General features: G+C 48.1%; 7 protein-coding genes and 1 long non-coding RNA gene across 10 annotated transcripts; 5 read left to right on the forward strand and 3 right to left on the reverse strand.

Moving 5' to 3' along the window:
• The first annotated feature begins 23449 nt into the window (after positions 1-23449).
• On the forward strand, positions 23450-31553 carry LOC110469780 (fatty-acid amide hydrolase 1). The gene is made up of 15 exons (XM_021528876.3): positions 23450-23650; positions 24632-24745; positions 25432-25575; positions 25885-26018; positions 26994-27200; positions 27606-27646; positions 28151-28275; positions 28449-28574; positions 28786-28883; positions 29246-29345; positions 29616-29656; positions 30028-30067; positions 30614-30722; positions 30997-31142; positions 31231-31553. The coding sequence occupies exons 1-15, from the start codon at positions 23486-23488 to the stop codon at positions 31357-31359; spliced, it is 1719 nt and encodes a 572-aa protein (XP_021384551.2). The 5' UTR covers positions 23450-23485; the 3' UTR covers positions 31360-31553.
• A 107-nt stretch (positions 31554-31660) lies between these two features.
• On the forward strand, positions 31661-50338 carry LOC110467701 (vitamin D3 hydroxylase-associated protein-like). Its single transcript, XM_077785536.1, is given in 22 exon segments — positions 31661-34411; positions 34414-34545; positions 35497-35627; positions 35943-36086; positions 36431-36564; positions 36839-36885; positions 36888-37044; positions 37559-37603; positions 38154-38185; positions 38188-38276; positions 38644-38769; positions 39485-39495; positions 39497-39580; positions 40060-40159; positions 40715-40758; positions 41362-41401; positions 43456-43519; positions 43522-43563; positions 44369-44404; positions 44407-44667; positions 50093-50207; positions 50323-50338. Coding segments are annotated over 22 exon segments (1923 nt in total). The 5' UTR covers positions 31661-34338.
• A 221-nt stretch (positions 50339-50559) lies between these two features.
• Positions 50560-60550, forward strand: LOC110469769 (vitamin D3 hydroxylase-associated protein). Its single transcript, XM_021528864.1, has 15 exons — positions 50560-50892; positions 52617-52730; positions 53019-53162; positions 54444-54577; positions 54955-55161; positions 55622-55662; positions 55878-56002; positions 56937-57062; positions 57447-57544; positions 57683-57782; positions 57883-57926; positions 58363-58402; positions 58830-58938; positions 59190-59335; positions 59982-60550. The coding sequence occupies exons 1-15, from the start codon at positions 50674-50676 to the stop codon at positions 60105-60107; spliced, it is 1773 nt and encodes a 590-aa protein (XP_021384539.1). The 5' UTR covers positions 50560-50673; the 3' UTR covers positions 60108-60550.
• A 538-nt stretch (positions 60551-61088) lies between these two features.
• NSUN4 (NOP2/Sun RNA methyltransferase 4) lies at positions 61089-64737 on the reverse strand. The gene is made up of 6 exons (XM_021528891.3): positions 64594-64737; positions 63598-64010; positions 63302-63456; positions 62982-63136; positions 62229-62353; positions 61089-61514 (listed from the first exon to the last, which is right to left on the reverse strand). The coding sequence occupies exons 1-6, from the start codon at positions 64735-64737 to the stop codon at positions 61241-61243; spliced, it is 1266 nt and encodes a 421-aa protein (XP_021384566.2). The 3' UTR covers positions 61089-61240.
• Positions 61440-63137, forward strand: LOC144246756 (uncharacterized). Its single transcript, XR_013340439.1, has 2 exons — positions 61440-61524; positions 62586-63137. It is a non-coding gene; the product is annotated as an uncharacterized LOC144246756 (long non-coding RNA).
• A 706-nt stretch (positions 64738-65443) lies between the features above and the next one.
• On the reverse strand, positions 65444-66681 carry UQCRH (ubiquinol-cytochrome c reductase hinge protein). Its single transcript, XM_021528838.3, has 4 exons — positions 66572-66681; positions 66468-66488; positions 66096-66257; positions 65444-65704 (listed from the first exon to the last, which is right to left on the reverse strand). Exons 1-4 carry the CDS (start codon positions 66593-66595, stop codon positions 65672-65674), a joined length of 240 nt encoding a protein of 79 aa, XP_021384513.1. The 5' UTR covers positions 66596-66681; the 3' UTR covers positions 65444-65671.
• Positions 66682-66909: 228 nt separating this feature from the next.
• On the forward strand, positions 66910-75159 carry LRRC41 (leucine rich repeat containing 41). 3 transcript variants are annotated; one of them, XM_021528812.1, is made up of 11 exons: positions 66932-67036; positions 67113-67199; positions 67488-67558; positions 68337-69468; positions 69859-70104; positions 70931-71095; positions 71438-71536; positions 72012-72134; positions 73009-73084; positions 73905-73989; positions 74242-74331. In XM_021528812.1, exons 1-10 carry the CDS (start codon positions 66949-66951, stop codon positions 73951-73953), a joined length of 2136 nt encoding a protein of 711 aa, XP_021384487.1. In that variant the 5' UTR covers positions 66932-66948; the 3' UTR covers positions 73954-73989; positions 74242-74331. The 3 variants fall into 3 exon arrangements, with proteins under 3 accessions (XP_021384467.2, XP_021384487.1, XP_021384478.1); XM_021528792.3 differs by lacking the exon at positions 73905-73989 and having other exon boundaries at positions 66910-67036; positions 74242-75159; XM_021528803.2 differs by lacking the exons at positions 70931-71095; positions 73905-73989 and having other exon boundaries at positions 74242-75159.
• A 2-nt stretch (positions 75160-75161) lies between these two features.
• Positions 75162-93029, reverse strand: RAD54L (RAD54 like). Its single transcript, XM_021528826.2, has 18 exons — positions 92939-93029; positions 92708-92800; positions 91613-91732; positions 90813-90873; positions 89103-89238; positions 88260-88329; positions 85949-86237; positions 85412-85536; positions 83893-84043; positions 82620-82746; positions 80422-80496; positions 79879-80009; positions 79666-79776; positions 79393-79516; positions 78996-79074; positions 78711-78890; positions 77126-77289; positions 75162-76044 (listed from the first exon to the last, which is right to left on the reverse strand). The coding sequence occupies exons 1-18, from the start codon at positions 92939-92941 to the stop codon at positions 75843-75845; spliced, it is 2241 nt and encodes a 746-aa protein (XP_021384501.1). The 5' UTR covers positions 92942-93029; the 3' UTR covers positions 75162-75842.
• Between the last annotated feature and the right edge of the window lie 46546 nt (positions 93030-139575).

Raw genomic sequence — 139575 nt, forward strand, 5'->3', positions numbered from 1 at the left:
TTTAAGGTGGTGCTTTGGCCTTGAAGACCATGTCCTAAAGTTATCAGGAGGTTTGTTCCAGAAAAATACAATGTGAGGGGAAAAATAAGATTTGAAAGAGCTCCAGAGCTCAGTATTAACTGCACATGTGGCATTTTGATCCATTTCCATAAGGCATAACATAATATTTGCTAAAGAAGGAGGAGGAGGAAGGGGAAAAAAAAGACCAGAGTTAATATTCTCCTTCGGATTCCCCATTTGCTGATTACTCTGCAAGCTGTGTAATTGGGTGTCTCTGGCAATATGATGAAATGTGCCACAAACATCAAAAAACGGTGCTATATTAAATCTGCTTTTCATAATCTCTTCTCATTTCCCAGACCTGAGACATTTTATTCAATTTTTCCTGACTAAGTTGATATGTAAAGCCATATAAACATATCAATGCAAATAAATACATATATATTTTTCAAATGCTCATCGGAATGCACTCATTACAAAGATTTGCATCAAGGCTCTCTCACATGACTGCTAGCCAAAGAAACCAATATTTTTTAACATTGTGTTATTTTTAAGAATAGTTTACAAAGGTACAGGCTACTTCTTTGTATTTCATTAACAAACCAAACTCCAGCTATCATGTTTCAGCCTAATCTTACCTGATTAGAAAATCATTTCCCTATTTGCATTATGGGCAAAAATCTATGCAAAGTCACCATAATGTTATTCAAGCCCCAGAAGAGCAGTGAAGATCCTATTATACACTGGGGCTGCCTCTGTTTTCAGGAGCTGCAAGTCCAGCAGGGCCCGTGCTGGTGTTTTATTTTAACCTGCTGCAAGGCACATGTCAGAGAAACCCATCTATTAATAATGCCTAAGTGGCTTAAATACCTGCAGCTTTTGTCTGTGTATCACTTGGGGCTCTTGCTTACATTTTACCTGGTGTCTCCACGCTTTGCAGCCCCTTTTTGGATAAAAGCTGGATTTTAGCTCAGCCCTGGCAAATTCTTCAGTACTGACCTCCCAGTCTCTGCCAGCAGCACCCCCAGGTGAGGATGGGGGATGATGGGGATGGGGAGGATGAATCCCAGCCTCTCCAATGTCAGGCTGCAGCCTGTTCTTTGCCATTTGCAGCTGATGGAGGAGGCTATTTCCATTCCTGTGGTGCAGGGAGAGTTCCCAGCTGCAAAAATGGATTGCAGGAGTGCATCTCACCTGCACCAGGCTCACCAGATTAGACACAGAGTCTGGAAGGTGTTTAACTCTATGGCTTCCATAAAAATCAGCAGATGTCAGGGAAACAGTTTTCTCCAAGCCCTGATTTACCAAAGACCCATCCATGTGGCTCAGCCAAGTCCAGTTAGTCCCAGACTCAGTCCATGTTGCAGGACGAGGAGCAGGGTGACTCTGTTGCCCCCTTGCAGCCCTAATCCCACTCCTCTTTCACAAACCTGCACCCCAAATTGTTTTCCTGCTGGGGGCAGAGAAATTCTGGGACAAGCCAAGTCCATTCCTCAGCTGTGCTTTTCCTGGAAGCCACCAGGGCAGAGATCATGTTTACAGACCTTTGAGCTTCCAGCAGCACCCAGGCTGCACGGTTTTCCAAATCACCATTTCCACAAGTGCTGAGCAGGGAATGCAGTGGCCTGAAGCAAAGTTAGTTCACTCACACACAGATGCAAAAATCAAGGTACAGATATCCTCCAGCTTGCCTTTCTTTCCAGCACATTCTCTCTGCATTAGTAAGGTGAAATATCAGTGTGGGACTGCACCATGCCCATGAGGAAACACATGAACAAGCTGATACATGGGGGGGTGAGGTTGATTCAGCAGAACACAGCACCACCAGGAAGCCCAGCTGAGGGACCTGAAATTCCCAGCTGACTTTTCATCATTTTTCCACAGCAAACTTTACACCATCCCTTATTTCGAAGGCAGCTGCAAGCAGTTTAGTCTGACATGCAATACTTATGCTATTTTTCTAATTTTTTCTTTCTTATGGAGTCAATAAATAGGTCAAGAGCATCACAAAGGCCCTGTGAGTGAAGCCAAGTGTCATCTTGGTGCTTTGGTGGCCATGGCCAGTGTGGCTCTTGGGGACAGGAGACAATGCCTCCAATGACACCATGAAAAGAAGCAGAGGAACACAAAGCAGTTTCAAAGCCACCTTAAAATCTCTGTGCAGGTCTCCACAGCTGCCCTGGGAAACATGAGGAAACTGAAATACCCTGTGTTACCCTGGAAAAACCTTTGCTGATGGATTTTCATGTGTACAGTCTCATTCTTTAGTTAAAAAATGAACTCTCCTATAACAAGATAAATCACTCTCCTGGTGGAAGCAGCTCAGCTCCCTCCAGCTCAGCCTTGTTGAAGACAAAAAAAAAAAAAAAAACTCAGAAATTATTTGCCAGCTTCAGTTTTGCTTCATGTCACCAAAACAAAAAAAAATCTTGTCTGATACCTCACATAGTCCAGTCCTCTCTTCTCCAAGGAGAACTGGGAGCTGTTTACTAAAAACTTTTTGGGATTGCCCTGTGCAGACCACCAGAGGTGAAACTCTTCCCCCAAGAGATTATCTGCTGTAGAGGGACCAACATGTAGAATTAAAGACATATTTATTGCTGTGTCAAGAGAAGAGAGAAGCATCACAGCTTCCTGAAGACCAACCCTGCTTCACCCCAGCAAACCATGCAACATATTTGCCTCATCTCCCCAAAACAGGCACCTTTAAGGAGAAAGAAAAAAAAAAAAAGGCCTCTGATCCACTCTGAAACATGAGATATCTCTCAAACCCTCAATAACATCTTAATTTCCTCTCCTTGCTCTCTGTGCTGGAGATGATTACACAGGCAGGAATGTTTCTGAAGACAAAAAAAAAAAATAAATTACATTAGTGGGGAACAATAGAGGGCAGAGCTGGTGGAGCAGAAGTGAATTAGTTTTGCCTTCAGAGACACCCATGGAGAAAAGAAAGGTGTCTGAGTTACCTCAAAGTAATTCCTCTGCACACAGAGCTCGTCTAAACAGCTTAAGCAAAGAGAGACGAGAGATGTGCTTTTGATTTCAGCTCCATTTCCCAAATTTTATTTGTTTGCTTTGCTTCCACCTGGGATTTTAAGTCCCTGCACCTCCCAGGAGGTTGGCAGGGCTGTCACCTGCAGGAATGTGTCGTGTCTGCATCAGGGCTCAGCACAGGAGCCAGGGGTGGAGGGGCTTCACCTCTGCCCACCTTCCTGCAGCTTTCAGCAAAGCTGCACTTTGCAAATACAATTTAAGGACAAATTGACCTGGGGTATCCAAAAACAGCAAGGGAGGGCTGAAGGGCAAGCAGGGGAAAACAGGAAAGTAAGGAAAGGAGAGGAGCCTTTCACACAGGGAATCTGGAAGGGCTGAAATCCCAAATAGTTAGAATTTTATCTAAATGCCTTTTAGGTCCAAACACATTATCACATACTTTTCCCCATTTCACTACATTTTTAACTTTAAAAACATCAACCACATACTTCTTTTTAGCACAAAGTAGAATCTTGCTAGTGGACCAATATTTTTTTGTTTTAATTTCCCAGCAATACCTGCAAAAATCTCTCCCCCCACAAAAACCCCAAACCCCCAAACCTAACAACTTGCTTGTCATTCATCTTTACTTGGAAAAAATGCTGAGGTTAAGCCCTCAAAGCCTGAATCAGGACCTCGGCCCAGGCCTTCCAGTTGGCCTTTAAAACTCTGCTTTTTGGCACATTTTTGGGGGCACGAGAGGCTCCTACCTCTGAACTTTCAGGCTGTCAGTCCAGACAAAAGTGAGCACTGTTCTCTTTTTCTTGAGGGTGAAGTGGAACACACACCAGCCAGGACATTGCCTCGTACATTGAAAAATTCCTGTGCTGTCACGCTTAACTAATAAATTATCGAGCTGTGTAAACAGGGCCAGGGATGCTCTTTATTTATTTATTTGTTTGTTTGTTTAAAAGTGGGGGGAAATAAAAGGTAGCTTGTCCATAGGTGCTTGCAAAATGTATGTCAAGTGGTGGGGGGAGAAAAATCAACAACAAAGGAGCTAAAAGAGAAAATATTAAGAACCCCAAATTGGGTGAAAATTGCTTTCTGACAGATATCACCTATTGCAAATGAGACAGAAATACAAGTAATCTTGTAAAATGAAAGCCAAGGACAGACTTGTACCTGCCTTAGATGAATAAGTATCCCATTATCTTGAAGAATGAGGGCCCCAGGCTGTGATTATGCCACTATTGTATTCTAAACAGCATGGTTTGTCAAAGGGAATAAATCCTAGCAAAATCAAATAAAAAAAAAGGGATCCAATTTGAGGGCCAGCACACGATTTATTATTTTGTTTAATGTCGCCCTCTCGATGTTACTGATTATTGGGCAAAAAGCACCGTGTTTAAGCATGTGTTTAGAGCCTCCTGTCCCCCTCACACGCTCCCAGGTGTCCCCCTGAATGCCACCCAGCTCTGGCCAGCTGTTTGTCCCTGCTGATTGCCACCACCCAGCTCAGCAGCCTTAGAACGGCTCCAGGTGGCCACAGCACCGTGGGGAAAGAAATTCAGTATTTGGGGCTTGGATGAGTGGTGGTGACACTGAGGGATGGGGGAAGAGCACTTTGCACCACGCAGGCAAAGCCAGCAGGAGCTAAAGGCAGATGGTTGCCTCAAAAATTTATGGGGTAAAAGGAAATTTCACACCAATTTTCTTGTCTTTAATGGATTTGGGGTAACGGTCCATCTCCCAGGGTATCTGGAAAAGGTTTCTACTCTTCCAAAAGTGCCACTTCTTGTTTTATGATGTCTCAAGTTTGATTAAAAAAAAAAAAAAAGGTGATTAAAAAGACCAAAGAGGTTATATATGTTATGAGGTGTTCTATGAAATTCTTGATGTTGCTTTACCTGCTTGAGTCACAGGGGAGGCTGGACATGAACCTGGCTCTGCACAAGGGAGAGGCTCTGCTGTAAAACTGGGATTATGAGTATTAAGGAACCAGATCCAGAATCACAGAATCATTTATGTTGGAAAAGGCCTCTAAGAACACTTGGACCAACCATTGCCAACTCCAGCCCTGCTTTGCATTCTGCTGACTTCCAAAAGTTGGGAAAAGTTTCTGAAAGTTGGAAAATCCCTCAGAAAGCTGCCCCTGACATCTCCCACTTGCCCTCGGGGTGGATGTTCAGGAGAAGGTGGAACCACCACAGGCAAATGCAAACAGGAGGGAGGTTCTTGGAAATATTTCTGGGCAGCAGTTTGCTGAGGAAGCAGCATTCCTGTACCCTGGCTCACTTCAGGGAGTTACTGCAATTTCTTGGCTTATCTTTGATGGGGCTCTGATTTCCTCAGCTGTGAGAGGGAGGTAATAACACTGCCTTTAATGGCATAATCTATTCATGTGTATAAAGCCTTGAGTTGCATAAAAACCACTGGGCCAGGAGCAGAATGGGAGATGGAACACGTAAGTGACCCCTGTGGACATGGACCTCAGAGCACCCTTTGCCCAAACAGCCTTCGTGAGGATCCCTTCTCCTCCCACAAACCCTACCTCCTTCAATTCTCCATGAATGAGCAGTGGTTGCTCCTATTCTGCTACTTCAAAGGAACAAGGGGGCTTGGAAATGTAAGTTTTAAGTCCAAAAATGCAGCAGTTTGTCAGGTCCCCGGAGTAGGAGCTCTCAGGGTGTGAAAGCAGATTGCCCTCACACAACAAGGGCTGATTCCAGCATTGAGTGAGCTGACAAAGTCTAGGAATAATAGCAAGAAATGTTGGATTTAAAGAGTCAAAAATAAAGCAGGCATATTTTATTTAGGCAAAGTTACAACTGAAATCAATAAGAACTACAGAATGCTGCCTTGTAATTTGACTTGAAAGCATTATTTGTTAAGGACTATGAAAAACAGAGGAATTTTAAAAGTCTTAAGTTATTTTACATCATTTTGTGTGGACTATTTAACTTTTCTGAACCTCATTTCTTCTGGTAATGTCACTCAGTCTCTGTTTCTCTCAAGTTGCATAGCATTGCCAGCCACAAGCATAAAGGAAGTTACTCTCAAGTTTCTAAAATAATTAATGAGATTTTGTCATGTACATAAAGGACAACTTGATTTTTCTAGTCAGCTGTCAAATTTCTGTAAATCTCAAGGGAAAAACTCAATTAAAAGCAGTTGTTTTCATATTCACAGGTGTCCAGGAGCTGGATTTTAACCCCTTTGTTTTTCACCTCCTACTCCCCAAACAGTGCAAATTCTGGGCAGTAAGTTCCTTTTGCTGGATTTCTACAGCTTCTGCAAAGCTCTTTCTCATCAGCAGGTCTCTTGACAAAGTTTTCCTGATGCTTTTAATCAGGCAAGGGCTCTAGAAAAACACAAATCCTCATTATAGAATAGCTACAGGTAGTCATGATCCAGAAAGTTAAAAAGAGAAGCTGTTCCTTCCCCCAGCTATTTTGAGCAGCCCAGAAATTACATTACCTGCAGGACTTCCTTTTCCAAAACAAACCAGAAGCAATGGCAAGGTTTCTGTTTGCTTTGTGCAGAACAAGTGAAAAACATTCCACACCCATAGAGTCAAACAAAATCCAGATTTTCCTACATGAATCTGAATATTTTACCAGAAATGCTTCTTTTCTACTGAAATGTACAGATCTGAGAGGGCTCACACAGGTCCACCCATCACGTTTCAGGCTGGGAAAAGTGAGGACACTGGTCCCTTCAAAATCTTCGCTATCACAAGGTTCTAAACTGTGAAAAGACAAAAGCATCTTCCAGGTGGAAACATCAAAAGCCTGCATGTGCTCAGCTTTCTGAAATGAGCACACAGGGGAATTTGATACTACCTGATTCCATTCTCCAGGAAAGTTCTGTGTGTTTGTGGTTTTGTTTTATATGAAAATAGCTTCAAAACTTTCCGAATTTTTTTTTTCTCTTTCGCAACTATTTTTGCCTCTTGGTTTTCAAAACATGCTTTGAGTTTTCAAAATACTCTTTCTGGTTTCCCCCTCTCCTCCTTATATCAAAATTGTTCTGCTTTTCTGGAACTTCTGTTCCCTATCACCTGGAATGTTCAGAAGGAAGCCCCAAATATTTCCAATTAAGTTCTCACCAGGACTCCAATTCCACCTTTAGAAAAGAAGGAGAAAAAGGGGAAAAAAAAACCAAACAAAAACCAAACAAAAAAACCCACAAACAACTAAAATGCCCAGTGAAAGCCTTGAAATCCCATGCTAGGAAAAAAAAAAAAAAGAAAATAAAGAAATCAAGATACCTTGGATAACTTGGGACTTTCAAAGCAGAATATTCTCCTCTAAATATAGAGATTTACACCTAAAAATCCTCCCACCATTTCAGCATTAATTCAGCATCACCACTTTTTTTTTTGTTTTGTTTTTGTGGGTTTTTTTAGTTTGGGGGGGGGGTTTTGTGAGTTTCTTTTTTTTTTAATTTTGGGTTTTGGTGGGGTTTTTTTTTGCTTTTTTTTTTGTGGGTTTTGGGGGTTTTTGTTTTGGTTTTTTCGGTTTTTTTGGGGGGGTTTTTTGGTTTTTGTTTTGTTTGTTTGTTTGGGGGTTTTTTGGGGGTTTTTTTTGTGTGGAGTTTTCTTTTTTTTTTTTTTTTGTGAGTGTGTGTGTGTGTTTTAATTTTTTTTTTTTTTTTTACTTTCCCCAGGCTGCCATGCTGGCTGCCCATGAGACCTGCAGCAATGCCCTGACCCCTCTCGTGTCTCCTGCACCGTGGGGTGATGGGGTGATGGGGTGATGGGGTGATGGGGTGACGGTGTGACGGGGTGATGGGTGATGGTGTGATGGTGTGATGGTGTGATGGGGTGATGCTCCCCAGAGCCCAACTCCCCACTCAGGACCACGACGATGCTTTCCCCAGCACACTGAAAGCCCTGGGAGGAGGGGAGGGGAAGAGGGGACAGGAATCCAAAGGCATTCTGGCACCCCGGGCCGATAAGAAACTTTAGCCCCATTCAGCCACTGACAGCCGCTTGTAGAATATGATCTTAATCCTGTTTCCAACATTCTCTCGCCCCTCGGCCGCCCTATTCCAGGCTGGATTCTTCCAACTGCCGCTCCCGCAAATCCCCCGAAGAGAATTACTGCGGGAAGATAAACATCAAAGGGAAATTCAAGAAATCTACAGTAGGTTCACACAGTGAGGGAAAGAGGGGCAGGTGGGGGCCAGAGGAGAGGGGCTGTCTCTGCCCTCGCCCTGCTTGCATTCTTCTCTGCACAGCAGCCCCCCAAACCTGCTCAGCAGACTGCCATTTTTAGGATTTTCGTGGGTTTTTTAATCCTGTTTGAGGCTTTTTTCACCTTGGGAGTAGGAGAGCCTGGTCATGCAGAGCTCTGTACACTGTGTGTAAAAATACACCCCTTCCCCAGAGCAGGGCATCACCTAAACAGAGCAGATGGAGGTGGGAGAAGGAGGGGACGTTTTCCTGGTGGGAAGCAGAAATGGGGAGAATCAATGGCTTTGCCCAGCAGAACATGAGAATTCTGCTGTAGGAATTAAATGAGTGAACATCATTTGGGAGCTCCCAGTAATTCCCAGCAGGTGCAGGAGCCTTCAGCACTCAGAGACAGTCCCGTGGTCTTCCCTAGAGAGCTTCCAGCAGGTTGCCAACGCCAGCTTGGAAGAAGCTTCCCTGTGAGCCCGTGGAAAGCCATTCATATTTGTCACAGAACTGAGTGTCCCCTCTGGTGTGTAACCTCCAGGACTGAGGAAAATGTGGGATTTTTACAGTGTCAGCCTTTCCATCCTGTCTCACTTCAGTCCTCCAGAAATCAGGGCGCTGCTTTCTGCTTACTGTGCAGCTGGTGGAGAAGGATGAGCTCCTACCACCCCCAACTTCACATGCTGCCTCCCATGGCCGAGGTGACACCTGGCCCAGACGTCCCCTAAAGACCCCTTCTAACCCAAATTACTGCTGTAAACACTGTGATTCAAGAGGAACCGACTTACAACAGGGCACCAAAAAAATTTTTAAAATCAGGCTGTTAAAGAGAATGCAGAAAATTGAGATGGCTGACTCATTCCCAGCATTGCAAAAGCATCCTCTTACAAACTCCCCTGGGGTCTTTCCTTCCTGCTGGCCCTAGTTCACAAATATATTCACACCAACCCCACCAGCACTTTCTAGCAGCTGTGAAACTTGGGTAAACACAGCCTTGACCTGGTGTTGGCAACAGCCTGGGTCTGGGCAGGAGGTGGGTTTGAATTGCTCACAGGTGCTCCAACCCCACCCAAACGTACTCCTCAGTCCCCAAATGTCAAAAAAACCCCAAAAAACCAAAAAAACAAATTTATTCTGGGAAGTGAAAAGATGGGGAAAAAAAAAAAAAACGCTGTCTCAAGAGGAGCACTCTGAGACTGTCTACCAGCTTCCAGGAGGTAAAAATCTGATGAGCTATAAAAGAATAGAAAGACCTAAAAATAGAGTTCCCACCACCCAAGCTAGGACTGACTTTCTCTTAGGGAACAGGACAGCCTTGACCTTGAGCAGAGCAGAGATGTCTGGCTTGCTACTGTTGTCTCTGCTGCCCCATTACATGAGGTTTGGAGAAAAAGCTTCACATTCTTGGTTCTGGTTTTCCTGTTTGTCAAAGGAGGCTGAATATTCTCGTACATTTATTAATGCTGTAGATTTACAGCTTGTCACATTTACCCCAGATCTGAAGGGCTTACCTGTGATGAATCATCTCCAGTTAAAAGGGGAGGAGCAATGGTGGAGTCCTTCCAGCTCTTTTCTCTTGCAATTCTATGTCAAAACCTGTTTTGTTTGATGCAGAAAACATTTAACTATAGAAGAATGATGAAGAAATCCACCTTACAATAGTTATTTTGCTTTCTTACAACTCATTTTGTGGTTTTGGCATCTCACCTTTGCAGAGAAAGTTGGGGGCAGGGGTGGGTGGGAGGAGACACATTCCTCATTTCCATCACATTCAACAAGAAAGAAGAAGTCACAAAAGAGAGTTCCATTTCCAGCCTACACAGCCCCTATCACAGATTTTTGGTGTAACTCTTTGATTAAAGCCATAAAACATCCATGGGGTACTCTTACAGCCATGTACACCCCTGAGAGAGGTCATAGGATACGGGAATGCTTCTTCTTTCTGCTCATCTGAAGAGAGTGCAGAGAAAAGTAATGAGAATAACTGGAAAACAGCATCCATTAAGAAAAATTAAGAACATTGATGTTGTGTAACCTGGAAAGAGAAAGCAAAGGGAATTTCAGATACATGGGCACTATAACTACATAAAGGTCTGCTAAGGGCAGGAACTAGTCCCTTTACTATGTTCTCAAAGAACAGGGCAAGATCCAGGCATAGAAATACAATCTTTGAATTTTGCTGATCAAAATAAATCCAGGGCTTTCTGCCCCGTTAGCATTTCCTAGGTCTCCTATCTCCCTGGGATGCTCTCTCTCTCTCTCTCTCTCTCCCCCATGTAATTTGATACATTGGGAATAGTTATTTACTTCTCACACTTTGTGTGGCCTCAGGACTCAGCTACTGCTAGACTGGTCCCCAAACCTCATAATCTAGTCTGTCACTCTGCACATCACAAACCAAAGGACCTCAGTGAATTGACTTCCCCTTGAAACAGAGAATCCATCCTCCAGTCTAAAGTCTGCCAACAAGGAGGTACCCCCCACCTCACCCTCAGCAAATAATTACTGTGGTTAATTACCCTCTCAGCCCATGTTAATCTCACTATGAGATCCTGTCTCATCCTAAGGCTCATACCTCCTTCTCAGGTTGCTTGAGATTTTATCCCTGATTGCTGATGGCATCCATGGTCCTGATGGATATGAAAAGCTCAGATAGATCAGTTGCACAGGGGGGCTTAAGTGTTTCCAAGACCATAATGAAAATTCCTTTCAGTAGAAATTGTGACCCAGACATGAAACCCAACCCTCGGTGGGAGACTTCTGATTTCACAGGAGACAAAAGCCAAACACGCTTTAAAAAATTGTCACCCTCTTGGAGAATGGGAATTTATCATCAGGTGGGAAGTGCTCCATTAGCCTCCACACATTGGTTTACTTAGGGATGTTTTTCTTGGGATTTATTTTAAATCAACAGGATGGGTTTGGGAATACTTTGTGTTTGGCTCGTGTGGACAACAGAACAACCAAAACGTTGTGCGGTTTTCGGTGTTCAAGGCTCCTTGAACACAAGGCATCCCAGAAGTGTTTATTTGGACTTGAGGACTAGTTTGTTGAAGATTAAGGAGATGGAGTGGTGGCTACACATCACTCACTGAGATGGTGCCACCAGGCAGAGGAAACAACAGGGACAACCTCATCCTGTCCTTAGGAATGGGTAATCCATACACCTCGGCCTTGAACTCCATGGAAACTGCATTCTCCAGAGTCTGCTCTACAAGTCCAAGAATCATATCCATGCCTGGCTTGGTGTCAGGCTGTAGAAGCCCAGATCCAAAAATTCCATCACATGGAAAAGTGTAAAGATATCTGGGTATATACATTGTTATTTGATTTCACCCATGAAAACGTGGGCTCTGATTTAGATTTAACATTCCCACAAAATTTGTGCTCAAGGAAAGAAGAGCCCATGTAAATCTTAATCTCCACCCCCATGGGCTACCACAGTTTTAATAGAGAGAAGAAGAACCCAGTCAAGGGCCATGGTGATGCTGTCCCCACATTGGTACATCAGCTTTGTGGTTTAGAGTCCCAATTCACTTAATTTCCTTGAATTTGTCTCGTGACCTCTCTGCTTTATCTCTCCTCAAGCAGGGCAAGCAGGATTGTGTCCATATTCAAAGTGCTGTAGAAATAGGTTACAAATTTGGGCATTCTGTGTCCAGAACAAGAGACATTTCTGTATGGCCAGGCTCAGGACTGAGCCTGCATGCTCAGGCTGAGCATCACTTCCATGGCCAGATGAGTGCCAGGATCCCACCACATTCCTGCTCCCCTTTCCCAGGGAACACAGTTGAAGAGGAGAGCTGGAGGAGCAGGATTTGTGAGCTGCAAAGTGCCCACATGCCACACAATGTGATCACAGCCACAAGGATATGCCCATGCTGGGCAGGCTCTTGCACATTCTCCATGCCAGACCATTGCAAAATCAGCTTCTGGGAGGACTCTGCTTCTCATTTATTTTTCCTGTGTCTGTCCATGCTTCCCCCCATTAGCTTTGCCAAGTTTTAGCTCATGCTGCATTCTGAAAACAGTTCCAATTAAATGGCTTTTCAATCAGTTTGATCACAAGAGCACTTGCCAGAAGTGTGGCACGTCCATGAAATCAGGAATTTCCTGCAGGACAGCTACTCTCTGAAAAAAAAAAAAAAAAAAAAAAAGATTTTTTTTTTCTTGGAAAATGATCAGTTCAAAAACTATTTAGTCTTGTAGCCAACATTTTTCTTTTTATTTCTTCCAGAATTTGGAGTAGGTTCTCCCCCTCCCCCAAAAATTTTGTTCTCAACAAAATATTTCATGGATAAAAAACAAACCAAAAGCACTCTGTCCTGGCTTGGAGTTCAAACAGGCAGGAATTTTCACACAGCCCAGACCTGGGGCTTGGAAATACTCTGGCTTCTTGACAAAGTCCATTTGGTAAAGTAGCTCAGAGTGCCCATGTTTGTCCAAGGCACACTTCCAAGCAGTTTAACACTGGAGAGGCAAACCCAGTCTGAATAATTCCTAATACATACCTGCTGAGACTTCCCTTTGCACTAAGTATTTATTTTTGTTAGCAGCAACTATGCAAGACTCATACTTTTGGATTTGGCTCTTTCCCCTTTTCTCAGCTTCTTGAGGACCAAGCCATGCCTTTATGTGGTTTTTTTTTTCCCTCGTTCCACACTCACCAGTCCAGAGGATGGCTGTGATTTATTCAAGAAACAAGGGTGCACCTGGTGGTTATTCCCCAGACCAGATTGCTGTGAGATAGCAGAGCTGGGCTGTGCTCCCCCCTGCTCCTGATGAGGAGAGATTAGATGGGGAAGCCTGATAGCCTGGCTCTGGAAGGGAGCAAATGAGCAACCCTAAATACCTTCCTGGAGCCGGTGCCCGTGAGTCCTTGCCGGTGACTGGTCCTTGTGGGATAATGCCAGGAATAGGCATATTAAGCACATGAATGTCAAGTCCTAATTCATCTCTCTAATGTTGTACAGTAGCAGGACTGTACCCCCCTGCTGTGGTGTAATTTCACGCTGAGGAGTCTGATGGGGCTTCCTGCAGACTGATCCTTTATGGATCAGAAAACTCACTTTCTCTTTGTGTTGGAGGGTCCGCAGATTATCTTATTAACCACATCCATGCCAGCTCTGATAAAACACCGAGCTCTGCCTCTTCTGAGGACTCCTTTTCATGCTGCTTTTCCCCTCCTGTGGGTTCACATCACAGAGGTGAAGAACATTAAACCCAAGCCTCTACCAGCAGGCTTCACACTTGCATCAGCAAATGGAATATTTTGCTTTTTCTTAGTTTAGATGCAACACTGACCCAGGTTGAACCCTAAATCAGTTTAAGGAGCTTGGTGCATCCACATTAGGGCCCTTGTATCCCCTTTCCAGGTTCCTTTCACCTCTCCTTTCCCCAAAAAAGTCAATGTTTTAACTATTTCGGGTGATGCCCGGCAGGTACCACCTTCCCCACAGCAGCAAGTTTGAATGCAGGAGTGGGTCCACCTCAAGTACTGCTCTCTATAGGACCTGGCCACCTGGAGGAAGGGGTTCTTCTCTTCCACCATCTCAGTCCACCAGACTGCCTCTTCACACACCTCCCCAGACATGCCATGGGGACAGCAAGGCATGGCAGTGAGCAGTCAGGACGTTCTTGTGGCCTCTGAAGGTGCCAGGCACAGCACAGAGGTCAGGAAAAGGTGGCAGGAGGGAAGGCAGGACTGCAGACATTCTCAGACACTCCTCAGGATGTGGGCTTTTCCAATCTGACAAGACAAAAGCCTTCTGCTTTCACCACCAGACCACGGCTGCCTCCCTGAATGATGCCAGAGGGCCACCCTGTAGCCACGTCCCAGCGTGTAACAGGGCATGATAGTTTATAATCTCATTTTCTGGGCTGGCTGCCCTTCTGGTGCCCCTCATGCTCCATGTAAATCATCTGGAATCTGATTTCTTTGGCTTGCAGGGCTGTTCTTTCCTTGTCTGCTTCTAAAGGGCTTCTGGCTCAGCAAGGACCTTGTCATCAAAGAGAGTACCAGGACAGTCCCACCAGAAAAAACTGCAATTCAGTCCTGCTTGGACAAAATGCTGCAGCCAGGGCCAGGCTCCCATCCACATGCAGTTCCAGCAGACTGGGGTGGCTCTGGCATGCTCACATCTCCTGTTCAATGTATATGCACTTCCCAATCCACTTCTTGAGCCAGGTTATCCACTCCTTTTCACTTTACCTGATGCACTTTAAAAAGGCAGTTCAACAGAGTCCTCAGTGGATTTCAGTTATTTTTATGGTATTGTTCCTATCTAGTCATGTTTTGTCGAGCTACAGACCTGGTGGCAAGTTTGCCACCACCAACAGCCTTTTGCAGCTAATGAAAAATAACCTGCTTCTCATCTGCAGAAAATAGCATCGCCTGGGTCTTAGCATGGAAAACTATTTAATGGCTCTCCAAGCAAAAATGTCCTTCCCTGTCTACAGAGCTGTGTAAATCTCCTTCCAGCTGTTATCTTAGTGCATTGCTGAGCACCTCAACTTGCAAAGCAGAGGCACACACTGTCCCATTTCTAGGCAGGGAGGCAAAGTTCCATTTGTTTGTAGAGAAGGGAAAGCCACTGATCCCAGCCCAGCACCTTGCACAGAGCCAGAGCATCCTCAGGACAGCCCAGGGCAGGAGCCCAGCCTGCAGCTGCCTCTCCCTCTGCCACAGTGGTATGGTCAGAAAAAAGGGATCTCTCAGAGGGATGCTGCTAAGTCAGGGGCTGGCTTTAAGAATTTGATCATTAATAGGGTGATTGGGTTTTATTTTCTAATACAGGGAGAGTAGTGAAGGATTTGTTTAATTTAATTGCAATGAAGTATTATTTTTTTCCTTCTTTTGCTTTTGTTTTTGTTGTTGGGGTTCTGGGTTTGTTTGGTTTTTTTTCTTGTTTGGGTTTTTGTTTTGTTTGTTTGGGGTTTTTTTGCAAACAACCTACTTAAGAAACACACTGGGGAAAATGTGTTACTTACTTGAGCCCTGTATTTCCACATGAATGATCTGGCAACTCTCTTCTTTGCCCACACAGGCTGGGTCAGGTTTGGCTTGGACTCAGGACATTAAGGCTCTTTCCAGATAAGCCTATAAAGGTGATGGGGAAAGGCTTACGAAGGTGACAGGGAAAGGCTGGGCAAGGTGATGGGAGAAGGCTTATGAGGTGTTTGAGGCTGTGTGGGTCCTGAGATCCCACTGGATGGGAAGCAGCTGGCAGCTATGAGGAAGGCTCTCCAGGCACAGCAGCAGAGCTGAAGCCATCACTAGCAGAGATCCGGGCAGATGGAAGGTGAAGCTAGACGGGAGGTCCCCAAAGGACATGCCAGAGTGATCTGGTAGAGTGAAGAGCTGCCCACTTGCTGTGGGACTGGAGCGAAAGCCATGGGAGAACTTTTTCCACCCCGTGCTTTTTCTGCCCACGCAGCTGCAGGCAGAGTTAAGGGGACAAGTGGGGATGGAGCATCTCTGTGGCACAGACCAGGAAGAGCCTTCATCCTGCAAAGGGGAAGATTTTCAGCCTGCATAAATGCAAAGCCCCCTATTCTGCCTGGCACAGTAGGTTTCCCTGAGACTCAGCCCGTGCCTTACCGAAGGACTTTTCCAATCCGCGAGCCGACAGATCCCAGAGCAGAAGGGAGGACTGTTTGTTTAGACCTATGTGGGTTAGGCAGCTCAGACTTTATTCTTGCACTTTGATAGGTTCCTAAATGAAAATCCAATAATATTTTAAGCAGAACGGGTTCCCATGAAAGTCATTTCTAAATCGCCCGGCTCATCCTACCTGTGGGCTGGATTCTCCATCCCCACTGCCTGAGCCCGGTGTAACTGCGGTCCCTGCTGGCAGGGCTTTACTCCAGGGCTGAGTCCGGCCCTGCCGCAGAGAGCAGCGCTGCTGCTGCCTTTAATGAACATGTAAATAGGCAGGAGGCTGCGGGGCAGAGTCACCCTGCAGTCAGGAAGTTCTCCAAAGCAGCTCGGGAGAAATAATACTTTATTCCTGGCGGTGCAAATAACTGATAGGGACTGGCTAAGAAGGGTTCATGCAAATACTCCTGAATTAAGCTCCGTCTGAAGTTAGAAAGGAAAGATGATAAACACACCCGGCTTTAAAACTGCTAAATATGCTTTGCAGGCATGAAACCGGAGGAGTAACAAAACTATCTGACATCACATTTAACAGCAAAGCATTTCTTATTCTCAGGGATGCAGTTACCTAAACTAGAGTCCCATTAAAGAGTCCTACCTATTATTTACATTTCTAAATCTTAAAACCATTAACAAAAGCCACTTAATTCAATTACTTTCCCTGAGCACTGATGTTATTACATTATTGTCACGAAGGCGAGTTTTGGCTCTGATTTTCTCTTTTTTTTTTTCTTTCTTTAAATTCATTCCTCTTTTCTCCACGCCAAGTGGCTCCCCACCACCTCCCTGTCTTCCTCTCCCCCGATGTCATTGTGTAGAACTAATGGGGTAAACTGAAATGGTATCTGTCCTCATTGACAGGTTTATGAGAATTTAATAAAGCGTGGCGCGGATAAAATGAGATATTACAAGGCCACACAAAGCTGATTGACTTCTCCACGTCAGCATTTTTATTTGGTTATTTATTTATTTATTTATTTATTTATTTATTTTCAGCACAGGGGTGATCTCACCAGTCCTTTGGTGGTGCTGGCCCAGGAGGGATGAGAGGGGAAAGGAATATGCAGGCAATGGGAGGGGCTGATCAATCCATGGAAGCATTTGCTGGGGGCACAGGCCGTGATGCTTTGTGACTTTCCAATGGCTCTGGGAAGATGACAGGGCAGGAGTCACCAAGGGCCTCCCCACCACTGCCCTGCACATCTCTGCCCCTCAAGCCTCCACAGTGATGGGGTGAACTCACCAAAATCAGCTTGGCATGGGCAGGGCTCCCCAGCACTGCTCCATCAGGGGTCTGAACCAGGGACCAGTGCTGGTTGTACAGAGCCTGCAGAGACTCGGCATGGACAGGGCAGGGGGTGCACGCCTGTTGTGCACTGTGAGTCCCTGCAGAGGTGACATCTGTGGTGATGCTCAGTGGACCCACCTCAGACCACAGGGATGTTTGCACCGTTCGACACAGAGCAATCCCAACCTGCAATAGGGCCCGGGAGGTCAGCACAAAGATGCCACCAAGCACATCCCTCCAGGCATGGTCCTGCCCTGTGCCTCAGCTTCCCCTCCTGCCCTGTGCCTATCTTGCTTGTGTACATGTAAATTGCAGGTCAGCTGGAGGGCCTGCACAGAGAAACCTTCTCCCTGGGAAAATCAGTGTGTATATCTAAAGTGTGCTAGCTTCCATCCCAGGGCAAACAGGGAGAGCTGGAAATCTGGGCTGTGCTGTAACTGGCTGCCTGTCTCCCTCTCCTGGTCTGTTCAGAAAGTAGGGATCTCAAAAAAGAGAGAAAGAAAGAGGAAAAGGGAAAGGGAAAGGGAAAGGGAAAGGGAAAGGGAAAAGGAAAAGGAAAAGGAAAAGGAAAAGGAAAAGGAAAAGGAAAAGGAAAAGGAAAAGGAAAAGGAAAAGGAAAAGGAAAAGGAAAAGGAAAAGGAAAAGGAAAAGGAAAAGGAAAAGGAAAAGGAAAAGGAAAAGGAAAAGGAAAAGGAAAAGGAAAAGGAAAAGGAAAAGGAAAAGGAAAAGGAAAAAAACCAACAAAAAAAAAAAGGAAACCCCAGTGTGTGTATGTACTTTTTTTGCCAGGCAAGCAAACCCACAACACCAGTGGCCAAGGAGGTCTGGATTCAGCCCAGTCACTCAGGGCTCAGGACCCTGCTATGACTCAGGACCCCATTTGAATCCAGACCCCACACTACAGAAGAACATTGCTTTTGGGGAAGACAGGTTTAAACTTGAGGCAGCCCCTGTTAGCCTCATAACCTGGGCCATGGTTATGAGGCTAACAGTATTATCAAGTGTTTCCCCTTCTCTGCAATGTGCAGAGAGGGTGGAGATGCCCTTGCTCATTCAATTCATGCCAATGCCAAGCACTGAACAGGCTGCCCAGGGAAGTGGCTGTGTTGCAAAAACTGGAGGTCCTTAAGAGATGTGCAGATGTGGCACTTAGAGACGTGGTTTAGTGGTGTCCTTGCCAGTGCTGGGTTAAGGTTTGGAGTCAGTGACACCCAAATGATGTCCCTTCCAACCCAAATGATTCCGTGGTCCTCCTCGAAAGGGCAGGCAGCCTGCCAGACTTGAGGCACGCTCCTGGCCACAGCAACAAATCCTGGCAGCAGCAAAGCTGACAATTTGCAGGATTGGGTTCTGCTGGGATGCTCTCCTTAGCAAAAATGACGTGGTCCCAATGGACCAACAGCTGAGCTTCCAGCACTTTATAAGAGCACTTAAAACCACCTGAAATCAAAGTGCGGCTCCCCACAAAAGCTCGGGCTGTCTCACCACCCAAACAGCCCGAAAAGAGCTTGCTGCTCCTTACAGTGCTCCAAGTTCAGAGCACACAGCACACGGTTGAGGGTGCCGATACGAGATTCCTGCCAGGCCAGCAGCTCAGTCCTGCTCTCTGCTGGCTACACCCGAAAGGCCAAATGCATCCAGCAGTTTTCTCCTCGGTGCTGCGGGGAATGCCCACCTGGCGTTCCCCAAACGCTCTTTGCCCTTTATTCATCTAGGTCAGGGCTGATCTCGGAAGGCAGCTGTGCACAAGGAGATGGACACCACAGAAGGTTTTACATTCCCTGCTTGAGCAGAGCATGGGTCCATCACTGCAGGGCATGGGCTCTGTAAAGGATCTGGAACCATCACACTTCTTTTAAAATCCCTTCCAAAGCCTTTGTATCATGGAAAGCATCCTGCTGCTCTGCACGCACTGCCCGCAGTCGCTGCTACAGCTTTTCCTGCAATGCCCCAGCCTGTAAGCATTGCCCCCAGTATCATGTCTCCCTTGAAGAGCCACAGAGTGGGGAGCAAGCTGGGGAGAATTTCTTCTGCATTTCTTCACGTGCTCATGCTCCCAGCCCCACAAAAGGGCAGCACAATGAGCTGTCCCAAAGTATGTGGCATGAGCAGATGTCCCTTGGGGACAACACCTCTACCCTTCCCACCATCCCCACCAGTTTCCCAGGCAATGACTGCCTGTGGCCCCAGGACTGTTTTTTTTCAGTTCATCACACCATGAAGCAGCATCCTACAAAGACTGGACTCACCCCTTGATATTCCGAGGAGCATTTAATCATCTTCTCCTTACTGGCTTCACCCTGTAAAGTTTTAAACAGAGATTACCTCCACTCTTCGCTCCATAATGCACAATAAAGAAAAAGGATGTGTGGAACCTGTCTCCCTGCTCACCAGCTTTGCTGCCCTGGCTCTGCTCCACCCTGCCCAAGCTGCTCAGTGTGTAAGTGTATGTAAATCTGTGGCAGTACACACAACACCCCCATCTCCTGCTCTCCTCCTCTGAGCAGAGTAATTACAGTGCAGCAGTGCCAGCACGAGGCATTTCTGCTGATGAATGCACTCAATCTAAGCACAGTTTTATGTATCATTAATTCCTTTAGCATTCAAAAAATAACTTTTTTGGTGGCAGATAATACTGTAATCACTCATGATTGCCAATAAAATTATCTTCATTGAGCTGTGTAAAACAACTACAGGAGTAAAACAACTACAGGAGTAATTTTGCTCACTTAACATGTTTTTTTCTTATTTATTTTTAATGCAAAACTGTTCGGACTCAGATCCCTGTAACACAGACATTGTTAGAAATAAGTCCCTACTCCTTCATTTATATAGAAAGGAGCTTTTCAGAAGCTGTTGCTTAAGATGCCTTTAGCAATATCAGGGATCTCCTGAAGGGGTCCTTCCCACCCTCGGGATCCCTCTGTTATGATCTCAGATTTTTCCTTCAAGCTACCATGCAACAGCTGCTATGCAAACAAGGAGCAAGAGAGTTTTGCAAGTGAAAGTTGCATGTGCAAGTCCTCTCCCAGGGCAGCTCCTCCTCCACTCTACTGGTGGAGAAAATGCGTGAGCAGTTCCTAATCTGCTTCAGAACAGAGCTCACAAAGCTGACAACAAACCATGTGTTCTAACTGATTGTGGCAACTCACACACTCCAGCTGGGAGAAGATTTGGGAGCAACCAGCCCTCACACTGACAGAGCTCTGGGGAACAGGCAGGAAAGAGGAAAAGCACATTTTCGAGGTTGAAGTGACTACAAAGTGAACAATAAAAACATCACTGAGTGAACAACTTGGTTGAAACATGCAGTTTTCTGTCAGGGACAAAAGAAATCACTCCCACATGGCACTGCCTCTTGCCCAAGCTGCTGAACAACCTTCTTGCAGGGGTTAAACAGCTCTGAGTGGAGCTGCTTCACCTTCTTGCAGACCATGTTGACTAACTCCACTCGAGAGTCAGGAACCAACAAGGAGAGGAGAAATAAAGCAAGAAGGACTGGTGGCTGTTGTAAATGTAGCTTGGATCTTCTTCCAGAAAGCCGGATCCCAGGAAGCAGGTGACTGGCAATTGGAGGCAGGAACAGGTTGTTAACTTCTGGGAAACAGTCTAAAAACAGCAGGGTGAAATGGAAAAACAGAAGTGTAAAATTCCTGGGTGAATAGCAAACAATTTCTTATTTCCTCCTTGGAAATAAGAGTAAATGAAATCAACTGTGGGAGGCCAACAGGAGATGCTGCTTCCCTCCAACACACGGATAAACCATGGGTCTCCCTGTTCCAGAATGCTGGGAGTGCCATAATCAGATTGATTCACACAAGAAATATTTGTGTGAGTACACAGCCATTAGTCACTCCAACATAACCCCTGGCTAAAGGAGCCACAGCATTCCGGATAAACACCACTGTGTTTACCAAGCTCTCGGCACCGCTCTGGTGTCAGGTGAACGAGAACTAGCTGGTCCTTCAGCCCCAGCCAGTCTGGCTGACTGTGTGTGATTTGTCACAGACTGAAGATGACAACTTTATGCCCTTCCTTTGGTAACTGCAGGGTTCCAGCATCTCGGGGGTGTGGTGGCACCCACCCAGTCAGAGCTCTGTGGACACAGGGAGGTATATGAGCCATGGGGAAAGAAGCCTTCACAAATCCAGCAGATCCTTTCATCCTCCCTTAGCCACGGGCTACAGCCCTTCCAAGTAGTGGAGGAGGAGCCAGAGTAGGATCAGTTCCAGCACTCCAAGATTCAAGACCCATTTGCAGTAGCATATGGGCAGCCCTATGGACATAAGAGCAGGAAAGTGCTCATCTGGCATGGTGACACCAGTGTCCCAAAGGGACATCAGGGTGTCACTGGGCCACAGGCCAGCAGGTGGCTGCCACCCCAGGCCATGGGAAACAAGACCAGACCCATTTTACCTCACTTAGCCAGTCCCAGGCACATTGTCCTGGGCAGGGCATTGCCAGCCACCATCTGCACACGCTGGAGCTCCCTGTCCTCTGCCCTGTGTCCTCCACTGGCCCATCTCTGCTGGCAGCTGGGCCACAGCTGGACTGCTGCGTTTTGGGATTTCCCATGCTCTGAATCATCCTCAGCAGAGACCCAAGCCTTACCACTGCCCTGACTGATGCTTCAACCCCACTTATTCACCCCACACACTTCTCCAGGAAAGGGGAGAAGGAGAGTCTCCAGCAGCAGCTCCTGGGGGCGCAGGTGCTCCAGGCATAACTCTCCTGCTTTCTTCCCTTTCACAAACTGAGCTGCAGAAGCTGAAATTTGTTCCTGCATGAGAGATTTTAAGCATGAATGAAATTAGGGGGAAGAAGACTGGAGAAGCACTTCTTCCACAAGAACTAGTTTTAATTTCTGTTTCTCCAAAGTTGCCCACTTTTCTTGTTTTCATGTTGAAAGATCTCAGTGCACATGGTTTTACAAACTGCCAGGGAACAGCCCCATTTTGGCATTGTGCTGCCATAGGGTGAGATTACTGCAGGAGACTGGAGCTTCCAGGGTGAGAAAGAAGGAAAGGGGAGATCGGGATCCCAGGCATCGTGTGCTCTGCCAGCCTTGACCTGATTAAGTCCTCCTGATTCATGGGAAGGGCATTCCTGCCAACCCACTTCTCTCTTGTGAGCCAACTGCAGTGCCCTTGGGAGTTTGCAATCTTGTCTAGCTCTCTGAGCCCCATAATCTGAAAAAGGCCAGGGAGGGGGAAGGAAAAAAAAAGAAGTTAAAGGAAAAAAAATATGCTGGGAAAACTGCTGTTCTGGCATGTGATTTCCTTGACGCAGATAACAGGCAGCTGCATATTCTCAGAGCAAGAAGACATGGAGTTCATGAGGACTGAGTATATCTGAGGCTTCAAAACTCTTCAGGAAAGAGCCCCAGGACATGGAGTATGCCCAGCACACCCCCAGACACTGTGGATGCGCAGCACAGCAGCTCCCTCCAAGGGTGACAGGTTCTGGCACAAGTGGCTCGAGTGCTTCCAGAGGAGCCTTGAGATCCTGAAGACTGAATGAAATAAAGCCAGTGGCCTGAGCAATAGTGCCAGGAAAATCGAGTTTGGGTGCATCTAGCTCCATCACATTTTCTAGCTGAGCATCTGCCCAGGGGTGGCTTGGGACAGCTCATCCTGCTGGAAAGTGAGAAAATAGCCCAGATTCTTCCCAACAGCTTTTTCACAATCCTACGGGCAGTATCTAAACTGGAGAGCTTGAAATATTTTCTGACAGACTTTTGTAAGTCACGGAGGGCTTTTTTTTTAAAGACAGACCCCTTGTAGGACTGGCGATGCACTCCCCAACGCGGAGTGCAAGGCCGCAGAAGCAGGGATGCCAGGTAGCGCTGCTCGAAGCCGCGGCACTTTGCACAGCACAGGCACACTCGCGCTCGGCCAGTGACAAGCGAACTCCGCTGGGCACAGCCTGCGACATTCATTGTTTCCTTTCCCCACACAGCCCTTGGCTCCAGGAAATGCAGAACAGTCGGGTACCTTTGAGACTCCCCTCCATGCTGCCTTGATCCTGCAAGCCACGACTGTTCCCAGAGGGGCTGAAAAATTACTGCGAGATCGAACCCTCGCGGGGCGAACGGGAAAACCCATAAACCTTATCAGACAGAGACCACCCAGCACAGGGAGGAGCGAGCTGTCATCCAGCGCCTTTTCCTGCTGCCGAGCCTCCCCCGCCTGCCCGCGCTGCGCTCGCACGGCGGCGAGCCGCTTAAATCCCTGTCCGGCTGGGAATCCCGCCCAGGTTTTGGCTCGCTCTCCCACGGCCGGCTGCCCGTGGCCGGCGGGGCGGAGCGGGGCGCGGCGGCTCGGGGCGCCGCTGCCGCTGCCGCTGCCGCTGCCGGTGCCGGTGCCGGTGCCGCGGCCGCGCCATGCGGGTGCCGCTGCCCGCCCTGCTCGGCGGCTCGGCCCTGCTGCTGCTGCTGCTGCGATGGCGGCGGCGCCGGGCGCTCTGGAGGAAGGTGGCGGAGGCGCAGGAGCGGCAGGAGCTCAGCCTGGTGCGGATGGAGGCGGCGGCGCGGCGCTTTCGGGAGCAGGTGAGCGCCGGCACCGCGGCCCCCGCTCCATCCCCGCCTGGGCCCCCTCCACATCGCTTATCCCGGCCCGCCTGTCAGGTGCTCTCCGGCTCCTTATGCGGACCCGCGGGGATTTAGCGTTGTTATTGCTTTCCCTTTCTCAGTCAAGGTGTGTACCCCTCAGCTGTCGCAGGGATGGGGAGGAAACGCTGGGAGATAACCCCGTGCCGTTATCCCGGTAACAGTCACGGCAGCGGGGAGGGGAAATCCCTGTGTGAAAGCTCCCCGTCGCCGTGGTGGGAGTCAGGCTGGTAGGGGAGGCAGCAGGAAGAGGCGATAAGGGGATGTGTTATCAGCAGAGGCCGAAGTGCAGCCGCCGCTGCAGGGGTAGGGCAGGGATGCGATGGTGCCCGCGGTCCCGGCAGGGAGCAAAGTCGCTCAGGTTCAGAGTCCAGCTCGGACGCGTGGTGATACATTTTTCATGATGTTTGGTAGGTGGTGAAGAAACATCTGCTGACCCAAAAATTACCAGCCATGGGGCTCCCTGGTTTTTGCACTTCCATGTGCAAATATGTTATAGTGCCAGAAGAAGAACTGGCTCCGGTTCTGGTTTCATTCCTTGATGGAGCCATTTGTATAACCATGACACCCACTCCCACTGTAATTCAGCAAGAGCATTGCACTAAGCTGTTTCCCCAGGTCTGACCATGACCTGCCTGAACAAGGCTGTGTGAATGGCTTTATTTTAATTAGTAGGTGCTTGGTGTGACTGGTCTGAACAGGAAGAAGTACTGAGAAAGCCAGGGTTAATATCGGTCCTGAGGGTTTCACACCATGCTCACAGGTGTCAGGTAGAGCAGGATGTGGGCTTGAGGCAGATAACACCCTCAGTGACTAAATGGCAGATATTTTTTGGGTGAGTTACAGAGGGGACCAAGGAGAAAGGAGGAACCCATCAGCTGAAGTAGAAGTGTGACATTGCCTGTTCAACCTTTCCCACAGCATCCTTCCCTGAAGGTGGCCTCCATCCTCTCTCTGCCTCTGCCAGAGCTCTCCAAGAAGCTCCGAGATGGCTCCCTGCCTCTGGACCACGTCTTCTATGCCTATGTGGGCAAGGTGAGGAGCGAGGGCAGGGCAGCTTCTCACCCATGGCGGGGCTGGCTGTTTTTGGGAGGAGCACAACACAAGGTTCAAACCTGGCTCAAATGCTGCTGAGCTGTCACTGCTCACTGGTTAGTGGTTTTCGGTGAGTGGTTAGAGAGCTGGGCATCTGGCTGCCTTAGCTCTCAGCTTGGTTTGGAGAAAAAAGGAGCAGCAAACAGCATCTGCAGAGCCCATGCCTCCTCCTGGAAGAGCCCACACCTTCCCTAGGGCAGGTATACCTGTAGGGAAGTGGCAGAGTGCTGCTGTTTGCTCCCCTCCATCTCCAAATGGGTTGTTAAACTTCAAAAAGTCAGTTTTCATGTTCATTCTCTACTTCTGCCCTAATGTTGTGATCACTTCCTGGGTTCCTTCTTAGGGGACTATCATTTATGCCACCCCAGAAGCTCAAACAAGAGAACAGTCTGTGGTATTATCTGAGCTGAGTGCCTCCTTTTAGCACACACAAGCTGATACTATGGCCCCACTGTGTCCATCTTGGAGTTTGGCTTGAAAAGTAGCAGGAAGAGCTGGCCTGATACCCCCTGTGCAGATGGGGAGGAGGAAAAGGGGGAAGAGGCAGGTGTCCTTTGCAGAACAGAGGTCACTGTGCAGCACCATGGGCTGTGACTCACCTGTGGGCTTGTCCTGCTTTCCCCAAGGCCCTCCAAATTGCCACAGAAACCAACTGCATCACGGAGTTTCTGCAGGAAAGCGAGACCCAGCTCCGCAAAGCCAAGCTGATGGAGAAGCAGGGTCTGCTCTATGGCGTGCCTGTCAGCATCAAAGACTCCATCGACTGCCAGGTACCTCCAGCACAATCCCAAAATCCCTGTGGGCTGAAGTTTGGGGAGGGGGGAGCTTTGACCTCAGCACCTGGCTTGACTTTGTGATAGCTGATGTGGAATGGGCTGCCTGGACAGGGGAGGGGCTCTGTCTCTCATGTGAGCCAACAGAAGAGTGTGGTCAGATTTGCCATCAACACACCTTTAAACGTGTGTGTGATGGGTGAGTTCCTGGAGGTGCATTTATGCACTTAAATGCGTAGATAATAGTATGGGGGCAGGGAGAATTGTAGTCCTCCAACTGGAAACCTCATTGTCCTCTGTTCCCAGGGTCATGATTCCACGTTGGGCTTCATAAAAAACCTCAATAAGCCTGCAGCAGAGGACAGCGTGGTGGTGCAGGTACTCAAGAGACAGGGGGCAATTCCATTTGTCAAAACCAATGTCCCCCAGTCCCTCATCAGGTAGGTGGGTTCTCCATTCCCTCAGCATAGCAGCTGTGCTCTCTTCCTCCTCTCAAGGAAGGGTTTCTATCTGGTCTCACTATTCTCATTTCCCACTTCTTTTTATATAACAACACCTGGTCTCCATTCTTTGTGTCTGTAAATTTCACTTTAAAAAGTAAACACATTTACATTGAGGATAAAAATTATCTCTAGTTCCACATGAAATCAAGAAGCAGAAGGGGGGGAGGAGAGGAGAGAAACTGTTTTTATCTTTTTTAAAATTAACCTCTCAGAGATGGCCCTATTAACTCTAAAATGCCAACACACATTAATGGAAGGGGAAGCTAGTTAAGGTAATGGCCTTAAATTATTCTGTCCCCAAACCTCCTGCTCTATCTGGCAAGACTACTCTTGGTGTCATTCATAGGTGGTGTGCTCAGGTGTGCTCTGCTGGACAGCCACCATTCCAGTGTCTCTGTGTCCTGCCAAGTGAGCTCTGACAAAGCTCCTCTGTGGGTGCCCATTACCCAAGCCCTGTGAAATGCCTTCCTTAAGGTGATGTGGTAATGGCTGGCCACAGTTCAAAAAAGCCACACAAAGAAGTTGCCCCAAACTTTGCACCACTTTCTGGGGAATTCCAGTGTCAAATATCTCTGCAGTTGGTATTTGGCCTATGCTCAAGCAGGGGTTCAGCTTTGGGTGACCTGTGGCTCTGGCTACCTGAACAGGAAGACTTTCCAGGAGGGTTGATGTATTTGTGCTGCCAGAGGTTCTCTCTGGAATAGGTTTAATGTCAGTGAAGTAATCTGTCAGTGAATTCAGGTCCTGGGATCACCAGGAAAAGGCTCACGGTCTTCATGACCACAGTAAACTATGTCAGTGTAACAACTAGTTTATTACCTCATTGCCTTCTCAAGGTCTTTTAGTGGTGACTGGGCCCCACAGCAGCAGATACCTGAATTCCTCATTTGCAATATGTCTCTCTCTCTTCAGCTATGACTGCAAGAACTTAATCTTTGGTCAGACCCGCAACCCCCTGATGTTCACCAGGACCCCCGGAGGCTCCTCTGGTGGAGAAGGAGCACTTATAGGAGGTGGTGGGTCCATCTTGGGCATTGGGACAGATGTAGGAGGGAGCCTGCGTTTTCCTGCTGCCTTCTGTGGGATCTGTGCAATCAAACCCACAGGGAAGAGGCTCAGGTACTGTGAGAAATGCAGCAGCATCTCTGGGTGACAGCCACGCTACCAACCACTGTGCTGGGATGCTCCTACTCCTGTGGGCAAGGGGAACTTGGGAAGAGCTGGGAAGAGCTCGTTTATCCCTCCTGCCTGGGCAATATCTGAGGCCTATATGGAGGGAAGCATTGGTTCCCCCAGAATGGAGGTGGGGAAGCCTCTTCATCTGCTTGCTGAGGGGATGGTTCTTCCTGACTGACATGGCCTAAATCACTCAGGCTTAGACTTTGTCTCTTGAGCTTTCTCTTGGCCCTTCCTTCAGCCAACGTTCACATCTGCAATTTTAATTAATACTTGCTGCTGCTTAAAGCCTTTCCCTTCAATGAAAACTACTCACTGCTGTATTTTTTGCGTCTCTTTTCTTTACAGCAAAAGAGGAGTAATGGCTGGAGTCGTTGGGCAGAAGGCAGGTAGGAGTTGATGCCTGTCCCCCAGCAGCAGGGCAGGGGTGAGAAGGACCCTCAGCTGGTTATGGAGAACTTTCTCCATCACATTTAGGGAGAAGCAGGTTCCCTTTCAGGGATTTTTATTACATGAGCTGAGAGGAGTTGTTTGTGTAGCATAAACCACAAGGCAACCTGTTACCCACAGGGTGTGGCCTTGTCTGTCACTGCTTTGTGAGGGTGGGATTAGCAGTCAAATGTCTGATGTTGTCCTTGTGTTGTGATTGACAAAGCTTTTTTTTTTTAGTCATGAAATGGAGATGTCAGGGTGCACATTAATGGATGGCAAGTCAGTCCATAATGGTGGACCTGTGGGTTGGAAGGCACTCATGGGCATCCCCTGCCCAGTTCTTAAAGAGGAACTATTGTCAATGCTACATTAAGACAAAACCATGCCAAGAGGACCTGGTTGTGCAGAACATGCCCTTGAAATACCTTCAGCCATGAATGCTCTCTTGTGGTCTCTTCCAGTGGCTGCAGCAGTGGGACCACTGGCAAAAGACGTGGAGAGCCTGGCGCTGTGCCTGCGGGCGCTCCTGTGCGAGGACATGTTCAGCCTGGACACCACAGTGCCACCCCTCCCCTTCAATGAAGAGGTACAGAGCCTCCAAGGGGCCAGAGATCCCCGGGGAGAGCTGCAGGCTGAAAATACCCGACCCACGGGTGGGCACCTGGGCAGAGCCAAGTGCTGCTTGCCAAACTCGCCCCATGGCGTGGGTGTGCTGCTGGCTCCCTGGCACCCTTCCAGCCCATCTCCCTGTCCCTGCAGGTGTATTCCAGCACAAAACCCCTCCGCATAGGCTACTACGAGACCGATTTCTTCACCATGCCCAGCCCGGCCATGAGACGCGCTGTCCGCGAGACCAAGGAGCTCTTGGAGGAGGCTGGCCACACGGTAGGGCCTTGGGGCTGCTTGGACAGGAGGACAAGCCCATCCTGTGTCTTTTGACTCAGTAGTTGTTGCTCAAAGGGCAAACATTGTTTTCAGGGAAGGATGGAGGTTTTCCTGTGGGCTTGTCAGGAAATCCTCGGCCCGCTTCAAGCCCTCGGTGGCTTCTCCCAAACAGTGCCTGTGCCACTGATACCCTCCTCCATTGTCCCTCCAGCTGGTGCCCTTTGAACTCACAAATGTGGACTACGTGATCTTTAACTACTGTGTCAGGGGAATGTTTGCAGATGGAGGCAGCTCCTTTGTCAGGAAATTGTAAGTGTGGCCTGGAATGGTTTGGTGGGATTGGTGCCTGTCTATAGAAATTCTCCCTGGGGTCTGGCTGGACTTGAGATACAGGTAGCAGATATAGTGGATGGAGGTAGTGGCTGGTGGGCATTGGGAGGGGCTTAAGTGATTCAGTACCTTGGTTCTCTTTGGGATTGTTACCAGCCTTGGAAGGAGTCTGGGAGCTGATATTCTGTAAATGCTGTGAGAATCAAGTGTTGTCTAGCAGAATACAGCAAACCTCTTTTTGCCAGTGGGATACACTGTTCAGAGGGGTTGGCCTGGGAAAAGCTGATCTGCTGTGATTGCTTCCTACCACTGCTCAGCTAAATCCCCCCTCTCCCTTTCAGCAAAGGGGAGATGGAGAAAGGAGGCATTGGGCTGTTCTTCTGGCTGGCAAAGGCACCACATTGGCTGAAAACTCTCCTCTCCTGGATTTCCAAACCTTTTGTAAGGTCCATTTCTTTCTAGTGTAGACAGAGTTAAGCTTTATGTGAATAACTTGTCTCTCTTTGCAGTAAGGCTTCCTCATAGAGAAGCCTCTGGGCATTGTTATATGGCTATCATCAGACACATCTCCAAACTGGAGTGATGCTATTTCTGTTCCTTTTCTCCCCACTTTGGGGAAAATCCACTGAAGAAAGAACTTCTATTTGTGACTGAGCTGTCTCAGAGGACAGAGCTGGGATTAATTTTTTTTTTTCACTTTCTCCTGCTTAGGTGCCTCGATTTTCAAGTATCATAAGAAGTATGAAAGAAAAGTGAGTAAATCTCAGACTGAGCAAATGTGTGAGGATTTGTTTTGCAGCAGTGTTTGATACATTACTGATACTGCTGCAGCTGCATGTGTCTGAGAGAATGCAAGGCAGAAAATGCAAGCATAGAAGCAAACAGAGCAATTTGTGTCAACACCATAACCCTGCTGGGTTTGGAAAACTGTTTGGAAATTGAGGGTGGGAATGAAAGCAGTGTCACAGCCTTTTGCTTTGGAAGAGGATGAAGCTTGTGGGAATGAAATATGGTGTTGGCTTCAGCACTGGTTAATGCATCCATCATCCCAAGAGGTAGGGATGCCATAAGGCAGAAAGAAGGTGTGAAAGAAGCCTTTCATTGGGTTTGCTTCCTTTTACAGCACAGTGGATGAAGTCTGGAGCCTTCATCATGAAATCGAGGTGAAGTATTACAGTTTGGGGTTAAATGCTTTTTGTTTGCTTTCTGTCTGGGAACAGTCAGATTCAGCACTCACCAAGGATAGGAGATGATCAGGTCTCTGGGGATGTAAGATGGGAACACATCACTCCTCAACAGATCTCACTTGGATGTGCAAGTTCTCAGCACATTTAAACACATAGGCAAGTTCATGATGCCAAATCACACCTGAATTTTTGACACCTGCATATAAAAATGTAGGTCATCAGACTTGCCTTTATTTCCTTTCTGGTTTTCCAAAAACAAAAACCTATGTCTCAAGTCACCACGTGCCTGTGCACTCAGTCTTTGCCCATCTCCAGTTTACCAGGGAGAGGGTGCTTTGCTGGGAGGAATATTGTCCAGGCAGCAAAGCATTGCTGGCTTTTAGCAGGATCAGGCCTGATGTAGCCTGTTTGCTGCTCCCAGAGAAGAGCCAAGAGCCCAGCTGAATGCCCAAGGAGAGCCTCAGCCGGCAGCTGTGGGACAGTACATCCACCCCACTGACCACCAGAACATTTCCTCCTCAGGACTTCTGCCACCAGTTCGTTTCCCAGTGGCAGAAGCTGAATCTGGATGTGATGCTGTGCCCCATGCTGGGCCCTGCTCTCGGCATCGGCTACCCCGCGAAGCTCTCAGGTAGGGCACTGACAGGGGACCCTGGCTGTGTCCATCAGCAGATTCCCGCTTCCCTCACATCCCCAGCAGCAGGAAGAGCTCAGCTCTTGGCACAGCTGCAACCCAGCCCACGGGGTGCACCTGGAACACCCCCCGGCGCAGCGGGAGCCAAGGGGCCGATTCCCATCCCTCAGCGCCCGAGTCCCAGTGCCAGTGCCCCGTTAGCTGGGGTCCTGCAGAGGGGTGAAGGCTTTCCCTGTGCTGGCTGGCACTGCAAGCTCCCCCTCTCCCCCAGTGGCAGTCAGCTACACCATGCTCTACAACGCCTTGGACTTCCCTGCTGGCGTCGTCCCCGTCACGCTGGTGACGGATGAGGACGAGGAGCAGCTGAAGGGCTACAAGGGATACTACCAGGACTGGTGGGACCGGACCCTGGCGAAGGTGAGCGGTGCCAGGTTCTCCAGGGGCACGAGCTGCCCCTTCCCTTCCTCTGGACGTGCCCGAGCCTCTCCTTATCTCTGTGCTCCAGGCTTTCCGTGGCAGTGTGGGGATGCCCGTGGCCGTGCAGTGCGTGGCCTTGCCCTGGCAGGAGGAGCTGTGCCTGCGCTTCATGAAGGAGGTGGAGACCCTCAGCCTGAAGAAGAACAGCTTCTTCTGAGCCTGCTCTGCAGGAGCAGGGTCCCAGCCAACAGCAGCGTGGGCCGTCCTTTGGTGTGACCCACAGACTCTTGTTCCCCTCAGTGAGGATGCAGTGGTGGCTGAGCCGGCTGCTGGATTTGGGAGCAAGGCGAGCTCTGATGTGGAGCTCTTCCAATAATTGTCCCAACACAACAACAACTTTTTATTATCTGAGTTATGTCTGTTATTTCCAGTCTGTGTTTGTGTGTGGGGTTGGGGTGGATTTTAATCACCCCAGAGAAATACAAGAATGTCAACTTTCTGTTACAAATGGGGAAACTGGGGCACAGGCACTGGTTCTGTCTGAGATGCTCAGACTACTACTTGGAGTGCTGTAGGAACAGGGATGTTCCCCTCTGTTCTCACCTCCCTGAGGATAAAATCTGGCGTTTTCCGTAGCACAGACCAGCAGTCAGAAGGGAAAACTGAGCCTCCATGCAGACTCTGGCAAGCAGGGATGGAGCTGGCCCACTTCCCACAGGGCTGCTGGCACCCTGCACAGCATGAAGGAGAAACAGTGGAATTGCAGAACAGTTTGTGTTGATAGGGCCCTTAGAGATATCTCTTTCCAATCCCCTTCCACAGGCAGGGACACCTTCCACTAGAACAGGTTGCTCAGAGCCTCACCCATCCAGGTCTTGAACACTGCCAGCAACGAGGCATCCACAGCTTCTCTGGGCAGCCTGTGCCAGGGCCTCACCACCCCCAAGGAAAAATGTCTTATATCTCACCTATATCCACCCCCTTTCAGTTTGAAACCTGTGTTGAGCAGCATGCCAAGATCAGATGGACAGCAGACAGCCTGTCCTGCACATCTTTTCTTCCCATTTGGCCCATGCCAGGTTTTCCAGCAGGATTTTCCAGCCACTGGCAGCCCCTGTTGCTGGGGTTGGCAGCACTGGCTGCTCCCAGCAGGTTTCCAAGGGTGTTCCAAAAGGAATACCACAACGCAAAAGTGTTTTCTCAATGTGGGAGTGCCAAATGCAGATTGTAAAAAAGCTCTGGCAGGATGAATGTTTGGGTTTTTAATATATTGTTGTAGTTTAAACCATGCAAAAGCATGGAGCATTTTCAAGGGCTTGGGGTAGTGTTTATCACAGCCAAGGAGAAAACAGCCCCCAGGAACCCCCCCAATTCTTTATCAGCAGGCTTAGGAGGGAGGGAGCTCCAGGCATCCCATGACTGAATGCAATGTAAAGCCAAACCCTGAAGAGCCTGGGTGGGGTTAGAGGTGCTTTCTTCCCACACAAAATTGCTGGATATGTTTATTTCAAAATTCAAGCCTGGAGGACTTGTCCCAGGGAAGGCAGTGCCACCTGCACCCCTGTTTTCAGAGCCAAGCACCACGTCACTGCTGGTTTGACCACTCTCTCCCTGGCGTGGAGGTGGGCAGGGTGCAGAAGTCCAAACCATGGAGCCACCAGTGAACCCAAACCTGTAATTATTCCTCACTGGAAGCCCTGAGGGAAGACCTCCAGCAAGCCATGCCCATGGGACAGAGCGCCAGGTGAGGCTGGAGCTGCTGGGTGGCTTTGGGGACTTGAGGCTGCCAGCTGCAGGCTGCTCCCAGCCCAGCCTGGGCAGCAAGGTGTTGGTGTGAGTGGCAGCACTGAAGCACTGAAGGCTGGGATGGGGCAGTGAAGCCCAGTCAGTGGGGAGAGGTTTGTGACATCCCCACTGAGCTGTTTGGCTCATTTTGCTGCCTGACCTGTCCAAAGAGGGAGGATCCTCCTCAGTTTTCCTGTCAGCAGTTTCTCTGCAAGGTCTCGCGTCTTCCTCAAGCTTCCTCCCTGCTGCCACAGCAATAATCCCACAGGACATGTAACAGGCAAGGAAGTAACATGATATATCAGCACAACCACTGGCTTCAGTTCCCAAACGAGACCCCTCCACCAGAGAGCAATGGTTACTCTGGACACTCTCCCCTTACAAGCTGTGCTGCCCTGCTGACTGGAGCAGAGCCAGCATCTCTCCAGAAGTAGGGGGGTTTGCCTTGCCTCTTGGCAATGAGCTCTCAGAGGCACCCCCTGTCCCTTCCCTGGGGGCTTGCAGGTGTTTGAGAACTGAGAGAAGCTTAATTTTTTCAGCCTTTCCTTTTCACACTAAGCCACAGAACCGCCCTGGGCAGGGGAGCAGCCATGGCAAGGGGCAGCTGGTGAGACTACATGGTCCAGCTCCTTTGCATTCTGCTGTCTGCAGGCTGGGTTAGAAACAGGAGAGCAGGCTCTGGATCCGTCAGAGGGGATTTTCCAAAAGTGCTTGCCCTCTGATTCAGGTTGCCAAAATGCTTTTCAAAGGGACTTTTCTTGAAAATGATACAGAGCAGTCACTCCTTGAAGGCACCTTCAGAGAGCTCCTTCCACACTGCATTTCCAGAGCCACTGTTGCACCTTCATTCACTTGGTTCTCCTGAGCTCCCATCTCTCCACAGGGACACTTCGGTTCCCTACACAAGGATCCCCAGGACAAGCAGAATTAAGTTTTCCCAGGCCCACAGGGCTGCAGGTGATGCTGCCTGAGGGATGGGGATGATGGCTGAGCACTGCTTGCTAGTGGGCTTAAGCATTCATTAATTACTACACGTGGGTATAGCAAGGCCAGCCCAGAGCTGGGCTTTGCTGGCATTCAGCTGTGTGAAGCCAGGTACAGCCACAGCCACTGGCTGGGGGAGTCACAGCCTTGGGGACACCCCTGCCTTGGGGACACCCCTGCCTTGGGGACACCCCCAGGCTGAGTAAGCTGAGCACTCTGCTTTGCAGCCTGACCCACAGTGCTGCTCCAGCAGCCAGACCCTTTCAAAGCCCAGGGTCTGCAAAGTCCATTCCTGGGCTTTGTTCAAGCAGCTCTGCTTCAGAGCTGATCCTGCACAGTGGGCAAGAGCAGGGCCTGCATTCATCAGCCCTCTGAGGAGTAGGTGGGAGAGCCAGGTGTCTGCAGCTGGGCTTAAGAGACAGAATTCATGATCCCAGAGTGGCTGTGGCACATCCTGGATCCATCCTGGGGAGACCTTTGTGCCCTCTGGGCTCTGCTCTGCACTCAGCTGCAGCTGTGGAGCTTCTGAAATGGCTGAGAAGGAGGCAGGTCCAGCAGAAGATGGATGAGGCAAGGAAGTCTTTGCATCTGGCCCTGGAGAGAATGGAGAAGGCAGCTTGCAGGCTTAAACAGGGTATGTGCTTAAACGGAAGGAAGGGATTATAATTTGGATAACCAAAGAAATGGAGGAGCTCTGATCAGTCCCTCTGTGAATGGTGGCTGGGGCATGGGCATGTTTTGGAGCATCACCAACCCAAGGTTTTGTGAGGGTCATGACCTTCCATTGCCTCAAAAGACAGTGTAAATTAAGTATTTCTCAATACAGACCCACTGAGGAAATCCTAAGGATGAAAGAAAAATTGGAGCTGGGAACCTTTCCAATCAGGTCACCACCCCAGACCTCCCACGCCCATTCTCTTCATCCATCCCTACTGCCAAGCCTTTCCTCTCCCATCCTCTTTCCTCTGCCCCTCCATAGGGATCTGTCTGCCCCATCATCCTCAAAGTACGAGGGGTTCCACATTCTTCCAACATCTGCACATCAGCAACCAAAAGCCATTTTCTGCTGCCCATGCCCAGGTAAAGAAACACTTGGATTTCAGGAGGTCAGGCCTTTAGAATTGTCTCAAACCTGAAGAAATACCTCTTGCTATTCTTTTTCTGGAAGGGAGGTTGCAAACAGCTCACATATTTGGGTTTTTTGGGTTTTTTTCCCTTGTTAATGATAATTTTTGTAAACCTTTAGCCGGTTGAACTGCTATTCAGTGAGTTAGAGTTAGAAGGGGAGTGAAGGCCTGTAAGAGAGCAAACAGAGACAGGTCCAACCACTCTTACAGGTTCATGCAACTCTCCAGTCAAGGTGCAGCTTTCTTCCTGTTTTGTTTCTGGTTTTATAAACTAAGACTCAGCAAATTCCCCATCTGCAAATTCCCCACTACAGCACAGTGGTCTGTGGGAGGTCTGCATGTCTACAGGGCATATATCCTAGAATTTTCCACTCAAGGTGATTGCTGGGCAGATGTTAGAATTGAGTGTTTGCAGCCGTAACCAACCTTTTGTGCGTTTTTCTTCCCTCTGTAACCAGTTCTCCACCCTTTGCAGAACCCAGGCACCCAGACCTTGCAAATCCTCTCACTGACAATGATGGAGCTGGAAGAGAAGTTGAAGGAGGGGTCCCTGTCCCCAGAAAGTGTCCTCTACTCCTACATGGACAAGGTAAAGGATACGTCCAGCATGGCAGAGATGCTGCAGGGCTCTTCTACAGTGGGACTTTCAAATTAAAATCAGCTCATTTGCTGAAAAAAGCAGCAATGCTGGGAATTAAAATTTTTGAAGGCTGGCTTACAGGCAAATAAGCAGGACAGAATCCAGGGCAGAAAAACACCTCATAAATAAACATATAATGTTTATAGGTGAGATCTCAGTAATGCTGAAGTTTTGAGAAGGTTGAAAATTCAGCTTGAAAACTCAATATGTAATGTCTCCTTCCATGCATCCATCTGTCTTGCTGCTCTTCTCTGTTCTGGAGAGGCTTTGGAGACTAACTGGGAGGTGAACTGTGTGACAGATTTCATTCATGGATGTGAGGATCAGCTCCAGAAACTGAAGAAGCAAAAGGAGAAGGGGCTGCTCTGTGGCACTCCTATCAGCATCAAGGACCACGTTAACTGCAAGGTTCATGCCCAGTTCCTCTGCCTTTTGCTGTGGATCTGGGAACAAGACAGGATGTTCCATCCTCATCAGGACTAGCTAAGAGTTCCCTCACACAAGAATGTTCTGTATCCAATATTGTGGGACCAGCAAACCAGCCCTTCTTATGATTAAAATTTTGGTTTCTGCAGAAACTTGTAACCTGTTCTGATCTGGTTTTCCCTGGGATAGTCAGGTCCTGTTCTGCCTCTGACAAAATTTAGGAGGGAGCTTTGCCATGAGGGGCATGACAAATTAGGTCTGGTTTTGTCACAGCTCCAAACAGCATCTCTCCTGCACTAAAAAGAGCTTTGTTTCCCATCCCCAAGGGCCACATCTCCTCTGGAGGAATGGTGACACTTCTGGGCCAAGTGAAGGAAGAAGACAGCGTCATTGTCCAGGTTCTAAAGCACCATGGGGGAATCCCCTTTGTGAAAACCAACATCCCACAGACCATGATGAAGTAATGCCATGTTTGCCTTCATGGAAACACCGTGACTCGTGCCTCTTGCTGTCCAAGCTAATCAAGCATGTTAATTGCCTCCTTACTTTGATCTAAAATGATTTCTCTTGTATTTGATGCCTCTTCCTTCTTAAATTCAGCTGTCTCAACAAATCTACTCTATGCCAATTCTACCTTAATTCCACACCCATCCCTGCACAATGCTCTATGCCCTGCATTTATGATTTGCAGAGGCAGAAGTACCTCACTCACCTGCTGATCTTCCTCTCCCCAGCTACGACTGCAGCAACCCCATCTTTGGGCAGACCTTGAACCCTCTCAACCCCAGAAGAGCCCCGGGGGCTCCTCGGGAGGGGAGGCAGCTCTGATGGCAGGGGGAGGCTCCATCCTGGACATGGGCTCGTGTGTGGCTGGCAGCATCCGCCTGCCCTGCAGCTTCTGCGGGCTCTGCAGCCTCAAACCCACAGACAGCAGGATCAGGTACATCCCAGCTCCTGTCCTCTTCTTCCACCCACTGTGGGGCTGCCAGGTGTCCCCCACAGTGCATCAAACTGTAGTAGTGCCTGTGGTTTCCTCCAGGGTTAAGTTAGCATTGAACTTGCTCTGTTAATAACACAAGATTACTTCAATCTGTATCACAAGAAAGACCTATTCAGTTTTTAATAGCTCTGGCCAAGAAGCTGAAAGCAAATACTACAGGATGATCTCCTTTTCAGATGTTTTCCAGCCCTTGCTTTGCTTGCAAGAGTTTTCTGTTTATCAGAGGCAGTTTGGCCATAGATAAGGAGTTTGTTGCAGCAGGGAAAAGAGATTAATACTGTCCCTAGCATCTCCCAGACCATGTAAGTCTTCTTCACAGCCTAAGAAGTGTTGTGTCTTTGCAGGAACTTTTGCCTTCCTGGATTTGGTTGAGAGCAAATGGGAAGTTTGCAACTCAGCATGGTGACTTGCCCTACAGCCTGCTGCTAATCTGCTCCTCCCATTATGTTCCCAGCACACAGGGAGTTGTTGGTGCTCTCATAGGGATGCAATCAGATAAGTCCATGATGACATGTTACTATGTCAAACCTTTGCCTCCTACATCTCCCACCACTGAAATGCCAGCAAGTGTGCTTGCTCTTCCCTGTGCCTCACGGCCAGGCAAAGCAGTGCCCAGTTAAAACAGCCTCGTGTTATGGCATTCTGCACCATTTGTTCTGTTCTCTGTGGTGGCCAGTGTTGGCTGAACCTCAGCAGGATGGAATCAGTGCAATGATGGAATGGAATCAGGCAGTTCAATGCGCAGGGGGAGAGGTGTGAGATGTGCCAAAGGCCTCACTGGAGATGCTGCCAGGAGACTGCCAGCTTCAGCTGCTGCCAGGCAGTGCTGGTGGGAAAGCTGCAGCCCTCTCTCCCCGGTACTGCAGAGGTCATCAGGCTCATTAGGCTGCTCTGCTCCGAGACTGACAGATCATTCCTGCTGGATCTCCTTGCTCATTACACTCATTCCCCACTTCTTCTCCCTGAACTGAAACTGCCCCATGCCCCAGCAGCAGCTCTGTGCCAGCACAGCCCACCTGGCTGCAGCGACAGACCGTCCGTGCTCGCAGTGACGGGCATGCTGGGGCCATGGCCAGGGATGTGCCAGCCTGGCCCTGTGCATGAAGGCTCTGCTCTGCCAGGAGATGTTCCAGCTGCACCCCACCGTGCCCCCCATCCCCTTCCATGAGCAGGTAAGGCTCTCCCATGTCTCCACTGCCCAGCAACAAAGAACAAACTCTGGAAATTCCTAACCTGGTTTCACATCCAAGACAGCAGAACAGCCAGGGAAGCACACCCCTTTGGGACAGAGCACACCCAGCATGAGTGACCCCAGGAAGCAGCCACACAGCAGGGCAGGCAGGCAGGAGGTGCTGTGGGAGAGCCCATACCAAGGACCACTGCTGCAGCCCTGTATTCTGGACAGCTCTGCTTTTCACCAGCCCTGCTCCTCTCATCGTTCCCCCAGCCCAGGAGAGCTCAGCTGGCGCTTCCCTGAGCCCTGGGAGCAGCCCAGGGTTGCTCTTCTCCTGGATGCAATCATGGCTCCTGTTCTCACAGGTTTACACCAGCTCAAAGCCTCTTCACATCAGGTATTTCAAAGGAGATGGTTACTCCCAGCCCTCACCTAGCACGAAATGGGCTGTCCAGCACACGAGGCAGCTCCTCCAGGGTGCAGGGCATACGGTGGGTTTCCATGCCTGTGGTTTCCTGGGGCTGTTACCCTACTCCTAACAAAGTCTGCATAAATCACTTTCCATCTCCACATTTGTTCCCTGTAAAAGAGAAAGGTAAATGCAACAGCTTGTTTTCTAAACTGGAGTGATCTTGCTTGTATTTCTGGTCTAGCGGACATGACAATTATGCTCAGATATCTCCACCCCAGCACTGTTGCTTCCATTGTGCTTGGTGTTCCCATAATATAAAATTCAAAACACTTTCAGTGATCCCTCAGCTGTTAAACACAGCTTGTAGATTTCTTAGTGGGTAAGTGGGAAGGAGGCTGGAGCAGTTGACCCTCCAGGGACTTATTTTAGCCTACATTTTTCTGTGGTTCCACCAGTGGAAATTTCTATATGGTAGCTGTTCCAGTGATGCAAAATAAATTGAAGAAAATTTAGAATTGGTGGTTTGAAGTTTCTAAGAATTCTTCCCTAAGAATGTGGAGGAGTGGAGCCTCTGCCAGGTCCCATTATGTATTAATGCCTTGCATAGGGCTAATGGGAAAAGACAGGAGGCAGATGAAAATGAGCCCTTGCTGTCCTAGAGCAGCAAAGGAAGGTGTGAGTTTCCCACCACTTCCCACTGAGCTCTGGTGAGCACTGATGAGGCAGGGAGGCTCACACAGGGCTCTCAGTCATTCACCTTTGCTGCCTTTTGGACAGGGATGGTTTCCTTGCAGCTTGCTCCCTTTGCCTGACAAAGACCGACTGTGTGGTGATGAGCTGTTCACCAGAGGGATTTTCTCAGATGGGGCGACCCACCTGGTGGACTGCTTGTGAGTAAAACCCCATTGCTGTGAGTAAAACCCCATTGCTGTGTGGGCTGTGAAACCTGCAACTGTGAGGCCAGTGGCTGCACGCAGAGCATGCAAACTGAATAATGAGCAGCACAGGAGCAGTTTCTGGCAGGGTGGCTCTAGCACGAGCAGCAGGCACTCACACACACAGCTAACATGCTCCTGCCCAGCCAGCCACCCTCTCACCTCAGCCAGCCCAGGGCTGTGCGTGGCCCCCCAGAACTTTCATGGCCCTGATGACACAGGCAGTGAAGTACTGACTTATCTGTCACTTTTGACATGAACATTTATACCTCAGCATTTACTGCTCAGTGTTTTCTGTTGAAACAGGCAGATTTTTTCTTCTAGCAACTCCCCTCCAAGACAAACCCTGCCTTGGGAGCAGCGCTGTTGTTCCTATTGCTCTGTGACTTATCTATAGGTTCTTGTCCTGACTTTTTCACTCTCTGCTCTTCCAGTAAAGGAGACATCATGGATGCCAACCTGAAATCCCAGTACAATACTGATAGGCTTCCTGCCCTGGTGAAAAGGATCTTGGCTATCATTTTGAAACCCATAGTAAGTGTGTGGGTGTGTCTCACCTGTATTATAGGAGATCTGCAAGGTGGGGAGGTTTCTTTGTGCAGGGAGGTAAATTGTACCACCCAGGAATGCTTGGCTGCTTCATGTTAATTGCCTGATGGCTTCATAATGAAATACATTTGATTTTTAAACCCAAGCTGAACTTATCAAGTGAGTCTGACAGCCTTTTGTGGGAGTTTTGCATGGGGTGTTGAAATATGATCCTTTCTCAGAAAACCTGTGAGCATACAGCCCTTCCAGCAATGAGCTCCAGGAGAATGGATATCACTAGCGAGGATCTAAACAGCATTCCCACATCCAGAAGATTATTTCCAGGACTAGTAGCGTGGTCTAGAGCCTTATTTGTATGAGTTGTAGTGATTAAATGTGTAAATTATTGTGGGAGTAAACCCTGTTCACTGGAACTGGCCTGTCCTTCAGAGCCACTCCTGCTAGGACAAGACAGATGCCCCAAATGCAGTCACAGGGTAGCCAGCTATTCCAGCTGCATTGTTGTTGATGAATCCCAAGGTTTTCTCTTTCCTCCAAAAGTACCCACGAGTTGCTCAGGATCTCAGTGCTCTCTGTGGAGTGGGGTAAGACACACTGGGGTATCCCTGGAGAAAGGGGCTGTGCCTGGCTGTGCCCACCCACTCATGCAGGAAGATGCCAGCTGGCTGTGGCACAGGCTGAGCCAGGTGTGTGTGTGCTGCCTCTGCAAAACCTGGGCTCAGCACTGACTTATCCAGGGCTTCTCAACCAGAGGGTGTTTTAAGAGCTTAAGGATCCTCAGAGTGACAGGGCTAGGAGGACTCCCTGGAGATCAGCACAGGGAGATAAGGGCTTTTTCCTTATCTGGGTGATACCCAGAGCATCACAGTGCCAAGTTAATGCAGAGGCCTCTGCCTGCACGTGCAGTGTGGTGTGAGGTGCATGCACCTCCAGAAGACACACAGACAGACCAAACTGGTAGCAAATTAATTTAGAATACTGATTTTTATCCAGGTGTTCTGGCATGCTTCAACAAAAGCTCTTTTGATGTACCTGTAAGCATGTGTGCACCAGGGGATCAGCTGGGTGGTACCATTGCTTGTTCCCAGAAGTTATGCAGCTACCTTAAAAATGGGCTGCCTGTGCATTTTCTTAATTGTTTTCTGTTGCCACAGTCACAAAGCTCATTAATTCTGCCACCTTTCCAGATCTGCCAAAAACCTCTGGGATCAGCATGGAGCAGTGGCAGTAATGTGACTTTATTTTTCTTACTATACTGAGAGGTCCCCAAAGTTTCTAAGCAATTGCTTTGCACTCTGTGATGGACTTGGCGTTGGAAATTATTCACTATAGTTTGCCCTGCACTTCCTAAGCAAAAACAGCATAGGAACAGCCACTAAAGATGAGGCTTCACTTTGTCTTTTCTGTCCCTTGTTGTGCATTCTTCATTTCAGATAATAAGTGTTACTGTCCTGACCTAAGGCCATGCTTGAGCTATCAAGCAGAGACATTAGAAGTCAAAAATTTTGTATATGAACCCTGTGACTTAGGTAGCTTCCTTATGAACTCATTTGAGATCAGGAACCTTAGACAGGAAGCTTTTCCCTAGACAACTGCACCCACTGCTGCCACAAGCTGACCAGGTTCCTCTTTTAAACCAGCTGAGTTTTATGCTTCAATTTGGTTTTATTGACTGCCTCCTCTTATCTCTGTTCTGATGCTTGGAAACCATCTTGTTTCCTTTTCTCTTTACTCCCTTCCAGCTTATCCTTATTTTATTTTTGTCCTTGGGTTTAAATAGCACCTCTCCTCCCTGGTATTTTCCGCTGCCTCTGTCTATTTATAGAGAGTATCCTCTTTCAGCTGGTGTTTTGCAACGCTGCAGAGGCTGCTTTGGTGTCCTCCCACGAGCCAGGATCTGTGTTCCCTGGGACACCCTCACAATTCTCCCTGAGGAGAAGCATCCCCCCAGCCTGCACCAGCAGCCTCTATCAGTGCCGCTCACTCCATGGGCTGACAAATTATAGGGCAGAGGAAAAACTCTGAAAAATCTGCCTGGTCACTGGTAGGAGTGCTTGAAAATGAAATGGGAATGTTTTTTTTTTTTTAAGGTGAAAACAGATTCCTCTCCCATTCCTGAAAAAACCCCACACAAAACCAAGCCCAAAAAATAAACATAGAAAAATTAAGACAAACCAACAAAACACACAAAACAGAGCCACCACAAAAACAAACAAACAAAAACCAAACCAAAAAAAAGCCAAAAAGAAAACATTTTAGAAGATTTGATGGCTTCATAGATATTTTTAATTGTTGCAGTTCAGTTAAACTATATTCACTTGTTTTCATCTATTGCAAACAAGAGCTGATTCAAAACTTTTGGCTAGTGACCAGCATTTCTGTCAGTTAAAAAAAGAAATCAGGTTAGCTGGGTGACTGTATTTCCTGGAAACACAACTCATTTGCTAAACTTTCAGCAGGAAGGATCTCAGACTGCAGGTGGAAATTGAGGTCAGACTAAAAAATAGCCCCAAGGCCAGGCCTTTTGTGAGAGAGATGGAAGACTCTTGTACACAAAACTTGCTGTGAAAGGGTTGTGCAGGGCTGGGGCTGGGCCATGGCACAGATGTGTCCCTGTAGCCAGAAAATGGCTGCAGGAACAACCGTGGTTCCATCTGGGTCTGTTTGCTAAAACAAAGTGGAACATCTCTTTGGGGATGGAGTCATTCATTGCCTGGGGTTCAGCAAAGCTGTGGTAAACCAGACTGCAAATCTGGGTCTCTCTTGGAGCTGCAGTGCAATCCTGAAGCTCTGCCTCCTGTGTTGTGGGGGATGTCCTGGGACTTGCCCAAATGTCTCTTGCCTGTATCATCAAGCAGAATGAAAGAAGGTTTTGTAGAAGTATTTTAGCATCATGTTTTTTAATACTTATACCAGAATAACTAAAGCTTTTAGGAAATGTGACTTTTTAGTCATCCAAACAAACTGCTGTTGATCTCCATTCAATATAATTCTAAAACAAAGCTGTTCATGGAAAGGATTGGGTTAATACTCAAATAAATCAGTTCTGAAACACACACCTAGCATTAATGTCTAGGTCTGGGCAGCACATGGCATTCTGACAGGAAACCTAAAAATGGAAGAACAAGCTCCCTTGACCCTTTTAAAGCACAGTTCAGATTTTAAGTAATATTTTTGTTGTATCCAGGAAGGCTTTCTCCCTCCTTTTCCTCTGTGTCAGCATTGATCTGCCACTGCTGTCCGACAGACACATCTGTCATGTTCTGTGCCTTGCCTTCCAGGCTTACCACGCTGAGTTCATCACCACATGCAGGCAGCTAAGGCTGGATGTGATCCTTTGTCCTGTGCTGGGCCAGCCTGCAACCACAGCTATGCTGGGAAGCTCTTTGGTAATGTCCCCTGAGGAGCCTCTGCACGCACCCACGGTGCTGTTTGTGGCCAGAGCTGCAGCAGGACACTTGAGTCCCATGGACATTCCCCAAACTATGCACCTGGCTCTTCCCTCTTGGAGAAAGCAAAGGAGAGGCCTCTGGGTGGGTCTTCTCACACCTCCACCTCACCTGAGCTAAAGAAGCTGGGATAATTCTGGGGCAGCACTAACTCTCTCCCAGTTGTTTTTGGTGAGTTTTCCCTGTTTTGCTGCTGCAGAAAGCCCCAGAACTGCTCCTGCAGCAGAGAGTGGCAGCGAGGACAGCTGTGGTAGATTTTGGTAGAGGACCAGGCTCTTTTGGATGCAGCTGTCTCACATTTTCCAAGACTCTGAAGACAGCAGGAAGACTCAGTGCGTGTGATATGCAGAAAAAGGCCTTTTTGAATAGCTTCCAGCAAATAGTGAGGGTCCTCCATCCCTCTAGCAATGATCTTTTAGGATCCAAAATCCACCCAGTGTTGTTACATAACTGGACATCAGGAATATCTCGAAAAGGTAGCTGGGATTTTCCCCCAGGGATAGAAGCAGACTCTGAACTGGTCCCTCACAGAGCACATCTAATCTCCACACGAGTAACAGGTGAAGGCACAGGTCACTCTGCTCTCTGTCACTCAAACCTCTCCATCAGAAGTGCCTTTGTGGTTTTCAGGGCCTCCTCTGGACCATCCAACTCCAGTCTGCAATCCCTGCAACTCAGGTCACCATCCGAAGGTCACTGCTGGCCCAGCACATTAAATTTTGCCACTTTGCATGCTCTGTTCCAGCTGCATCCTCCTGCACCAGTCTGTGCAATGTGCTGAACTTCCTGCTGGGGTGGTGCCGGTCAGCAGGGCCACGAGAGCCGACCCAGAAGAACTGAAGCACCACCGAGGGCACCCCTGGGACAAGAGGCTGAGAGAGGTCAGCAGGAAAAGAGCTCAAATCTTAGAACCAGCAGAGTGGCACCTCTGGGACATGGTCCCAAGGCTTGTCCACATCTCCAGTGAGGGTGTAGACAAGCCAGACATCGTTCAGCAGCGTTTGCAGCTGCTGTTTCAGCGCCCCGTGGTGCAGCGGGGCTGGTGTTTGTCAGCCTGGCAGCCGTGCCCTCGCTCACCCTCCTCTGCCCTCCCTCCCTGCAGTGTCCCGTGCCTGCCCAGTGCCCTGACTCAGCACTGTCCCAAATTTTGGCAGTGGCAGGAGCCCTGGGCTGCCGTGGCCCTGCACTGCGTGGCTCTTGCCCGTGGCTTGAGCAGAAATGTGTCATTTCTGGGAGCCAGCCTCCAGTGTGATGGCTTTTCACTCCCTGCCCTTCACTCCAGCCACCTTTTACCTAATATGAAGCGAAGCAGATAGTGAGTTGAAAACTCTGAATTAATGTTTTAATAAAGTGGCACTAAATTCTGTTTTAAATAGCAAAAATCTCATCTCTGTCTAAACCGTCCTCATTGTTAGAGTTAAATTGAGTCAAAAAAACAAAAGAAAGGAGTTAATGCTGGACGAAAGGGATCCAATAACAACAGTTTAATATTATTTGTTGTATGGTGTGAGATCAAAGAGCTTTTTATTGCAATATTTTACTTCCAGCAGTGGGCAGGAGCAGATGTTTGTCGGAGAGTATAACCTGGTAAGTACATCATCCTCTCTGGCTGTGCCATTGTTTGGGCAAGAGACTTTTTGGCAAAGACTTTCAGGCAGCCCATGGGTTTAAATAGCTGCCAAGAGAGCTCTCCTCCACAAACTTGTCCCCTTGCTGACTAGACCTCCACACCATCCTGCACTTTAGCTGTGCAGAGTGAGTGTACTGCAAAGCTTAATGTTTAACCAAAAGCTGAGAGAAATGTTAACTGGTCTGTCATCACTCCTGTTCCTCATTATTTCTTCCAGCTAAGCAATGGGAAAAGATGGGAATTTATTGCCTACAAACTTTTCAGAGAAAATGGGAAAGCATTTCTGTGGCTACCCTTAGGCCACTCCACTGTTTGGTGCTTCCAGCAGCACCGTGCCAGTCGTGTGCTGTTTCTTGACTCATCCTTTACTCTCAATGTGGAAGAAGAGGCTGGAGGACAAAGGGGGAGTGATGAAGGAGATGCTTTGAATAAGCAAGTGTGTGTTGAAATAAGGCATGATCATTAGCAATGATCATTAGGGCAACTCCTTCCCCAAGCCTGCCAGAACAGAGAAGGGGTGACACTGCCCTTGATATTCATCTGCCTCCCTGGGGCTGTGCAGGGATGCTGCAGTCATCCAGCAGCAGGATTGAGTCACACAGGGAGTGTGACAGTCACACAGCCTGAGTCACCACCCTGACCCGTGGAGCCAGGAGAAGCTCCAAGCACACCCTGCTCCAAGGAAATGCTCTGCCTCTGCAGGATTGCTGCTGGGGGCACCAGCCCCGGCCTGGGAGGTGACTGTGACCCTCTCAGGCCAGGAGCAAAGGGTCTTTAGCTGCCCTCTCAAAGGGAAGATGGGAGCTCTCCATTAAATAAGAAATCTGCCCAAGTAGCATCCCTGGCTAGACCTGAGTATGCACAGATCTTGTTTTGCAAGGAAAGGTCTGTGCCCTTTACTCCTGTATCCCTCTACATCTTTGCAAGGCTGAACCAAGTAAAAAAGTCCTGTTTCTAAAAGGAATTTCTCCAGGCATACTTGTGCTCTGCATTCCAGCTGCTCCTTGTGGATGGCTCTAGAAGGGGTTTGCTGTTCCTCCCACTCTCCTCTCTCCTGCTTCCAGCCACCACTAGATCTCAGGATCCTGCAGCACTCACTCCCAGACCCAGCAGCCAAAGGGAATTTCTCCCTATGATCCAGCAGATGCTGAAGCAGAGAACATGGATGCTCAGATAACACTCCTGGCACTGTAGTGGATGAGGTACAGAAGACATCCAGAAAATTGTTGGAAAAGCGTGAGGGAAATAAGATACATGTTTGGCCCTGTCTTAGTGGTCTGTTCAGTAATTTACAGATCAGGTAAATGCCTCAGCTGGGCAGACAGCAAAGCACCTTCCTGGGTTAAATGTAGGGCCTTTCTCCAGCCAGGCTGTTCATTACACCAGTTGCCATTGCTGCATAAATGTAGGGGAGAGTGGGGAGGGTGATGCTGAGAGCAGCCTGGTGAGGTCAGGTGCTGAAACATCAGCAGGGAAAGGCCTTTAGCTGGGCAGAACTTCAAGTTTTTAGGAAAGTTCTTCCTCCAGGCCTTCTCCAAGCTGGAAAAAGAATGTCAGCCCCTTCCACACCCACCAGCACAGCTTCACCAGGAGCTGTTGGCTCGGGCTGTGCAGCCCTTGCAGCCCTGCCCCGTGTGTTTGCACAGTGCTTGTCCAGCTGCCTAGCACTAACCAAAGTCCAGGCTTTGGTCTGTCCCAGAGAATTATGTACAAATGCTGCTTGGGCCAAAGGGCTTTGTTTTTTCTAGTTTCTTTCATCCTCAGTACAATATCCTGGTTGTAGTGTTTGATCCTTTTTCCCCCTCCCTCTTGATTTTAATAATTTAAATCTGCCCTCCTTAATCCACATTTCATTCTGTGGCCAGATAAATAACCAAGAAAGGTTGAGGGACTGAGGATCAGAAAATCCAGGTTTTTTATTTGGTTTTACTTTATTTTGCAGGACTTTTTCTTTAGTTTGCAGTTCATATCGTTGCATAATCACAATGCCAGGAACAAATAAAACACTCCAGAAGGACTTACACCAACAGAACATGAGTGGTTAGAAGGAGTCAGTTGTCCCCTTACAGTATCCAAAGTACACAGAGCTCTCTACGTAACAGGCAGTGGCAGAGAAATTTAGGGACACAAACATTCCCAGGATCCCATATATTCACCTCAAATAAGTTTCAAGGAAGGTGGTAGTTAGAAGAAGCTTAAAGTAAATGTTCAAAAAGCAGGTGAGACGAAACACCTGAATATAAAAATGTTCACTCTTGAAACACAAAAAAAAGCAAGAATCAGGGCTGGTAGATCTTTCACTCTGAAACAGCTGTTTACTGCACAAATCCTCACCCCTCCAAGCAGGGTCTCAATCTGCTCACTCTTTGTTTTGTTTGCTTTCCTGTTACAGTTCTCCAGCTTCCTACACTCCCTGCTTGCCCATGGGAGACCAGTGAAAACTTCCTGCTGTAAGGTTTGTGCCCAGTCATGGAGCAGCTGGGAACATCCCAGTCCCTCCCCATCAGGGCACTAAAGTCACAGCTGTCACTCAGTGGGGACAGACCTGTGCAAGACACGAGAAATTACAGAAGAAATAGGAATGCTCCTGGACTTCTGGTGAACTCCTAACAGCTCTCTGCAGCACCTTTTCTGATCGTGTCTCTGCCTTGCAGGACAAGTTCTAAGTAGGCTTCATACAGCTTAGCTATGGAAATCTGAAGGAAAACAGTGCAATACCCATAAAAGTAGGAAAATTGTAGGGATGGTCAGGAGACAAAGCAGCCCCTGCTGTCAGAAGTCTGAGGGCTGCCACGGGAGTTCTCTCTCCCATCCTATCACAGTTTATTCAGGAAAAGCCAACAGCGTCCTGGCTGAGCAACGTGAAAAGGGGTTATCAGGGACAGACCCTCACTTCTCAGCTGATGTCCTTAGTGTTTGGAAAGCTGCAGCTTAGGTAGGGGAAAGTTTCCTAGCAGCTGTTATGTTATGTGAGTGCTAGTGGAGTTGGACTGGAACTGAGGAAAGTGTTATGCTTACAATGGACCTTCCAGGCTGAAATGAGTCAGAAGCTGGAGTGTTCCCAGAAAACATTTATTCAGCCCTGTGAGCCAACATGAACAAAACCCCCAGAGGGGTCCAGCCCATTTCACTATGATTTCAGTATTTTGTAAAATGTCTTTAAAATTCTTTCAGAGCAGTATAATTAATGTGCCTCATTTTGCAAATAGTTTTAAACATAGCATCAGAGTGTTTGGTTACAAATACATGAACACAAGACACAGCTGTCAGGATTTATTTTTTATCATTTCAATCAAAAGGGGGTCAAAGTTGACAAAAATGTTCCTTATAAATTTAGGGAAAAACCAGTTCAATTATAAGAATTTTGGAAAAGACCCAGCCTGCTTGAGAGCTGAACCTGCTGAGAGTGAATCAGTGCAGTTTTGCTCTTGAAAGCAAAGATGGTGCAGGTCTTGCTGGGGACAGGAGGGGACTCTCTGATTTGGTTTAAATGCCTTTTTCAGGGATGGTCAAAGTGAAGGGCACGTTGTGGATGCCATAATGAAACCCCAGCCCAGCTGTTACATGCTGACTCTCCTTGTGAAAAGGGTCATGGCTTTCATCTGAACTCCACTAGCGGGTTTGGTCTTGGTCTTGGATCAATTCAGGTGACAAATTCAACACGGAGAAGTGAATATTGACCTGCAAGGCAGGCTGGTCTGTCATCTCTGCTGTGGACTTGAGACTTTGACTTGGGACATCCCTCTACTTTCCTCCTTTAGGCTGCCTTGGATTTGTGGCCTTGCGGTGGCAGGAGGAGCCACACCTCAGACTCGTGAAGGATGTGGAGATGCTGGGACATTGATAGGAGAAGGGTTTTCCCCAGCAGCATCCAGCCATCTGGAAATGCAGCTGTGCCTGCTGGAAAATGTGCCCTTTGAAATGCCAAGTCAGTCCAGACACAGCTGTGTCTGTTTGTTGAAATATTTACCAAGTGTCTAAAGGGCAGGGCCGGGGCACAGATCCCAGAGCACAGGCGGATGTGGGAGGATGATGCCCTGACACTTGCCAGCACAGGGAGAAAACCCTCCCACACTGCTCAGCCCATCACAGAGGTTGTGGTGCTGTCACACAGGCAAAGAATCCACCTCTGGCACAGATCCCTGGAGGCTGGATAAGGACTGGGAGAGGGCTGGCTCTGCTCACATGCATCACTCTGCACCTTCGGGAAGCTCCTGCTGCAGCCAGCACCACGGAGCAGGAGCAGGATGAGCTGCAGGCATGTCCCCAGGCTGCAGCTCTTTTCATACCAGCAGTGCCAGAGATGAGGGGGCATCCCCCAAGGAAGGGTGCCACTGGAATGGACACAGGAAAAGGCCAGCTCAGTTTGTTATCACATTGCTGCCAGCTCCAGAACATTTCCCCTTGAGGGCACCAAAGGCAGATCTGTTCAGTTCCTTAAGAACTGAGATAAGAACATTCCCAGCTGACACAAATCGTGAGAGAAAATGTTAAAACCACACATGACAATGGAACTTAGCCCTGAAGAGAGAGGGTTCTTCAGCCTCCATTCCATATCCAGTTCCACACTCTGCTGGAAGCTTGCAAAGCTTTGTAATGCACAATCCATAGCTGCCCAAACACTTTTCCCAAGGAGGGGACCCATAGGGAGGATCCACCATCCAAAAGCAACAAAGGAGATTGCAGACAGACCATGGCTGATGTTGGCTGGGCTGTTGCCTTCAGCTCAGTGTTGTTCTTGGTGCTTGTAGTAAGAGGCATCTTGCTACAAGCCTTTCCAATATCTGGTGGAAGTATTTGGTTCTGGCCTGCAAGCCTGTGGGATTTTCCACTCCTAAGGCAATAACAACATGCTTTGTCAGAGGGTGGAACAGCCTCTCCTGCTGGTGCATGAGGACACCACAGCAGTGCCAAAACATTCTCTGGTCACCGTGGCAGCAGCAGAAGGGACTTGGTGAGCCCAGGGTACCCCACAGCTAAGCATTCCCTCAGCATTCCACTCTTCAGCCCCGTGCAGGGAAGCCTTGCTATTTCATGCTGGGTTTCCTCTTCTCCCATTGTTCTCTCAGGCTACACAGGAAATAAGACAGCAGCAATTTCCCTGCTTCATTTGTTCAGTTGATCCTACAGTCCTCCCCAGCAGATAGCTTCCCACAGTCCAGAAAGCCCCTATAAACACAACACCCCAATGAACACAAGGTTCATTGGCCACACTTTACCCTCTCCATTTCGTGGTTAATCATTTTCACTGCACACTCCACCTACAGCAGCTTTGCAGGGGCCAGCTTTAGCCTGAACTATCTGAACTGTTTGCTGAGCCAGGATAGGGATGCTGGGGGGAGGGATGGGCCTGGGGAGTCAGGGAAGGTGTCCCACACCTGCCTTGCTTTTCTTTCTCACTGCCTCCTCGGGGAGCAGAAATGCACGTGATGGTCCAGCAGCAGCTGAGACAGCTCCTGCCAGAGGGGAAGGGGAACACTCCTGCTGCCCTCGCCCTGCTCGGCGGCTCCGTGGCAGCCCTGGTGGTCTGGAAATGGCTGAGCAAAAAGATGATCCAGAAGAAAATGGAAGAGGCTCGGAGGACCCGGGATGAGGGTATGAAGAAAATGGCAAAGGCTGTCCAGCAGTTCAGGGAGGAGGTAAGCCATCCTCCTCGGGGGGCTGAGTCCCACTGGGGCATCTGCTGGTGCTGTCCTTCAGCTCCTCCTTCCAGCTCATGGCCCCATAGCTTTTGTAAGGAGGAGATGTGCCAGCAGCCCTCAACAAGAGGAAAGGCTGCCCTGGGAGAAAGGGAGATCACTGCCCTGCTCAAGCTGGATGAGTGTGGTGGGAGTTTACAGCTTGGGGAATGTGAAATACTCACTGAGAAGAGGTTTCTGAACAACACAGGTGATGATGCACAGGATCTTCATTGATCCAAACCCCAATTCTTTAATGATCTGGAAATGTCTCTTGCCAATTATGGGTAGAAGCAAGAAAGCTTTTTCCTCTGCTTAACTCTATGTTTGCACATCTGTTCACACCCCTCCACCCTTGGCTCTAAAACTTGGCTTCTGGACAGCTCCAGGGGTGTCTCCAAAAGCAGCATTCTCAGTCAGTGGCACCTCCCATCTGGCTGCCCAGAAGGTGCTTGGTCTAAATTTACACTAATGAAACACCAGGTTTTCAGTGTCCTCTGGGAGCAACCAGGACGTGACATGGAGGTGAATGAGCCAGGCATCACCCACCATAGCCCTGAGTTCTAGTGCAACATCATTTCTAACCACCTTTCCCTTCTGCTCCATTCACTTCTGAGTACACACTGGGTAAGCCAGCTCACGTTTATGCAGGTAACACACCTGGAGATGAAGTGATACATATATCTGCAACATTTTTTCTTAAATATAGATCTATATAAATATAAATATATTGTATAAAACCTCTAAAAACCTGGTGGCACTGAAAACTGCCAGTCTTCTTTACCCGAGTAAAGACACCTGTGAGTTCCTGCTGACTTTCTTTTTTTGGTCAGTTTGATGGACTTGAGCTGTTAAATGTTTGTTCTCAGCCCTGGCTGTCCTGCACTGCCTGTACCTGTTCTGAGGGATGAAAGGACAGCCTGAGGCTTGTGTGCAAGGACTTTGGCACCTTCTGTCCCAGGCAGTGTTTGTTCAGCTGAGGTTATGTCTTGCACGGTGGCGAGGTCCCACTGTGCCAGGAGGAAGGCACTGCCACGTCCTCTGCTGCAGTGGATGGACAAAGCCCTTTGACACCTGGGTTTGCATTCTGTTTGTGATATCCAAACTCAGGATAAAACACTTGGCAGCTCAAGGTCTGAACCACCACATGCAGGATCTGCCTTTCCAGCAAACTCTGCTGATGATGTTGACAAAACTTAACAGCCTTTTACCCTGAGCCAAAGGGTGACTGTGGGGGCTTTGAGCCTGTTAGGGGAACTTCTAGGGTGATGTCCTGCAAGAATTTGCCACAGGTTTAGAGTATGCCTCACTGCTGGAGGTGAGCAAAAGGGGTTTCTCCCATGGTACTCTGCAGCCCTGTGTTAATCTGCCCTTTGCCCTGCCCTTGTCCTGCCCACAGACCATTGGCCCCGACCCCACACTTAACCTGGGACATTGCAGTTTTCTCATCTTCTGTCCCCAGACTCCTTCAGCATGGCTCTACAATAAACTTTGCTGGAACTCTTACAGAGACCCTTTCTGTCCTTCTCTGCTGTGGTGTGAGTGTGGGTTGAGTGGCTGTCTGTGCCTGCCCAAGCAGCTTTCTCAGAAGATATTTTCAGGAGGTAGCAGCAAACATAGTCCATTTTCCATGCTGCTACATAACTGGAGTTGCTGCCCTGGATCCCCTCACCTTCCCTTTGCAGGTCCCCATTGTCCAGACAGATGCCATTCTGTCCCTGCCCCTGCTGGAACTCACTAGAAGACTCCAGGAAGGGTCTCTGTCCCCCAGGACTGTCCTCTACACCTACTTAGAGAAGGTGAGTGTCCATCCACAGTGAGATGGACAGAGCAAATCTTTTACATTCTCCATGCCATGGAGCTTGTGCTGGTAGCTGAAAAGGCTTACTGGAGCTGGATTATGACCAGCCTTTAATACAGCAGATATCAAGAGAAAAACATGCTCTGTCTCCTGGGTCAGATCCTTTGAGATGGCTTGAGCTGGGATGCCGTGGGGAGGGGGTTATTCAGGCTGTATTTTGTAGACCAGGGCAGCTGCTGAATGCAGTGTAATGATGCTGTTCTTATCCTCCACATGCCCAACGAAGGCCCTGGAAGTGACCCAGCAGACAAACTGCTTGCGCCACTTTATCCCAGAGTGTGAGGAGCAGCTCCAGGAAGTAGAAGGGCACAAGGAGAAAGGGCTGCTCTACGGCATCCCCGTCAGCATCAAGGACCACATCGGCCACAAGGTTCTTCCCTTTGTGTTTTTGCATGGCCCAGCGTGGGCCGGGCTGGGTGGTGAAGTGCTGGGAGATGGAGAATGGGGAAGGGGCCCCATCCTGGCGCCACAGGAAACCTGGCTGTCTCTGAGGCAGCTGCAACCCAGTGGGCACTCACTCACTCACTCACTCACTCACTCACTCACTCACTCACTCATTCACTCACTCACTCACTCACTCACTCATTCACTCACTCACTTACTCACTCACTCACTCACTCACTCTCTCACTCCTCCCACACGCAGTGGGATGTGGGAAAGAGAATAGAAAGGGTAAAAGTGAGAAAACTTGTGGGTTGAGATAAAGACAGTTTATCAGGTAAACTCTGCACACAAGGAAGGCAAAATAAATAACTTGCTCACCACATGCCATGGGCAGGCAGGTGTTCAGCCACCCCCAGAAGAGCAGGGCTCCATCTTGTGTGATGGTAACTGGGAAAGGCAAATGCCATCAACCCAAACATCTCCCCTTCCTTCCTCTTCCTCCAGCTTTATATGCTGAGCATGACTCCATATGGCATGGAATGTCCCTCTGGTCACCTGGGGTCAGCTGTCCTGACTGTCCCCTCCCAGCTGTGCTCCCCCAGCTGCTCACTGGTGAGGCAGTGTGAGCTCTGTGCAAGCCCTGCTCAGTGATAACAATGACATCCCTGTGTTATCAACACTGTTTACAACACAAAATCCAAAACACAGCCCTGTAGTAGAAGTAGATACTGTGAAGAAAATAAACTACCCCAGCCAAAAGCAGCACAAACTTCCATGAGCAGAAAAAAACAGGGATGAATAGTTATACACACAAATGTGTTCTCCTCTGATACATGACACAGTGCAAGCTGCATTAAAGTTGAGGGCTTTAAGCCCAAAGCAAGCCCCAAATACCAAGGCTAACTGAAAAAGTCTCATATATTTTGTTTACCTGGGGTTATTCCTTCCCTGAACATTCACTAGTGGATTCACTTGGACTGCAGGATGCTGGGTTTGATCCTGAGCTAGTGCACCCATGGAGTATGGAGCTGCATTTGGGTCAGGGGAGAAAAGGAGCAAGGAAAAGAGCAAGGAGAGTTTCAGGAGAAGCTTTAAGCCAGTGAGTGCTTGGCAGCCCTCTGCCAAGGATGGAAGGAGAGGGAATCCTTCAAGCAAGGGCTCTCAGGGGAGTGGGTTGGTACCAAACACACAACCCCTGAAGGAATGCCAGAGGATCTTTCCAAAAGAGCAAGGGGACTGCACTGTGTCCCTTGTCACTTCTCTGCAGGGGCACTTGGCAACCTGTGGGCTCGTGCAGTGCCTGGGCACTCTGATGGATGAGGACAGTGTCCTGGTCAAGGTCCTGAAGAAACAAGGGGCCATCCCATTTGCAATGACCAACGTGCCACAAACCCTCTTCAGGTGACATACATCATTAAAAATCTGGTTGTGCTTCTGAAGGAAAATCCCAGCCTGTAGGTCCCTGGACAGGTTCCTCCCTGGCTCCTGGGGCATGTCCTGGACAGTCCCTTTTCCATTATCTGGCAACAATCTCAACTGAAAAAGCTGTCAGATAAGATGAAGAGGGGTAAAAGTCTACAGTGAGTTAAGATAAATCGAGTGCACTTGTGCATGGGAGGGAGAGCAGATGCTGCTGGCAATGAGCTGTGTCCTGAGGGATTTACAGGCTGAAAGGATGGGGTTGGCTATGCCACCCAGGCTCTCTGCAAAGGAAAACAAACAAACCCAAGACATTTGGCTGTTCCTCACAGCCTCTTTCCTGGCTTTCTTCTCCCCAGCTACGACTGCAGCAACCCCACCTTTGGCCGGACTTTAAACCCCCTCAACCCCCAGAAGAGCCCCGGGGGCTCCTCGGGAGGGGAGGCAGCTCTGATGGCAGGGGGAGGCTCCATCCTGGGCGTGGGCTCGGACATGGGCGGCAGCATCCGCCTGCCCTGCAGCTTCTGCGGCCTCTGCGGCCTCAAACCCACGGCCGAGAGGCTCAGGTGGGTGCTGGGGCCGCCTGCCAGCCCTGCTCTGGTCAAGGGGGAAGGAACTGGGGGGTACTTGGAGGGAGGAGAGAGGGTGGCTCTTTCAGGGTGGCTTGCTTCGCTCAAAAACTCCCCCAGGAGGTTTCATGGTTAGATTTTGTGGGGAATGGGCATGTTTTCATTGTAAATCTAGCCTGGAGTTAAAAGTAAAAGGGAGTTAAAGTGGTTTAATAATGCCAAAATGGAACCATTTTGGTTAAACCAAAACTAAGAGCTGTTGGGGTTTATGTTTGTTTGTTTTATTTTGGCCAAAAAATATGGTTTGAACTATTCAAACCAAACTATTTCAATTCAAATTTTTGAAATAATTTCCTTCTGTTTCTGGTCCTGAGCTGGACACCCCACATGCTTTTCAACCATGCTGTGAATATCCCTCCATTACTGAAATGACAATATACTTCTTCTTTTCCCATAGCCTGTCTGGAGTAACTAGCCCTGTCAATGGCATCCTGGCAGGTACATGAATTTTAAATTCCTTTTCCCTATATCCTGTGAAGAGCCTGATGTTCTCCTGTAGGCCAGAAGAAAACCTGAGACAACAAAGGCCTGTCTGGAGTCCATCTGAAACTTCCCTCATTGCCTGCTCACCCCGACATGGCTGTGCAAGGGGTGGGCTGGTGTTTTGGCACACCCATCTGCTCACTGGGATTGTTTGCTCTTGTCCCATCCAGTCCCTTGTGCCCTGGGGCCCATGGCAAGGGATGTGGACAGCCTGGCCCTGTGCATGAAGGCTCTGCTCTGCCAGGAGATGTTCCAGCTGGACCCCACCGTGCCCCCCATCCCCTTCAACGAGGAGGTGAGGCCTTCACTCAGCAAGCCCTGCTTCCTTCCAGAGTGCCACACGCCCTCCTGAAGGGTCCAGCTATCTTTACAGGACTGGTTTTCAGTAAAATAGCTCTCTTTGGGGGCACAATTCATAATTATCATGTTAAAAAAATAGGCAAATCAGTAGTTATCCTGTCTGTCTTCTCAGCTGGAATGCAGCTTATTGACTTGAGAGGACCCAGAAAAAAGATTAGGGAAGAAGGCAACACTGGGAGCAAATACATGGAGATCTTTAGGGGAAGATGAGACAAGATCAGAAACTTCTGCACAAATCTCTTAACTGAGGGTGTTCCCTTTCTCTCTGCAGCAGACCAGCTTCAGGAGGCTTTTCTACCTCCACACTTATTAGAAATGATTGAATCCACTTGTCTGGAATGGTTGTCCTCCTCCTAAAGGAAGGCCTGGAGAAAAAGGCAGGGATAGACATTTGGAAAGGGTAACTATAAACAGCAAACCAGAATAGTAGTCACTGCTTCACATTTGGAGCTCTTGCCCCCTTCTGCAGTGGGTGCCAGCATGAGAGCAGACCTACCCCAGGTGGGCGTCACGAAAGAATCGCTGTCAAAGGCATTGGAGAAAGCAGATTTTAATACAAATTTGCAGAAGGATGACAAAGTTTAATGACAGGGCTCACTCTGTTACATATTCCAAAGATGGAGCATACAAAGGAAAATCAGCTTAGTGTCACTTTGGAATGATTTGCCTGAAGTCTGGGGATGTAAAGGGCAGGGAGGACCCTGCCATTGAGTCACAAGGTTCAGAAAGGACCCCTTTGCTTTCTTGATGTAGTGTGGGTGTGGCTGGAAACAGTCTTAGTCCCAGACCTGGTCAATGGTGTATGTCTAAAGGATTTCCACAGCAATCCCACTAGGAATAGGAATGCTGAAGTGGTGTCTTTGCTCCAGGTGTACTCCAGCTCCACTCCCCTGCGGGTCGGGTACTACGACACCGACGGCTACTTCCCGCTGCCCCCCTGCATGAGGAGGGCAGTGAAGGAAACCAGGCATGCTCTGCAGGCTGCTGGGCACCAGGTGAGCACCACCACCCCTGCTCTTCTCCCCAGAGTGTCCCCAGCCTCGCTCCTCACTGAGGAAATCACTCTCCAGAAACCAGACACAGCTCCCAAGCACATCTGTGGGAAAAATGACCTGGCTGAGGTATGGGATTATGTTACTCCAGCCACATAACACCAGGCAGAGAGACACCCCTCTGCCTAAGGGAGCAGTGCATCTCATGGGAAATCAGCAGCAATAATCTCATGGGGAGGTGCTTGGATAGAAAACAGTCGAACCAGGGCTTCTCTTGGCACATGAAGCCCAGGGAGGTGCTTCTCTGCCTTTGAGGATTATCCACATTTGGGTCTTGGAAACTATTCACATGGCCAGGCTGCCACATAATCTTGTGTTTTGGTGCAGCTGGTGCACTTCTCTCCTCCTCGGATCCCCTATGTCATGACTGAACTGTTTATGAAGACGTTTTTTGCTGATGGAGGCCGTACCTGGTTGGATGTGTTGTAAGTAGGAGCCCTCTGGCAGCAGTGCTGCCAACACCTCCATCCCCATGCCATGAGCATGGCACAGGCACAGCTCAGGTCTCTGAGAAAGGGCAAACAGCTTCTCTGGTGTGACCCCATCCTCTTGTCATCTCTCAGCACAGGAGATATTGCAGATCCAGGCTTGAAACCACAGATTAATTTCTGCAAGATCCCAAGGCTGGTGAAAAAGCTGCTGGCTCTGCTTCTGAAACCTCTGGTGAGTCCCTGTCCCTCAGGACAGGAACAGGGACTTCCTGGGGTGACACAAGTTACTGCAGGCCCATGCCATGTCCCTAAGGAACCTCGTGCCTTTGCAGTTCCCCCGCCTGGCTGAGTACCTGAGCGCCATGGCTGGAATGAGGTAAGATGGAATTGTCCCCAGGGATGTCCGTGGAAGTGGGTGACACCTTCTCCTCTAGCTAGGGGGGACTGGATTCACAGAAGGCTGTGATCTGCTGTCTGCAGGGGCTGTCCTTCATTCCTGGACATGGCTCCACTGCCCCTAGGGATATCCTGACAGGAATGGGGCACTTGAATGGATAAGGTCATTACAGGAAGCCTGTGGAAGAGATGAGTATTAAATCCAGGCCCATCAGGGAAACCTTCTCTCCAGCACTTCCAGACATTTGCTGCTTAATTGCTTGGCCAGATGCCAAAGGAAACTTTAGGAAGATTGTGAAAGCTGTATTGTTTTAAGCAATTGCTAAAATCACCAGGGCTTATCAACCCAGAAGACTATTTAAGCAATTCCTCCTCCTCTTAAAGCTTAAAGATGTTGCTATGATTTCCACTTGCAGGTCAGTGAAGGAGATGTGGAATCATCACCATCAAATACAGGTTTGTTTTGAGGACTTTCCTCTTTGGCATCCTACTACAAGTTGAGGTTTTGTGGCAAGCACCAGGTCAGAGTCATCAGTCTGGAAAGGGATTGTGCAGGGGAGGGGTTGCTGGAAGAAGATAGGATGGAGGGAAAGGCACAAAGAAGGACAGGAATGGGGTGGATGGGCTTTTGAGTCAGCCCAGACAGAACTTCATGGGCTGCCTGCAGTGCTCATGGCCAGGCACAGTAAAGGCTGCCCTGGGAGTGGGGCTGGACAAAGTGGGACCTTTCAAATTCCTGGCCACACGCAATGGAGGCAAACACGCTCCTCTGCCTCATCCCTTGAGCACCACTGCCTGCTGCTGCCTCCTCAGGTGTGCCTGGAGAGGCTGAGAGGCTCTAGGCATGGACATGGCTCCACGACATGCTCCTCTCCTCCCGCAGCTGTACCGCTCCCAGTTCATCAGCCAGTGGAAGGAACTCCAGCTGGACGTTGTGCTGTGCCCTGTCCTGGGACCTGCCTTCACCACGGGATACCCTGGGAAACTCCTCAGTGAGTGAGTCTGGGGCCTTCCCAGGAGGGCAAAGAGCCACAGTGGCCAAGACTGGAGGGCAACACCCATTACCACAGCGCTTCACTGCCTGCCCAAGCATCTCATGGGAATTAGGAAGGAAAAGTAACTACATAGAGCTCTCTGAGCAAATGGAGACAGACACAGTTCTCAGGGGTTTCAGTGAATAGGGGATGTGTAAGTTTGAAGACAGGAGGCTGTGACTGCCTGCATCCTCTCCTGCTTCTCTCAGCTGCCATCTCCTCCACAATGCTGTACAACGTCCTGAACTTCCCCGCTGGGGTTGTCCCCGTCAGCACCGTGACAGAGGCTGATGAGGAAGAGCTAAAGCTTTACAAAGGCTGCTGTGATGACCCCTGGGACCGGACACTGAAACAGGTATGGGAAGTGGTGGAGCAGAGACTTCTGATGTGTGTTCAGGTAACAGTTTTGATTATATCCTCCATCAGTATGGGCACAGCACAAAAAAATTCCTATCTTCTTTATACACCCCTTGCTAATTCCCAAACCCACCTTGAACATACCCCTTGCTGCTCTCCCAAGCCCTCAATAGATAAATCACTAAGTTTTGGGAGGACTAAAGGATTTCCCACAGGCTGGGTAGGCTGAAGCCAGCAAGGAGTCATGCAGCAAAGCTTCTGGGAGCAGGTCCTTGCAACAGCCACAGCCCACAGCACTGCAATGCACTTTCCTCCTGCTGCATGTTGCCTTCAACCAGGCCCAGGCTGTCAGTGCAGCATGGATCAGGAATGCTGAAGGAAAAGGGATCTGCCTATAAGACAGCTCAAAGCAGAGCTGGCTGGGGTGTGTGTGGGGGAAGGTGTCTCAAACATGTTACCCAAGATTTGGCAACCATTTCTATGAGAGAAGAGCAAGAGCCTTCCTTCTGCCCAGCACAGTAACAAGGCTCAAACTCCAACCTCCCCACTCTGTGGGATGAGCCACAGGCCTAAACCAAGCTGCCAAACTCTGCTGGAGGTCCAAGTGCCCGGGTGATCCCTCACTGCTTGTGCCCCCGCTGCAGGCTGTGGCAGGAGCCGTGGGGATGCCCGTGGCCGTGCAGTGCGTGGCCTTGCCCTGGCAGGAGGAGCTGTGCCTGCGCTTCATGAAGGAGGTGGAGACCCTCAGCCGTGACAAGAGGGTGGCATAGTCACCAAGGTCCCCAAGGAGAAGGGACGGTGCTGCACGACTGCCACCCGCAGTGCAGAGTGCACTGAGGAGGGGAGGAGGAAGGAAACGCCACCTCCTGAGCCCCTCCCTGCCAATAAACACAGATCCTGTAAGGAGCCCAGATGCCCTGCAGGACTGGCTTAAGATAGGTTCAAACAGTGGAAAATCGAGGAACTGCACTTCCAGCAAGGATGGATGGCCATGGATGTGGGTTCACCCCAATTTCTATCAGTGCTGCCTCCTGCAGAGGCAGGGCGGTGCTGGGAGGAAAGGATTACAGAATTTTAATAGTATTTTCTTGCTGGCAGTGGAGTAACTTCATATGGATGGAACTATGGGCTGCCCCATGAGGAATACAGCCATGTCCATCATTTCCCAACACTGTAATTTGCTCACAAAAATAAAAATGTAACTATTAAGCAACTCCTATGAAAAATTCCAGTAATGCTCTACTGATGGTGATGATTCTAGAAACAAAGTTATACTTAAAATCATACAAACACCTGCCCACTGGACATTAAATGGCATCTAGCATGGGAACATTCACATTTATCCACAGCCTTCCTAGCTGTGAGGGATAGCAACAGTGGCTGGCCTCTCCACAGCACCAGATCCCCAGCATCCCAAGCACATTTCGAACCCCACAGGAGGGGCACTCTTAGGAGCCCCTGGTTTCAAGACCTCAGGCTGCTCTCTCCGAAGGCAGGAGATGAGCATAGACAGATGCAACTCATTTATGCAGATGGTGAGATCTGGCACAGAAAGGCCGAGATCCTCAGATGGTGTTTGTTAACCCAAACCTGCTCATGCAGGATCAAAGCAGTCAGACACGAGGAAGAGAGCAGGGCCATTTATCCCATCCCACACAGATGGATAAATTGCTCCCTCTGATAAGACCTCTCTCTCTTTCCTAGATTAAACGCCTCAGCCTCAAACAGATAAGTGTTCAGGAAACGCCACAGCAGGTCCTTCTCATTTATTCCCTGTCTGCAGTAAAAAAAGCAGACTTCCTTTGGGACATTTTAGAAAGAAAAATAAATATCAAGCAGTTCTGCTTTCCCTTAAATATTGGGCCATTTCCTGACAGCAAACAGACAGATTCTGTTGCCCCTTCTACATCCGACGTAATTTGCAGAAATACATCGGCCCAAAGTTGGCTGTGAGGTGAGGCAGGACAAGCTCCCCGAGCCGGCAGTCCGAGAAGAAGGAAAACGTGTCCTGGAAGAGCGTCCGGAAGTGGCTCAGCGCCTCCACGTGCACACTGATGTTGAAGTGGGCTCCTGCAACGTCCAGCGCCCTCTCCACCACACACTCGTTCTGCAGCGGGGACAGCGAGCACGTGGAATACACCACAGCTCCTCCCGGCCTCGCCGCCAGGATCCCAGCCCTGCAGTGAGGTGAGCACACACATGGTCACCAGAGGGCTCTGAGGGAGGACACTGAGGGGCATTCCCACCCACCAAAACTGGGAAGCCAACAGGGGACTCATAGGAAGTGACAGACAAACCCCACTGAACTCCACAGGCTCAGCAGTCTGGGCCACTGTAACATGAGCAGTGTTTTGGGCCAGGGCAAAGAGTCAAACAGTACTTATACTAATAAAGGATTTAACGTGGGAGATGCTACTGGAGAGCAGCTGGAAGATGTAATCCTGCAGTCACATCCAAAGGAACAGGAAATACGTACAGGGGAAGAGATTACAGTTCAAGTGTTGCCATGGGACTCTCTAATCTGCCTCCTTATTGCCACAGCACACAGCACACAGTGACAAGCTGTGGCCCTTCCCAGCACCACACATCCTCCCATGTGCTGGGATAGGTGGGCACTCAGGAATCTTCCAGGGTTGACTGCTGGGACCCAGGAGATCACCACCCAAAACAACTGTACCCATCCTGTTTCTTAGCCCTTCTCCCTATATCCTACCACTGCTTCTGGGGACAGGAGGACAAGTGATCTGACCAAGAACATCTGCACTTTCCTACACTTAATGTGATTTCATGTGTTCCAACTACTGCCAGAAAACTACACATGGCTTCCACAATTCCCAGTTGGGGACAGAGTAAGAAGTTTCAGGGAACACAACACAACCAAGCTCACTCACATCAGCAGCTGCAGCTGCAGCATGGGCAACATCTGACGCTCTTTGGTTCGCCTCTTGTGGAAGATGTTGTTCTCCTCCTCCATGGCAGAGTGTCTGTCTGTCGTGCAGGGCACATCCACCAGCACCTGCAGCAGCAGAGGTTCCACCTCAGCCCCATGCACAGGTCAAGCTCAGTGAGTCCCCTCCTGCAGCCAGCCCCATGCCCACCTCCTCCACCCCTGCCAACAGCTCTCAATGCCTGAACACAGGTGTGCATCACACTGAACTGTAATCATCTGGCCGCTTTGGCATTTTGGGAACGTGCAAAAATGGTGGAAAATATCCTGCACTAACTCACGTCCTCATTTAATGTCCCAGGTCTTTGTGCGTCCCTGGCAATGCTCCTGCACCACACACAGGCACTGCTGCTGCAGCATCCCGGAGTACCCAGCCCAGCCCTTGTGGCTGGACATGGCTGACAAGTCAGAATTATCTAATCTTCACATTTAACCCCTTCCAAGCGATGGACAAGAACAGGATTTCCAAAGGGTGTTACACAGGCAAGTAAAGGTACAACTCTAGATGCCCATATGCACCAGATCCTGCAGGAAGGGATAGCAGGAGGAAATCTTACTCCTTATGTCCTGGTCTTCTCTCCTTCTCTGCAGTTATGATTACAGAAAACTACAGTTATGTGGAAGGATAAGCTTCTGTCTTCCTCAAAAAGAGAAGTGAATTTCATGGGTTTATCTTCACTGCTTCCCCAGCACATACCTTATGGAAAGTGCCTCCTTTCACCTGGTCCCAGTCCCTTCCGTCGTAGGATGTGACACTGACAGTATCCCTGACTTCTTTGGGGACATAGCTATGGAGAATGTGGTACAGCCTCTTTGTCCGGGAAGCAGAGACGTCGTTGGCTGCCAGATACCCTGACAGGACAGAACAGGCACACTGGGAATGTCACTTTTGCAGAAGCATACCTGATTCCCAGCTCTTACACACAGAAATTATTAATGATCAGACATGAATGGGTGCAGTACACTGCTCCAGGCCTGTTTTACACACGGGAACAAGGAACACCCATCCCCACTCACCACAAAACCCAGTCTGCAGCAGAGCCAGAGTCTTCCCACCCGGAGCCGCACAGAGGTCGAGGACAAAGTCATCTGGCTGCACATCGAGAGCCAGGACAGGCAGGAGAGATGCTGCATCCATGAGGTAATAGTCGAGGAACCCCAGAGCATCTGGCCTGAAATCATCAGTTTGCATACAAAAGCAAATGTTGGAGGGGAAAAGAAAGTAAAAGAGCAGTTGGAAGTGAGGATGGCGACACATGAGCCATGCCCCTGAGGCTGGCAAAGACCAGGGCGGACTGTCAGGGATGCCTCACCGTGCAGGACGAAAGCGCGTGATGTCACCCCTGGGGAAGGTGTAACACTTGATTTTGGAGGTGCAAAGTGGTGGGGCCATCTCTGCCTGGGTCACCATTTCTGCCTGCAGCCCAGTCCTGCTCTCACCAGAGTCCTCCTGGCACCCTGTGGCCGCCTCCCCCACAGCTGCACCCCGCTGCCATTGCTGCGCCTTCTGGGGGGCCTCAGAAACAAAATCAGTGGCGTTGAGCAGCTCCAGCTCTCGGGGAACATGGTCAGCAGCAGCGAAGTTGTTGAGGAGGGCCCCGTACTTCTGCTCGCAGAGCAGGGCAGCACGGACCGAGGGCCACAGGGCCCCCAGGTGCAGGCCATAGCTCGTGTCGAAGTGGTGCAGCGCCAGCCGCGTGGACGGGATGCGTGGGGCCGTGGTAGCCTTGTGGGGAAAAATAATAGAAGTGTTAAAAGGCAAAACACCTTGATACCTCCATACCCAGGATCCCCACCCAGCCTTCATGTTCTTCTGGGAGAATCCAGCATTGATTCTGTGCTGCCAGAAGTCCATGAGGCCCTTCTGGAGTGTGAGTGTGACAGGACCAGAGGGAATGGCATGAAGCTGCGACAGGGGGGTTTATGTTGTGTAACAGGAAAAGGCTTTTCACGCACGGGACGCTTGGGCACTGAAGGAGGCTCCCCAGGGAAGGGGTCCCAGCACCAAGCCTGTGTTAGTTCAAGAGGCATTTGGACAATGCTCTCTGGCACAGGACGGGACTGCTGGCAGTGTCCTGTGCAGGGCCAGGAGCGGCATCCTGAAGCATCCCTTGCAGCTCAGCGCACGCAGCGATTCCAGGGCTCTGTGGAAGGCCGGACGTGGCTGGGCACGGCCGCAGGCAGAGCGGCGGCAGGAGGGAGCAGCGAGGGGATGAGGCGGGGATCTGCACCGCGTCAGTGCGGTCAAGGGCGAGGTGCAAGCAGCGCCGTGGTGCGCCGCGCTCCGGTCCCGCCCCGGCCCAGCTCACCCACTTCTCCTTGTGCCGGTGCCGGCGCGGCCCGGCTCCCGGGGCCGCTCCCGGGGCCGCTCCCGGGGCCGCTCCCGGGGCCGCTCCCGGGGCCCGGCGCAGCAGCGCGGCCGCCGCCCGCCCGCGCCCGCCCAGCGCCGCCATCGCCGCTCGCCTTCCGGGGCGGGACCGGGGAGCGCTCGGGGCGCGGCTGGCGAGGGACCGCGCGAAAGGAGCAGAGAGTACTTCATGGGTAAACGCCCGGATTTATAAACTGGTGGCTTTCATTCCGCTTTGAAGAATAGCCGTGAGATACCCTATTTTTCCTCCTACCAAACACTGTCTCTCGCGAAAGGAGCAGGCAGAGCACGGACAGGACAATCCCAGGGTGAGCAGAACAGGCTGGTAATTCACACAGAAAGGATTTAGCTCCCCCCAGGTGACCCTGACCGAGGCTTGAGTAGGTGAACCACCCCATGCGCCTCCACAGCCATGTGGTTGGATTCTTGGGCAGAGCTGGCTGCTGCCAGAGGCTCTTCCAGGAACAGGTGACAGCTTTCCCCTGGGGGAAAGCTCGTGGGGACAAGCTTTTCTCTCCTAGAAAAGGGTCACTTCCTTTAGTCTAATTTAGTCAGAACATACTGTGTGAACAACACTGTTCTTCAGGGGCTTAGGAATAATCATTGTGGCTCCCACAGACAAACTCTTCTCCCTGGGATTGGGCTGCAGCAGCATCATGGCAGAAGAAAAATGACATTCCCACAAGTGAGGAAAACTCTCCTGCCCTTAACTGGGCTCTGACACACACTTGATTTCATCTTTACCCAGTACAAGTCAGAAGCACATGAACTAGGAAATAAACACAAGGCACTTCCACAGGAACTCTCAATGTTTAATACGGAAAATTACAGAACATCAACACGTTGGGTTTTTTTTTTTTTGCACAGCTGCACATCTTCCAGGAGCACAGAGGCAGTGACGGGCTGCCAGGAAGCCGTTTCGTTCATGCTCAGTAGGAAGGATGGACTGCAGGAAGCAGAACTGTGACCCAAGAACCGCTGGCACTGACTGTGGAAGCAGATGGACAACCATGCCCCCTTCACTTCAGCTTACTGAAAAGCTTGTGAGCAACCTGGAAAGAAAGAGAGCCCTCAGTAACCTATGGCTTAGGGATGGAAATCAACAAGGTGTTGGTGCCTACTGGTTTTCTGGGCCAACAATGCACACCTCCACAGCTGCAAAAAGTCATTCAACAACACTACTGAGGTGCTTTACAAACCTTCAGCTCAGGTTCAAAACTTTAAAATGGCAAGTACAAGACAGAAACAGCTAAGTGGCATTTGCAGGGTACAAACGCTGGGTTTGAGTTATTTAATTGTTTAGTAACGTGCTGAATCCCAGCTGGATTTATTCTAACAAGGAGAAATCAAACATTAAACAAGAAAACGGGACTGAAGAGGTACCACAGCTCCCATTCAACCTGGCAGCTGTGCTCAGAGCCGCAGCAGGGCCGCTGCACTTACGCAGTGGTCCCTGGCGTGCAGGAAGTCGAAGAGCTCCTCTGTGCACTGCTCCTCGGTCTCGGGGTGGGAGGACACCCGCTCGTTACACAGCTCCAGCCGCTCCCGCGCCTTCACGCATTTCTCTATCTGCTCGCACTGCTCCCGCAGCGTGGTCAGGGGGTCCTGCGGACACGGGGCCGCGGTGAGCACAGGGACAGCCCCGCACGCCGCTTCCCCCCGAGCCCCAGCGCTTCAGGAGGGAGCCCCGCATGCACAGCGCAGCCCGGCCTCCCCACGGAGCTCCGGACCGCGGGCCCGAGCCCCCCCGAGCCTGTTCGTCGGTGCTGACGGCCCCGGGCAGCCGCGAGTCCCCGCCGCGGCTCCCCGCCTTACCACGAGCTCTTCCTCCTCCTCCTGCGGAAAGACAAGAGAGCACAGCGTTACCGCCCGGCTGCCCGCCCGGGGGTGCCGGGCGAGCCCCGGGCCCCCGCGCTCACCTCGGGCTCCCCGCGCTGCCCCATGGCGCTGCCGCCGCACAGAAGGACTCGGCAGGGTCACCCGCCGGAACCGCCGCTGCCCGCGCCGGTAGCGGAACCGCTCCCTCCGCGGGGCGGTGCTTGGCCCGCGGCGCGGCCCTTCCAGACATGGCGGCTGGCAGCGGCCGCGCGTGTGGCCGCGCCGAGCCGGCCGTGGCTGCGCTCCCGCCGTTCCTCTCCCTCCCTCCTGCGTGCCTCGGCCTCGGGGCCGGCTCGGCCGGGCTGTGACCGCCCGTCTGTGCGCCCGCTGCTCGGCACGACCTCCCCAGCATGGCCGGCCGCTCGGGCCGCTTCCCGAGATGGCGGCGCGGCGCGGGCGGGCCGAGCCCGAGGCGGTGATGGCGGCCGAGCGGCCGCGCAGCCTGTTGGCGCTGAGCGCGGCCGCCGTCAGCCGCAGCATGGCCGCCCTGGAGCGGGACGTCTGGGGTAAGGCGCGGGGCGGCGGGGCGCGGGGCGCGGGCCTGCCCGCACCCTGCCGCACTCTGCCTCTGGCTCTCCGCAGCGCTGCCCGGACACCTCCTGCGGGGGCTCCTGCCGCTCCTCACCATCTTCCACCTCGAGCGGGCCGAGGACGCGGCGCGGAGAGCAGGTGACAGCGGCGGGGACACCGCGGGCGGGAGGGACGGGCCCCTCAAACTGACGGGGGACACTGGGGAGATGCCCCCAAAGCCGGCGGGAGGAGCCCACAGCGCAGGGACCTCAGCTGGAGAGAGGAGCGCTCCCGGCGGGACACGGCACCCCGACCCACAGCGGTCCCGGGGACACCGCGCTGTATCCCACGCCCGGACGGGCTCGGGCTGTGTCCCCGGCATCCATCGAGCTCCGGAGCAGGACACGGAGAGGGGTGAAACGCTCGGTTGATGATTCTTCCCCCCAGGCCTGTCGACACAGCCCATCTGGCGCAAGCTGTGGGACGATGTGATGAAAACCAGGCCGCCCAACTCGGAGGTGAGGAATCGCTCTGGTGGGACAAGGGGCTCGACACAGGAGCCCTGTTTCTGCTGTTTTCCATGAGGTTTTCTTTCTGGCTACCTCCAATCAATTCCTGCACCTGTTTGTAAGCGTTTGTAGAGCTCCGGACCAAGGCATGACCCTGGTAATACAAACATTTTGGGAAATGGGATTTATAAAGGAAACATAGGGTACAGCCACACCCTTCATCTCCCAACACTGAGTTTGCCAAAAGAGTAAGTTTTTGTCTTCAGAGATCCTCACTGAAACAGAGGATAAAAACAGTATCTTCTATCATGTTTACACCTACACTGGCAAAAAAAATATGCTGATGTCTTACAAAGCATGAGAAAAATAGAGAAGACAGTGAGCTTGGAGAATGGTTTTATGTACAAAAACTGAAGCAGCTTCATTGCTTCATCCTTGTAGAAGAATCATTTACAGACAACTTAATGACAGCCAGTAAATAGATGCTAGAAGAAAATTGCTGGTGACGTGGTTTTTAATAGGCAAAAAAAAAAAAAAAAAAAGGCCCAGCTCCAAACCACAGAGTGTTTAAATTAGGCCAGAAAGAGGATGAAGAGAGCAATGGGGTTCACTCAGGTTTTAAAGGAACACACTGAGGAAGGATGGTGAGAACTAGAGGTGGTCTCAGTGGAGCTAGCAGGAGAGGTTTTTTGGACACCAGGTTAGCAGACAGCAATAATTTAACTTAAAAAGAACAAGAAAAAGGGATGCTGACTTTTTATTCCTACGCCCTATTGTTCTATTGCAGAGCATAACATGCTGGAGGAAGAAGTTCCTTGAAACGTTCTTCTCCAACGTCCTCCATGGTGTCTTGGACGTTTCCTCTGACTGGCGCCTCCACGACCGTCACTTTTCGCCACTGCTGCACAGCTCCCCGCACGTTTCCCAGCTCACCCTCTGCAACATGCTCCAGGGGGCTGTGGAACTCGCTGCCGAGCACAACCACAAAGTGCTTGAAAACCTGGCTGGCTCCCTGCGGGTCCTGAAGTTCCAGCACCTCCTCTCCTGTGACCAGTCCGTCAGGCGCTCGCTGGCTTTGCTCCTTCACCGGCTGATCCACCACGGCTCCGTCAGCCAGGTGTCCATGTGCTCCTGGCCTGTTCCCGACACGGTTCTTCTCGTTCTCATCCTGACCATGAGTGCTGGGTTTTGGCGCTCGGGAAATGCCCTTGCCTATCACGGCAGCCCATGTGGCCTTTGCAGAGAGGAGGACACAGCCCAAAGCCAGGAGTCAGCACAGGAGGGAGCAGAGAGGGGCTGTAATGCTGAGCAGGAAGGGAGCGGTGGTGAGAAACAGAAGAGATCCCCAAAAGATGCTGATGCTCGCATGACCTCTGTCCTCTCTGGCCCCAGAAATCATCCTCTGCAAAGCCCAGCCTGTGAAGAGACAAGCAGTGAGGTGCCCTGTGGCCACACCAGCATTCAGGGGGGTTCTTCCCCTTGTTCCAGGTCAGAGCAGCTGTCTTGTCACCCCATTCCTCGAAAGACACGCAGATGGCAGAAACCTGCAGTAGGGAGGAAACGTCGCTGCCTCAGGCGGAGCAGGGGACACTGTGTTGACCCAGAAGATCTCTATGATTTTGTTTTTACTGTTGCTAGAGAGGATAATTCAGGGTTACTGGACAAAACCAGGACCACAGAGGGAGAGACAACTGAGAACTGGACAAGTTCCATCCCAGGATCTCCATGCACTGGTCATGCTGGCTGTAAGAAAAGAGGAGGACCTGCTGGAATCCTTTCTCTGAAAGCTGCACACTGCTTCCGAAGTGTCTCCACGCTGGAATTGTTCTCCATTCCTTTGACTGGGGAGACATGTCGGACTCTGAGTAACCTGCTGAGCTCCTGGGTGTCTTTGGAAAACCTGGTTCTGTCCTACAATGGTCAGTGCTGTGAATAGGACACCTGCTCTAATGATCTGGCTTACTGCTCGGGTTTACCCTGTGTTAATTTTCATAGGAAGGGGCATTGTAGGAATATCAGTGCCCCATCTTGAGAAAGGTGTTTGGTGAGATGTTTAATGAGTGTGAGGACTTAAGGGAGAGAATGGGATCTCTCTGTCCCAGAGCAGCCCCTGGCTTTGTGCTTAAACACCTTTCAGAGAGGGCAAAGGGAAGAGCCAGATATGCATCTGCCATGCACAGAGCGTAGCTTCAGGATGTGTGGATAAAGCGGTCTGTGAGTTTAGCCTTTGACTCGGACTGCTGCTGCTCCAGCTCTGCATGTCTGCCTACACACACAGCTGACACTTTTCTGTACAAATGCTGTTCCAGGACTGGATGCCAACATCTCCTGCATCCTCTCCGGGCTCCGGGCCCTGTCCCGCCACCCAGAGTGCCGTTTCCGTGTGCTCCGTGTGAGCGACATGTTCTCCCACATGCCTTGCATGGAGCTCGTCCGCTGCATCCTGAGTGCCCTTCCCCAGCTCCACACGCTCTCGGTCAGCTTCGACCTCAAAAACCAGCTGGAGGGCAGCAGGCCAGAGGCGAGTCCAAGCTGCAGCGAGGCAGAAATTCCAGGTAGGAATCATCATTCTGAGTGATGGCAGGCAGGTAGAGCTGTAAAGGCTTTACTCAACACTGTTATGATGGTTTGTTGTTAGGCAATTACAGCCTTACCTTTCTGAGTTAGTTGTTGCAGTTTGTCCCTTCCAATCTAAGGTGTTCGGTGGAGCTGGAATCTTGGAGAAAATGTTTTATTGCTGTATCCCAACATTCTGCAACATCAGCTTTGTGCAGGGCCAGTCACAGCCTGCTACCTGTGACTGTCCATGGACTTTCCCTCCAGATCTGTAAATTGACTGTGACCTCCCATTTTGTCTGTCCCATTGACTGTGAGGCTGCAAGCCTTAGACATGCTCTTAAGCAGAGGGAAAGCATCCTTTGATCATCACAATACCACAGGAGATGGCAAAACACTACCCAATCCTTTGGATTACAGCCTGGGAGCTACAGCAGTAGGTGCTCAGCTCACAGGTCTCCCATCACCCTCACTGGCCCTTGAATTGCCAGAAAAGCAGTGAGCAAAGCCTGAGCAGTTTGGAGTGGGGTCAAGAAAGACCTGGGAAGATACTGGCTGGCCTTTGCCTTAAAGGGTGCCTTTTTATCAGGCATTGGTGAGCACAGTAGGAATTGGTGGCCCTTTGGTCTGGCAGGAATCCTGGAGTGAGTTGTGATTGACATACTCCAGGTCTGAGTTGCCATAGCTCCTTAGGGCAGGGCATGGTGCATAGGCAGTTTCTATCAATCTAAAGGATGGTGGTGTTGGGCATTGAGGCTTCCTGCTTGCTGTAGCTACACTGAAGACAGGCACTCCAGAGCAAACTCTTTGTTTTTCTTCCTTTAGAAAGCTGCCTGGAGGTGCTGGAGATCCGATTCCCCAGGGAACCTCTGCACGCTGCGTTCCTGCGGCCAGTGCTCAAGGCGTCCAAGTCCCTCCAGCAGCTGTCCCTTGACAGTGCCACACTGCCCTGCCCCCAGGAACTCGGGCTCCTTTTGGAGGTGCTCAAAGGTACTCTGCTAACCCATAGGCAGCATCACTGGGGCACACACACTGTAGCTTCCATGCTGTGGTCTTCCGTCCTGTAGCATGAAGCCAGCTTAGGTGGGTCAATCTCTTCAGCATGGACATCCTTGAAGTCTCCCGAGAAAAGGGAATGGGTGTCAACCATCCCACATGCTGTGTTATGTGGATGATCCTGCACAGCACAATGGTTCCTTTTTAATTATCCACAATCCAGCACAAATTACCCACAGTCTAAGTCAGTTTTTGGGTGTTAGCTGGTAGTTGGGTCAGGGTCTTTTTACCCCAAGGATGTGCAGTGCTTTACCTGAGAACTTGTTTTGCTTTTAGAGTGTACTTCAAATTTGAAGAAACTGAGCTTTCATGATGTGAACCTGGCTGAGCACCAGAAAGAAGTTCTGCTTTTGCTTCAGGATCCTGGCCTACAAGGTACAGCGAGCTCCTGAGTACTAATGCTTGGAAAGGTGCTGTGGGTGGCTGCTTTTGGCTGGCTGGCATTTAAGAGGGGATCTTTGAATGTGTAACGTTTAGCCAAATGTCACAGATATTTGGAACAGATCTGCAGGTGTTGTCAGAATGGGAACATGCCTATCTTTGTGCCAGTGGAGCAGGGCAGCTGCTGGTAAACCCTGCAGGGAAGTGTCTGCAGTCTCAGCTATAAAACAAAGATTTTTAACCTGCAGAGCACATCAGCCTTTAACTGAGTGAGCTGGTAGAGCCACTTGCCTGGGTGTCATCTCTGCTCTCTTCCTGACAGAGCAGAAGTGCTGTTATATGCAATCCACTGCTGGAGGAACTTTGTTCTTACATGTGGATTAGGGGCTGGAGCTGTCTGCAGAATGTAATTTTGGAATAATGTAGCACAGGGAGTACTCATATGTACTGTAAATCCATTTCTTCATAGAAATCACGTTTTCCTTCTGCCGGCTGTTTGAAAGCTCTACTGCTGAATTTTTGTCAGAAATAATCAATACAGTGAAAAGAAATTCATCACTCAAGAGCCTCAGACTGCCTGGGAACCGCCTGGGTGCGTATGCTGTGTGTGGCTGTGGGGCCTTAGAGCAGCTCTCTGGAGGGAACTCTGGGGCTGGAGTCAGCACCACTGAGAGCTGCTGACCTTAGTGCTAACTTGCCCTATGCAGGAACAGTGCGATTTAGTTCACAAAATTAGGAGCACTGGATCTATTTTTAAAGGCAAAATTTCAGTTGCATTCAGCAGTGTACCAAAGTACTGTGCAAGAATTATAGCTGCTTTTCTCTGCAGCAAATGGAAGTTCCAGCAGATCTCCAGATTTGAGGGAACATTGATCTGCTTCAGACTTTAACAGGAGCAGATCCAGCGTCAGATGCACTGCCTCTGATTCAGAGGCACAGATTTTGCCCAAGTTTGGGCAGTTTGTGTTTCAACAGCTGTTGGCAGCCACTGGAGGGATGAGAACAAGTAGAGGAGGATTTGTGTCAAAGAAGTGGAACTGAATTAACAGAAGTGATGGGCTTCTGGAATCACAGACCAAGTAGAAATGTTTGAGAAATTAACTGCAGATAAATCCAGAATATTGTTTTCTGTTAAAATAACAAAGTAAAACAGGAAAGCTTGGGATAACCTGAATATACATAATTTCTAAAACAAAGCTGCATCTGGACTTCTCAAACAAAACTGTGACCTTTCTAGGGAAACAAAACTACCCTATCTGCAAATGTTTTCTTTGCCTCCAACACTGTGCTCAGGGGGATGAACTCACTTGATGTCACTGAGGGGGACACACTGGGGGTCCAGAGGTGGGCTCTTTGTATTGCATTCAAATGCTTACAGACACCTTTTCTGGACTATTATCCCAGCCCTATGGCAATTTTTAAAACCATTTCCAATTTGCATCTACTAGTGCATTTCTCTCTTTCAGGGAATCACAGGCTGGTTGCCCTTGCAGATATTTTCTCTGAAGATTCCTCCTCTTCTCTCTGCCAGCTGGATGTCAGGTATTCTGCTGCTTTAAACATGTAATTCATTGTTTTGGGAGGGAGAGAGCTGAACTATGCTCTGACAGCAGGAGGACCTAAGCATGGCTTTGTTCCTTGAGGGAATGTGTGCCCAAGAAAAGCTCAGAGAATGCTGCAGTGGGCACATAGACCCTCAGAGACCTCCAGGATCTTGGAGACATTTCACCTTTAGAAGGAACCAAGCCCCACTTTAAAGCAGCTTTGGTTTCCTGCTCCCTTGGGAGCCTCCTCAGACACTCCCTGAGCTGTAGGTTGGGACTAACATCTCTACATATATTTATTCTTGGGCATCAGTGTGAACAGCTCTGTTCCCACTGCCTCTTCATAGCAAGGGAATGCTGTCACTGTTCCTGGCACATCCTGAGAATGCCTCTGCATTCCTTTCCTCAGCATTGGCCTTCTGTGAGAACTGCTGCTCTCTTCTTGACCCTGAATGGCCTTAGAGATAGATAGGCAGCAACCTTCATGAAGCACATGTGGGTGGCATTTCTGCAGTACTGTCAACTGCTTCGCTTGATTCTGCCCCCCATTCTTTACATCCTTGTGGCTCAGGTTGCTCAGAGTACATAGGACTTGGCAGTTTATTCAACCATGGCCACACTCCTTCAGCAGGCTTGAAGCCTGATTGTTACTGTACCTCTGACAAGATTTAAATCCAGCATGCAACTTGATATTTATTTACACATCTCTGCATGGGAATTGACCTTTTAATCTCCTCGAAATAACAGGATCTTACACATGCCCTTCAGACTTTCTCAGCAGGAAGAGATAAATGATCACTTACTGTTTTGCACTGTAGGTTGGGCCAGGTCCCTTGGTCCAGAGAGTTGACAGCTGCAACATTTTAAGGCCACAGCGACATCTACTTCAGTCAGTAGTAAGAGGTATGGATAATGAGTTTAACTAGGTAGTTGTTACCACTTTAAAAAGGTTTAAAAAGGTTTCCAGCCCTTCATACTAAATGTTGGTTTGCATGAGAAACACTTAGATTTTATACTGCTGAAAAAAGGTGCACTTGGCCTTGAAACCTCCTTAGGTACCTGCACTGGCAGTTACTAGAGGGAACAGTAATTTAAATTGCTTGAATTATAGCCTAGACTCATATTGTTTTTTCTTTTTCTTCTTTCCCTGGAAAGCTCAAATTGCATCAAACCTGATGGGCTCCTGGAGTTCACAAAGAAGCTGGAAGGCCACATCCAGCAGAGAGGGGGACAGCTTCCATTCACACACCTCCGCCTCTTCCAAAATTGGCTGGACCAGGATGCAGAGACAGCACAAGAGGCGCTACGGCGTCTCAAAGCCGTGTGCAGTGTAGTGAACGACGCGTGGGACTCCTCCCAAGCCTTCGCTGATTACGTCAGTGTCATGTGAGGGACACAGGAGCAGGAGGAAACCTGTCAGCTTCTGATTGCACAGCACAGATTGGGGGTTCTTCCCCAGTTCAAGCAGTACAGAGTTGTTCTTTCACTCTGCTGTTCATTTGAAGAAGGGTTGTGACACTGCCATGACACACCAGACCATGTGGGCTGTATTTCCAGGTGATGTAACTCTGCCATCTTTTTGAATATTATAAACGGAACATACATCAAATGAGCTTCTGAGCAAACAGTTGTTTACATCACTTGGTGTTGTGACAAATTTCATGTTGTTTCAGCTAATGTCTCGCCAATAACCATGTCCAGTGTGGGAGAGACTCAGTGACAATCGAGTTGTGGTTCTTGGCAACCGGGTCTAGGGCATGTTGTTTTTGAGGAGAGGCATTGGACAGTATCACCTGACATCCTTTCCAACTTCATCATTCTGTTGTCTGTGAAGCAACAACTCCTCCCTCCACTAAAGGGAATAGAAAACAAGCTAACAAAGCCCCTAGGCTTGACCTTTTTCCATTTGGAAAGTTGTACTTTACACCAAAAAATTCTTTATGTACCAAGTAGCTTGCTGTTTATTTGCAATCACACTTCCCTTTTCCAGTGTCTGCAGTCATTTTACAGAGGTTCTTAATAGTCTGTTATTTTGTAATATTTTTATAATAAAATTATAATTAAGACCCATAATGTACCAAAGTGAATTTTATTACTGTCATGTAATGTGAGCTCATTAAAACACTGCTAGATCAGGGAATCCTGCCCATAACAAAGCAAGTGGTTTTAGAAATTGAGTTACTGGAATAGAGCCTGATTTCCTACTGCTTGCATGATCTTTCAGGCCAGATGTTCAACATATGAGCTAAAATTTTTTCCCCAGTACAAAATCCTCTTGTTCCCAAGTAATCATCAAGGTTCACATTTCACAGCAAAAATGGATCCTGCAAGTTTTGATCAGCAACTGTAAGCCAGAGCTGTCAAAGAAAAAAACCTGACTGCACATCAAGTGCAATAAAACTCCTGGCTCAGCTTAAACCTGAAGACAAAATCTGGCTGAGTAGAAGGCACAACCACCAAAGGCAGGAGAACCAGTGCTAAATGTGATCAAGCATGCAAGGTCCCATTATTCCCAGTTCCCAAGGGGCTGTTTTTCAAGCACACAATACAAAGAAAAGGCCACAGACTCCTTGCTGCAACAGACTGAACACTTCTAAGGGCCTTGCAGCCACTCCAGAGCCACACTGTTCTACTATCCCACAGCCACACAACAGTCCAGCACGCACAGCTGCCCACTGCCCCTTTCCTTGAAAGGGATCAAAGTGGGGCAGGCTGCCACAGAGCCTGCCCTTGCCCCCACAGGGGACAGTAACCTGTTAGGGAATCCCTCGCTGCTCCTCGTGGGAGTGATGATGGAAAGTGAAGGTGACAGCAGCGTCCCACGCTGCCTTCAGCACAGAGTCCTGCAGCCCCCGCCTGTCCGCGCAGTGGTGCCACTGGGACAGGTCCGAGGTGCAGTCGGAGCCGTCGGGAGGGGGCCGCACCTGGTGCCCGTTCACACAGCGGCGACACTTGATCCTGCCACAAGGTCAGTGTGAGATCAGTGCAAGGCTCCTCTGCGGGTTCTGCCATGGGCTGTTCACAACTGCAGCCCAGTAACATTTGGCTTAACTCCCCTGGATTTTCAGTTTCTGAATTACTACTGTATTTCATTTAAACAAGTAACTACCTTCTGGTGTGTGTGACAGACCTGGGGGTTCTGTTTCCAATGGCAGTCCCTCTTCATGTTTAACCATTTGGGAATGGTCCAGCAAGAACCAGAGGTAATTCAGGAGGAGTTTCTCTTGAAAGGTGTGGGATGTTGCTTAAGGCAGATCTCAAGTGACTGCTGCTAACACCTTATTAATATTGCATCAGGACTCCTAAATTCAAAGAGCATACCATGCTCCAAAACACTCCATCCTGGCTCCCACCACAGCCACCAGTTGTGCTCAGGCTGTTTTGGAGATGCCCCACTGAGCTGTCACTTAAGGAGACAAAGAGCAGCAGCAGTCAGGCCAGCAAGGATACCTACACTGAGCTAAGCCTTGATACAGCTTAAAACTAATCTTCTTCACTTGCCTGAATTAAGAGTCTTAATTTTCACAGTGAGGCATTTTTCCTGCACTCCCTGTCCTCTTTCTGGTGGCTGTAATACATCAGGTCTCTAGGCTGGGAGAGAAGGGCAGACAATGGAGAAGAGTATTCTTTTTAGCTGCCAGAACAGCACTTGGGCTGGCTTTCTGAATTCTTAGCCAATGGAGCAGCCCTAATATGGAAGCAGTTCAGCATTTGTTCACCAGAAAAAGAGCAGTAAGGAAGGACCAAGTTAGGCTCCACCTTGAACAGCTCTGATCAGTTTCCCTTTTCATTAGCTGCAGTATTTCAGTCTCCAAAACAGGCAGCTACAAGATAGTTTGCTCACTTGTCCGGCCAGCACAGCTTTTCTAGATAACAAAAAGGGAAGACAGCAAGGAAGTGCTCAAGTCTAGGTGGTTAACAGCTTCAGAAGCAGAAACACTTGAGACTTACTCTCTGGACTTCCTCCTGCTGCCTGGGAGACCCCTGAATTACACAACTAAACTTGCTATCCCAGCCATGAGTGACTCAGAATACTCACTTGTCATGGGTGTCACTGGTGGTGGTCTCATTCAACGTGAAGAGCTCCTTCAGCTCCCCAAGGGAGAAATGCCTTTCTACATCCTGCTCTTCATCCACCACACAGCTGCTCAGGGCTTTCTTGTGGGTCTGGCGCTGGAATATCTTCTCCTCTATGGTCCCTGTCTACAGGCAAGTCAGAGATGAAGCACAGATAGAACATTGGTGTTAAAGAAGCTCTAAATGGGAAAAGTGTCACAGATAAATGGCACTAAGCTTTCAGGACCACACAGTGCCTCACCAGTACCAGTACAGGTGACAGGCAAGTTTTAGTAGCTGCACTCCAACTACGTGTCTCTGTTGCAGATCTAACCCAACTCTGCTTCTCTTTCCCTGTGGCTGCAGGAGTGGATCCAGTCAGATACAGATAAGGAAGAGGTGGAACTGGCATTCATGGCTAAAGCTCACACACTGCACCAGGATATGCTGACAGGAAGGGATAGGAGCTAAGCAGCTACAGCTGCTCCCTGACAAAAAAGCCCAACTACAACCTCCCCAAGAAGCAGAAACAAGGTCTAGCCCTGGGTGACGTGAGCATCAGCACCGTTTTCTGGTTCACCCACACACAGATCAATCACATCCTGCCTGGAGGGAGATGTCTGCTTCCAAAACAGATGTACAGAAAGCCCAGCATGCTGTATTTCCAAGGCAAAAATCTAAGAGCAAAATGCCTATTTTGCAAACAAATTTAACACCAAAGAGGGGGGTGATTAGTCATGATTTGCAGACTGATTTCCTATTTCTAAAAGCAAAGGAGCTCCCTTCTTCCAAGTGCAGCAAGGTCAGAGAAGAACTCCATTAAGAAAAGATCAACAAAAATCAACAAAAATGTCTGTTTTCTCAAAGTAAAAATAATAATTGACCAAGGAACCTAAGCTTACACAAAATATCCCAAACAAAACAAAAAAACACACATAGAAAAAACACCCAACAACTTCCCCCACCCCCGAAACAAAAAGCCCCACAGTCTGAATTAATGAGAGGTGAACAAGGGCAGAGGAGACATTTCTAAGCAGTGATCACTGCTGGCACTGCTGGACAAAGTGTTAGAGCAGCCTGAAAAGAGCAGTCTCCTTCATGGTTTTCCTCTACAGAGCAGCTATCCCATCTGCTCACTGGCAGCTCCATCCCAAATGCTGCTGGTAATTCCAGGAACGTACTTGCTGTTTCTAAAGCACACGTACATCCAACTAAAACAGACTGCAGCCTGACTGAAAAACAGCAACTTCTGCATCAGACACCCCATGAAATTAAAGAAGTCAAATGCCTAAATGACTTCAAAGGAACATCTTATCTGCAAAGCCACACTTGTTTCTATTTCTCAGAAGCCAGCCACTACTAGAAACCAAGGGCTGCAGTAATGACCCTCCAGCTAGAACCTTCATGGTTTTCCATGGCAACACATCTAAGGGTAGGAAGCAATTAAGTTCCAATCAATTCTGGTCACCAACACAGAGTTCTTTCCCTTCTGGCCCCAATCACAGCAGCTGCAGTCTGGGCTGGCACCCAGGTCTTCATGCTGAGGAGGGAAGAGGAGTTTTCCTCACCGAGAGCAGTCGGTAGATGTAGCACATCTTCTTCTGGCCATCCCGCCACACGCGAGCCATGGCCTGCTCGTCGTTGGCTGGGTTCCAGTCTGGGTCGAACATCACCAGCCTGTTGGCTCCAATCAGGTTCAAACCACAGCCACCTGCTTTGCTGCTTAACATGAAGATGAACTCGGGGCTCTGGAAAAAGGCAGGCTTGGATTAGACTGCAGAGGCAGCCATGCTTTTACTCCCAGCATTCAGAGCTGGCAGGAGAGCTGCTCACGTCTGGCAGGTTCTACTCACCGAGGGGCTGTTGAACCGCTCCACAATCTTCGCTCTCTTTTTAATGGACATGGTGCCATCCAGCCGGACATACAGATACCTGGAATACAGAGCATTTACTACAACCAGATGCTGCCATCTTTAGAGCATCCTACTTAAAAGAGAAAAATCTGTCACCATCAGCCTTGTAACAACAGAATGGACTTTAGAAATGTTAGCAGAGGGCCACAGATTTTCTGTTGAGTTACCCCAGCAGACAAAGCACAAGCTGCATTGGTTCCAATTCAGGAACACCCTGAGCTAAAAGACAGATCACAAGTTCCTGCTGAGAGAAAAGGGTAGAAATAGCCAGTTCTTTTACAGTATAGGCAACAAGTACAGTCTAGCAGGATTAAAGCAGTGAAACCCAAAGACAAACCTTCTGCTCCGGCAGAGCTTTTCAAATAGATCCAGTGTCTGAGTGTAGTTAGACACTAAAACCACCTTGTCATTACTGGTGCTTTTGGTAACAGCAAGGATGTAATCCAAAACCAGCATCTTTCCTGGAAAAAGAAAAAAAAGGAAAGAAAGAAAAAGCTAGAGCAGATTTCCCAAATTGTAGACCCTGGAGGGGCACTTGGTAAGATGCTAAATACAGTCTTGCGATTGCCTGTGTTAGGCAGCACATCTGTACTGCTGAGTTCCACCATACCTGAAAGCTGGGGCTCCACAGATTTGGTGCTGTAGCCAGAAGGGAACAAGCCCAGGGCTCCCATAAATCCTTCTTCCTCTTCTACACACTTATCATAGATAAGAGCAGGATCTGAAGAACAAACAGAGCTCAGAGACTCTGTTTAGAGTGCACAAGAGAGACCAAAAAAGCTTCACCAACAGTGCAAAACCCAAACCCATGTGAACAACTCACGATTACAGAGCTTTTTCAAGGATGTGATGGAAGAGAGAGATGAAACACTGATTTTGCCCTCCTTCAGCTCCTCCACTGGCTTGGCTTGCTTCAGGAAGTTCTTGTACAGCTCAGTCTGTAGAGGTGTCAGTCTGAAAGACAACAGGAGCTCTGCAGTCCCAGCCTGCAGCCAAACAAATGCAAACAAACCCTGCTCCATCTACACAGAGTTTTTCTGAGCTGCCTGCTACAGCACAAGCAGCCTAGAACTGCCCCCAGGGCTGCTGGTAGAGTATTGCTATCTTCCAGAGCTGGAAGAGAAGCTTGCAGAGACTGCACAGCCCAGGGCTCTGCTCTACACAGCTGCCCAGAGTTCACCAGCTGGTTGGCAGAACCACCAGTTGTGGGTTGTGGCTTCAGGAGGAAAAGCAACATAATTTCCAATGGCTACAACATCATTCCTAGAACGAAGCATCACCACAAGAATTGAAGGGCTTATTGCAATTTTTCAGTCCTTCCTGTTGCTTCCACTAGTTCCCAGACACAGCAGATGCTTTTTGGTACCTGCAGCAGACCACCTGTTCAATCTTCACTGGCAGGTATTTGGACAGGATGTCTGAAGTTCTCCGAATTAAACACCTGCAGAGAGAGAAATTAAGATCAGATACTTGGATGACTCTTGGATCACTTTTACTGATAAAACTGTTTTATCACTATGATTTTTCATGTGGTCAATAGACAGTCCCTTTGATATTTCTTCTCCAAAGGTCTGTGACAGTCCAATACATGGCAGAGGCCAGACACTCACAATCCACATCGTGTACAGAGCCCCATATAAACCATTGTCTTTGCAAGGCCTCCAGTGTGGTTCATGGAGGGATCAGACATGATGCCACCTACACAGAGAGAGCTCAGTCACAAGAGAAACTCTGCTCTCCCTCAAATTACCAGCAGTATTTGCAATTTGAGGTACAGCAGACCAGCAGCATGGACAGCAAACAAGTACAGGGATCAACCACCACAAGCTGTGGGCATAACCCAAAGTACAGGCAGGCAACTCCCCATTTAATAACTCAGTAGCAATCCTGACCCAAGATGGGCTCCTGGCCTGGCCCAAGATTCCAGCAAAGCACATATCCTTTGGCCTCTGGAAATGCCCCATGGAGCAGTTTAGCCACACTTCAGAAAAAGTGGAATGGACTAGAAAAAGTGCTGAGCTGAGCAACCAGAGTTAAGAGGTGCAGAAACCCAGTTCTGCCAGGAAGCATCAAAAATATGTTACAAAACCTATAGAAGAAAGACAGCAGAGATATATGACAACTCCAAAATCAGTAAAAGATTGGTAAATAAAAGAATAATCTGGTCTCTGAACCCATAAGCAGCAGGATGAAAACTAATAGGCTTAAACTGCAGTAAGAAAGATTTATGCTACACATTAAGAGCCTCTTCTAATTGCAAAGACAGCAGTGCCCTGGAAAAGGTGTCATAGGAAAATTGCAAGGTCTTCAGTGCTGGGTGAGGGTTAAGAGATGGTTTAGGTCCTCAGTTCTAGCACCTTCTACCTTAGGACAGCAAGACTGATTAGATGCCTCCTCCAGGGCCCTTCCAGCTTTACCTCTATGATTCCAAATTCTTTGCATCCCTGTCCCATTTGCAATTCCCACAAAATTCAACAGATTAATCTGTTACTATTTTTTTTGCTTTGTCTTCCCTACTTGTGTATCATGACTGTTGCACAATAAAGAAAGGACAAAGACTTCAACAGAGCCAGGCACAGGCATTCGCAAACACACCTTTACATCCATTTTTCATTAACTATAAAAAGAAATAAATGCACCTCAAGAAGGAATAAGCTTTTCTCCTCCCAACCTTTCCTTTTTCTCAGGCTTCTGCAAGCTGATCTGAGTCAAGGTCAGGACTGTCTCTATACAGTGACTCTACTTACTGTGAAATTTAATTTACCGTACTGTGAACTGCAGGATTGTATTTGTGATAGCTGCAAAAGATCGGATAAAAAACCCAAAACAAACCAAAGAACCTAAAACCACCTAACAAAAGCCACAAACAACAAACAATCAGAAAAAAACCCTGAAGACACCAGCAATGCTGAGAATTCAAGAGTCTTTTCTAGAAAGTTCTTAAAGAGAGACAAGCAATTGCCAGCAGATACGGATAAATTGGTTATATTCATGAAGAGAAAACAGGTTTAAACAAATACCACAAATCAACCAAAGATAAAGAAGACAGCCCTTCACATCACAGAGGTGCTTCTTGGGGATCAAAAGTCCCATCAGTCCCATCTCTGAAACTTATAGTTCGTCCTATCAGCCCTACAGAGCCAACAAAACTGTGTAAGTGTGAGCTGGGCTATTCTGTGACTTGGGCAATCCACAGCAGAATTGAGTGACATTCCTTATGTGCCTTCTGCTCCTCAACATCTGGGCCAGATGGATCTCAAGTCTGATCCAGTCCACATTGTAGATAACATAAATAAAAGGATGCTGCCTGATTATTCAGATCCCAGGAGAAAACAGAAACATAGGAGTCAAATAATAATTCAGTATCTGAGAGTACTGCTTGGGAATGATTGCAGCTGACTGTGCCATATCAGTTCCATTTATCAAACTAAAGCTCCATCCTGTGTGGATTTCTTGCTGAATAGACATAACAGGCAAGAGAATTCATTACAGCTACAACTGTAATTTGGAAATACAGCAGGGCTTATGCAAAAGCTCTGCAAAGAGAAGAGGGATGAAGTTCACCTGTTCACAATACTGATCAGCTCTTTAAGCCTCTCTTCTCCCTTGTGTCGCTCAGCTTCACTTGCATCTGCATCTCTTCCTTTCAAGATGGGCATTTCAAAATGTCTTTTAAATTCCTGTGCAGTTCCTGTATAAAACAGAAGTGAAAAGGTGGTAACTACTACCAAAGAACCTTTGATCAGCACCCCACAGCCACCACACCCCAAATGCCAGGCCCAGCAGATAAAGCAAACCCTCATCCCATCCATAAGATTGGGTTTTTTTCTAGCAAATAGACTCACACAGGACAGACAAATCAATTTAACAGATAATCATTTTGTACTCCAACAACAGTGCAAAGCTAAAGGTCACAGATTTTTACTAAAACAGTCACACACATACTGCTTTTGCTTATATTCCAGTCATACTTTTATTCCCAGATTTTGTCCTTGCAAACAACAGTACAGGCATTATCTGTGCCTACTCCAAAATTATCTGTAATCAGTTACTTATTACTGGCCACAGGCTGAAAGTGGGAAAAATGCCTACTGAGTGCATGCAGCTCTGCTGCAGTAGTTACACCATTAACCTCATCTCACAAAGAACGAACTGCAAGTACAGGGAGAGTACTCTTGCCCAAAGTACAGGTCAAGGGGGGCAGGTGAAAAGCCCATCAGCTCCCTGTAATTACTACCCAAAATTGAAGCACACAGAAAAAGCAGGTGTAGAACATCTACCACCCCATTCCATCCTTTCCTTGAGAATTCCTGGGGGCAAAACAGCCGAACAGAAAAAGACACAGCCCAAATTCTGCCTGCAAGACTAAGAATCTGATTAATTGTGTTTAACTAGAGTTGGGCATGCCCTAGAATGAATAAGAAGCCTCTTGGACTGGATGCCCAACAACCTCAGACTATTATGGGTGATGAAAAAAGAAATAATTTACAGTAGCACTCAGTTTCACATATTCATTTTACCTTAATTGATTCCCCTTCCAAAATACCTGTTAGACAGGTTTACTTTGCATTAGAATCTTGTTTAAACAGAGCTCAGATGATACATAGCCTCTAGGACAAGGCACACTGACCTAGGCTTTCTGGATACAAACTGAAAGAGACTAAGTCTCATAGAATCACAGGATGGTTTGAGGCGGAAAAGACCTTAAGAGACCATCTAGTTACAAGCCCCTGACGTGATTTTTTCACAACATCTCAGTTGTTGCTTTTGCTGGCATTGAGGGAAGCCTGGCTAGCACCTTCCCCTCCCTCCCATCTCCCACATATTCATCTCTTACCCAGGATGCCCGAATTGACAAAGTGCACCAGGCTGAAATACTCCAGCAGGTCATTCTGAATAGGCGTGCCCGAGATAAGGACTCGTCGAGGTGTGTTTAGGCTGTTGAGAGCCTGATAAGTTTGGTTTTCAGAGTTCTTCAGTCTGTGGCCCTGTAAAAAAAAACAGAGAAAGGAATAATCCTGATAAATCCAGTGGCCCTTTTAGGAAGCAGCTTTAAGAGCCATATCAACACTGATAAAAAGCATCTGGCCACTTTTTCCATTCCTGTTAGTGGAGTAAGTGTTGCAACAGACTTGTTTCAAGGACAAGGATCTAGTGAAAAACCTGTAGCCATTACGTGAGGAAACAAAACATTACAAGATTCCCAGACCAAGAATATCGGAGCTCCACCCAGGCAAGAAAGTCTACCATGAAAACAACCATCACACAATGTAACTCTAAAAACTGTTTCCTGATCTAAGATGGGAATGTTTTCAGCTATCAACACAAGCACTGAACTCTTTACCAGTAAAATTGTTTCACTCAAGGTCAAAGCCACAAACCACTCAGACCACCTATACAGAGGATTGCCACTTTATTGGGCACTAATAAAAAGAGGTTCTTCACCTCTTACAGTGGTACTCTGAATACAGGCCCCATTTCTCATGCCTGGGAAAAGCAACGTTATTAGCATCTGACTACTGAATAGGACAAAGCACAAGTGACAAGGTGCTTTTCATGAGTGCCAGACTGCAGAGGTGAGTATTTTTGGGAAATGCATAGAAGACACAAGGCCAAGGACATGGGTTCCCAGATTTCTTAGGCGCTAGCCTCATTCCAGGGGCACTGAGAGGTGTGGGCAGTCATGGACTTGTAGATAAAATGTTTATGGGAGCTACACTCCTCAGGACTGAGTGAGTGCACTCTTTTTAAGCCTCTCTCTGCATTGCTCTAGCAAATACAAAGCCAAACCACTGGGTGGCATCCCTCTTTAATAAATTCCTTCTACCCTGCAACAGAGGACACCTCAACCCCTGCCAGGCCCCAGCCTGATCGTTTCAAGGAGGCAGAGGCCACTTGTTTTATTTTGTCCTTCAAAGCATCTCTGGCTCTCACTACCTATAACCACAAATAGGGAATGACAAATGAAAAAACAACTCAATTTCAGCCATGTGAAAGCAGAGCTTGACACACACCAATGCATGAAAACCAGTAAGCCAGGGCACTTCCAACAGAGACAGGCATAGACCTCCTTTCTGGTATGTATTTCACATGGAGAGGGACCCATCAGGGACCTACAAGGGGATGCAGTTATCACCAGCTGGATTTTCTTCATATCTTGGCTCATGAAGACACCTGTCCCATTCAGGCTTACACAGTATGCTTGATCTTAGAGCCTCTTAGAAACACCAGAATGGGTGTTGTCCATAGCTATGTCTTGTATCCCATTGTCCACTCGCCTTTTAGTAAGCAGATAAAGTTTCACCCAGATGCCGAAAAACACCAGGAACAGATTCCCCTTAAAGGTTCCCCCGTACCTCATCACATATGACCAGCCCAACGCTGCCCTTCTGCAGCACCTCAGCGTGCAGTCGGAAGGTCTCATAGGAGATAATCAGGATGGGTGAAGGCACTCGCACTCCATGCTGGCTCATAAAGCCAACTGCAGATGGGAAGGGGAAAAAGGAAAAGTAAGGGAAAAAAAGGATGAGGAAAACTAACAGAAAACGGGTTAAATGGTCAAAATATTTGCCTTAAGAATGTATGAAAACCCTTCCACCCATATATACCCATTCTTCTTTCCCCACAACTATTCCTATTTCCATGTCCCTTCTGCCTCGTTTCCTGGAATATTGGGACTACCCTAACACCAGACTAAATTTGGATTAATGACAAAAGATCAACTATTACCAAAAATGCAAGGGTCAGATCTAAACATGTGAGTGGAGAGACAGCCATCAGTCTGCAGAGATCCAGTGACTGCTCAGAGATGTTCAGGAGCTGCTGCAGCCTTCTTCCAATGCAAGATTTTGACCCCAACCAGCCGAACACCCAGACTGAAAACATTTCTGTACCTAGTTTACGGTCAATCTCTTCTTTGGAGCCTCCATCAATGGCCAGTGGCTGGATCCTTCCCCCCAGCCATTTCTCTACTTCATTGTACCAGTTTCTCACCAGGCTGGAGGGAGACACCACCACGGCTTTCTCAATTTCAGGCTTGCAGTCCGGGCTTTGCCGGAGAAGCGTCCACATGAGCGTGATGCACTGGAGAGTTTTGCCCAGCCCCATTTCATCTGCCATGATACAGCCATGGCTCCCAGGGATCCGCCGGCTCGTCACACAGTCCCAGAGGAATTTCACCCCCTGCCAAAAAATTGTTCTTTCAGAGCAGGATGGGGACATCAGCACAGTGACAACTTAATTACCACAATGTACAGGACTGATAGCACAACAGCAGATCTGTGTAGCACACACTGGGGACATGCAATGCTCTAATGAGACAGGGAAACCACCCGAGGCACAGCTAAAATGCTGCCACATCTGGAGTGAAACAGCACTACTGGTGCCAACATGTACCTCACAACATGCACAAAATCTTGCTACATTTTTCTTGTACAATTCTAACCAGCTTCCAAACATGAATTCCAGAGATTTCTACCCTTGGCTGCATTAGACAGGGCCTGACCATGAACTAACATGCATCAATAATTTCAAAGAGGTTTATCGTCTTAACACCACTAAATCAGGTAATTTACAAGAATCAGAGTAAATAGAGTTGTTTCTGCTGCCTGAATAATTCCCAGAACACCATCATCAGCCCTCATCATTTCTGCCTAGAAGTAGTGACTCACCTGGGGGCTCAAGGTCCAAAGCAGATTTAGCTTTATAGAAGACACAGGGCTGAGGTTTTAACCTATATCACATGGTGGGAGAAGAGCTCAGCCCTGCATTAGGCCCTGACACATCACTGAGAGAGATAAAGGGGGATGGGGTGGCAGAAGACAAAAACTTCAAAATGTTCTTGTACCATGTGATGATAAGAGAGTCAAAGAAATCCAGGGCATTGTGCTGGAAATGTACAAGCTAAACACCTGCAAGGATTCATCCTTTCTACTCCACTACTTAGGACTTGAAGATGGAGCACCTTGACCTGCACTTTCAAGTAGTTTTCTTTCTTAGACTTTTAGTAACAGGCTAATGGAATTTATTTAAGCCAGCTGAACAATTATGAACTACATTACTGACTGTAAGACTGCATTTTGCTGCAGAACCAGCACTTGGGCAAAAGTCACAACAAAGTTGGAGCACAGCTACATAGCAGCCTCAGCTGCATAGGAATCTTAGCAGGCAGAGACTTATTAGTCAGCCTAATCATCAACATTATCATCAACATTTATCTGTCAAAAAATAGTGTGCCTAGGATACCAACATAACTTTGATTACTTGACAAAAGTAGCAGCAGGCAGCAGCTTACCCAAAACCAGAGTGCCTCCAGCTATGTAGCCAGAGATGGGCATGACACCAGGTCACAGGTGCATGATGAGATCTGAGATAAAACTATAAGCCATGAGCAGTCTACTATGCTCTCATAGCCATCTGAAGATCTCCCATGCAGGGACACATCTAGCTTTGCCTGCTTAGCCTGCAAGATCAGCAATCACAGCTTCCATCTGTGCTTCCTCCAGGCTTCAATGATAATATACTGCATCTGGGATGAACTTCGATCTGCCCAGAAGCCTACATCAGATACTTGGAGACTTGTAGCCACTGCTGCCATGTTAAGTGTTGCACATATTTGCAATATAAAATGTTTTTGGCAGTCTCCACCATCAAATTTCAAGTTTGCATAGGTCAGGCACAGCTCACACCTACCAAGGCCAGTCTCCAAACAAAGCACACTGAAGCAGAAACCTACTCTACACTTACTTAGGAACCATGGTACCAGAAATTGGAGCCTCAGTATTTCCTAGCTCAGGGACTGCAGATCCAATCAATTCTGCTGAGCAGTGAAACAGTGATGGCCAGTTTGTCCCACCTGACTCAAAACTGGGCTGCAATATAATTTATTGCTACTATGTCCCATCACCTTCCACACTGAATTCCACCCAGCAGAGCTACATTTCCAGACTTCAAGGTAAGTAAAAGCAGGACTTTCAGCCCTGACTCTTGCTTGAAGAGGGACAGTAAGTATCTTGAGCATTCAGGCTTCTCAGAGGATGCTTAAAACAAATGCTTCACTTGGTATTTGCAACAGACTAGAGTCTGTTAAGACTGTCAGTCTGTGAGGTGTGTGCAGACCTGTAGCAACTCCAGCAGAGGAAATGTGGCTTTTTGAAATGGAGCAAATCCTCAAGCCACACCCTCAGGTCTCAATGGAAAACTTACTTCTCTCTGATGGGGTCGTAAAACACGGCTGAGGATAGGATCCACCACAACATGGACAGGTGCCTTGTCCCTGCAGGAGGCAGTCAAGGAAGAAGAATGTGATTGAGGAATTTGGCACATGTTTAGGTTTTGTTAAATCTCACTGCTATACTGAGGACTCTCCTGTGGCACAGGGGAAGCAACTTCAAACGAGAAAGTGAAAAATTGATTAATTCAACTTTGAGAATGAAGTTAAGAGACCTGCCCACAGTCTGTAACATCCATGAAACCACGTATGTGGGCTGTGGTTAAAACAAGGGCAGAATGTGATTCAGAGACACAGTTAAAAAGTCAGTATTGTTTTTCTTGTTTCTATAACAGTATGATAACTAAATTTCTGGAGAAAGAAAGCCCTCCCTCTGTCCCTGAAGATTCAGTTGACAGCCTTTTTAAGTTATAACAATAGCACAAAAGGAACTACTTCAGAATAAAAACCAGTAGGCAGCCTAACATTTGACAGTCATCTCCCTTTGCTTGTCCTTAGATGCTGATGTTTCCTGACTAACGACTAAGCCATAAGATTTTCTAAGCAACTTTTCCATGTGTGTATGCTCATTCCCTGCAACAGGTTTAAATTTTTGATGCATGAGAGATGGAACAGTCAGTGAAAGAACACAAACAACCCAGCATGGCTACATTCCTTCTTTGACTGGAACCATACCTGAACCAATCCAGGCAGAATACTTGGAATCTAAATCCCCTTGATGTTCAGACCCCAGCTCAAACACATTTGGGAGAAAAGCACATAAACCTACACCCAGAAAGAGGTCAGAGCTGCAGCATTCATGCCAGATGATGACTCACTTGTCTATTTTCAGCTGGTCGTGGGCACTCAGCACCGGGGGCTCGTACAGAACCAGAGCTCCCTCCTCAAATGGGTCATGGAGAGGACCTCTCAGTCCTGCCCGTTTGACTCCCAGCGAGCGCAAGCCCAGGGGCCCTGAAATGGAACAAAGGCACAGCTCAAACAACAACATCTTCCTGGAAGCAAGCAGAGCCTGGCAGCAGAGTCTGATTACACTTAGGAACAGTGAATTAATTGGGTGCTGGAGTGGAGGTGCACACACAGCTGGTGAAGACAGCAAACCTAAGTGGGGCCGTTGTTTGGCAGCACTCTGGCAGCACACAGTGGGAAGCTCTGCGGCAGGAGAAAAGAGAATGAACAAACAGAGGCAATGAAGGAGCAATGGCACCGCTTACCCAAGGTGGTTGTTCTAGTTTTTTGAAAGCCAAGGAGAACTCTAGAATGTAGATCTCAATAGCCCAAAAAATACACTCCTATATACAGAATATGCTGGGTGAAATTCTCTTTTGGGGTCACCTAACCCAGACTCAGCTGGAGTTATATCTTTGATGCAAGGTCAGGAACTGATCTTTAACAGTGATGAAGTTCTACAGCACCACAGCCAGCATCATATTGTCACTACCAGCCCTGGGGTATTATTTTGTCTCTGCTGAGCAATAATAGATGCTTGGCCTTGGAGCCAACTTCTGTGAAAAGCAGAAACCAAGCATGAGTCCCTTTTCCTAGTACTGTGTTTTGATGTCACAGTTTTGAAATAGAGATGAACACAAGAACATACATAAAAATCCCTTTTCCCATCAAAACTCAGGCAACTGTGCTCCCAGGATTGATTTTGCTTCAAGAAGACTCAGTCTATTTGTCCACTGTTTACTAAAAAGCTCCTTGCAAAACAGGAGTGTATCACAAGCTGAGGCAGCAATGCACACACAACAAGAAAGAGCACAAGAAACAGCCCCTTTTCCCAATTAAGAGAGCAAGGTACCAGCCACAGAAAGCAGCTTTTCCAGTTACAGTTCTGTTTGAGCCTCCTGATAAATCCGCTTCTCCAGAAGTGAGCTTTGCCAAACTCTGTCAGGGCTTGTCACTCCATATTCAGTGGCTGCTTACAGACATTTTTATAACTCAAGTTTGAGTGAAATTGGTTGATCTGCATTTGAGTTTTTCAGCTGGAGGGTGAAGGGCAAGCAGGGGACATGAACAGGCCCATTTGTTTCTGAGATCTTATGTTTCACTGATTCAAACCAGCTGAGGCTTTGAACTTCAAAATTATCTCGTTTTGAAGATCACCTTGAGGCTCAACACTCCAAGCCAAGTAGAAATAAAACTGGCACAAACAATCTTTTTCACCAGAGCCTTCTGTCTGTTAGCATCATTATTTAAATGATAAACCTTCGTGGCTTGGAATTCATTTTGCTTTTGTATTTGTGATACAGTGTAAAATCTCCTGGCACTACATCAAATACATAGCAGTAAGACTATAAAATCCAATTCTGAAATGTAGGATTATCCAAACTAAACACTAGTAAGAAATATGAAGACTTTGCTAATATGCCAGTATTTTTCTTTCAAAATTAAGTCAGGATTTCTGGAACATATGCATCAGTGCAAAAAATAACAATAATCCCCACAGATATATTTGACAAGCCTAAGCATCATCTGTTTCACCCAAGTCAGCCAATCTAGACAATCCTTAAACCTCCTCATCTTACCTTTATAATTTGGAATGGGGACTTTGAAGGGTTTGGACAAAATACTGCGGATAAAAGCCTCCTAGGAATTCAGAAAGAAAACACATTTCAAAAGTCTGAAATCAGAGATTGCTCAAGAATGCAAGTCCAGGACATTTTTTGAGAACTCAGTTTTGCCAAGTACTCAGAGTCCCTCTATTTAATCTACTCAAGCTTCAACTCCAACTACTTTCAAGACTATCCAAAAGGAAGAAAGTAACAATTCAGCACAATTTCCTCCACCACTTCTGCTTTTCAAAACTATTTTCCTTTGGGTTTTCTAATACATGAAATTGATTTTTCATAGTTCCCCCATCTTCCTAAATCCACCAGCTTTATTCACTTCTTTAAAACTTATTGCTGCCCCCTGCCTTGATAATTTAGTCAGGCAACTAATTTCCTGTGAAGGAGCTGGGCTACCACTGCAGGAACATCCATGCTGGATCAGCAAGCACCCAGCTAGTCCAGCATCTGGCCTCCAGCAATGGAAGCCCAGAGAGAACTGGTCAGGCAGTCAGCATTTGACTCACCTGGGTGGACAGCAACTCACACCTCTGGGTACTGTCCTTCACCTGGGCCTCACAGAACCCCCTCATTCAGGATTTCCACTCCAGCAAGTTCTCCCACCACAGCTCCTACAACATTCAAGGGCTGGAGCTGGCCAAAAGCCTCTCCAAAAAGACTTCATGCCTGCATAATGCCTCAGTTTAAAAGGGGGCATGGAGGCACTGGGAATTCCTTGCTGAGTGAGCTGTGTGTGTAGCAGCAGCCATCCCACTCACGTGCTGACTGCTGTCCAGGCAGTGGGGTCTGTTGGTCAGCTGAGCCAAGGGTTTGCGGAAAGGTGACCGGTAGCATTCTCCACTCTCTGTCTCAGCAGCTGCCTTCTGCCTCTTCCGGCCCTGGAGAACAGAGCCAGAACCAAACAACTCAGGGGCAGCTGGGGAGAGCAGAGATCCTCTGCAGCCACACTCAGTAAGCACCAAAGCACACAGACCATCGCCCGGGCAGCCGAGCAGCTCTGAGCACACACAGCCACCACCCACCCCTGCTGCCGCAGTACTCACACAGCAAGGTCACTGAACCTGAAAGTTTAATTTACATGAAGCTTAAAGCATTTTCCTAGTTAAGAAAATAGCTACCAGTTTCTAACCTGTAAAAGGCTTGTGCATGCTAGGATTTGTCCTGTCCCGCCGCTCAAATGCAAAAGCAGAATTAAGAAAAGGAAGGGTCAGCAGCATGGAACAAACTACATCAAAGTCCCCAGAGGCTCCACAGCACCTGGTGTTATGCAGGTGGAAGGCCTTGCACTGAACCCTACATTTCAAACACTTAGAAAAGCATGAAAATATATAAGTTATTGATCTGTTTCCTGATTTAACACAGTCCTCTCCAGCATAAGGCATGGTTTCAACCACCTGCTGGCACAGAAAAATAAATCTCACATAAAACATTATGTGAGACTCTTTAACCTGTAAAACATAGAACATTACTGTAAATTAGGATTAGGGCTGGGATTTGTGTCATTATGAATGCCTAAACAAGGCCTTTACTGTCTCTTACAGATAATCGGTGAAACTGATCCTCCCGTGCCCTGTTACAAAAATATGCAACATTCTGTCATAAACAGCCTATTCCTAGTTACGCAGTTACCCTTCCTTTCACACAGCACTGGAAGCTCTGACAGGGGTAAGTTTTTCCATAACCACGAAGCACACAGTGTACACACTCAAGTTCTTCCACCACCACAAAACTTTAGGGCAGCACAAAGCGGGGGCGCGATGCCCAGAGGAGGCTCCGGCACCGGGACACAGCGACTTGGACACACCCAGATCTGCCCATGGCTGCGGGGTCACATCCCGGGACCCCTGGCTCACCGTCGGGGGCTGCCAGTCCTCCTCCTCCTCCTCTTCCTCATCTCCATCGCCCGCCTTCCTTTTGGCCAGCTGGCTGGGGGCCAGGCTCCTCCTCTGGAATAGAGGCACAACACACACACACAGAGTGAGGGGCCGGGAGGCCAGGCACAGGCACAGGCACAGGCACAGGCACAGGCACAGGCCCAGGCCCCCGGTTCGGTTCGGTTCGGTTTCCCCCCGCCCCTCACCCACCATCGCCTCACGGGAGCGCGCGGACGCGGTAACGGCCCGCGCGCGCGGCTGGCGGGAAAACCGGAGCCGGGCCGGCTCCGCCCCGCCCCTACAGGCGTGGCCAAGCGAGCGCCGAGCAGCACCAGAGCCGCATCGACCCGCTCGGGGCTCCGCGGAGACAGCAAAGAAATACAACGCACTGCTTTTAGATATATATATAGCAATAAGAGGAGTTGAGATTTATCATGAATTTCTGAGAGAGAAAAAGGAAAAAATAAATAATAAGCGATTTTTTTTTTTCTGTCCAAAGCCAGATCTGCCGGGTCTGCTCCCTTCCAGCAGGAGCAGTGCTGGCCTGCAGAGGTTGTGCCTCAGGAGAGTCGGGTGTGAGACTGTAGCAGGGAAATCAGTCCGAGGGAATAAACAATTGTTATTTGTAGTAAATATAATTCGCGCCATTCCTTGTATGAAATATGTAACATTGGATACTTGTTAGATTATGCCCGTTTGTATTAGTTGCTCCCCCCTTTGCAGGCGAGACTGGGTGTATACTGGAAACTGGTTTACAAGTAAAAGATGTGGCTCAGCCAGGAGATGGGCCATGTCTGGACTCCAGGTGTTGATCATGGGTGCTGATCATCACATAAACGGCCCAAGATGGATATCATGGAAATCCTCAGACAGATCCATGTGAATGCAGCCTTCCCGTAAATCTCATCAGGGATTCACCTACTCCGGACACTGAATTATTCCTCCTCATCACCCAAAAAAACCAATCTTATTAACCTATGGACTCTGAATAGAAAAAAAGACTGATTGCTGAAATCTTGGCCTCAGGAGGAATTTTCCCTGTAAAAACCGCTTGTGCCAGGTTGGAGGTGTGGGCATAGGAAAAACCTCTCCTGAGGCTGACTCCCTGCTGCACACCCAGGGTCAATTCCCGGGCTCAGCTCTGTTCTTTCCTTGTGGCTGGCTAGATAAAATTTGATTGCAAAACAAATATTTTATTTTTTCATATTAATTTGGCTGGACAAATTTTCATTTATAACACAGTGGAGCCATTTCTCTTGGCTCTGCAGCAGTTGGGGTGCTGGCAGTGAGGTGAGCAGCCACCTCCGCACACAGGTGTGAAGGTGACAGCGGGGCCATGGCTGTGGTGAATCCTGGCAGCAGGAGTGACAGCCCTGGCTGTTGTTGATCGTAAAAGGGTTTAAAATCATGGGGATTTAGGGTTAACAGGAAAAATAAGCTTAGTAGGCCCTGGAAAAATAAATACCCTAAGCACATGAAGAACTTGTACTTGCTAGAACTGCACCTGTGTAGCTAGTTCATGATAAATTATATAATTGTTAGAGGTGACAATTGTTTAGTAATTAAATATAATTACTGTTTAATCATAAGAATAATCATGAGAAACTGTGGACCTAAGAAAGATCACAAGAAACTCATGTAAATGCATACAATAGAACAATATAAGTTTAATAATTAATATGTAAGTTATATAACGGTAGAATATAAAGTACGTTCAGCTCGAAAGCCATGTCGGAGTCAGATTTGGGTTGGTACCCCTGACTCCCAGAGCTCTTAATAAAAGCACCTGCATATAATCATATCCCGTGATTGTGTTCCTGAACGCTGACATTGTCACAGGCAGGCAGGGGACCCTTGACACCCAGCAAAGAGCAGTGCAGAGGGGGAAGCTGTCCCTTAGCAGTTTTGCCTCCATTTGGCACAATTTTGGGTCATTTTGCGAGCTTCCCTGTTCTGACAGGTCTGACATTACCTGTATGTGTATGACGTTATGGCTGACCCTAAATCTCTGATTATGGGCCTGCATCATTTTCTGTACCCATGGAACAAAGAGAAAATCACTCTGGAGCACCCTAGAGGGGATTTGTGAGGGTTCAGGGCAAAAAAGCAAACTCAGGGCAGCAGCAATTTCAGCATAGATTTGTTTTCCTTCCAAGAGAAGTCCTCAGGAAGGAGCGGGGCTGTTGCAGGGATCACAGCTGACATGATGAATGAGGGCTGGTGCTCAGCAAGCAATTTAAAGGAGAGACATTTTACAGGGTGCAAACCTGCAGCATTTTGGAGACACACAGCTAAATTATCCTTCTGGCTACACAGGGAAAACCCCAAACCTCTGACACATGCAGTTAACCCTTCCACTGCCAGATAGGAAAGGCATCCTCCTTGGGATGAGATTCCCAGACAGCTTGTGGGGAAGAGGTGCTGCTGGCAGGCCTTGGAGCACATCCCCCAGAGCCCGTGGGTTCCTGGGGCTGCAGCAGCTGACAGCATTAATAGACCTTGGGAAACCTGACAAATCTCCAGACACTGTCCATGGATCACAGGGAGTGAAACGTGGCCTTTAGTGCAGTCCAGCAGAGCAAACATATTCAGTGCCCTGCAGCTCTTGGATTCCCTTTTGTTGGTTGTTTCGCTGGTAAACCTGGGAAATAAATGCAAGAACTTAACTGGTGTCACAGCTGTCCAGCTGACCTTCTTAAACATCAAGAAAGCACCTTTGGCAGTGTCCCCACCTCAGTTATATGCTATTTCACTATTCAGTTTATTAAACATCTACACTAATACAGTTATGTAAATTTAAAACATAAAATTAAGCGGAAATAAGACAAAGCTGAATTCTTGCATCTGTAGGACTTGAGGTGTAAGTGGGCATAGATCACCCCCTGAATATCTAGTGCCTTAACATAACTTTTTCCCCTGTCTTTTTCAATTCCATCCATTTGACAAATGGACTTTTTGGGCTTTTATTCCCAAAGCTCTTTCAGAGTTCCATGATGAATGTCAGATATTGCAATTACTGGCTCACTGGGCAGAGAGTGGTTCTATAGGAAGGTAATTGGCTATTTTTCCTGGCATGAATAATATTCACAATAATAGCCTCCCTCTCTGTGCCTCTGAGAGCAGTTCTACTGTGTGCTCTTTTTTTTCCCTGCAATGGGAGCAGACACACTTTATGGCCCAGGCCAGGCTGGATCAATAATAAAGGGAAGGGGAGGCAAAATTCCTGTTCCATGTAGAGCAGCAGGAAAGATCTTAGTCATCTTACACCCAACACAGAGCTGCTGTGAGTTCCATCCTGCAATGGCTTTTCTCTCCTAACCATTCATGACAAGTCCCAGAGGGAAATTTGGGGCGATGCCAATGTCTGAGTGCAGCCAGTCCCCTCATAAGGCAACCACACTGCAGGCCTGGAGCAAGGTGGACATGCAAGGGGGACTTTCTTCACAAATAAACTGGCCAAGAGTTCCAGCAGAAAGTAATATTGTGTCCTTTGCCCGGAAGGGAAGATCGAAGGGCTTGCACAAAGCAACAGGAGCAGCCAGGGACCAGGTCAGCCCTTTCCAGGGCTGTGGGTCCCAGAACAGCCAGTGCTCAATGTTCTCTTTCCACTCTCCTCTCCAAATCAGCACCTTCAAGCAGAGGTTAAGTCCTCCCCTCTTCCCCCTCTCTAATTACACAATTTACTCCTTTTCTACAGTAATCAGCTCCTATTTATACAGCCCTGAGAGATCACAGGATAATCACCATGGGGAATAATCCTGTCATTTCCCTTGCTGTCTCTGCAGGATACTGAGTCCCTCCAGTACAAGCAAGGAGAGGGGAGGATGCCAAATATCTTCCTCAGGGACCCTAGAATTAGGCCAAAAAAAAAAAAAAAGCAGTCCAAAAATATTTATTGTTTATATTGTTTGTCCACATCAAACAGAAACTGTCTTCCAGTTACCACCATGCAATGAGCTCATGGCACTCCGTGGGTGCCAAGCTCCACCCCATTTCCCTGGGACCACCCTGACTTGTGGGATCTCCCTTCTTTTACACCCTCTCCCTTTTATTCTTTTCTTTTCTGAGGCTCCTTCATTTCTGGAGAATGCAGGCCTTCCTCCATTTCTCGCAGACACTTTTAATAAATGTTTTGGAAGAACTGAGGCCTCTTACCCAGCCCTTCACAAGCAAGAGAACTTGTGACCTTTGTAACAGGAGGAAAACAGCACAAGGGAGAGATAATATAAGAAAATATTCCCTAATGGAAGGACACCTCACACCTTGTCTAACAGCTCCAGCCATTCTGCAATAGAAAGGAGAGGCAAAAATCTGTAATTATGACCAGAAGGGCAGAGTTACAGCTTTAACAAAATTCAGCAGTGCCACCTGGATCTTCTCAGGTGAAGTTCTGAAGGCACTAAGACTGTAGGATGCACCAGCATGGCTTGACCATATTCACTTGAGAAAGTAATTAAATATCCTTCAGTTAATTCCTTTGCAAACCACGAGAGGGAAACTGACTGTGATCATACCGAGATCCTGGCAGCTGGAGTTGTGATCCCATCTCATCACCACCAGAGACAGCTCATCTGCTCTTCCAACAGAGCCACTTACTGAGAGGGAAAACCTTGAGTGCTTTGAAAATATTCACTTCAGGGAGAGAAATAATTTTCCTTTGTGGAGGCCAGGTGCCATTCTACATGCAGCAGGTCACAGGCTGGAAGGAGACAGGAGATCCCAGCACTGCTGCTGCTCCTGGCACGATGGCACCTTGCCACCCAAAAGAGCACAAAAGAGCTTGTGAGCCAGTGGCTGATTCATGTCCCAACCCTGGCCCCGTCTGGATGCTGAGCTGGCACAGCCTCCAGCTCTTACAGCTGTGCCTGGCAGGGAAGGGCTGACCTTCACCCCACCTCTCACCCCCTCCATCACCCACTGCAGCCTGAGTACAGCCAGGGCATGGCTCTGTGTCCCCCAGCAGGATGGCACAGCTGGGTGACCCTGTCCCAGTCACTCTGAGAGCCCTTCACCTTCAAACATTAGATACCAGATGTATGTAATATTTCTCTGTTTCTTTTGGCTCATTGACTGCTGTCCCTTTAGCTCCTCTGGCACCTAATCCTCATTACTCCTAGAAGAGAAAAAAATGTATCTTTGATAATTGTGTTTATTTACAAAAAAGGCAAGCAGGAAGGAAGACATGCAAAATCCTATTTCCTTAAACAGCAAAGGCAAAAGGAGCAGGGAAAAATCTCTCTAGTGAGCTCTGAGCCCCAGAAATGCTGCAAGCTCATTTTCTTCCTCATGGGTTTGCTGCATCCCTCTCCAAATACCTCCTTGTCCCTATGCTGGAAGTTGAGGTCAGAGACCTGCACACCATGCTGAGCCACAGGCCATGGCTTGAGTGTCGTGAGATGGAGAGGGGACCAGTGGCACGGAGACAGGAGGAGAATGTGGGATCAGTGGGATAGAAGGAAAAGGGATGGCCCCAGGTAACGCAACAGCTTCCTCCAGAGGCAAAGCTCTGGGCTTCCTACTCCACTGTTCCTGCATCCACCATTAATCACAGTCTCTGGCATTAATTTCATATTAATCAGCTGATTCCTCTTCAGGCTCGTGGCACTGGCTAAAAAGTACCCATAAACAGAGGCTCACCCATCAAGTGATATCCCCTAACTCTGAGAAAAACCATCAGCAGCTTGAGTGTTTGAGGCATTTTCCCAGTAGCCAGGACTTCTTTCAGGAGCCAGCCCTTCCTTCAAGAGGAAGGCAATCCCCACACAGTATTTTCCCCTGCACCACCTTTGTGTCTAATTTTTTTTTTTTTTTGCCAGAATGTTTTTAAACATGCATAAGTCTGACTCAGCAACCCAAAATACTTAATTTGATGCAAAGCAAAATGTTCTATTTTGTTTACAAGCTAATTAGCCAGTCTTATCTCACTCACCTTTATAAGCACATGGAAGCCAACAACACAGCCTGTGAATATGAAAAAGCCTGGATTTAGGAAACATCAGAATCAAGCTATATTGGCACTTCCAAAAAGTGAAGCTAAATGGGATAAATGGGACAACCAAGCTATATTGGCACATCCCTCCTTTCTTATGGGGAGGATGGGAGGCTGAAATTACTTCCCAAATTCAGCTTGATTTTGCAAATTTGTTTAGCTCTGTTGAAGGTCCATTTTTGCAAGATATTTACCATCATTTAGTGTTCCTCACCAAGCTCAGACACTTAGAGAGCACTCAAGAGCTGCACAGAAAATCCAAGGGCAGATCTCAGCCTTATGGACCATGGACAGCCCCTGATCCTGCTGGGTCCTCACCAGGTAACAAGGGATGTGTCACCTGTAACCATGTGGGTTAGAGGTGCTGCTGTCCCTAACCCCTTTGTCTTTGGTTAGAGAGCCCTCCCTCTGGCAGGAAGCAAAATATTATTCTCTCTGCCACTCATTAAATCTCAATATAAAAATTAAAAAAAACTGGCTTCTATAAGTAATGGCTCAGAACAGAAGAAACATCATTTTACTGGGGCAATTAGAGCAGTCTAATTAAACCCAAGTCTTCCGATCAGGCTCTGCTGATTAACTGGGTTACAGGCACTCTGGATTGTATTAACGAAATGAATCAGTTAATTATATGACAATCAATAAGAAGCAAAAAGTAGGACAAGCAATTTGCCTTTAAATGACCATCTAAATTCATCAACATGATACATGTTTGTAAGTGTTAAGGGAAGGGGCAGACATGACAGATCTCTTAGGCACTAAGAGAATCATTTCTGATAGCTGCAATTCCTGAAAAGCAAATAACTGACAGCATCTCTCTGAAAAAACAATTTCTCTTTTATAATAGCTTGCAAAACAAACAGAGCATCGGTGAACAAAGCTACTGGGAAAAAAAACCCCAAACAAACAAACAAACAAAAAAAAAACCCACCATCTAACTTAGGGCTTTAAGAAACTGAAAATCTTAGTTTAGAGTTGTGAGCTCAAATAGTCAGCACTGCTTTGAACCAGAGACATTGTGGTCTTGAATGATTATCTGACTTAGAGTTCCATCCAAATTGAAAACCTTGGTGAAGTGGGAACTGGAAAATGACATTGTTAAAGAGGCAATTTTTGCCCTGAAAAGCTCACAGCCTGAATGGAAAGACTTAAAAAAAATACAGAGGAAGAACTATTTCGTGAAAAGTACAGAACTATCTGTTGTTCTCATTTTGCTGGGTTGAAAAGAGGCAGACTGTGAGGGGTTTTTCAGCATTTGTAATGAGGGCTTTTAATCATTTGGGGGTTTTTAAAAAAACAACATCAAGATGGCTGTTGAGAAGTTCTCTCTGAAAGGAGGGCTTTCAGTCAAGCTAAAAAGCAATAACATTTTCAGGAAAAAAAAAATCAGTGAAAATGTCAAAAAAAATGAAATGTCTGACAAGCACAACAATCTTTCCAGCCTTGACAAAAGGGATTGGGTATTTTATTTTTGACTTTCCGCTTTATGATTTCAGCTGGATGGGAAATGCAGAATTGGGAAGGTGACTTTCCCTCCACTGGAGATGGAAACCTCAGGACCAGAAGGATGAGTTTTACCTTAAACCATGCCTCCAATCACAGACTTCTTTAGGTAAGGAGGGACCTGTGGCAGTCTCTGGTCCAACTTCATGTTCCAGTTTCCAAGGACCAGCTTCAAAGATTAAATCAGTTTGTTCTGGGCATTTTCTGGTCAAGCTTTGAAGATCTCTGAGGATGGGTTCCCCATCCCCTTGTCCCTCTCACACTTCCTAATGCCTCTCAGTGCCCTGGGATTGTTATGGAAGGAGATCTGGGATGTGCAGTGGCAACTACAGTCATGGGGGAAGTAGCCTCTGAAAGGAAGAAAAGTGGGCCAGAACTTCTTGAAACCTTCAGGCTCTGTGCACAGCAGGGACACGAATAATTGAGTATGGGTGCCTCATCCAAGGCAGCTGTGCTGGACACACTGAGCCCCAGCACAACACAGACTTCAAGATTCTGACACCCTGTGTTCTTCTTCTGTATGAGAATGTTTATATCTCTGCAGCAAAAAAAAAAAAAAAAAAGGCCCACAAAAAAAGAACTAAAAAGGAAGAACCTCAATGCCACAGCTTAGACTGCCAGGCAAGGAATTCAAGGAATGGACTTGCCAGTTGTGGGCAATCACTTGCCATCTTGCACAGGAAGTGGATCAAGCTACTGGGGAACATTCAGCTCAAAGAAAACACTATAGAAAAGCTGAAACTGCCAGGAAGCAGAGGAAAGCGGATTGCAGTGAGATGGTTCTGCTGTCCCAGTGGCAGGTTTTACTGACAGTAAGAGCTCCGGGCTCCTGGAATTGCTTTCCCAAATTCCCTCCAGCTGGCTGCTGAGTTGGAGCCTACAGAGAGTGAACACAAATACCTTTCATCTTTTTTAAGCTTTATTTTTGAAGGAAGCAGAATTATTCTGCTGTTCTCTTTTAATTTTTTTTTTCTTTTTCCTAATAACTTAAATCCTTTGGCTGCTTGCACCAAATTTTTCACAGGGGAACCAGACATGCCATTCTGACAGGTCTGGAGTAAACAGGCAGCTGGGGAGAGGAGAGAGAGGAGGCTAGTGCAAAATGCTTCTTGACAGCCACACCAGAGCATGAAACATCTCATTTATGGGACACCACAGACTCCAAGCAGAACTCAGCCCCATTGCTTCAGACAATACAGATGCTGCAAATTCCAGATTATTATTATTCATGCCTAAATGTCTTATGTGTACTCAGTAAAATCTTAGGACTTCCCTTCATGCAACAACTAAACTACAGTAAATTGGCATTTAAAAGCTCCACTGAATCAATTTTCAGTAAGAACAATGTGATTTTTGCCAATATAAACTCTGTCAAACCACTATCCCACTATGTAGTGGTCTGGATCTTGACATTGGCATTTCTATCCAGGACATTTAACTGTCTGCAGTAAATCAGCCCTTGCAGCTTGAATTGCAAAATGTCACTCACATAGGAGGCACCCATCACACAACCCCCAAATCCCTCTGCTTGCAGGAGCAAAGAAGCCACTGCACACATCCAGGATAGATGTGCAGTTCATGTGGATGCTCATTCTGGACACTGCTGTTGCCCTCTGAAGATTAGGAAGAAGGCTTTTCCCCTTCAAAGGCCACTCACCAACTTGTTCTTCTTGGAGGGTCTCTTTGAAGGCACAAGGGCTCTGATTGTGCCACACACACTCTAATCAGCAAACCTGGCACGTCTCTGTGCAGGAAAGGAAATAAAAACCACCTTGATCACTACTTGCCTTTTACCTTAACCAAGCCTGCCTTGATCTCACAAAACCCAGGGTGCTTGGAGTACAGAGGCACAAGTTCAAAGAGACAGCAAGAAGTTAATCTGAAAGCAAAAGGTGCTCTTCAGGCAGGTGGGAAGAAGTAATTAGAAAGCACAGCTATTCCAAAGCTTCAATAAATGACATCAAGGCAGCCATTATGCACTCACTAAAGCACGAGGGTCCTTCACTCTTGTCAATCAAGGAAAAAGAAGTGCACACCACTGTAGACATTTGGGCCAGACTGCAAAGACAGGAACTCTAGGGCTCCTCATCACCCTGCTCTGCTCAAGGCAGAGACTCTGCAGGAAACAAGCAGTGTCAGGAGGCCCACAACTTTAAAACACCTTTTTTTAAATTTAGTTGTGCTTCTCCTATCCCCTCTACCATCAATATTTACTCTGCTCCATGAGTTCTGTGGTGCTCCATGAGGTTCAGCTTTCCATGGGCAATGTCCCATTTGGTGTTACCTATCAAGATATACTGGTATTTTACTTCAGCATTTTAGTTATTATTTAATTCACCTTCAGACACTGTAGCCTGTCCCACTCTGAAGCCTGGTGGCAAATCAAAGGGCACTTATACTTCTGAGACTCCCAGCCCCAGGCAAATTTAGCCCTGGATTCAGGATTCTGTTGCTTCAAAACTGCAGTTTTCCTTCTTAGTTCTTCCATTTCTAGCTGCTTGTCTGTAAAACACAGCTGATCACTGCACAGCTTTTGTCTGTGTGGGCTGTGAGCTCTTGGGGGCTGTCCAAGGACACCACAGGCGAGCAGCCCCTCTGTCAGACAACAGAGGATGACCTGCATGAGCTGAGCACAGGCAGGTTGGCAGAGAGAGATTGCATCTTTTATCAGAAAAATTGATTCACAAAAGCCGAGAGGAGCAGTTTTCTCTCTGTGAGCAACATCAATACACACATATGGATCCGCAGTTAGTGTTTTTCCAAAGCATTTCACCACCCTGTTCCAACATCACTTTCTATCCCTCACTGACATTCAGACAACTGCTTCCCAGCTCAAGCTTTTCACACCCCACAGCTAGGCCTGAATCACACATGGCAGTGATGCAGACCCAAACCTCTGTCCTACACCAGATGTGTGCCAGCTGCAGCAGAGCAGCACGAGCTGCAATGCTCTGCTCAGCTGCCCCTGGCTGAAGGAGCAGGTGGAGGTTGTGGTACCTGGGCAGAACAGCACATCCCTCCTGCAGGCCAGCAGCTCCTCCCTCCTTCTCCCCCAAACCCAGGAGGCACCAGCCACATGATGCAGCATGATGCTGCTCCTGATCCTTGAGGGCTCAGGGAATTGCTTGGACACTGAGCCCTGCTGGAGTTGGGAAGGTGCCCGTGTGAGTCTGTGATTTCACCCTCTGCTGTCAGCTCTGCTCACAGGCAGATCCTTCTGAGCCACCCAAGCCACTGTGGAGCTGGGGCTGCTGGCAGCAGCAGGAGCCCTTCCCCGTGCTGTAAGCACTGATCCCTCCTAAAACCTGAAGCGATCACATTAATCAGTTTGCTTCGAAGTAGGCCATGGGAAATGTGTTTGAGCCTGGCTGATAAAATGGGGAGAGGAAGAAGTGCAAGGAGATTAGAAAGAAATCATGCTTAATTTGGGAACATCTCTGAAGATTTATTCCAGAGCATGAAAGCCATGGAGAATGCTCCCGCCCAGAGATTAAAGATGCTGTGACTCACATCTCTGAGGCCTGACAATAGCTTATTCAGGAGAGCTGCCTGTAGCCACGAGACAGAAGATACTGTTTTCCCAAGGCATTTCAATTTTCAAGAGGAAAAAAAGAGATTAGACTTCATTAATTTCACCAAATAACATGAGACATCATCGGCCCCATCTCTCCCAAAGGGGCTGTAGATCTCCAAGCTTTTGTCAGTCTGAGAAAAACCAGAGCCACCAGTTGGAGACAACTTCCACCTTCTGGTATTTCCTATTGCATTTGGCCTCTGAACAAAAGCAGAGGGAAGAAGCCAATGGAAAGCCCTTGCTGCTCATGGGGACAACCATTGCTTGCCTATGTCTCCTTCTTCCACAGAAATTAAATCCAGGGGCCAAAGGTGTTCAGCTGTTTTATCATGTTCTACCTGCTGCACATCCAACTGTGTGAGGATCACACAACTCCTGAGCAGGTGTCCCCATTCTGTGGGGAGACCCACTAAACACTGGCTGAGTGGATGGTGCCAGGACCTCAGCATCTCTTTCCCCACAAGCTCATGATGGTCCCACTGTCCATGCCAACTCCAGGTGAGCCTTCAAAGACAAGCCCAGTCCCATAAGAGGCTTTGGAGACTTTGTTTTAATATTCCTGCTGATGGGAAAGGACAGCCAGAGTGTTGAACCTAAAAGGCTGTGTAGCAGCTTTAGGCATGCAGGTAATTGTACTCATCTCCCATACATCATCCTGGGAACAGCAGCCTCTCTTGCCAGATCTAATGCCCTTTATGCCACTTCTTTTGTGGAATCAGCTTGAAATTGATTTTGAAACAGAAGCAAGAGGCTGTATCAGTTTTCCCCTTGGAGGTGTGACAGCCTGCCTGCTTTCTGCCAGGTTACGTTATTTCTGTTCTCTGCTGTGTGTGTGTGTTCCCCTGGCTCTGTTCAGGATCCCACCTTCCCCAAATCAGGCTGGTGGGGAGAGATGACTGATGACATGACGTAGCAGAATGACAGCCACCCCCACAGCTCACACTGTGTCCATCTCCTGCATTTTGTTTGACAGGAGAGGAGTTCAAGGCAGAGATCCGAGGGATATCCATTCTCTACAGCTTATTCAGACCTCTCCAAATCATGAAATCCATCTGCCAAGCTGTGGAAGAAAACTGAGCTTAAGGGCTAATGCACGGCGTTGTCTTACCTGTGGCAAGAGGATGCCATCAAAAGGCATCCCCAAATTTTTATGCAGTGCAAGGTCATAGGATTGCTTCTTTATGTATTTTTTTTCTTCTGAGATTCCTGCTTAAGAATTTGTCTCTTTAACTCAAACCTGTAGCACCAAGAACATGCAAAGAGGTGACAGCCATGCCCACAGGTACCCCTCTTCTGTAGCTGTGCAGCAACCTTACAATCTTCTGACTGGAGATGGAGTTGCAGAACAAAACCCAAAATCAGAGTGTGGAATGGCTTTTTTTTTTCCCACACGGCTTTCAGTTAAAATATTAACAAAGCAGTCAAGATTTCCCCAGTTTTTAAGCAAAAATCTTCTAGCACCATCTGTTCTTGAAGATTCCTATTAACAGCACTGTGTCACTGAGCAAACGCAGCTGCTAGATGTGGGCTGGTGGCAGCAGAGACACTGCCAGCTGCTGTAGACCGGGTGTGAAGATCCTCTCAACCCCAGCCAGAACCCAGCCAGGACTGGAGGAGCCTTCACAAGATTAGTCCATCCTCCCAAAAGAGTCTGAACACTGATTTGTTCAGCCTTCCCTTTAAAACCTCCTCTGAATGGCAGAGTTACACAATGGTTGAGGCTGACAGGCCCTGGAGGTCTGCATGGCTCAGGCAGGCCCACCTAGAGCTCTTTGCCCAGGACCAGTCCAGTCAACTTTGGAATATCTCCAAGGATGGAGACTCTACTCTGGGCAACTTGTACCAGTGCTGAACTACCAGAGTGTACTGGTGGTGCCTGGGGCAGTTCCTCAGGTGCAGGACTTTTCACTCTTGCTGAATTTAATTAAGTTCCTGTCAGCCCATTTCTCCAGCATGTCAAGGTCTCTATGGATGGCAGCAAGACCCTTGGGTGCATCAGCCACTCCTCCTGTCTTGTATGATCAGCAAACTTACTGGGGATAAGCAGACTGGCACTCCTACCCCATCATCCACACCATTAATAAAGATGTTGAACGGGGTTGAGTCCAGTACTGACCCCTGAGACACACTGTTACCTGCTGGACTCCAGCTAGACCTTGTGCTGATGATAAGCACCCTCTGGAATGGCCCTTCAGACAGTTTCCAATGCATTTCACTCTCTGTTCAACACAGCGGTCTTGTTTTTGTCTGCAAATCTGTTTTTGGGCTTCACTATTCTCTGTCCTGGGACTTTTTTCTTTCCTCAATGCCTTTTGAAGCTGACTTTCAAACAGTGTCTCCTTGCACCTGGCTAAGCCTTGGTGCCACATCCAGGGGCAGGCAGGAGAGATGCTGCTCTTCACAATGTGCTCTGTCACTGGGGTGGCCCTGGTTTGTAGCACAGGCTCATCCAGCAATGTTTCATGTCTCTGCATCTGAGCCTCTTGTTTTCAGATTACTCCGGGGCTGGTTTTATTAATGGTTGATTGAGTGGTCTCAGCACGGTTCTTGTGGAATACCCACATTTTCCACTCACCATGGAGCAGATGGAAATGTTCTCAGTGAGACACTCATGCATGTGCATTATCTACAGAGGAAATATCCACATCTCAGGTCTTATTGCTGCTGCCAACAATGCCCCCTGTCAGCTTCTGGGGAAATTTGACTGATATTTATTTGGGCACTATCAGAACGGAGCACTGGCAGAAAATTCCCCAAGTCATGTAAAAATGCCATTGATTCTCCTGATAGAAACTCTTCACATGCTGTAAATACCCTATTGAAATTGCTTTTTTTGTCACTGTGTGTTGAAGTCTTGACAAAAAGCCTGGAATAAAAAAGTTCCTTATGAATGTTTTGGCCACTGTTTCAAAAATAGTGTGATTAATAAACACAATGGGCACTTTTTTTCCACTTGACCAGTTCTTTATACCTGCTGGAGTCTTCTGGGTGAACAAGATTAAGGTATGACAGACTTCAGGAATCAAAACTGCCAACAGATCTGGAAAAGATAGAGCATTAAAGAGAAGCACCAGACACTCCCATTTAGGGGTATTCTGGAACTGACATTAAGCCATTTTTGTGCTGCCCAGGGGTTATATGGCTATAAAAAGGACACACAAAGCAGCCCTATGACTGGAATTGTAATTCTGGCACCCTCATATTAGGAGGAACAAGGGAGCAAGGAAACAAGTGGAACTGTACTCTCAGCAGGTGGAAATGAATGCTGTGGTTGATGCACCTGCACAGCACTAACACATTCAGATTTATATGTATGGCCGAGTGAATGATGACCCTGCATATTCCTGTTTGTCTGCAGTACAGCAGACCATCTTTCCTCTCCCGCCTACCATTATTAATTATTGTTGCTTTGGGATTTTTAATGTTACAAAGAGTCATGTTTTCCATCAGTCATGCCCATTCTCTAACCATTGTCCTGGATCCAGACTGTCCCTCCACTGGCCACAAATATCCTACAGTCAAAACTCCAATGTTCTCAACAAAACACAGAAGATATAAATGTTTCACATTAGTAGAAACTGAGCTTTTCTTGATCTCTCACACGTAGACACAGGTTTCTGTAAATTCTCTTCTGGATCCTGTGCAATGCTGAGTGGCAGAAACAGTGAGGCACCAGGCTCAGGCCATGCTTGCATCGATTAGCTGAGCCCAAACTGATGTGTGGATGTTTTATGCTTTGTTCACTAATGTACCTTCAACAGCACTAATAAAATTTCCTTTGAACAAGAGGGAGCAGGTGATCACACAATTATGTGTGTCTTGTCTGTCTGGATGATTCAGTCTCATGTTGTTGTCATAGCAGCATGTCCCCATCACGGGCTCGCACATCGAGGTAGGTCTGGTATGCAACTTCCAAATAATAAACAAAGCCTGGTGCTCTCATTTGATAGAAGGGAAATTGTTGTGTTGTTGGGACTGTGACTGGGAGAAAAAGTGGAGCTGATTGTCAACACCCTTAGGACAGCCCTGCAAGGATTTCCAAGGATGTAAACCCAGCCCCAATTGGGACACAGCACTTAGGCTGTGACACGGCATGGGAAGGACTTAAATGAGTGTCAAACACACATTCTGAGAGCCAGCAGATCCTTGGGGTCACAGAGAGAGCACCTCTGCTAGACAAATATCTTGTTACTGGTTTTGAAGGAGCAGTTCTCCTTGCAGCTGATCTCTGCAAGTTCAAAGTGACAAACACGGAGGCAGATTCTCAGTCAGGGTGGATCACCCTCTGACTAATTCAACTTGTTGCATACAGAGAGGGCCTGAGCAACTGCAAGTCCATTTGAGGTTGATTTTAACCAGTTGTGGTTTGGGGCATATGTTCAAACAACACAAAAAGCCAAAACACTTGCACATGGGTGAGAAAGAGGAGAGTGGAGATCCTGAAAAAACCCTGCCTAGGACCAGTCTGAGCACATCTAATTTTCCTTCTTTTTTTTTTCCTCTGATGGACAGAGCACAACATGATTCAAGTGCCTAAGGAAATTTTCAATCATACTGAGAGAGAGAGGAAACTACAAAATGGGATGGGATTGCTCTGTGATGCTGTGACCCGTGTACACCCAGAGCTCTGCCTCAAATTGAAAGAAAAGTGCCAATTAATCTGACACTGAAGAAGGCATAGGCAACAAAATCATTTCATGTCTGCTCATTTCCCCCCATGACATGTAGTCCTCTCCACCTTGCTAATTGGTGAAAGCTTGCTGACAGCAATCTTATGTGGGTTTAATTAATTATCTTTTGAATGCCTCTGAGCAGTGGGAAAAGCTGGTGGAGTCACTCCAAGTCTGACACACTTAGGAAGGGCTTCAAATCTGGAGCTCATTGCTTCATCAATGAAAAAATGCAGAGGCTGTGGGAGCACTGGAGGATCTCTAATAACTACAGGCTGACAACATCTGGCTGCAAAAAGCAGGATCTTCCATCTCCTGCAGCTCTCATAATACTGCAGAGAAGATGCTTGGTCATCCTGCGGCAAAGGAAGGGCACTGAGGGAGGGAGACACTTCTGCAAGGGACATGTGCAGGGTGAGGGGACATGTGCAGGGTGAGGATGCTGCTCTTGTGTCCTGAGAAGAAGGGCTGCAGGCCCATAAAGGGGGTGAAGCAGTGAAGGGTGCAGAAGAAAGGAAGATGTGCTCTGGGAAGGGAACAGCTGGAGAGAGGAGCAGCAAGCACCAGATGTGTTGGGGCACAGCTCTGTCCCAAGTCCACTTTCACAGGCTGTTCAGTGGGTGTTGGGTGCTCCAGGTGAAGAGAAGGATTCCTGCCTGGGAATTGGGGCTGACATGTGATCAGATCATTTGTACCCTAAACAGGAGAAGTCATTTTATGAACGGGGAATTTGGGCATGTGTGGATAAAGGAGCATGCCATGGGTATCAGGTAGGCTGTTGGCAGGTAGATGCCCTTGTAGAAAAGTCAGACCCCAAGACAAAGCCACAGCTATGCTACAACTTTTCCCATTTCTTTAAAAAAAACATATTCCACCTCCCCATCCTAGGAGGAGGCCAGGAGTGCTGCATACAGGCTGAGTGCTGCAGGAGAGAGCTTGCAAATAATCTGAGAGCAACAGAAAAAATTTCAACAAGACCTTGAAAGAGTCTATTTAGCTTATCAGAAAGGAGGTCAAGAGGTGATTTGATTACAGTGCCTAAGTGCCGTCAGCAGAAGAAAACACCAGTTTCTAAAGAGCTTTTTAATCTATCAGAGAAAGCCGGAACAAGAGCCAGTGGCTGAGAGATGAAGGCAGACAAATGCAAATAAGACACGGGGAGCATATCTTTAGCAGAGGGGAGATAAATGGGAAGAGCAAACTCAAGGAGAATGGCCTGAGTATCCCTGCGTGCCTTCAAGTGGGAGCTGGATAACATGGTCAAGCAGAGAGGAGCCAGGCTGGTTCCAAGGTGGCATTTAGAAGCCTGTGGGTACTGTGCTCTGGCACTCCTTTATCTTCTAATTGCAAGAAAATCCAAGTTCCCTGGTCTTGTCAGGACTGAAAAATGTTTGAGCACAGGCTTTGGGCACAGCCTGGTTTGGTCACCAGGAAGAACTCAGCTCAGTGTTCATGGTTCTGAAGTCACACTGAATCCTGGAGGCCTGGGCTTCCAAAGGTTTGGTGGAATGAGTCTGTTCCTCCTGGCATTGGACCAGCCCTATGCTGGTGAGAAATTCCAGTCCAGTGGAAAGAAAAGCTGTCATGGGTGGGAATTAAGACATTGCCAATGAAAAGCATACACCAAAAAAAAATTACCACAAGTCCATATGATCCTGCTCCTATATCTGACACTGGTAGGGAATTCTAGCAGGGAGTTGTTTTAAATAAAAAAACCCTCAAGTTTGGAGAGATTTTCCTTGGAATTCCTCACTTTTTTCAAGCAGTTTATGACTGATGGACTCCTGAAGTGAATGTTGACACAGGGCTATTAACAGGGCCTGGTGCTTCTCCCATGAAAACTTCTGTCTGGTTTTGGATCTCTTACATTTTTGCCTGGAGCAATAACATTCATCATTAAATAATGTGGGGAAACTTTTTTTTTTTTTGCTTGTCTCAAATCCTCTGATTCTCACTGATACCCTTTATTTTTTTATGTGAGGACCATGATATATTTACTAATTGCCATTTCTTTGTGCTATTCAATATTGTTGAGGCATCTCTCCCATCATTTTTTATATACAAATACTATGCGAGAAAATGCTATTATTTGTGATTTGCCTTATTTTGGATTGACCAGGAAAATTCTTACTTTTTAATTTTAATTTGACCTATTTCTAATTCAAACATCTTTGTGCATCTCTGGAGAACAGACACTAAGCTCAAGCAAAAGAACTTCTAAGCACTAATTTCTATGTTTCTCATCTGAATCCCTCCTGTTTGGTGATAAGAGAAGGTTTCTAAGTCTGGATCCTCCTGGGATGTCTGGGCAGCTCCCTCTTTAATATTGCTGTGTTTTCTCCTTTTTTTCTCTGAACAGCTGTGTTCAATAAATAAAACTATTAAATAAATAAACCAAGCAAGTCCTTTCTGGCCCAGGGGCTGTTTGCTGGTGAAACCAGTATTTAAATATTTGACACTTGAATGTGAAGGAATTTCCTGGGTTCTGCTGTCTGGTAAATAAGGCAGATTATTCAACATACAGTTAAATTCTGGTGAAGTGTAGGGGATCATTTCCTGTCAGTAATGGGTATTTACCAGAGAGTTAGTGAATCCTACTGTGACTGGACCCATCTTCTTTCTCCTTAACTCCATGAGCTGTTGTAGTGAGGTAGGGGATCATTTCCTGTCAGTAATGGGTATTTACCAGAGAGTTAGTGAATCCTACTGTGACTGGACCCATCTTCTTTCTCCTTAACTCCATGAGCTGTTGTAGTGAGGTTCCATCTACAGGCAGGAAATATGGGCCAAAGATGGGTCACCCTGCCAAGTGTTTGCTAAACCCTGCTGAAGGCAGCTATTTTGTCTGAAATGAGCAAATAAAAAACCCCAACCAACTAGCCAACCAAACAACCAACCAAAAACAAAAACAAACAAACAGACAAAAAACCGAAAACCAAACCAAAAAAGCACTGCGATTCATTCTACATTCTTTCTTTTTATGGCTATGCAAATAAAATCCACTTTCAGACATCAGCTTTTTAAAAAAATATTCATATTTTCAACTTAATTAATTTAATTTATAAATTAAAAGTTCAAGTAAAGTTTAACTATCAAAAAATAAAAGAAAATATATCAGAGTATCTAAAAGAAATATATTATTTGACCCATGCTGAGGGTTAAGTAGTTTGGTAGTGTAACAAAAATCAATGTTCAGCTTTCCAATCCAGCCCATGCTTGGAAAGATTTTTTCAGCTCTTGAAAGGTATTTTAGTTGTGACAGCTGTTTCCTCTGTTTGTTTGGGTGGGAAACCTGAGTGAATAATCATGCCTATTTGAGTCATTAGGGATAGATGGGAATTTTCTTCACTGTTTGCTACAAAACAAATGTGCCCAGTTTCTATCTGAAAATTAGACCAACAATTCCCAGCTGGACAAACTAGGAGGAAATCTTGATGTGGAAGTGTTTGCAGTGTAAATACATAAACCACAGATTGTTAGCCCTGCTTTACCAAGTCCATAATAAAGGCCAGAGCCTTAAAATCTGGAATTTGATAATTCCAGTAAGGGCTAGAGAGTCTGCACAGAACTTAACTTTGATTTTCTGAATATGTTCCTTGTTTTGAGTAGATCGCCCTTTCTGCACATGGGGAAAAAACTTGCCCAAAGCATTCCTTAACAGCATGAACTTTTTTTCTCAAGTACCCACTTAGGGATGAGGGAAAGACACGGCTAAATGTGGCTTTTCCAGTTGTGTTTAATCACTTTTATTGCTTGGAAATCACGTGAGGATATAACATGTGACAGCAGCAATCTGGAGATGATTCTGGTCCAGCCAGCCTGTATCTGTTGTCACTCACAGCTGTGCCACCCTTGCCAAGAGCGTGGCAGGGATGGTGTTGGTGCTGAGCAGGCACTGGAGCTATTCCATGGGATGCACATGGGGCTCAGCACCATCGGCGCTGCTTTTCTGGGAGCAGGAGTGACAAACCCTGCCCTCACCCACATCCACAGCACCACAGCCCTGTGGCACTTGTGACAGGGAGAACATCCCGTGGGCAGTGGCAGGATGATTAAATAATCAATATGTTGTATTAAAGCCCTCAAGGTACAGGCTTGTACTTCTTTAGCTAAAGGAATGAACCAGTCTTGAGTTCACCCTCTTTCCTAACCCCAGGCAGTGAAATTCAAAGGTTCAAAAATCACACGCATGGCTTCAAAACATAATAATCCACTATGCTCATTCTTTTTTCTCCATCTGACTACCTTTCTCAATTTGGGATTTCATCTCTTCACTGCAAAGCTCTCAAGTAAAAAGGCAAGGTGGGATCCTCATCTCCCCCCGTGGCTCTTCAAGATTTTACTCCAAGCACTGGTTTTTAGGAGGCTCATGCTGCAGCTCTCAAGGAAGACAATGCCAGCAGCCACAACATGACAGCATCCAAATGCCATTCATCAAGCCAGCATGGTTTGCTTTCAGCTGCTTTTAATCTTTCCCAGTCTCTCTGAGGGAACAGCTTGGATCCTCCTGTGGAGAGTTCAGTCTCCCTCAGCAGCCCCCAGACATGGGCAGTTAACAGCAACAAGCTTTTCAGCAGCCACAAAATAAAGGGCTGGGTTTTGTTTTTTTTTTTTTTTTTCTTTTTTAATGGATGTTGTTAGTGTTCTGGGAAGAGCCTGGACTAATGCTCATTAAGTCAGCAGTTTCCAAAGTATTTCTAGAAAGGAAAAGAGCATAACTGGTTGAAATTCTTATTGTTGTAGCAAATGATCAATGCACTTAGACACAGTGCCTCAGTAGCTGTGATTAATTCATAGCCAGAAATAACAGTGGAGGACCTGCTGCGATGCCATTACCTTATCTCTGCCTCGCCAGTTTATTCTCAGGTACAACTGAAAACAACCCTTAATTACTTGGTTAAAAACCCGTCGGCCACTGGAGAACAAATGAACTGATACAGCCACCTCTGCCACCACCCTCCAGAGCTCCCAGAGATAATTGAATGGAAGGAAATGCACTTCAGAGCCAGCCCTGAGAGGAAATACCTGGGTGTGCCCAGTGGAAGGACCAGGGCATGGCCAGCTGCAGGCATGAGCTGCCCTGGGAGCACACCTCCCACTGCTAGGGGGCTGGCTTATTCCTCTGGTGCTTTCAGGGGCACCTTCACCATCCCATCCCACTGCCTCTCACCAGTTTTGCAGTCAGCAGTGCTGTTCCCTTTTTTTAGAGAGAAATCGATGCCTTCAGACCTATAACCCAGACAGCAAAGCTCAAGGGTGGCCAGCCAGCAACCCTCTTGTACTGGCTAGGGACAGCTTTGTCCAGTCAAGGCTTGAATATCTCTAAAGACTGAGACTCACCACCTTCCTGGACCCCTATCCCAAGTGTCTGACCATCCCGAGGGTTTCTCTCCTGATGTCTAATTGGAATTTCACTGGACACAAATTACATCCATTGTTCTCTTCCTTTCACTTGGGATCTCCAAGAAGAATCTCGCTTCACCTTCTCACCCCAATCAGTACCCCTGTTCTCAAAATTAATTTCCATCCTCTTTCCATTGCTGGCTATGCCAGCACCAGAAGAGCCATCTCACATGGAGATGTGCCTGCCCTGTGGTTCTTCAGGTGGATTAGGGCACCCTCTTGGAGTCCAGGCTTCCAGAGCTGTGGAAATATGGAGCAGAGATTCAGATGTCCTTGACAGGGGCAAGCAGACGGGCTTGTTCCTGCTGCAGGAGGATGGATGAGCCGCTCTCTTTAAGGACACAGGCAAATAAAAATGCAGAAGAAAATCCTCCACTTTACATGGTGATGCTTTTAATTGCCTTGGCTAAATGGGAAATTAAATGCTGGAAACTTCAAGTCCTGTTTGATGTTTAGCATCCCTGCTCCAAGAGCACGGGTTCTCAGGGTACAGCTTTGGTACGCCCAGGGAGCGTGAAATCACTCCCAAATTGCTCAACGTGGCAGGTAATTGGCCTCCATTGCCTGAAACATCCTAGCTGCAGGCTCAGGGGGCAGGTAACACCTCCCAGGTGGAACAAACTCCAAAATTCCTCTGAGGCTGTATATGTGCCATCGAGAGATCCTTGTCTGTCTGCTGCAAGGACCATCCCCTGCCTCTCTGGAGGAGCTCAGTGCATGGCAAGGTTGGGAAAATCAGCCCCAAAGACAGAGCAAGAGAGACATGTCCAATCATCAGCCCTGTGCTATGCATTTTCCATTTGTTCCTTGTTTTGCTCAATCAAGGCACACTGCTTTCATATTAGGAACATCAGGAAAGAGAAAAGATTACAGGTTAAAGCCTGTTTCTGCTCCAAGACTAAAGAGTCCTGCCTCCTTTGTCCACTGCACAGACACCTCACACACTGGTGGCCATCCTTGCTGCCTCTCCCTGTCCTGCCATGCCTTTGGAGTCCTTTGGAGTTGAGGATGTTGGGTGTGAGGAGGAAACCCAATCTTCAAGATTCCTGTACAGTGGCTCAGAGACATTCCCTGCTCTCTTTTGTCCTTTCCTAATAACTCCTTGCAGCAACAGGAGAGGTCACAAGAGTGCTTTGCAAACCTGTGCAACTCTCCAGGACCATAGAGCGGGGCTCAAATCCAGTTCCAAGCTCATGACCAAGCTTCAGAAGAAATCCCACCCTTTCAGGATCTTCACCCCACAGCTCCTGTAATCTCCAGAAGCCCAGACACTCCCACAGGGAATGTGCAGCAACTTCCAAATTTCCACACTTCAAAAAGCAATAAAAAGCTAACTTTCATTAGCAATATTTCTGGGTATGATCTGCTGCCAGACTGCAGGAAATCTTGGCAGGCTCATGGGATGTCAGGGCTTGGGAACCAGCACAAGAATTCCTTTCTATACCCATCATCCCTATGGTCTGATGCTGCTGGCCTCTCCTGTTCACTGTCCATATATTTACTTAGATGTTAGGACCAGAGGATCAGAAGACAACCTGCAAGATTCATGTGCAGCTGTGAGTTTTTTGGCAGAGAAAGGGGCTGGTGGCCTTGAGAGGACTTATCCTCCTCCAACTGAAGGAAAATATGGTATTTGAAATCTTGGGGTTGTGTGGGCTTTTTGGGGGTTTTTTTTGTGTTGTTTTTTTTTCCCTGGTTTTCTTTTGGGGTTTTTTGTTGATTTTTGGGGGTTTTGTTTGCTTGTTTGGTCATTTGATTTAGGGTTTTTGTTGGTTGGTTGGATTTTTGTGGGGTTTTGTTTTGGGGGTTTTTTTTTGGGTGTTTTTTTTGTGTTTTGGGGTAGTTGTTGTTGGGGGTTTTGTTTGTTTGTTTGTTTGTATTTCTGTTCCTAATTTTTTTTTTTGCCCACTCTAGGCACAAAAGGCCAAACCAGTGTAGATAGTTGAAGCTATGTTAAAACCTATATAGCTACTGAAAAATATCATGTCTTCAGATTATTGCTTTATTATTATTATTTTAAGGGTTGATTATTGGTCATTTGGGGAACAGGGGAAGGATCTCTATATCACTACACTGAAGAAAGCGAGAGGGGAAAACATCCTGAGAGATCACCTGACCAAAACCAAGTTCCAAAACTTTTAGAGAAGGCATTTCCTCCTCTTCTCCCAGGAGATAAGAGGCATCAGTATCACAGTGCTGGTGTGAAAATACAGGTTAACAGGAAAAAATAAAACCCTGCTGCCAAGGGAGGTATCAGGAGCAGAGATGCTTCTCCAGACAGACACCACACGCTCGATGTGTAAACTGCTTTTACTGGCCAGCAGGAGAAGCAGGAGGGTTTGCCCAGTTTTTCTCCTCCAAGAGGGATAGACCCAGCTGATAAAGATCACCTCGTTATCTCCTAGGAAGACCACACAATTGCAGAGTGTCTCTGATGGGAGTGATAATAAACACCAGCATGAGCTCACCTCCTCCATTCACTCACCCGTTTGTTTGGGAGGTTTCTTAATATGCCAAGAGGCAGTGAGACCACTGCTAATACACCCCCAGAAGGATCTTGGCCAGGAAAGAGGAGCTGTCATCACCACCACATCTTTTCAGGCAGACACTAGAGATCAACAGCTGTGATATTGCCCTGGAACTCCCAACAGCAGCTCCCAGCATCCATGTCTGTTCCCTGCACTCCTGATCCTTACCTGACCCCCCATAACCAAAAACCCTCAGTCCCTTCCTGTCAGTGAGTTCCACGAGCAACCTCAAGGACTGGCAGGTCCTGGAAGGGCTCTGGTAACACCAGTGCTTGGTGCTGTCCTCTCCACCCACTCTGCTCTCTCTTCCCAACCTTAATCCTTTCAAGAACAGGTGGGTGGATCTTCTCAAAGCCTCCAGGATTTACACAGCTGATCCAGCACACAGCTGGCAGGGGTCACATCCATCACATATTTCCAAAAGCCCACTAAGCTTTTCTTCTCCTTGCTTTCTTTCTCCTCTTCCTTTTATTTTTTATATTCTCAGGTGAACACAGAATATTTCAAAGAGATTTCTGCCAGCATTGAAGCTTTGAAGCCAGCTGGTAGAGCAACCTCAGGTGACATGGAGAAGGAGCAGGGCCCAGCTGGGTGTCTTCCCAGGAGAACTGAATCAAAGCCAGAAGAAATGACAGCACAAGCTGATCCGACTCAGTCTGTCTGAGCCTTCTCCCTCCCTCCATTACTGAGCCCAGCCCAACAGCCCTTCCAGGTTTAAAATTAGCAAAACCTTTGCTAAGCTTCAGATTAAGTTCCTGGGTCACCAGCAGAGATAGCCTGTAGCAAAGCCCTGGATTTTATCTTTAATTATCGGCAGGAATATTATATTCTTGCAGAAACTGAGCTGAGAAGAAGCCAGCATCTGTGATCCCTGCTGCAGAGCTGAGCATCTGCTCGAGGGAGGGCTGGTAATCAGGAGGAGAGGGGTCAACAGAACATGGTCTTCTAAGTCTTCCTCTATAGACTGAATCTCTAATATGTTTACTTAGCCAGATGCAAATCCTTTTCGACAACTCATGGCACTGCTGAGTACAAGCATGCACAGAAAATTAACAAAGCTGGAGTGTCAATTCCTCTCTCCAATGTCTCCCGCCAGTCTAAGACTCCTGGTGACTGCATGGGAGGAAGGAAAACTTTTTCCAGTGTCTGGGGAAATGGAGCTGAGTTTCCAACAGCGTTCTCCAACCAAGAAATCCTGTCCAGCCCTTCACGGCTCCCCTGTCTGTCCTGGCTGCTCTCCTTCCCTGATCTGCTCCTTGGCTGCTCCTTGCCTCCCCAGAGCCTCCTTGGCTCCCCAGAGTTCGAGTCTTGCCCTTGTCCACACCCAGCAGCAGAGTTTGCCCATGGCCAGCAAACTAAGGCAAGGAGAGCCTCAAAGCACAGGAATGGCATGAAGTGCAAAAGCATTGCAGGTCCAGCAGTTGGACTTAAATGATCCGTGTGGGTCCCTTTCAACTCAGGATATTCTGTGGTTATATGGTCTCCAAGTGTGCTCAGAAGCAGATAAAAGAGTCACGGCAGCCTAAGGGATATAGACTCCTCACCTGGGCATCTTGTACCTGCTGGAGACAATACTGCTGCCTCCTGCCTGCTGGTTGGAGTTATTTTCCTTGATGAGAACTAGAGACACATCCTAGTTACCACTCTGCTGGAGTAGAAACCTCCCATGGCCACCTCATTTCTTGCTGGGGCAAGGACAAAGTGACACTTGGATAGTGGGGACACTGACTGCATTTGTCTGTTCACATGTCTGATCTATGCTGGAGCAGCAGGAGGAACTGGAGGCCAAGCTATGAATTATTACATGGTGGTGGAGCAACCAGAAATTCCCTTTATAGCATCCTGGACTGGAAAGGGTGTGCTGGCTGGAGAGGAGGCAAGGGCAGGAAAGGCCAGGAAGGCAGCACAGTGTGGGCTGAGCTCCTCACAGCATGGATGGCCCTGGCTTGGGGCAGGTCAGCGTATCTGCAGCTCATCTTTTCACAATTCCTTCTTCTCTCTACTCTTAACAAAACATGCTCAGGTGTATGTGTGGTGTGCCTAAGGTCAAGGTCACCTTGTATTCAGCCCAGCACAATGAAATCTTAAAGGAACGGGGTATAACAAAAGAGCTGGGTGGCTTTGAGCCTCTCAAGGAGTGAAGGGACTTGAAATAGATCACAGCTACCTGGAGCTTAGAAAGCCCTCAGTTCACTGCCTTCGCTGACCACTTCGTGATACATCCTGCTCCTGTAGTGCAGAGGTCTGGGGATCCCCTCTGAGCTGCTGGTGACAGCTGAGGAGGAATGAGGCTGGCTGCAGCAGAGCCTCTGTAATGCCATTCTAACCCAGCCAGGTCAATTAAAAAATAAAGACAAAGGCTCGTGGTGCGGGTCTGCCGTCCCTATCAAATTCATTATCTCCCCCACCAAGAGAAAGAGGGCAACTGTTCATGTAAGGCACAGCTAATAATATCTGAGTACAGGACATTGCTGCTAAATTATAGGGAGGGCTTGGGAAGGGAAATTAGTGTCATTTGCAAGCCCAATAATAGGGGCTGTGCAGCATGAATGCCGATGCGGGAGCGGGCGGGAGGACAGAGAGTGGCTTATGCAACCGTCCCTGTCCTCCCGTGGTGGCACAGCCAGGCTGGCAGCAGGCACAGCACGGGGCTCAGGAGCAGCAGAACACAGGAGAAGTGGGCTTGAAAGCCAAAGGCAGGCAAAAACATAGGCAAAGCAAATGCCTGTGGGTGAGGGCAAAGGCATTGGAAGCTTCTCTTAGGGAAGCAGGCTCAGCCCTTCCCTTCCAGCTGAGCTTTGGCACAAATGACCCAGAGCAGAGTCTGGGGGCCTCACAGTTTAGGGTTCCCCCCAGGGCACCAGCTACAAGGTGTGGAAGGTCTGGTGCTTTCAACTGGAGGGGCACTTTCTGGGGAACTTCTAGGAGCAATCAAATCCAGTGGGGGTACTGAGGCACAGAGACTGCACAGTCTGTGCTGTGCCTTGAACCCTAAGGCAATTCTTGAGACCTTCTCAGTGATGTGAAATGCAGTGCTGCTCCCTGGGACAGTTGTATTACTGCAGCAAGCAAAGCATTTCCCATTTCTGATTACAAACATATATTGAGAAAAAAAATCATAGAATCATTGAATGGTTTGTGTTGGAAGGGACCTTAAAAATCATCCAGCTCAAACTTCCAGACCATGAACAGAAATACCTTCCACTTGATCAGTTTGCTCAGAGCCCCACCCAGTGCAGCCTTGAACACTGCCAGGGATGGGGAATGCACAACTTTTCTGGGCAACCTATTCCAGTGCCTCACCACCCTCACAGTGAAGATTTTCTTAATATCTAATCTAAACCTCCTCTCTGTCAGTTTGAAGCATTCCCCCTTGTCCTGTCACTCCAGACTCTTGTAAGTAGTCCCTGTCCATCTTCCTTATTGGCTCCCCTCAGGTACTGGAAGGCTGCAATTAGGTTACCCTGAAGCCTTCTCTTCTCCAGCCTGAACAATCCCAATTCCCTCAGCCTTCCCTCATAGCAGAGGTTCTCTTCCATCAACACCCCCGAGCCCTTCTCAGCAGGGCTGCTCTCAGCCTTCATCCCCCAGCCTGGATTTACACCAGCCATTGCCCCAACCCACATGCAGCACCCTGCACCTGGTCTTGTTAAACCTCATGAGATTCCCATGGTCCCTGTGGATGCCATCCTATATTCAGGCATGTCACCCACACCACTCAGCTTGGTGTCACCTGCAAACTCGCTGAGGGTGCACTCAATCCCTTAATCTGTGTCACTAATGAAGATGTTAAGTAACACCAACCCCCAAGGGACACCACTTGTCACTGATGTCCAGAGCCATTGACCAACACCCTCTGGATGTGACCTCCAACCAATGTGTCACAGAGAAACAGAAATGCACTCTGACCAAATGATCTCAGGTTGCTACCAAACCTAAAGAGTACTTAAAAAACAAAAAGGAAATGGAGGTGTGTCCAACTCCTGCCAAGACAGTGTCCCTTTTCTGCCTGCTGAGCTATTTCTCAAATTCCTTGACCTTGGACCCCTCTCAGGGGCCCCTCCTGTAGCTGATTAGGAAATGCTCCATTACTGATGAACAGGTGAAGCTGTGATTACACTAATCAGCTGCTCATTAGGGTTGCTTGGCTTCAGCTGATAAAACACCAGCCCCATGGTGTATGGCCAGCTCTGTCATCTGGGGGTGTCAAAGATCCTCAGCTTTGTTGTTGTCCCCACTTGGTTTTGCTCACAGATGGGGAAGGGCTCTCCAGGACACAGCTGGGATCTGGCAAGCAAATCTCATCCCAGCAGGTGTGAGCCTCTGTCAGGCTGTGGGTTGATTGCCACAGAGCTGTGCCCCTGACTCTCACACAGGGAATTTTGGACACTGAGAGACCTGACCCCTCAGGTGGAGGTAGCAGAGACCCTCCGTGCTGGAGCCAGCAGAGGCTGGTTTAAACTCCCTCCCGTGTTTCCTATGGATGTGGCAGCTCCAAGAGTCTGGCCCTAGGCAGGCACAAGAGTCACTATTGATCTTATCCCACCTCCCTCACAACTGTGGCATGGGACAGAAACCCCCTGGGCTACCTGCAGACCCTGGAGACTTCCTGAAGTAGCTCCTGCTCTTCTTTTTGGGTCCGTCATCCTGACAGCCGTCCCCAGGGAGGTCTCAAAACCAAGACCCCAGCACAGCAGAGTGCCAGAGAAACACACACCACTGTGCTCTGGCAAATCTCAGCCTCCTCCAGCCCTCTTCATCAAATGCTGGGGACACAGCCATGCTCTTCCCCTTCTCTTTCTTCCTTTGTTCCATCCTCTCAATCAGGCTCTGGCTCAGAAAGGTTTTATTGCACAACAGCTACACTGGCTTTAGAAAGATGCAATTAAGATGAAACCCACTTATTTAAAGCAGCTCCTCTCCCAGCTCTGCTCTAATGTCACCTTTGATCACTGAAACCAGCCCAGCTCACAGAGTGCCAGGGACATGTCCTTTCATTTCTCCCTTTCCTCCTTGCTCCATTCAGACAAAACTGGTTTCTTTCTTCCTCCTGGTGCTCCGAGCATTTTGCAGAGCAAAGGACAGTCATTTTTGCATTGACCAGCAGGGAAAAAAAAGAATGAAATGCCCTGGCTGTGGGCCATGAAGGTTGGAAAGGTCACATACATCATGCTGTATTTTGGGCTCAGACAGCTTGGCCCAGGCACTGGGGCAGTGCTGCAAACAAGGGTGGGCTTGGGATGGGCAGAAACCCCTCTACTAATGAATGTGAAAGGAAGTATATTGAATTTATTGGGGAAGGCTGGACCATTTCTCCCATTTATAAGAGTCAGTTCAGCTCAAACTATCACTTAGGCATGGCTTAGCTTTAAACTCCCTGGCCGATCCTGCTTCCACCTGCACACAGGAGCTGCTGGATCAAGACTGTGCTCAGCAGCCTCCATCCATACACACTCACACATTTGATTGTCAGGCATTGAAACCCCAGATTTCCTTGTCATTAATGCATCCATCAGGTAGCATTTTCCATTAGACTGGAGGTTTCCTGGCTGTCAGCGCTTCCACCCACACAGGCAGGTCTCTTCTGAACTCCATCTCTCTGCCTCCAAACCTCACTGCGTCTCATTTTCTTTGGAAATGGAGAGAAAATACATGTGTATTCCTCTGTTCTCTCAGGGAGATGGCAGAGCAATTTGCAGGGTTCCCTGGGTGGACAGGTTCCTTCATCTGAACTGTTACTTCAATCTATTTTGTTTTGATCTGCAGCAGAGTTACCTCTTCCTGAGGGTGGAGAGAAGAGCCAGAAGCTGTCCTGTTACAAAACACCAGTGATTTGCAATTCATCACCAGCCCAGGGCCAGGTGCACTCCCCACTGCCATCTCAGGGGGACATTTTTTTCTAATTCTTAGAAGTGGACGTTGGCATGCCAAAAGTCTCAGCATGGCATTACAGATTCCTTCTGATCTCTCCAAGTATCTCTGATTTAGCAGCTTCTGAGGATTTCTGAGCACAGAGCAGATTTCCATCCCACCAAGGTGACAGCCCATGGGCCACATTCTGTCTATCAGTGAGTGTTGGAGTGACACTACAGTGAGGGACCCCAGCCCCTCGCTCAGCTAAATCATCCCCAACAGAGGGAGATTTGTCAATTCTCAGCAAAAGATACAGTTTTAGAGGCATCCTACTCCATCAGACTGCTGGGGGGACTAAATGCTCCATTCCTGCTTTGGTTAGGAGCTGGAGCAGCAGGGCTTGGATGATCCTCAACCCCTCCCACTCTTGAGCTGAAGCTGGCTGCCAAGATCCTGGTGCTTCAAGAGAGAGGTGTCAGTGATGGCTCTGGGCAGGACAGCAAAGAAACCAGCCCAGGTGTTCCTTCTGCCTGTGAATCAGCCCAGATGGGCCATTGCTGGCCTGCTGAGAGCAGAGTGCTCTTCAGGCAGCTTGGACACAGAGGGAGCACCAAGCACAGCAGGGCTCCCACAGCACACCCTGCCAGAGCAGCCAGGCAGGGTGAAGCACAAAGGAAGTGGTTTCTTGGGAAGAGTGAGATCTGCACAGCACACTGAGATCTCACACAGCTCCACACAGCACACTCTGCCCACAGGCACGGAGCTTAAACAGCCACTGCCTGAGAGGCTGTGCCTGTGCCTGCCTCCTCCAGGTCGCTCCTCCTGCCTTCCCCCTCCATGGAGACAGGCTTTTGGCACTTAAAGGTGTGATCAGGAAATGGATGCTTTTTAAAAACACTGCTGTTAAGAGCAATAAAAATAATAGAGCAGGAACATATGTCTCTCCACAGGGCCATCACCTTCTGCTCACTTGGATTGAAGTGTTTTACCATCAGAGCATGACAGCACGCTGATACCCCACCAGAGCAACAAAGCTGAAGGCTTTATTACTGTTATTAACCTGGTTTTCTGAAGAAAGGCAAGAGAACACCACGTGTACCCATCAGTGGGTCAGCCCACCCTCGTAACTCCTTCATCGGTCAGCTCATTTCAACCACAGCGCTCGGAGGTGGAGCTGCCAGAAGCCTCAGTCTGTGCAGTGCCACTGGGACAGGCAGAGGGACAGGCAGAGCTGCAAGACAGCAGGACAGACTCTGGGGAGAGATCAGCCCCTCACCAGATACCAGAGAGCACCCTGAGAAAGCATGCAATCCCCACCCCATACCTTTTAAACCCCAGAGAAGCACAGAAAGACAGGGTGTGGGCTTTTTAAAGCCCTTGTTGGTTCCCCGGTCCAGGATGGAGCCACCACCAAAGATACAGGACCCAGGGGAGGCAGGGCCTGAGCTCCTTGTCCTCATTTGTGCTGTCATTACGAGCAGGCAGTTCCCAAAGCCTTGGTTTGATATAAGCACTGACACATCCCATGTCCACAGAGACTCCCAAGGGGTTTTTGGGCTCTCCAGGCTGGGCTGGCTGAACAGGGATAACTGAACACCCCAACCCAAGCTCAGCAGCTGCACAGGGCTCCTCTCGAGGGACCCAGACCTGGTTTGAGCTACAGACCATGCCTCTGAGCTCATGGTCATTCCTGCAACACACAACAGCCCAGCTGCTAACACCACGGGTCCCAGTCACCTGTCTGGCACTGGCTCTCAAGAGCTTTCCATTTCATCCCTCCATACTCCTCCAGAGAGGTCAGAGCTGCCCATGTCCTTCAGGAACCGTGGGGAGGAGCAGGGAATTTGAGTCTCCACACACAGCCACGGGCAATGCCACATGTCCAGGAGCACAACAGCAAGGTTTTGTTGCCTGGGTGACATCCAAGCCACCATCCATCAGCCAGGCACACAGCCAGGCAAGCAGCCAGACTGGCAAGGACAGGGAGGGTTTCCCATGGAAAGCTGAAGTCAGTCCAAGCCATGGGCACATTCAGCCAAGAGTGCTCACTCCTCACACTCCCTGAGGAGCAGGGAGAGCTCTCCATCCGTTACCTGGAGCTCACATGTTTTGGTCTGTCACTTGAGCCCACTCCCACACAGCTGTGACCAGGCTGCTCACTCTGTGTAGCCACACATGTGCACAGGTTAAACAGCAGGTCTGGAGCAGTTTGATTTTGCTCATATTTTCTTCCTTCATTACTGAGCAAATAATCTGTTTTAGTAGGAAGAGGAGCATTGCTCTTGCTACTCCACACGCTGCTTGTTGAAAGCAAGGTTGCCCTGATGTCTGAGTGAGGCAGTTGAGGGCTCCATATCTGCCCCTTTTCTAGTAAAATCTCAGTTGTTGCTGCCATGACTGAAGTTCTCCTGTCCCCTCAGTGGTGGCAGGAAGGAGCAACCTCCCCATGCCCAGCAGTTTAATCCCTGACCTACACCAAATTGCTGAGTGTTGTGCACAAACAACATTTTTCAAGGGGTGACCAACTTCCTTCTAGTGAGAGACCCCAAGGGCCTAAATCATCTCTGGGGTGAAGCAGGTCTCAGCACCAAGCTGTTTGCACTGGCAATAAGCAACTGTAAAGAAGAAGTGGGAGCTAAAGGTCAGTCTATACCAAGGGCTTAAAACCAAGCTGAACTTCTGGCCAGGGTTTAATCTGCACAGCAGCACACCCTTGGAGTAAAGCAGCAAAATAAATGAAGTCACCGAAACAATCACACTCTGCATCTTTAAGGTCAGGCTTTTCACACCACCCTCTCTCCTGTGTTTTGGCTTGCAGAGTCTGTTCTTCACAGGTACAGAGAGTCGCAAATCTGCAAGAGGGGGAAAAAAAATCACAACAAAACCAACAAACCAGGGAAGTGACTTCTACCGTTGTAATTTTTCCTGTCTCCCAGCAACAACCGTGTCTTCTCCACCTTGCTCCCCTTCCAGCACCTCACAGCTGGCAGAGATCTTAGGAACAAACACGGCTCCCTGCAGCGAGGGCTGCCTGGCAGGGGCTGATGCTTCAGTCTAGCATGAGGACGATCTTTTCACCTGCAGAGGTGACAGCTCTTGGTTTATGTCTAACCATCAGCTCTCATCTTCCATCTGCGAAGATTCCCAACGCCATTCCAGGGCTGAACAGATGGTGACAGTGTCTGGGCTGATGCCCAAGTGTCAACAAGACAGCTTCTTGTTTCCACACAGACTTATCCCTGGATCCCTGGGAAGGGAAGTAGAAAAAAAGCATGTGATAAGACACTGCCACCTCACCCTGTCTAAACAGTCACACTAACCCTAGGACAAGTTCTCTGGGTTTGTATTATTAATGTTCCTCTTCTTAGGCTGAGGGAGGGCTTCCCAGGAGGTGGATTTTGCTCCAAGAGACCTTTCTGTGCCTGTCTCAGGAGGGGAATTAGCAATCGGAGCCTCCTCCAGAGCTTGTCTTTTTTCCAATTAATACATGAATAATCAGCATAATTTCATGCCACTTGTTTTGTGTTTTGACACCACAGATACTCTGTGTTTTCTGCTACCCAATTCCTCTGCTCCTTTTAATGGAATTGATTAAGCGCTAAACCACAACTTCCACATCCTCAGAATCATTCACACAACTGGTGTTGTGACGGAGCTGGGCACAGGCAGAAGCACATCCTCAGAAGGATTAGCATTGGCACATAAAAAGTCAAACACAATCAGTGTTTGAGGACTTGGAGGGCAAAATTGTTGAAAAGAGGTTGTAGCTGGGTGCCTCTTCTGAGGAGGCTCTGAAAGGAACCCATCAGCTTACCCATATGTGTGATCAACCATGCCTGCCTGGGGACAGCAGAATTTGACACCTCTATAGATGTGCTTTCCTGACATTTTCATCATCAAACACTGATTTCAGCTTCCAGATGGCTTGGAATGCCTACATGCTGGGGAAAATCCGTTGCTCTGTACAGCCTCATGAAATCCATTCTGGAAACACATTTTGGGTGCCTGTCCACTCCCTACTGGTCTTAGTGATGATGGAGGATCAGGAAACTTTCTTTCAGAGCACTCATGAGGAATTTATGCCACTCCCTTATCTAACCCAGGCAGGAGACAGAACAATGTGCTCTCTATGACATGAGATTTCTTCTAAAGAATTTCAGCACAAAAATCCACAGGCAAGGGTAGAAAAATGTCCTTGAGTAGATAAAGTCCATAGGGTCATTTAGGAGTCAAGGATCCCAAATGGATCCAAAGGCAAGATGAAGCTCTGCACACTGAGGGCAGATGCTGTTCATACTGCCACCTACCCTGGTGCCTTTTTGTGCTATCAGACAAATTAAAACACTGACTGAGCAAGTGCACGCAGCACACACTGGTCAGGCAGTGTTCAGCCAAATTTAGGATCAGTGGGGAGCTTGGGAGCACCAGAAAAGTTATATTCAAAGGAATTGTGATCCATGCTGGATTTATCCAGGGGAGCAACAAGGATTTATGGTCCATCACAAATATAGGACTATATTTGAGTTTGCTAATGCTGTTTCCATTCCAATGGCACATTGTGCTTGGATTCACAATCTCCCAGGTAAATCAGGCTAGGCCTTGCTCGTATCACATGTGGGCTATCCCTGTGAAATTCAAGGAAATCTCTTCTGTGCTATCCAGGGATGCTGGATCAAGGCTTCCTTACATGCAGGGCTGCCAGGAGGAGACCAAGGGCTGAAAGCCATGAAGGTCTTTGGTAGCCCAGAGCCACAGCCACTTACAGGCACCACAGGCCTCCTCCTGACCCTTTTCCTCTGAATGCAGAGCAGCAGCAGAGTTATTAAAGCACCAGCTGGGCTGGCAGAAATAAATCTTTCCAATCTGCCTGCAAAACCAGAGTGGCACAAGATGACTCTTGACTTCCTCTTGGGTGCCCCTCTAGGCTCTGGGGCACCTGCCATGATCCCTCCCGCAGGTTTGTGGGCACATCCTCAAGCTGTGTTTACAAAGGGATTTCAGGCTCCTTTAGGATAAGATGTTGCTATAGAAACAGCAGAAAGGAGCCTGAGCTGACTGGAGAAGGCCTGGACTCTATTGGCTTAAGCAACAGGAAAGCCCAAGAGGGGAATGCAATTGTCTGGAGCCTGAGCAGGGAGCACAGCCTGTTTTAATGAACACATCCTCCTTTGGGAAAAGTAGGAAACCGAGTTTCCACAGCCCTCTTCAAGACCAAAAAGTTTCCAGCACACGAAGAATGTGTCTGACACAGGGAATACCAAGAGACATTTTCCAGCCTGGAGGTGGGATCTCGAGCTCAACCACCCTGCCAGAAAACTTCTACCCAGCTGGAGCTTGAGCTCATGCCTCACCAGTGCTGTCATCACTGCGTGGTGCTTCTGCATGGCAGATGGGAGTATGACTGGTACAGGAAATGCAGAGGAGCAGAGGCAAGATGCAGATGGATAATTGAAACTTCTGAATAAACCTGCAACAGAATCATTAAAAAGGTGATTCAGGTGAGAGCCATTTCAAAATACAACGTACAAACCAAGAAAACAGTAAGTCAGCCCCAGGCTCACATCTTCCAAGAGGAAGAAGCTGACCATGGAAGTCAAGCTAAGATATTTGGCTGCAGGTCAAATATTTTTTTTGTTTCCTCCTGCAGTCTCAGACAGGAGAGGGAATAGAAAAATACACACACACACACACACACACACACACACAAAAAAAAAAAAAAAAAACAACCAAAAAAAAAAAAAAAAAAAAAAAAAAAAAAAAAAAAAACCACCAACCCAAACCACCTGGCAAAAAAACCTTCCAAAGAAAAACCTCTGTGCAGAGCTCAGCCAGGGCTCATCAACACAGGGCCATCATTAACTGCTGAAGTAGCAGGGCGTTTCCTCTTCCAAAGGCTGAGCTGCCACACAGCCCTGAGAACACCTCTTCACAATCAGCCTGTGTTGAAACAAACCCAATCAGTGAGACACTGAGAATGAGTGTCCCTCCATGGATCCCTGCAGGGAGCTGATCTGATTACAGAGTGAGCTGGGGAGGAACCAGAAAGCACCCAGTGGGGGGTTGTGGAGAGGAAAATCAGAGCAAAGCCTCAGAGCTGAGAGCCTGTGAGCAATAAACTCCACTGGGTGCAAATAAGAGACACTGGGGGGAGTCTGCCTTGAAAAAGCTGCAGCTCCACAGCTGCACCAGCCTCTAAAGTGGTCAGCTGGGAACAGGAGAGGAGAGAGTATGATTTCCACACTGGCCTGAGTGGCCTGAACAGCTGAGAGCCCAAGGGAGGAAAGCTGCAGCCCTGTTAAAGCCTGGTGATCAGGAAGAGAAACTTTCTGCACCTACACACCACAAGGCTGCAGAGCCAAGAAGCACACCTTAGGTGGCTGGAGCCTTGGCATGGGCAGAGGGTGGAGGTGACATTTCCTCACCCTCATGAGTAGGCAGGGGAGGGCTAACAGCTGTTCCCTGGGGACTCTGTCCCCTCTCAGGCTGGGATGTCATCCCTCTTCCAGGGCTCAGATGTAGTGCCAGCAGTCCCTGCCTCATGAGCAGCTCTGATGTCAGCTCCAAGGAGATGCTTTCAGAATGAATTTGGCCCCACGATGCCCAGAAACCAGCTGCCCCTACAGTGAGCATCATGGCACTTTGTGTATGCTGTCATTTGTCATATTCCTCTCCTCAGAATTGTTTCCCAGAATTTGCCTTCCCCAACAACTGGGTCACCTACACCCTGCCAAAAGTCTATTTCTCCTCCCCCAAATCAAAACCTGCTGGCAGTGGGGTCTGAGCTCAAACTCCCAGGAGATGCCTAGGTCTCCTCAAAAGCTTTTGGAACCACTGCCTAGAGCTAAGCTGCAGCGTGGGACTGGTGCTTTGGATCATTCCTCTCTTTCCCTGTGTCAGACACCCCAAACAGCAGAAAGGGGCTGGAGCTGGTGACCCTGAGCCCCCCGACTGTCGGGTGGCACCACACAGTGCACGGTCCCGCCTGTCACGCTGCGAGCTGGGGCTGTGCAGAACCTTCTGAGACAGGCACCAGAGGGAGGACGTGCAAAATCATCTGCAAAACAGATGCAAATCTAATAATATTGCCAGCTCCCCAAAGGGAATGAGGAAGTGAAACAACCTGGAACAACTGTCAAAATAATACACTCCCCAGTGTGGATGGGAATGGGTTTCTCACTAGGTGCCAGAGTCACTGGTTTAACCTTTCTGCTCACCCCTGTCTTCTCACTTTAAAGTAAAATGCTTATTTAACAGCAAGTAAAAAAAGAGCAGAAAACAGAGCATCCCCTGGAAGTGGGGATGAAAGGACACTGGAGGACAGAAATAGACCTGAGAGAAAGGCAGGTCTTGGGGTCAGAACACCCTCCCTTTGGCCAGATCCTGTTACAGGGAGGAGGATTTGGATATACACAGAGAAATTCAGAGATACAGTGATGGTAGCTGAACAAATCCTGCTGGAGTCAGGCAGGAGCTTTTCCCCCTGATACTTCTCGAGTCTCAGAGTCCCAGCCAATAGACTCTTAAGTGGAGCAAGAGACCCTGTAATACATTGAAAGACTTCGGTATGTCTACACCACACTCATCTTTCTACTGATGCATCTACCCTTCCATTCATCTCCAAACTCCTCTGTTCCTACCCCATCTCTCTGATTTGCACACCCATGCATTCAGAGCAGCACTGGAGCTGCTGGATCAAAACTCAGGAAAAATTCCTCTCTGAGCCAGGAAGACCCATCCAGCCCCCAAACATTTAGGGGACGAGGCATTCCAATTTCCCAAGTCCTGCATTTGGAAAAAACAACTTTCCCAGAGGAGAAAGCAATGTCAGGGCCCGTGGGGAAAGTGAGGTGTCTATGGCCTTCCCTAGGATCATCTGTCTGCAGGCCATGGGAGCATGATCCTGTTGTAATTAAGGATATTCTTCAATGCTAATGGCACCAACAGGATACAGATGGAAGAAGCTCTGTTATATTGACACCAGTCCACCAGGAAAATCGCTTGACTGAGACCAGCTCAGTTTACTTTTCACACAGGGGACAGTTTCACACAGTTTGAAAAGTTTTATTTGAGGAAAAAGACAATTCAGGTTTGTATCAGGAGGAAGATAAAAACACACTTGTTCTTTCAGCTCCCAAGGAAGAATAACCAGCTTGGGAGGTCAAGGTCCAGGTCCTGCTCTCAGGTGAGGGGCAGGACAGCACCCATTTAACTGGCGAGAGGGGCTTAACTAGAGCTATATCAGGTAATGGGATAGAAGCAACAAAAAAAGAGGAGGTGGAAGGACACTTAATCCCTTCAGTAAATAGTCACGCTAACACCTATATTTGTGCATTTACTGATCACAATTCAGCTGGAAACACAAGGAGACTGGGTGGCAGAAAGCACCAAGAGCTCGGATGCTCTTGCAGGAAAGCGAGCTGGGAGCAGAGGTGGAGGAGGAGGAGCAGAGCCGGTGCTGATGTCAGGTCCATTGACAACCCAGTTTAGGCAAAGTGATAATTCAGGCCCAGAGAGACAAGTAAAAATAAATCTAAAGTAGCAAGGGGTGTTTCCAGATTTTCTTTTTTATATCTTATTGCCTGCCAGAAATAAGAGCGAGGGAAGCATTCAGTTCTTATCATACCTTCTCAGAGGTGCTGAGTAGGGTATTGAAATAGAAAATCTGTTTCCAAGGTACATTCAGCCCTGAAATGTGAACATATTTCCCTAGATGGTTGGAAAGGGGAAAAGAAATAAATTATAACTGCAGTCTCCCAAAGTCATGGCAAAAATGGAGGTGTTCACTTAAAAAAAAAAAAAAGGGATATGTTTCTGGAAGAATATCTCAAGAGAACTGGTCATCCTGATTATTGCCAGGCAAATTCAGCCAGGGGGATGCCATGACAATGAGCAACTAGACATTGACTGTGGTTTGGCCACTGTTTGAAACAAAACACTGGATTTGGGGATTCAGGGCAACACTTTCTCTCAGCTGCATTAAAAGCCAATGTTCAGATTCTCCCAGTGGGCCCTATCTTGGACAGCCTGTGTAGACAAAACACACTGCTTGTCTGCTGAGCATGGTACAAGCAGCAGACACAGCATCTAACTGGGACTATCCAGGGAACTTTGCCTCCACAGTCTTGCCTTACACCTCACAGCTGAGCCTATGGATTAGGGAAGTAGGTGCAGACCCTGAGAACAGCACCTTACATTGCACTGTAAGGACAGTTCAGAACTGGAGCTTGAGGTGCAAGATCCTCAAAGCCACCCAGACCTGCAGACTGGAGCAAAGCTCCCAAAGGAGCACCTGAAGGTAAGGAAGGTATTACTGAGCCTATGTGGGAGTGAGTTAATCCCAGTTCTCTTGCTGGCTATGTAGAAAAGGTCCCAATAGCAAGAAACCAAAATATTCATGAGCAGATCCTCACACTATGAAAATCCCCTCCTGCTACCCCTGTTGTCAAAGAGGGAGGCTCTGTGCCCCAGCCCAGAACACTGCTCAAACATCCTCACTCTCCTTACACAAACCTAGCTAAAATTTATCATTATCTGGGCTCCATCCAGCCCAGTTCCTGCCAATCTCTTCATAAGAAGAGATCAAACAGTCTCTTTGAGCCCCCATTAACTGCAGGGACACTGTGGCAGCCTGTCCCCCTTGGATAGGTCTTCACCCTTTGGTGTTTCTCTCCCCTTTCATGCCATATTGCAGGTAACTCTCCTGATGAAACCTGCTGAAAGGCCCATCTGTCTGCCTGCAGGACAGGCAGCTCCTGACAGATGTGTTGCCAGTGTCCACACTTTTCCATCACTTTCCTGTCTGCCACTGCCTCTTGGATATTAAAAATCACCTGGAGCAATGATTCCTCGTTGCTCTGTGCTCCCTCCTCCAGTCTGTCACCGTGTAAGCCACTTGACAGGTGATTATTCGGTCACTGAAGCCAGGGAAGCCGGGCTGAAGGAAATTAGTGTCTCCTTAAATAAACACACGGCCGATTTGGAGAGCGTTTCTCGCCGGACAAGCAGGCTATTTTGGGATGGTACCACTAAGCTGCATTATGGCTTTGTGGACAGACTGGCTCAGAGCAGCTGCCCTGCTGGCCTTTTGCACCCCTTGTTCCTCCCCTGAGGTGCTGCTTAGCTTGAGCCATGGTCCATGTCCATGGTGTTTCCATGCTTCTTGCTCAGACTGGGCTCTTCTCCCTGCACTGACTCAGTGTCCCTCTTCCAGGAAACACCACTGTCCCCTCCGTTATAGAAGATGGATAACAAACAGCTTCATTTCCTTGGACAGGCACTGTGTTGTTCTAATTAAGGCAATGTACTTTTTGGCTTTAGGAACTGATTTGTGCAGCGTTAGTTTCTGGTGGTCTAGCATCCCAGCTGGAGACATCTCTGCACCCTGGCTTAGGTTGAGTTTACACCTGGGCACAAGATCCCCAGATCAAAAGCAGTGTGGAGCCATCCCTATGGCTGGAGAGTGCATCATCCATCTTCTTCAAAACAGCCATGAGGACCCATGCAAAAGTCATATCTCCCTCCAGTTCTTTGCTTAATGACCCCTCCAAACAAGGTTTCAGTGGGAGACAAATACAGATGATACTTTTCATACAAGGCCCTCTACATTCCTGGCTGTCTTTGCTTTGGGATAGGGCACCATCTTCATCACCATCCCTCAGAAAACCAGTGAGATGAAAGTAAAAAGATTACTTAAAACACTTCAGTTGAACACAGGGTGATTTCATTCAAATGATTGTCCCCTTTTGCATTCAATTTCCATCTATACCTTTATTTGGTAGCTAGAGAGCCAGTCTACACTTTTCACTAGCTGAACCTCCCACTTCCTTGGGCTCCCATTTGCTGGGAGTACCTGGCACAGCTTGAGGCATTTCCTCTCATTCTATCACTTATTACTTGGAAAGGGAGATCAACACACACCTCACCCTCCATCAGGGAAAAAAAAAAAAAAGGATATTTTGCACAGTGTGAATGTTAGAGCCAGGGTTGATTTTCTTGCTTACCAACACCAACCCATTTGTTTTCCTGAGACCAAACCTCCCAGGAACTGCTGGGAGATAACCTCTGTCCTTGAGCATGAGCATGAAGCAAAGCCTGGGCATGGTCAGAGCCCTGCAAGCCCCCTTTGAGCTGTTTAATCCCTGCCCACCGAGGCTCCTCTGCCAGGTGAGGACCCTCCCTTAGTCTGTCACAGCCCAGCTCCTGGAGTCACTCGTGTCAGCTTTCCCACTAATCATGTACAGAGCACCTTCAACTGGGCTTTGTGTAATTTTGTACTTTCCCTCATGTCTGCATCTGGAGTATTTGTTCCCCCTGCAGATACAGTCTCGTGAGCAGTTCAAAGAGAATTTGCCCTGGCTACAGGAGCTGCTGTGTGCATAGAGTCAGGATGGATTTCTGCTCTTCCCAGAGCTGCCACTTCTGCAAAAATATATTAAAAACTACATGAAAGTGAACTTCTGATTTGAAAGCCCTTTCCACAGAGACACTGTGGTGTGCCACCAGAGTTCAGCTCAAATGTGATCTATTTTCAAGTGGAAAAGATGGCTCTTGTTGCTCATTTTGCTGATCGCACTGGGGTCCTCTTGAGTCAGGTGTCACTGAATTCTGCTCATTCCCAGGACCCAAATGGCTGCAAAAGTTTGCATTGTTTGTAAATGAAGGGAGACATTGGCACTGCAGCTGAAGATTCTTGAATAAGTGGGCTGAACATTTCCACAGCAGTCACAGTCAACAACCAGTTGCTTTTCACTCACCATCTGCCTGCTGTCAACCAAGGCAAAATGGAAATAAGCCCACCCCCATTCATCACCTTAATAAAATCCATCACTTACTATCACCCCTGACACAAAGATCTTCTCATCCCCAGAGCTGATCTCCTTGTAAGCTGCAGGAGCAATGCTAGTAGCAGCAGCAGTGAGAGGTTTTGAAGTTGGGTGTGAGCTGAGCATCCAGGCATCAGGCACACCAGCAAGTCCCCTGAACTCACTCTGTGTCACATCACTCCCCAGTACTCTCAGCTTGCTTGAACCTGTCAGGTTGGTTCCACTCTTTTCTGTGCTGTTCACATGTTCACATATTTCATGCTCTTCTCATGAGCATTTCCCTGTTTGATGAAACTATTTTGCTCCTTTCCAAATGACTGGGTTTTTTGGAAATAATCACCTGTGCCCCAGACAGAAGAATTAATAGCCAGGATTAAGGTGCAGGGAAGGCAAAAAAAACAAGGTCATTCACAGTTTGATGCTCTGACCTGCTTCTTCTCAGCTGTCTGCCTGTTATCCTCCTCCTGGCCTTCTGAGTTAGATAAACTTTGCCCTGCTGCTGCTTTGCAGTCAAAAAAAGTCTTTATTTCCTCTGTCAAATTTACCTTCTTGAAAACTGGTAGAAATTAGAGGAAAGGGGAATAATCAGCACTGCTTTTCAGGTTGGGGAAATCAAGGTTCAGGAAATGGAAAGTGAGTTTCCAGAGTCATGGGGACTGTGAGTGGCAGAGAGGAAAGGGACCATGGGACTGTGTCCTTCTAACACCTTGGCTGTATCGCACAGCCTCTAGAGGTAGAGCAGAACATATTTCTCTGGCCCTCTTACAAGGCACTTGCCTACCAGCAGCTCACTTCTCCGGGAGGAAGTCCCAGAGATGGACCCCCAGCAGCACTGGGAAGCTGTGTGGCAGCAAGACAGGTTTGCTGCCCCAAGGTGTAGCTAGTCCCTGGGGACAGGTTCCCATGAGACAGCACACAGCCCTCCCTCTCCTCCTTCATTCCTGCTCTGATCTTCCCATTCATCTTCCCTTCATCCCCAGATAATGCCATTACTTAAGCTGATGTTAAACTTCTGCTAAGCACTGTCACTTCTGCCCTTGCCTGGGCTACAAAGCTGCCCCCAGCATGACACATTCAGGAGGATGCTCATACTGGCATGGACATCGCTGCAGTCAGTCATTTGGCTTGGAAGCTTCCCTCTGGGGCCGCGAGGGTTTGAAAGCATGACCTTGAGTTGTCACCTCACAGAGAGATCCCAAAAATTTGAAAGAGATTGTCTGAAAGTGACCAATGAAATACTAAGCTCTGCTTCAAGGAGAAAGCCCTCTGGGGTCAGGGCAGTTTGGTCTCAGGTGAAGAGCAGATTCATGAGGACCATTAGTTTTTAATGAGACAGAGGTCCTGTGCCAGGTTCCTGGCTGTGAGCTCCTGGCCCACAAGCTGCAAGCTCACATGCTGCCCACAGCCCCTCCCCAGGCCAGTGCCAGTTCCCTGAGCAGACTTGGAAGAGAAGAGGCACTATATAAAAGGCAGAAAGGGCTACAGGGGAGAACATTCAAATGAAACATTTAGAGCTGCCTCTTTCTGTGGTGTCTTCCCCCACACTGTCAGCCTGGCCTTTCCTTGCTCAGCGCTGTGGGGGTGACTGGCTCTGATCAATTGCCCTTTATTTCCATATTAAGTGAAGCAGTTGGGGGATGAATATCTCCCTCTGCCATGCAGCCCTGTGCATAATTTTTGTTAAGAGGTTGTTAACTTGCCCTTTTTACTATTATTATTTCCTCCTTCCAAAGTCTTTGTTTCTACATGCCATTTAGAGAACCATAGGAAAGAATTTTAAGAGTTACGAAATGCCAAATTATGCTAAATAGATTCTGGATGACCTTAGCAGAAAGCTGGCATGTTGACAGACCTGCTATACCACCCATTGTGTCCAATATCAAGTCAAAGTCCTATTTGAATCTCCTCCAGGAGTGCCACCAGCTCAAGGAATGGTCCCACCTGATTTTCCCCGGTGGATATCTGAGTGCACTGCCAAGATCAGATGCTCAAAGAACGAGAAACCTCCCTAATGCAGTTACCCAGCACAGGACACCTGCACCAAACACTGCTCTGCAGACCAGACTTTATCAGCCAGGTGTCTGTTCACATGCTGGGGCTGGTGGGCTTTCCCTCCAGAGTATTAGGCAGCTTCCCTCCCTGGAAAGAGCTGCACCTTGTACCACCCCTTGGCAGAGCAGTGTGAGGCAGCACAGAGCTCATGAGACTGCTTCTAGGGAAGATCCCTTCACCACCATCTCCCTGGCTCATTTGAAAGCTCAGGGTGGGCTGTGGCAGAAAGTATCTGCCCCTTAGCAGGCCTGAGTGCTCTCCCTCATCAAGGAAGGCTCAGCATTCAGATGAGCTGAATGTTTACATCTGCCACGCTCGCCCCGAGAGCTGCGCTGTGCACACCTGGCTGGGCACAACAGAATGTCACCTGGTCCTGCTGCATGGGGACTCTGCACTCCCTCGTGTGTGAGCCTGCCAGGGAGCTGGACAGGGAAAGGGAAGGGCAAGACAGGCTTTAATCTCTTTGTTTTCCCCCAGAGGAAACAGCAACAGCAACCTTAGAAATGCAGGTTAGGAACCTTTCGGGGGATAACATGGTTTCTTCCTGCATACCTGCCTGCTACACTGGGAGATGTCACCTGCCAGCAGGGCAGCTGAAAGAGATGTGTGCACAGGCTTCATTCAGGTCACCTCTGAGTGGCTTTGCTTGCAGGACAGCAGCCAGCTGAGAGCTGCTGTTCTTACTTAGCTGGAAGAGAGGAGCTTTACTGAACCCAGCAACCACCAAAGATTCAAAGACACGAGGCTTTCTTCCACGTACTAGAGTTAAGAGCAGGCTGGGAAAAGGGTTTACTTCATAAAGCTCCTGGAGATTTCTTTTTTCCTCTCCTGTTCCAGCTGAAGATCAAAATCCCAAGCACCTGTGAAACTAAACAGAAATAAAGCCACCTGGTTGGGTCAATTAAAATGCTTTGTTTCAGTAGCTTCTGAACATGCTGTTAATAATCAGCTTAAATAGCAGAGCAAGGGTGCTTCAAATTAGAAAACTCAAAATCTTGGTTGTCAAAGGGAGACTTTTCAAGATTTTAAGAACTCTTTTTTAAACCAAGACATTTGTCAGAGCTGTTCTTTTTTTACCCAAAAAGAAAAAAAAATCAGTTCAATAGATCTGCTACCTTTTAGACACAGAGACAAGGACAGAGAAAGGTAAGGCCCAAAGCTGGTTGAAAACCAAGGTCACTCACTAAATCACCATCACATCAAAGGATTGAAACTATAGGATAAATTCTGTATTCCTCACTGGCATCTGCTATTGCCTTTTGTACCACCAGGATTTCACTAATGACTTGAAATCTCCAGCCCATCATTCATCCTCAGGCATTACGTGGAAGCCACATTACCTCTGCAGGAGATTAATGGGAACCTATTGCCAGGAACTGGTGGCTCCCTCATCATCCACACTGCTGATCCAGCACGCTTTATGAGCACTCCACCTGGGCAGCTTGGACATGACTGAAGTGATAGATAACCACCTCTGTTTCGTGTGCAAGAAGAGAGACCCCTTCAGCACTGGTTCAGTTGCTAAGGCAGAGCAGAGGATGATGTTGCTCTTCACAGCACCGACTTGGAACCCCAAGAACCACATTTACAAATGATGCTTTGTCACCTGAGTTATTGCCAGTGGCTTCAGGCATTGTCAGATTCCTGGGCAAGCAGCAGATCTGTGTTCACTGAGGAGCAGGAGGGAGGCTGGAAGGCAGCAGTGGCAGAAAGAAACGTGCACCTCTGGGGGCTCCACGATGACAAGAACACAGCCAGGAAATTGCTCCCAGTGTGTTGTACACAAGCACACTTCCACACAAGAGTTAGCAGAGGACAAAAAATGCAAAGTGGCTCCATGGAGCTACCTCGTGCAGTTCCCCACACACCAATATTGGGAAAATAGCCTCAAAAAGATGCATGAAGGAAGAAGGGATCTAGTGAAACAACAAAAAGGGATTTTTAGAATTCCTAGAAAGCCTACAGGTAAAATCCTATGAAGTGACAAAATTCCTAGAAATAATTTCCTAGAAAACAGATTTTTTTTTCTACAAAGAATCCTAGAAGGAACTGGGAAAGTATTTGCAAAGCTCCTGATAAGCACTCAAGGACATTTCTAGAAAACAAAACAAGAAATGGCTTGAAAATAACATTGACATGAAAAGCAAAGGGGAGATTTCTAGCAAGCAATGTGGAAATTTCTGGGAAGAAGTTTAAGAAATCCTGTAAAGTAATATGAGAATTTCTAGAAATCATATGGAGATATTCCTTGGAAGGAACCAAAAACATTCCTTGGAAGCATCCTGATAAATTTTTTAAAAATCAAAGGAGAAATTTCAGGAAAAGGAAAATTATTGGAAAATATCCTGAGACATTTCTAGGAAGCAAAGAAGAAATTTCTGGAAAGTAGCTCCTGTGGTAAAATGTCTAGAAAATATCAGGGACATTTCTAAAGTCAAATGTGAAATTCCTGGAAAGCAGCTGGGGACAATCCTAGAAGTCAAGGAGAAAATTCCTGGAAAACAACCTGAGAACTTTTCAGAAAGCAACATTTTTGCAACATTTACTTCCTAGAAAGAAAATTCAGAGAAAACTTATGGAAACTCTGGAAAATTCAGAGAAAACTTTTGATGTGTTCCCAAAAACCACTCCAGAACATTCAGAAAAAAGCAAAACAAAATTAAACAACAAACAAAAACAAACAAACAAAAAAAGCAGAAATTCCTAGAAAGAAAAAAAAAAGTTGTTGAAATTGCTTCAAAATTGCTAGAAATCAATGGGGCATTCCTGGAAAATGTCCTGGGATATTCCTAGAAGGCAATGTGGAAATTCCTGAAAAGAAATTAGGGCAATTCCTGGAAAGAACCCAGGATAATGTCAAGAAAGGAAATGGAGATTCCTACAAGTACTGGGAATGTTGCTAGAAAGCACTGACAGTGCTGATTGTGAAGGGTAAGAACATATGATGAGACCTGGAGAGAGGGTATGGGGAGTTTGAGAAAGGCACGATATCCCCAAGATCCCAAGAGTGCTGAAGGTGGAAGGCAAAGGAGCAGCACTCACCCTCAGAAAGGTCCAGCTTGGTGCTGGGATGGCAGGAGACCACAAATGTCACCTCAGAGAGCAAGGTTCACACACGAAGGCACACAAGGTCACGTTAAGTCTGCCCATATGGGCCTGATCCACATTCATCTAGTCTGTTCCTAGAAATTTCCACTGAGGAGTAAAAGCCCTTTACCATGTCAAGGCATCTCTGTATTTACCTTCCCATATTTCTGGAAGGCTTTCTGTGGTGTACAGCCTCCATCTCTGGACCTCCTCTTTCCCCTCCCCTGGGGCACTGACAAGGATGTGTTCCTAAGGCCATAGGACAATTCGAGTGCAAAGGCAACACAGGAGGTCTGTAGGTCCAACTTGCTGCCCAAAGCAAAGTCAGCTCTGAGGTGACACCAGGTTATTCAGGGCTCTGTGTGC

Source organism: Lonchura striata, chromosome 9, assembly GCF_046129695.1.
Source record: "Lonchura striata isolate bLonStr1 chromosome 9, bLonStr1.mat, whole genome shotgun sequence".
Taxonomy (NCBI): domain Eukaryota; kingdom Metazoa; phylum Chordata; class Aves; order Passeriformes; family Estrildidae; genus Lonchura; species Lonchura striata.

Coding starts and splice junctions, on each gene's coding strand:
- NSUN4 (XM_021528891.3), bottom strand. CDS start 64,737: ATGGCGGCGCTGGGCGGGCGCGGGCGGGCGGCGGCCGCGCTGCTGCGC. Junction 63,457..63,597: donor ACGCGCTTTCGTCCTGCACG/GTGAGGCATCCC, acceptor TGATGATTTCAG/GCCAGATGCTCTGGGGTTCC. Junction 62,354..62,981: donor AAGGAGGCACTTTCCATAAG/GTATGTGCTGGG, acceptor CTGCTGCTGCAG/GTGCTGGTGGATGTGCCCTG.
- LRRC41 (XM_021528792.3), top strand. CDS start 66,910: ATGGCGGCGCGGCGCGGGCGGGCCGAGCCCGAGGCGGTGATGGCGGCC. Junction 69,469..69,858: donor CCTGGTTCTGTCCTACAATG/GTCAGTGCTGTG, acceptor ATGCTGTTCCAG/GACTGGATGCCAACATCTCC. Junction 70,105..70,930: donor CAGCGAGGCAGAAATTCCAG/GTAGGAATCATC, acceptor TTCTTCCTTTAG/AAAGCTGCCTGGAGGTGCTG.
- LOC110469780 (XM_021528876.3), top strand. CDS start 23,486: ATGCGGGTGCCGCTGCCCGCCCTGCTCGGCGGCTCGGCCCTGCTGCTG. Junction 29,346..29,615: donor CCTGGATTTCCAAACCTTTT/GTAAGGTCCATT, acceptor TCTCCTGCTTAG/GTGCCTCGATTTTCAAGTAT. Junction 31,143..31,230: donor GGGACCGGACCCTGGCGAAG/GTGAGCGGTGCC, acceptor TCTGTGCTCCAG/GCTTTCCGTGGCAGTGTGGG.
- LOC110469769 (XM_021528864.1), top strand. CDS start 50,674: ATGCACGTGATGGTCCAGCAGCAGCTGAGACAGCTCCTGCCAGAGGGG. Junction 52,731..53,018: donor TCTACACCTACTTAGAGAAG/GTGAGTGTCCAT, acceptor TGCCCAACGAAG/GCCCTGGAAGTGACCCAGCA. Junction 57,783..57,882: donor CTCTGCTTCTGAAACCTCTG/GTGAGTCCCTGT, acceptor GTGCCTTTGCAG/TTCCCCCGCCTGGCTGAGTA.
- UQCRH (XM_021528838.3), bottom strand. CDS start 66,595: ATGGGGCAGCGCGGGGAGCCCGAG. Junction 66,489..66,571: donor GGCAGCGCGGGGAGCCCGAG/GTGAGCGCGGGG, acceptor GTCTTTCCGCAG/GAGGAGGAGGAAGAGCTCGT. Junction 66,258..66,467: donor AGGAGGAGGAAGAGCTCGTG/GTAAGGCGGGGA, acceptor CCGTGTCCGCAG/GACCCCCTGACCACGCTGCG.
- RAD54L (XM_021528826.2), bottom strand. Junction 88,330..89,102: donor GACCAGCTGAAAATAGACAA/GTGAGTCATCAT, acceptor TGCCTCCTGCAG/GGACAAGGCACCTGTCCATG. Junction 84,044..85,411: donor GGCTGGTCATATGTGATGAG/GTACGGGGGAAC, acceptor TTTTTTTTACAG/GGCCACAGACTGAAGAACTC.